General features: G+C 38.4%; 1 protein-coding gene and 1 pseudogene across 1 annotated transcript; one reads left to right on the top strand and one right to left on the bottom strand.

Moving 5' to 3' along the window:
- The first annotated feature begins 52,042 nt into the window (after positions 1–52,042).
- On the top strand, positions 52,043–130,330 carry TMEM123 (transmembrane protein 123). The gene is made up of 5 exons (XM_007191220.3): positions 52,043–52,345; positions 56,547–56,603; positions 123,549–123,899; positions 125,057–125,210; positions 127,748–130,330. Exons 1-5 carry the CDS (start codon positions 52,246–52,248, stop codon positions 127,770–127,772), a joined length of 687 nt encoding a protein of 228 aa, XP_007191282.2. The 5' UTR covers positions 52,043–52,245; the 3' UTR covers positions 127,773–130,330.
- Positions 101,974–102,570, bottom strand: LOC103007730 (synaptobrevin homolog YKT6-like; annotated as a pseudogene).
- Positions 130,331–133,588: the final 3,258 nt, after the last annotated feature.

Raw genomic sequence — 133,588 nt, 5'->3', positions numbered from 1 at the left:
CTCAAAATGGATCCATGGTTTAAATGTTAAGACCTAAAATATAAAACTTTTAGAAGAAAACATAAGGACAGAAGTTTCACAACATTGGATTTGCCAATGAATTTTTGAATATGACATGAAAGACACAGACAACAACAACAAAATAAACAAATTAGGCTTCATGAAAATTTTTAAATGTTGTGCATTAAAAGAGAATACCAACAGAGTAAAAAGGAAATCCACAAAATCGGAGAAAATATTGGCAAATCACATATCTGATAAAGGAATAATATCCAAAATACACAGAGAACTCCTAAAATTCAATAATAAAACAAACAACCTGATTCAAAAATAGGCAAAGGACTTGAATAGACATTTTTCCAAAGAAGATATACAAATGGCCAATAAGCACGTGAAAAGATGCTTAACATCACTAATCATTAGGGAAATACAAATCAAAACTACAATGATATACCACCTCACACCCCTTAGGATGACTACTATCAAAAAACAGAGAACGACAAGTGTTGGTAAGGATGCAGAGAAACTGGAACCCTTGGTGCACTGTTGGTGGGAATGTAAAATGGCACAGCTGTTGTGAAAAGCAATAGGGTGGTTCTTCAAAAAATTAAAATTGGGAAGATTGGTTCAAGATGGTGGACTAGAAGGACGTGCTCTCACTTCCTCCAGCAAGAAAACTGGAATCACAACTAACTGCTGAACAATCATCGACAGGAAGACACTGGAACTCACCAAAAAAGATACCCCAAATCCAAAGACAAAGGAGAAGCCACAGTGAGATGGTATGAGGGGTGCAATCACAATAAAATCAAATCCCATAACTACTGGGTGGGTGACTCACAAACTGGACAACACTTATACCACAGAAGTCCAACCACTGGAGAGAAGGTTCTGAACCTGGGGGTCCAGCAATGAGAGGAGGAATTCCTAGACAATCAGACTTTGAAGGCTAGTGGGATTTGATCGCAGGACGTCGACAGGACTAGGGGAAACAGAGACTCCACTCTTGGAGGGCACACACAAAGGAGTGTGCGATTTGGGACCCAGGGGAAGTAGCAGTGACCCCATAGGAGAGTGAACCAGACCTACCTGCTAGTGTTGGAGGGTCTCCGGCAGAGGCGGGGGTGGCTCTGTCTCACCATGAGGACAAGGACTTCTGCTTCTGGAAGCAGAAGTTCTGGGAAGTACTCCTTGGCATGAGCCATCCCAGTGTCCGCCATTACCTGAACAAAGAGTCTGGGTAGTCTCCAGTGTTGGGTCGCCTGAGGCCAAACAAGCAACACGGAGGGAACCCAGTCCCACCCAACAGCAGTCAAACAGATTAAAGTTTTACTGAGCTCTGCCCACTAGAGAAACAGCCAGCTCTACCCACCACCAGTCCCTCCAATCAGGAGACTAGCAGAAGTCTCTTAGATAGCCTCATCCACCACAGGGCAGACAGCAGAAGCAAGAAGAACTACAATCCTGCAGCTTGTGGAACAAAAACCACATTCACAGAAAGAAAGACAAGATGAAAAGGCAGAAGGCTATGCACCAGATGAAGGAACAAGATAAAACCACAGAAAAACAACTAAATGAAGTGGAGATAGGCAACCTTCCAGAAAAAGAATTGAGAAAAATGATAATGAAGATGATCCAGGACCTCAGAAAAAGAATGGAGACAAAGATTGAGAAGGTGCAAGAAAAGTTTAACAAACACCTAGAAGAACTAAAGAACAAACACCTAGAAGAATTAAAGAACAAACAAACAGAGATGAACAATACAATAACTGAAATGAAAACTACACTAGAAGGAATCAATAGCAGAATAACTAAGGTAGAAGAACAGATAAGTGACCTGGAAGACAGAATGGTGGAATTCACTGCTGTGGAACAGAATAAAAAAAAAAGAATGAAAAGAAATGAAGACAGCCTAAGAGACCTCTGGGACAACATTAAACACAACAACATTCTCATTATAGGGGTCCCAGAAGGAGAAGAGAGAAAGGACGAGAGAAAATATTTGAAGAGACTATAGTAGAAAACTTCCCTAACATGGGAAAGGAAATAGCCACCCAAGTCCAGGAAGCGCAGTGAGTCCCATACAGGATAAACCCAAGGAGAAACACGCAGAGACACATAGTAATCAAATTGGTAAAAATTAAAGACAAAGAGAAATTATTGAAAGCAGCAAGGGAAAAATGACAAATAACATACAAGGGAACTCCCATAAGGTTAACAGCTGATTACTCAGCAGAAACTCTACAAGCCAGAAGAGAGTGGCATGATATACTTAAAGTGATGAAAGGGAAGAACCTACAACTAAGATTACTCTACTCGGCAATGATCTCATTCAGATTCGATGGAGAAATCAAAAGCTTTACAGACAAGCAAAAGCTAAGAGAATTCAGCACCACCAAACCAGCTCTATAACAAATGCTAAAGGAACTTCTCTAAGTGAGAAACACAGGAGAAGAAAAGGACCTACAAAAACAAACCCAAAACAATTAAGAAAATGGTCATAGGAATATACATATCGGTAATTACTTTAAATGTGAATGGATTAAATGCTCCAACCAAAAGACACAGGCTTGCTGAATGGATACAAAAACAAGACAAACAAATATGCTGTCTACAAGAGACCCACTTCAGACCTAGGGACACATAGAGACTGAAAGTGAGGGGATGGAAATAGATATTCCATGCAAATGGAAATCAAAAGAAAGTTGGAGTAACAATACTCATATCAAAAAATAGAATTTAAAATAAAGAATGTTACAAGAGACAAGGAAGGACAATATATAATGATGAAGGGATCAATCCAAGAAGAAGATATAACAACTATAAATATATATGCACCCAACAAAAGAGCACCTCAACACATAAGGCAACTGCTAACAGCTATGAAAGAGGAAATCAACAGTACCACAAAAATAGTGGGGGACTTTAACACCACACTTACACCAATCGACAGATCATCCAAACAGAAAATTAATAAGGAAACACAAGCTTTAAATGACACAATAGACCAGATAGATTTAATTGATATTTATAGGACATTCCATCCAAAAACAGCAGATTACACTTTCTTCCCATGTGCGCATGGAACATTCTCCAGGATAGATCACATCTTGGGCCACAAATCAAGCCTCAGTAAATTTAAGAAAATTGAAATCATATCAAGCATCTTTTCTGACCACAATGCTAAGAGATTAGAAATGAATTACAGGGGAAAAAATGTAAAAAACACAAAAACATGGAGGCTAAACAATATGTTACTAAATAACCAAGAGATCACTGAAGAAATCAAAGAGGAAATCAAAAAACACCTAGAGACAAATGAAAATGAGAACACAACGAACCAAAACCTATGGGATGCAGCAAAAGCAGTTCTAAGAGGGAAGTTTACAGCTATACAAGCCTATCTCAAGAAACAAGAAAAATCTCAAATAAACAATCTAACCTTACACCAAAAGGAACTAGAGAAAGAAGAACAAACAAAACCCAAAGTTAGCAGAAGGAAAGAAATCATAAAGATCAGAGCAGAAATAAATGAAATAGAAACAAAGAAAACAATAGCAAATATCAATAAAACGAAGAGCTGGTTCTTTGAAAAGATGAACAAAATTGATAGACCATTAGCCAGACTCATCAAGAAAAAGAGGGAGAGGACTCAAATCAATAAAATTAGAAATGAAAAAGGAGAAGTTACAACAGACACCACAGAAATACAAAGCATCCTAGGAGACTAATAAGCAACTCTATGCCCATAAAATAGACAACCTGGAAGAAATGGACAAATTCTTAGAAAGGTATAACCTTCCAACACTGAACCAGGAAGAAACAGAAAATATATACAGACCAATCACAAGTATTGAAATTGAAACTGATTAAAAATCTTCCAACAAACAAAAGCCCAGTACCAGATGGCTTCACAGGAGAATTCTTTCAAACACTTAGAGAAGGGTTAACACCCATCCTTCTCAAACTCTTTCAAAAAATTGCAGGCAAAGGAACACACCCAAAACTTATTCTATGAGGCCACCATACCAAAACCAGACAAAGATACCACAAAAAAAGAAAATTACAGACCAATATCACTGATAAACATAGATGCAAAAATCCTCAACAAAATACTAGCAAACAGAATTCAACAACACATTAAAAGGATCATACACCACGATCAGGTGGGACTTATCCCAGTGATGCAAGGATTCTTCAATATACGCAAATCAATCAATGTGATACAGCATATTAACAAATTGAAAAATAAAACCCATATGATCATTTCAATAGATGCAGAAAAAGCTTATGACAAAATTCAACACCAATTTATGACAAAAACTCTCCAGAAAATGGGCATAGAGGGAACCTATCTGAACATAATAAAGGCCATATACGACTAACGCACAGCAAACATCATTCTCAATGGTGAAAAACTGAAAGCATTTCCTCTGAGATCAGGAACAACACAAGGATGTCCACTCTCACCACTATTATTCAACATAGATTTGGAAGTCCTAGCCATGGCAATCAGAGAAGAAAAAGAAATAAAAGGAATACAAAATGGAAAAGAAGAAGTAAAGCTGTCACTGTTTGCAGATGACATGATACCATACATAGAGAATCCTAAAGATGCCACCAGAAAACTACTACAGCTAATCAATGAATTTGGTAAAGTTGCAGAATACAAAATTAATGCACAGAAATCTCTTGCATTCCTGTATACTAATGATGAAAAATCTGAAAGAGAAATTAGGGAAACACTCCCATTTACCACTGCAATGAAAAGAATAAAATACCAAGGATAAACCTACCTAGGGAGACCAAAGACCTGTATGCAGAAAAGTATAAGACACTGATGAAAGAAATTAAAGATGATACCAACAGATGGAGAGACATACCATGTTCTTGGATTGGAAGAATATTGTGAAAATGACTATACTACCCAAAGCAATCTACAGATTCAATGCAATCCCTATCAAATTACCAATGGCATTTTTCAAAGAACTAGAACAAAAATATTAAAATTTGTATGGAGACACAAAAGACCCCAAATAGCCAAAGCAGTCTTGAGGGAAAAAAGCAGAGCTGGAGGAATCAGACTACCTGACTTCAGACTATACTACAAAGCTACAGTAATCACGACAGTATGGTACTGGCACAAAAACAGAAATATAGATCAGTGGAACAAGATAACAAGCCCAGAGATAAACCCACGCACCTATGGTCAACTAATCTATGACAATGGAGGCAAGGATATAGAATGGAGAAAACACAGTGTCTTCAATAAGTGGTGCTGGGAAAACTGGACAGCTACATGTAAAAGAATGAAATTAGAACACTCCCTAACACCATACACAAAAATAAACTCAAAATGGATTAGAGACCTAAATGTAAGACCGGACACTATAAAACTCATAGAGGAAAACATAGGAAGAACACTCTTTGACATAAATGACAGCAAGACCTTTTTTGATCCACCTCCTAGAAAAATGGAAATAAAAAAAAAAATAAACAAATAGGACCTAATGAAACCTCAAAGCTTTTGCACAGCAAAGGAAACCATAAGCAAGATGAAAAGGCAACCCTCAGAATGGGAGAAAATATTTGCAAACGAACCAATGGACAAAGGATTAATCTCCAAAATATATAAACAGCTCATGCAGCTAATATTAAAGAAACAAACAACACAATCCAAAAATGGGCAGAAGACCTAAATAGACATGTCTCCAAAGAAGACATACAGATGGCCAAGAAGCACATGAAAAGCTGCTCAACATCACTAATTATTAGAGAAATGCAAATCAAAACTACAATGAGGTATCACCTCACACCAGTTAGAATTGGTGTCATCAGAAAATCTACAAACAACAAATGCTGGTGAGGGTGTGAAGAAAAGGGAACCCTCTTGCACTGTTGGTGGGAATGTAAATTGATACAGCCACTATGGAGAACAGTATGGATGTTCCTTAAAAAACTAAAACTAGAACTACCATATGATGCACCAATCTGACTATTGGACATATACCCAGAGAAAACCATAATTCAAAAAGACACATGCACCCCAAAGTTCATTGCAGCACTATTTACAAGAGCCAGGTCATGGAAGCAACCTAAATGCCCATCAATAGGTGAATGGATAAAGAAGATGTGGTACATATATACAATGGAATGTTACTCAGCCATAAAAAGAACGATATTTGGGTCACTTGTAGAGACGTGGATGGATCTAGAGACTGTCATACAGAGTGAAGTAAGTCAGAAAGAGAAAAACAAATATCGTATATTAACACATATATGTGAAACCTAGAAAAAATGGTACAGATGAACCAGTTTGCAGGACAGAAATTGAGACACAGATGTAGAGAACAAACGTATGGACACCAAGGGGGGAAAGCAGCGGGGGGTGGGAGGGGGTGGTGTGATGAATTGGGCGATTAGGATTGACATGTATACCCTGATGTGTATAAAATGGATGACTAATAAGAACCTGTTGTATAAAACAATAAAAAATAAATTAAAAAAAAACAAAAATATTGCCCACTACCAATGGTTGTTTCAATTAAACAACTGTTATATAATTTAGCTTAAAAGAAGGAGGAGGAGGAGAAAAAAAATTAAAATTGGAATTACCATATGATCCAGCAACTCCACTTCTAGATATATGTTCAAAAGAAAGTAGAGTCTTGAAGAGATATTTGTATACATATATTCATAGCAGCATTATTCACAATAACTAAAACATGGAAACAACCCAAGTGCCCATTGATGGATGAATAGACAAGGAAAATATGGTCTATACACACAATGGAATATTATTCAGCCTACAAATGAAGGAAATTCTGACAAATGCTACAATGTGGAGACCATTATGCCAAATGAAAAAAGGCAATCACAAAAAGACAAATACTGTATGAGTCCACTTATATGAGGTTTTTAGAGTAGTCAAAATCACAGAGACAGAATAGAACAGTGGTTGCCAAGGGCTGGCAGGAGAAGGAAATGAGGAGTTATTATTTAATGGGTATAGAGCTTCAGTTCTGCAAGATGAAAGAGTTCTAGAGATGTACTGTGGCGATGGTTGTACAACAAATATGAATGTACAGTTATATGCAGATTTTTTCAATAAATATGTACCACAGAGATGCACATCGGCCACGGTGTGAGACCCCTGAGACCCGCACCCACGGGGATCTGTACCCACCCCTCCCTCCCACCCCGGGTGTCACCTAGGCCTGAGCAAGTTTCCCTGAAGGGCTGTCCTCGGGGCAGCGGAACATCCTGAAAACCGCGGGTGGTGAGCACATTTCTGTCTCCTGTGGAAACAGGAACAGGTCCTCCCTTAGGCAATGAACCTCGCTCTGGTGTCCATGCTTCCGCAAACCTGTGCCAGGCATCCACGTAACCCTTCAGTATCCACTGAAGCCAAGAGGAGAACCTAAACTTCCATCCCCACCTAGCAATGACAGAATAATATATGTCCCCCTTTCCTTTACCAAAGCTGTGTCAGAAAAGACCTGCTAAAACACAAGATTTAAATAAGATCCAGAATTTCATAACATAATACTCAAAATATCCTAGTTTCAATAAAAAATTTATACCAAGAACCAGGAAGATCTCCACTTGATTGAGAAAAGGTAATCAATAGATACCAACACCAAGATGACACAGGTGTCTAACATGGATTTTAAAGCAGCTATGATAAAAACCCAGATAGCATTGGAGCTGAATTAGAATCTACCTCTGCTGCCTTTGCCTGAATAGGGAATCAAAACCAAGGAAGACCTTTCACACTGGGGAAAGAGCTGACTTACCAAAAGGCTATGGCTCTAATCCTTTATTCTGTTTTATGATAATAGAAGGAGGTTGAGAAGGAAGTAGTGATTTTTGTCCACAAGCTAATTTTACAAATATCCGTGCAAGCTAAACTGGCACCCAGAACAATAAATTGCCTTAATCAAAGGCATTGACTTGGAGTTAAAAAATAAAATAGGAATATTTCACTGAAATGTTTCCCTTCTGGAAAATAAATGTAAAGTATCTTTGGCCTAATTCAATCTAAACTTTCTCCTGAAACATTAGCTTGTGAAACAGCTATGATTAAAATAGTAACTTTCTGGGAGACCTTCAAGATGGTGGAGGAGTAAGATGTGGAGATCATCTTCCTATCCACAAATATATAAGAAATACATCTACATGTGGAACAACTCCTATAGAACACCTACTGAACGCTGGCAGAAGACCTCAGACTTCCCAAAAGCCATGTGGCTGACAGGGTCTAGGTGCTCAAGCCAGGTGTCAGGCCTGTGCCTCTGAGGTGGGAGAGCCAAGCTTAGGACATTGGCCCATCAGAGACCTCCCAGCTCCAGGTACTATCAAATGGCAAAAGCTCTCCCAGAGATCTCCATCTCAACCTTAAGACCCAGCTCCACTCAACAGACAGCAAGCTACAGTGCTGGACACCCTATGCCAAACAACTAGCAAGACAGGAACACAACCCCACCCATTAGCAGAGAGGCTGCCTAAAATCATAGTAAGGTCACAGACACCCCAAAACACACCACCGGACGCAGTCCTGCCCACCAGAAAGACAATATACAGCCTCATCAACCACAACACAGGCACTAGTCCCCTCTACCAGGAAGCCTATACAACCTACTGAACCAACCTTAGCCACTGGGGCCAGATACCAAAAACAATGGGAAGAACAAACCTGCTGCCTGCGATAAGGAGGCCCCAAACACAGTAAGTTAAGTAAAATGAGAAGACAGAGAAACACACAGCAGATGAAGGAGCAAGGTAAAAACCCATCAGACCAAACAAATGAAGAGGAAATAGGCAGTCTACCTGAAAAAGAATTCAGAGTAATGATAGTAAAGATGATCCAAAACCTTGGAAATAGAATGGAGAAAATACAAGAAACGTTTAACAAGGACCTAGAAGAACTAAAGAGCAAACAAACAATGATGAACAACACAATAAATAAAATTTAAAATTCTCTAGAAGGAATCAATAGCAGAATAATTGAGGCAGAAGAACAGATAAGTGACCTGGAAGATAAAATAGTGGAAATACTACCACAGACCAGAATAAGGAAAACAGAATGAAAAGAATTGAGGACAGTCTTAGAGACCTCTGGGACAACATTAAACACACCAACATTCGAATTATAGGGGTACCAGAAGAAGAAGACTAAAAGAAAGGGACTGAGAAAATATTTGAAGGGATTATAGTTGAAAACTTCCCTAATATGGGAAAGGAAATAGTCAGTCAAGTCCAGGAAGTGCAAAGAGTCCCATACAGGATAAATCCAAGGAGAAACATGCCAAGACACATATTAATCAAACTATCAAAAATTAAATAAAAAGAAAAAATATTAAAAGCAGCAAGGGAAAAACAAAAAATAACATACAAAGGAATCCCCATAAGGTTAACAGCTGATCTTTCAGCAGAAACTCTGCAAGTCATAAGGGAGTGGCAGAACATATTTAAAGTGATGAAAGGGAAAAGCCTACAATCAACATTACTCTACCCAGCAAGGATCTCATTCAGATTCAATGGAGAAATTAAAACCTTTATAGACAAACAAAAGCTAAGAGAATTCAGCACCACTAAACCAGAAATACAACAAATGCTAAAGGAAGTTCTCTAGGCAGGAAATACAAGAGAAGGAAAAGACCTACAATAACAAACCCCCCAAAATTAAGAAAATGGTAATAGGAACATACATATCGATAATTACCTTAAATGTAAATGGATTAAATGCTCCAACCAAAAGACACAGACTGGCTGAATGGATATAAAAACAATACCCATATATATGCTGTCTACAAGAGACCCACTTCAGACCTAGGGACATATACAGACGGAAAGTGAGGGGATGTAAAAAGATATTCCATGCAAATGGAAATCAAAAGAAAGCTGCAGTAGCAATCCTCATATCAGACAAAATAGACTTTAAAATAAAGACTATTACAAGAGACAAAGAAGGATACTACATAATGATCAAGGGATAAATCCAAGAAGAAGATATAACAATTGTAAATATTTATGCACCCAACTTAGGAGCACCACAATACATAAGGCAAATGCTAACAGCTATAAAAGGGGAAATCGACAGTAACACAATCATAGTAGGGGACTTTAACACCCCACTTTCACCAATGAACAAATCATCCAAAATGAAAATAAATAAGGAAACACAAGCTTTCAATGATACATTAAACAGATGTACTTAATTGATATTTATAGGACATTCCATCCAAAAAAAACAGAATACACTTTCTTCTCAAGTGCTCATGGAACATTCTCCAGGAGAGACCAGATCTTGGGTCACAAATCAAGCCTCAGTAAATTTAAGAAAATTGAAATCATATCAAGTATCTTTTCCGACCACAATGCTATGAGACTAGATATTGATTACAGGGTAAAAACTGTAAAAAATACAAACACATGGAGGCTAAACAATACATTACTAAATAACCAAGAGATCACTGAAGAAATCAAAAAATATCTAGAAGCAAATGACAATGAAAACACAATGACCCAAAACCTATGGGATGCAGCAAAAGCAGTTCTAAGAGGGAAGTTTACAGCAATAGAATCCTACCTCAAGAAACAAGAAACATCTCAAATCAACGACCTAACCTTACACCTAAAGCAATTAGAGAGAGAAGAACCAGAAAAACCTCTAAGTTAGCAGAAGGAAGAAATCATAAAGATCAGATCAGAAATAAATGAAAAAGAAATAAAGGAAATGATAGCAAAGATCAATAAAATAAAAGCTGGTTCTTTGAGAAGATAAACAAAATTGATAAACCGTGAGCCAGACTCATCAAGAAAAAAAGAGAGAAGACTCAAATCAACAGAATTAGAAATGAAAAGGAGAAGTAACAACTGACACTGCAGAAATACAAAGGACCATGAGAGATTACTACAAGCAACTCTATGCCAATACAATGGACAACCTGGAAGAAATGGACAAATTCTTAGAAAAGCACAACCTTTGGAGACTGAACCAGGAAGAAATAGAAAATATAAACAGACCAATCACAAGCACTGAAATTGAAACTGTGATTAAAAATCTTCCAACAAACAAAAGCCCAGGACCAGACGGCTTCACAGGCGAATTCTATCAAACATGTATAGAACAGCTAACACCTATCCTTCTCAAACTATTCCAAAATATAGCAGAGGGGGGAACACTCCCCAAACTTATTCTATGAGGCCACCATCACCCTGATACCAAAACCAGACAAAGATGTCACAAAGAAAGAAAACTACAGGCCAATATCACTGATGAACATAGATGCAAAAATCCTCAACAAAATACTAGCAAACAGAATCCAGAAGCACATTAAAAGGAGCATACACCATGATCAAGTGGCGTTTATCCCAGGAATGCAAGGATTCTTCAATATATGCAAATCAAACAATGTGATACACCATATTAACAAATTAAAGGAGAAAAACCATATGATCATCTCAATAGAGGCAGAAAAAGCTTTTGACAAAATTCAATACCCATTTATGATAAAAACTCTCCAGAAAGTAGGTATAGAGGGAACCTACCTCCACATAATAAAGGTCATATATGACAAACCCACAGCCAACATCGTTCTCAGGAACAAGACAAGGTTCCCCACTCTCACCACTATTATTCAACATAGTTTTGGACCTTTTAGCCACAGCAATCAGAGAAGGAAAAGAAATAAAAGGAATCCAAATCGGAAAAGAAGAAGTAAAACTGTAACTGTTTGCAGATGACATGATACTATTCATAGAGAAGCCTAAACATGCTACCAGAAAACTACTAGAGCTAATCAAAGAACTTGGTAGAGTAGCAGGAGACAAAATTAATGCACAGAAATCTCTTGCATTCCTATACACTAAGGATGAAAAATCTGAAAGAGAAATTAAAGAAACACTCCCATTTGCCATTGCAACAAAAAGCATAAAATACCTAGGAATAAACCTACCTAAGGAGACAAAAGACCTGTATGCAGAAAACTATAAGACACTAATGAAAGAAATTAAAGATGATACAAACAGATGGAGAGATATACTATGTTCTTGTATTGGAAGAATCAACATTGTGAAAATGACTGTATTACCCAAAGCAATCTACAGATTCAGTGCAATCCCTATCAAATTACCAACGGCATTTTTCACAGAACTAGAACAAAAATTTTCACAATTTGTATGGAAACACAAAAGACCCCAAATAGCTAAAGCAGTCTTGAGAAAGAAAAACGGAGCTGGAGGAATCAGGCTCCCTGACTTCAGACTATACTACAAAGCTATAGTAATCAAGACAGTATGGTACTGGCAGAAAAACAGAAATATAGATCAATGGAACAGGATAGAAAGCCCAGAGATAAACCCAGGCACTTATGGTCACCTTATCTTTGATAAAGGAGGCAAGAATATACAATGGAGAAAAGGCAGTCTCTTCAATAAGTGATGCTGGGAAAACTGGACAGCTACATGTAAAAGAATGAAATTAGAACACTCCCTAACACCATACACAAAAATAAACTCAAAATGGATTAAAGACCTAAATGTAAGGCCAGACACTATAAAACTCTTAGAGGAAAACATAGGCAGAACACTCTTTGATATAAATCACAGCAAGATCTTTTTTGATCCACCTCCTAGAGTAATGTAAATAAAAACAAAAATAAACAAATGGGACCTAATGAAACTTAAAAGCTTTTGCACACCAAAGGAAACCATAAACAAGACAAAAAGACAACCCTCAGAATGGGAGAAAATATTTGCCAACAAAGCAACTGACAAAGGATTAATCTCCAAATATACAAGCAGCACATGCAGCTCAATAACAAAAAAACAAACAACCCAATACAAAAATAGGCAGAAGACCTAAATAGACATTTCTCCAAAGAAGATATACAGATTGCTAACAAACACATGAAAATATGCTCAACATCACTAATCATTAGAGAAATGCAAATCAAAACCACAATGAGGTATCACCTCACACTGGTCAGATTGGCCATCATCAAAAATCTACAAACAATAAATGCTGGAGAGGGTGTGGAGAAAAGGGAACCCTCCTGCACTGTTGGTGGGAATGTAAATTGATACAGCCACTATGGAGAACAGTATGGATGTTCTACCATATGACCCAGCAATCCCACTACTGGGCATATACCCTGAGAAAACCATAATTCAAAAAGAGACATGGACCACAGTGTTCATTGCAGCACTATTTACAATAGCCAGGACATGGAAGCAACTTAAGTGTCGATCAACAGATGAATGGATAAAGAAGATGTGGCACATATATACAATGGAATATTACTCAGCGATAAAAAGAAACGAAATTGAGTTATTTGGAGTGAGGTGGATGGACACAGAGTCTGTCATACAGTGTGAAGTAAGTCAGAAAGAGAAAAACAAATACCGTATGCTAACACATATGGAATCTAAAAAAAGAAGAAGAAAAAAAAAGGTTTTGATGAACCTAGGGGCAGGACAGGAATAAAGACACAGAGAATGGATTTGAGGACACAGGGAGAGGGAAGGGTAAGCTGGGATGAAGTGAGAGAGTAGCACTGACATATATACACTACCAAATGTAAAACAGATAGCTAGTGGGAAGTAGCTGCATGGCACAGGGAGATCAGCTCGGTGCTTTGCGACCACCTAGAGGGGTAGGATAAGGAGGGTGGGAGGGAGACGCAAGATGGAGGGGATATGGGGACATACGTATGCATATAGCTGATTCACTTTGTTATACAGCAGAACTAACACAACACTGTACAGCAAGTATACTCCAATAAAGATGTTAAAAAATAAATAAATAAATACATGTCAGTGCCCCTAATTTTTTAAATGATACTAGTCCATAAAATCCAAAAATCTGGAAATCACTGTAGCAGGCTACAAAGACAGGGGAGGTTTTCAGTAAGGAACTCACAAGATGAGCTTTGTTTTCTAGATGTCAACTAAAATGTCAGCCTTATGAATTATGAACTCTCCTATCTATAACCCCGTCAAAAAAGGGCAGGAGACCAGTACTAGTTGGCAAGACTGTTAAAAATATTTACCATGGTAGGAATAGCAAAGTACAATTTAAAAAAGTATTCCTAGGTCAAATGTGATTTTCTTCATCAAGATTATTTAGAAGTCTATTTATTTTTAACACATTTTAAAAGAGGTAATTAACATTCGGCTACTTCATCAACAATGAATCCCTGTATTTACCAGATAGTTATAACTTATTCTAAGAACTACACAGAAACCATGATTTGACCATTATTCTCAGTTAACCATTCAAAAAACACTCATTGAGTCAGGAACTTGGGGGTCAAAGAAGTATACAAAGGTGAAAAATACATAAAACCTGTCTTCAAAAATCTCAAAGTCAGTCTAATTAATAAAGCACATACTCAAGAAATATTTATAATACAACATTTTAAGTGTTACAATAGAGCATTTTACAATGTGTGAGGGAGAAAGTCCTAATATTGAGATTCCAGGAGTTATTTTAATGAATTTCTGAGCTACATTCAACAAATTCTAGCATACCACAGATAACATGCAAGACCAAAACTCCAGTTTGATCATAAAGTATTCCAGATAAGTAGGACTTCTCAAATAGGCCTAGGACTTCCCACCAGCCTGATCAAAACTTTTTTAGAACTGTGATGTATCCTAAGACTTCACAGATACCAGACCTGCATCATGGTCTGAAGGCTCTCCCTACCTACTCCACTCCCTCCCCCTTTATCCTTCCTAACTCTAGGAAGGATACCTAAGAACAAATCTCTTGCATGTCTAATCTAAAAAAAAAACCAAACTCACAGAAAAAGAGATCAGATTTGTGGTTGCCAGAGGCAGTGAGTAGGGAGTGTGGGAATTGGGTGAAGGTGGTCAAAAGGTACAAACTTCCAATTATAAGATAAATAAGTGCTGGGGATGTAATGTACAATATGATGACTATAGTTAACAATGCTGTATGGTATATTTGAAAGTTGTGAACAGAGTAGATCCTAAAGTTCTCATCACAAAGAAAAAAATTTTTCATAACTAAATGAGGTGATGGACGTCAACTTATTGTGGTAATCATTTCACAATATATACGTATGTCAAGTGATTATGCTGTACACCTTAAATTTATACAATGTTGTATGTCAATCATATGTCAATAATACTGAAAGAAAAAAAATCTCTTGCATGTCTAATCCTCTCTTAGCATCTGCTCTTTGGAGGACCCAAAGTAACACAAGCGCTGTTCTGTTTATCTTTCATTGCATTTAAGACTGCCCTAAATCGTCACTTAAAACAACAATTATTTTATTAAATCTCATGATTTTGCGGGTCAGGAATGCGGGCAAGGCTCCACGGGGTAATTCTTTTGTTCCATCAGGCAGATGGGCTGGTTTGGAGGGTCCAAGATGGGTGCACTCATATGTCTGCCACTTTGGTATAGATGGCTAGAAATCTGGGCTCAGCTGGCACTGTCAACCATATGGCCCACATGTGCCCTCTCCAGTATGGAGATCTTAAGGTGGTCAGACTTCACACATGTGGCTCAGGGCTCCAAGAGCAAGTGTTCCCACAAACAAAGAGAAGCTGTAGAGCCTTCTAGACACATAGCATCACTTCTGCTATACCCTACTAGTCAAAGTAATCACAGGCCACCCAGAGTAAAGATGAGGGGGAACACCTCCCACTTGGATACAAGAAGTGCCAAAGAATTTGCAGTCATGTTTTAAAACTGCCACATGGGGTCACCCTTCCTCTTACAAAACCATCTATCATTTAAACCAGGGGAGATTAATTCTAGCTGAAAGTATACTTGCTACAATAAAAATGCTATATGTATCAGCAGAATTAAGTTTTAGTTTGCACTCTCGTTTGCCATCACAGCCCAGATGTCAATACCCCGATGAACAAAAAGGGAATTCAGAGTGCTTTACTGTTCAGGTGTAGACCTGTAGACCATGACCCTGGTGACCACAACTGTTTCTTTGGGGGTAAATTTTTTACTTTCTGCATGTATTGAAGGCTGTCATGCAACATGACCCTTGCCCACTTATTCAGTGATCATGCTAAGTGTGTGAAAGAGTTACTCCCATTACTAGCAAGCATAAAGAGGATGGTGAATTGCCCTTTGGCTTGACTCCAGCTAAGGGACAGCTGTGAGCTACTATTGCAACTTTAATTGGTGAGAAAGAAGCATGGTGTTGTGATTACCAAAGGATAATGGGTTAAATTTTAAGGAAAAACACAGTCTTTCATCCCTGATTTCTTTTGCTGAAGCATTTTCCTGAGGATTATAGACTTTAGGGCCAAGAACCAATGATTCTCCTTGGATATAAAGTACCCAAGTAAGGGTGGACTTGCTCTCTTAGACTTTAATAGTAATGATTGTCATTTGTTTTATGTGCATGTGTATGGGCTAAACATTCACATGGAAGAAGCCTTGAGAACTACCTCAGCATCAGAGCAAATACATTCGACAGGCTTCTTTTTCTTGCCTCTCAAGTTAGCAAATACACCTAGCCCTGAATAAAAACAAGCAACTATGTAGAAAAGTTTGGGAACCTTAAATAACAAATTGAACTTCTATTCAAACTTAATACCTAATATACGTTTTTGGTTATCTATAACTAGATCATATTCAGGGATGAATCTACCTCAAAGTAAGTAGATTACAACCTCTATCTAAGGAATCATTCTGGTATAAAATCATGATTAATCTAATATATTTTAAAACTTCTTCTCCCCCATGACATTGATAAGAAAAGTGTAGTTCTTGACAGAAAAGGCAGTCTATGAGTTAATTGTTCTGAATTAGAAGCCTAAGGATTAGCACCATCACTGGCACATAAAGGTTGTCTGATAAATTTATTTGTTGAATGGTTGAATGATTAAATGAATACAGTATTTGAATTAACTTGCTCAATTAAAATTTTCATTTTAGACATCTTCCAAAAGATGATGGTATAAATCAAGAATGATATGTAAGGTGGAGGCTAATTTAAATTTGAAATACTTTAATGGTTTCTATTCAGCTTATTAAGGATTAATACTTAGAAGATGTTAATTATAACTTACCTAGGACAGATTTCCTTTGAACCTCATTTCTTATATGTTCATATCAGATAATTAGTCCTTTTTAGCTAAACCCTAATATTCTGGTTATATCGATATCACAAAGAAAGACTAAAGGATATCATCTTAATTACTTTCAGGCAGGGAATTTAGCTGCTTTGTTAGTACCCAGAAGAGTATGTGACAAAGAGTAGGGCACCCATTCAATATTTTCTGAATGAAGGAATTAATGAATGTATATATTAGTGGCCTGGAAAAGCATTGGCTAGAAATTGACTTTTTCCTGAATGATTTCTCCATGTGCTGGGCTTACTGGAATAATAATTGCTAACATGTAAATGCTTAGAAGAATTACTTGGAATACTGTTCCAAGCATTCTGGTGGTTGTTGAATATATTCTTTGGGTTGTCTATTGCTACATAGCAAACAAACCCCAAACTTAGTGTCTTGAAACTACTACAACCATTTTCTAACACATAATTCTGTGGTTTAACTAGGTAGTTCTGCTAGTTTTGTTTAGGGTCTCTCATAAGTCTTCAGGCAGATGGTGGCGGGGCTAGAATGCCCAAGATGGCTTCATTCACATGTCTGGTGCCTTAGCAGGATGGCTGGAGAGCTGGGACCTCTGTCCCCACAAATGGTCTCTGCTATACGCAGTGACTGAATCCCCGGACCTACTGCTTCCAAGGAGGAAGAAGTAGAAGTATCACTTCTTCCAAGTGCTACTGGTTAAAGCAGCCACAGTGCCAGTCAGCCCAGATTCAAAGTGAAGGAAAATAAACTCCATTTCTCAATGGGAGAACACAAACAAAAAATGTGTAACCATCTTCAATCCACCCTACATACTTACATTCTAATCATTAGAGCAACCCTGAAAAGTAGGTATTATTTTCTCCATTTCTTAAAAGAGGAAATTCTCACAGCCAATAATGGCACTTGGATTTGAAGCTATGTTTGTATATTTCCAGCCTTTTTTACTGCCTCTCCAAGAAGATAACACTAAAGATACATACAAAATAAAAACAAACAAAATTACTGTATATCTAATTCTGTGTCTGGACTTGGTCACTTGTTTTATTCTTGTCCCTGCAATTGAATCATCAGTCAGAGCCTCATATTGCTTTTTGCCTCCAAAGTCTGCCCCTTCAGGTTTTCCCATCATTGTTGTCGACCAAAAAAAACAATCATTCTTTATTCAGCCTGGCATTCCTTTCTTTTCACAACCCAGAAATGGTTCAGCCACCAGCACATCACCAGTCTTCGGTTCTTTGATTGAGCCTATGCTCACCTGAGTTTACCATGAAGATTTCAGCTCCAGGGTAACTTGCCCTAATAACACAATCAATTTCTCTGGTGACGTGTCCTCCAAGAATGCAAAGTAGTTTAATACTGGCCTAACAATCATAATTCTTCCCTACCCCAAAGTCCTAAAGATAGTTGATATGTTCTTCTAGCAATTTTAATCTTTCATATTTAGCACCTTACTTACTTTTATATTCTGGAGTTTATTTTTATATTTTGCCTGAGGAAGGAATCTTTTAAGTTTTTTCATATAGCGAACCAAATTTTCCTACAAAATATTTAAATAACCCAAACTCCCATGTGCATTTTTCTGAGTTCTATTCTGTTCCACAGTGCATTTGTATGTTTCTATATCAGTACCACATTGTTTACCTAGGATGGCTGGGTAATATGTCTAAATATCTAGTAGAATGAGTCTGTCTCTTCTCTGCTGTTCTTTTTCATGATTGTCTTAATCAGGGATCAGGGAACTGCAGCCCATGAGCCAAACCCTGCCCGCTGACTATTTTTGTAAATAAAGCATTATTAGAACACAACCACATGCATTTGCTTACATACCATCTACGCCTGCTTTTGAGCACTACAACAGCAGAGTTGAGTAGCTGCATCCTGCCACCAAAGCCTAAGATATTTATAGTATCTAGCTTTTTTTACAGAAAAAGTTTGCTAACCCCTGGTCTAGGTTACTCATTAACTTGAATTCTTCTACATAAATTACAGAATCATTTTGGCAAGATTCCCAGTTCCAAGTTCTTGATTGCAAGCAACAGAAACTGGTTCTGTCTAGTTTAATGCAAAATAAATTTATTGGAGAAGATATCAGTGAGTTCACAGAAGTTCTCAGGAAGGAGGTTATAGAAGAAGCCTCAAAAATGGGCAAGAACCAAGGGAGGCCTGGCAGTAGCATGACAGACAAGGCTACAATGCAGGGGACACCTGGTTAAGATGCCACCATGCCACCACAATGAAAAGCCTTCTGAACTCTCCCTGCACCACTGTAACACTCACTCAAGATTCAGAGTCCTGGGAAGGAAAATTTTATGTCCGAGCTGGGATCACATACTCATGTGCTAGCTTCCAAAGAGTGAGAAGGAGTGTCTGACCCTTCTTCTACTTCCACAGAGGGAGAAGGAGTGTCTGACCCTTCTACTTCCATAGAGGGAGGTAGAGTCCTGCCTTCCATCACGAGTTTTGATGGTTCATTCAAAATATGAAAGGAGCAGCATCTCCCCAAAGGTAGCTATGACTTTGCTTGGAAATGCATTACATTTGGGGAAACTTGTTATGCCTAAATACTGCATTCTCATTCATGAAGATGATTCACCTCACTGTTAATTCAACTCTTTCTTTAGGCCCTTTTGCAGAGTTTTTAAATGTTCTTCTGTAATGGTCTTGTGAGTTTTTATCCAGTAAGTCCTTGAAATTTTCCAGTTTTGTTGTTGTTGTTTTGGATGATATCTTACTATCTACTATCTTCTTGATATTAATATTGCTGGTATTGAGGAAAGCTACTGATTTTGGTATACTGATCTTATAATCAGCAAACTTACTGAACTCTCTTATTACTTCTAAGAGTCTGTTGATTTTCTTTAGTCTTCTGTGTAAATGATCATGACACTTGAAAATGACAATTTTATCTCTTCCCATCCAATCTTGTATTTCTTAGTGTTATTTCCTATCTTAAAACATTGGCCTGAACATCCAGCATTATGCAGAACATTGTGATAGCATATATTTTTGCATTGTTCCTAATCTTAAGGCGAATGCTTTTCAAGTTTTTCCAGGTAAAAAGATAAATACCTTTCTATCACATTAAGGAAGTTCCCTTCTATTTCTAGTTTAAATCATAAATAAGTATAAAACTTTAAAGAATGCTTTTTCTGCATCTGCTGAAATGTATTTCCTTCTTTAATTTGTTAGTATGGGAAATTATACTAATAGATTCTTTTCACATAGAATTTTCTCCTTGCATTCCTAAGAGTTAACCATAATTGGTCACAATATATTACATACTTTTTTTTTAATTTTTGAATTTTATTTTATTTTTTATACAGCAGGTTCTTATTAGTCATCAATTTTATATACATCAGTGTATACATGTCAATCCCAATCGCCTAATTCAGCACATAACCATCCCCACCCCCCTGCAGTTTTCCCCCCTTGGTATCCATACGTTTGTTCTCTACATCTGTGTCTCAACTTCTGCCCTGCAAACCGGTTCATCTATGCCATTTTTCTAGGTTCCACATACATGCGTTAATATACGATATTTGTTTTTCTCTTTCTGATTTACTTCACTCTGTATGACAGTCTCTAGATCCATCCACTTCTCAACAAATGACTCAATTTCGTTCCTTTTTATGGCTGAGTAATATTCCATTGTATATATGTACCACAACTTCTTTATCCATTCGTCTGTTGATGGGCATTTAGGTTGCTTCCATGACCTGGCTATTGTAAATAGTGCAGCAATGAACATTGGGGTTGCATGTGTCTTTTTGAATTACGGTTTTCTCTGGGTATATGCCCAGTAGTGGGATTGCTGGATCATATGCTAATTCTATTTTTAGATTTTTAAGGAACCTCCATACTGTCCTTCATAGTGGCTTTATCAATTTACATTCCCACCAACAGTGCAAGAGGGTTCCCTTTTCTCCACACCCTCTGCAGCATTTGTTGTTTATAGATTTTCTGATGATGTCCATTCTAAATGGTGTGAGGTGATACCTCATTGTAGTTTTGATTTGCATTTCTCTAATAATTAGTGATGTTGAGCAGCTTTGCATGTGCTTCTTGGCCATCTGTATGTCTTCTTTGGAGAAATGTCTATTTAGGTCTTTTGCCCATTTTTGGATTGGGTTGTTTGTTTCTTTAATATTGAGCTGCATGAGCTGTTCATATATTTTGGAAAATAATCCTCTGTTCATTGGTTCATTTACAAATCTTTTCTCCCATTCTGAGGGTTGTCTTTTCGTCTTGTTTATGGTTTCATTTGCTGTGCAAAAGCTCTGAAGTTTCATTAGGTCCCGTTTGTTTATTTTTGTCTTTATTTCCATTACTCTAGGAGGTGGATCAAAAAAGATCTCGCTGTGATTTATGTCAAAGAGTATTCTTCCTATGTTTTCCTCTAAGAGTTTTATAGTGTCCGGTCGTACATTTAGGTCTCTAATCCATTTTGAGTTTATTTTTGTGTATGGTGTTAGGGAGTGTTCTAATTTCATTCTTTTACATGTAGCTGTCCAGTTTTCCCAGCACCACTTACTGAAGAGACTGTCTTAGCTCCATTGTATATCTTTGCCTCCTTTGTCATAGATTAGTTGACAATAGGTGCGTGCGTTTTTCTCTGGGCTTTCTATCTTGTTCCATTGATCTATGTTTCTGTTTTTGTGCCAGTACCATATTGTCTTGATTATTGTAGTTTTGTAGTATAGTCTGAAGTCAGGCAGTCTGATTCCTCCAGCTCCGCTTTTTTCCCACAAGACTGCTTTGGCTATTAGAGGTCTTTTGTGTCTCCATACAAATTTTAAGATTTTTTGTTCTAGTTCCGTAGAAAATGCCATTGGTAATTTGATAGAGATTGCACTGAATCTGTAGATTGCTTTGAGTAGTATAGTCATTTTCAAAATGTTGATTCTTCCAATCCAAGAACATGGTATATCTCTCCATCTCTTGGTATCATCCTTAATTTCTTTCATCAGTGTCTTATACTTTTCTGCATACAGGTCTTTTGTCTCTCTAGGTAGGTTTATTCCTAGGTATTTTATGCTTTTTGTTGCAATGGTAAATGGGAGTGTTTCCTTAATTTCTCTTTCAGATCTTTCATCATTGGTGTATAGGAATGCAAGAGATTTCTGTGCATTAATTTTGTATCCTGCTACTTTACCAAATTCATTGATTAGCTCTAGTAGTTTTCTGGTGGCATTTTTAGGCTTCTCTATGTATAGTATCATGTCATCTGCAAACAGTGACAGTTTAACTTCTTCTTTCCAATTTGTATTCTTTTATTTCTTTTTCTTCTCTGATTGCCGTGGCTAGAACTTCCAAAACTATGTTGAATAATAGTGGTCAGAGAGGACATCCTTGTCTTGTTCCTAATCTTAGAGGAAATGCTTTCAGTTTTTCACCATTGAGAATGATGTTTGCTGTGGGTTTGTCATATATGGCCTTTATTATGTTGAGGTAGCTTCCCTCTATGCCCACTTTCTGGAGAGTTTTTAACATAAATAGGTGTTGAATTTTGTCAAAACCTTTTTCTGCATCTATTGAGATCATCATATGGTTTTTATTTTTCAATTTATTAATATGGTGTATTACATTGATTAATTTGCATATATTGAAGAATCCTTGCATCCCTGGGATAAGTCCCACTTGACCGTGGTGTATGATCCTTTTAATGTATTGTTGGATTCTGTTTGCTAGTATTTGGTTGAGGATTTTTGCATCTATGTTCACCAGTGATATTGGTCTGTAATTTTCTTTTTTTTGTAGTATCTTTGTGTGGTTTTGGTATCAGGGTGATGGTGCCCTCATAGAATGAGTTTGGGAGTGTTCGTTCCTCTGCAATTTTTTGGAACAGTTTGAGAAGGATGGGCGTTAGCTCTTCTCTAAATGTTTGATAGAATTCACCTGTGAAGCCATCTGGTCCTGGACTTCTGTTTGTTGGAAGATTTTTAATCACAGTTTCAATTTCATTACTTGTGATTGGTCTGTACATATTTTCTATTTCTTCATGGTTCAGTCTTGGAATATTATACCTTTCTAAGAATTTGTCCATTTCCTCCAGGTTGTCCATTTTATTGGCATAGAGTTGCTTGTAGTAGTCTCTTAGGATGCTTTGCATTTCTGCGGTGTCTGTTGTAACTTCTCCTTTTTCATTTCTAATTTTATTGATTTGAGTCCTCTCCCTCTTTTTCTTGATGAGTCTGGCTAATGGTTTATCAATTTTGTTTATCATCTTCTCAAAGAACCAGCTTTTAGTTTTATTGATCTTTGCTATTGTTTTCTATTTCACTTATTTCTGCTCTGATCTTTATGATTTCTTTCCTTCTGCTAACTTAGGGTTTTGTTTGTTCTTCTTTCTCTAGTTCCTTAGGTTTAAGGTTATATTTTTTATTTGAAATGTTTTCTTGTTTCTCGAGGTACGCTTGTATAGCTATAAACTTCCCTCTTAGAACTGCTTTTGCTGCATCCCATAGGTTTTGGATTGTCGTATTTTCATTGTCATTTGTCTCTAGGTATTTTTTGATTTCTTCTTTGATTTCTTCAGTGATCTCTTGGTTATTTAGTTACGTATTGTTTAGCCTCCATGTGTTTGTGTTTTTTATGGTTTTTTCCCTGTAATTCATTTCTAATCTCATAGCGTTGTGGTCAAAAAAGATGCTTGATATGATTTCAATTTTCTTAAATTTTCTGAGGCTTAATTTGTGACCCAAGATGCGATCTAACCTGGAGAATGTTCCATGTGCACTTGAGAAGAAAGTGTAATCTGCTGTTTTTGGATGGAATGTCCTATAAATATCAATTAAATCTATCTGTTCTATTGTGTCATTTAAAGCTTCTGTTTCCTTATTTATTTTCATTTTGGATGATCTGTCCATTGGTGTAAGTGAGGTGTTAAAGTCCCCCACTATTATTGTGTTACCATCGATTTCCTCTTTTATAGCTGTCAGCAGTTGCCGTATGTATTGAGGTGCTCCTATGTTGGATGCATATATATTTATAATTGTTATATCTTCTTCTTGGATTGATCCCTTGATCATTATGCAGTGTCCTTCCTTGTCTCTTGTTACATTCTTTATTTTAAAGTCTATTTTATCTGACATGAGTATAGCTACTCCAGCTCTCTTTTGATTTCCATTTGCATAGAATATCTTTTTCCATCCCCTCACTTTCAGTCTGTATGTGTCTCTAGGTCTGAAGTGGGTCTCTTGTAGACAGCATATATATGGGTCTTGTTTTTGTATCCATTCAGCAAGCCTGTGTCTTTTGGTTGGAGCATTTAATCCATTCACATTTAAGGTAAATATCAATACGTATGTTCCTATGACCATTTTCTTAAATGTTTTGGGTTTGTTTTTGTAGGTCCTTTTCTTCTCTTGTGTTTCCCACTTAGAGAAGTTCCTTTAGCATTTGTTGTAGAGCTGGTTTGGTGGTGCTGAATTCTCTTAGTTTTTGCTTGTCTGTAAAGCTTTTGATTTCTCCTTTGAATCTGAATGAGATCCTTGCGGGGTAGAGTAATCTTGGTTGTAGCTTCTTCCCTTTCATCAGTTTAAGTTTATCGTGCCACTGACTTCTGGCTTGTAGAGTTTCTGCTGAGAAATCAGCTGTTAACCTTATGGGAGTTCCCTTGTATGTTATTTGTCATTTTTCCCTTGCTGCTTTCAATAATTTTTCTTTGTCTTTAATTTTTGCCACTTTGATTACTATGTGTCTCGGCATGTTTCTTCTTGGATTTATCCTGTATGGGACTCGCTGTGCTTCCTGGACTTGGGTGGCTATTTCCTTTCCCACGTTAGGGAAGTTTTCTACTATAATCTCTTCAAATATTTTCTCTGGTCCTTTCTCTCTCTCTTCTCCTTCTGGGACCCCTATAATGTGAATGTTGTTGCATTTAATGTTGTCCCAGAGGTCTCTTAGGGTGTCTTCATTTCTTTTCATTTTTTTTTTCTTTAGTCTGTTCCACAGCAGTGAATTCCACCATTCTGTCTTCCAGGTCACTTATCCGTTCTTCTGCCTCAGTTATTCTCCTACTGATTCCTTCTAGAGTAGTTTTCATTTCAGTTATTGTATTGTTCATCTCTGTTTGTTTGTTCTTTAATTCTTCTAGGTCTTTGTTAATCATTTCTTGCATCTTCTCGATCTTTGCCTCCATTCTTTTCCCGAGGTCCTGGATCATCTTTACTATCATTATTCTGAATTCTTTTTCTGGAAGGTTGCCTATCTCCACTTCATTTAGTTGTTTTTCTGGGGTTTTATATTGTTCCTTCATCTGGTACATAGTCCTCTGCCTTTTCATCTTGTCTATCTTTCTGTGAATGTGGTTTTTTTCCCACAGGCTGCAGGATTGTAGTTCTTCTTGCTTCTGCTGTCTGCCCTCTGGTGGATGAGGCTTGTGTAAGTTTCTATATTTCTTTGTTTAATCATTACTGAATTTAGTTAGCCACTACATATTACGATTCTTGCACCTTTGCTCACAAGTGAGACTGGACTGTAATCTATGTTTATTGTACAGCTTTTATTAAGTTTTGAGGTTAGGGTTAAATTGGCTTTATAAAAGGAGGTGGCAATCCTATCTTTCTTAAAGGAAGGAAATAATAAAACTATTACAAATCAGTAAGGTAGGGAATTTTTTAAAGTAGAAGTGCTTACCAAAATTACAATTCGTTCTTTAAAAAAGTTAATAAAAATAGAAAAATAACCAGTTTCCCACACATCCCAATCTGCTGAAGAGAACTCCATTGTACACCTAGTGTCCTGGCATAATTATTAAGAGCAGCCCCTTTCATTCTCAAAATGTTACTGTTGGGCAATAAATCATCCATAGGTTGAACCTACAACTGACAAGTGTTTAGGCCACACATTAGCTGTGTTACTGTGGTAAATTCACCTGGCCTCTCTGAGCTTCAGGTTTCCCATCAGCAGAATGGAAATTGTAAAATTTACCACCCTGGGAGGTTTAAAGAGAAAATTGAATAAAGCAAGTAAATGCTTATCTTCTAAACAAAAGTTAGCTGATTCCAGCACCAGCCATTCCCAGCAATCCACAGATTAGAGCAATGATCCCAGTACCCAGATACAACCCAACAGAATTCCAAAGCCATCTTGACTAGAGGTAGGAAAGTATGTATGAGGCTATACCACTGTGAAATAATAGACAAAATATATATTGGTCTCTGCCCCCACTTCATGCCACAGAGCTCCTAAAACCCTTGTGATTTCCAAAGTGATAACAGCACCAAGAACATATTTTTTTCTCATATTTGGTCTTTGACCCCAGTTCCTTACACAGGATTCCTGAACCCTTTGTAATTTCCTGAGTGATATAAACTTTTGTCCTCATAAGGCAATTCTGGGTGGGCTCCTGGATGAGGGCTGGTCACCAGAAAAACCAAACCATGATTAGAAGCTTGGAATTTTCAGCCCCTTTCCCAACCACACCCCATTATCTTGAGGAGGGAGAAGGAATGAGTTAATCATCAATCATGCCTACGTGATGAAGTCTCCATAAAAACCCCCAAAGTAAGGGGTTTGGAGAGCTTTCCAGTTGGTGAACACATCCATGTTAGTGTACCCCAACTCCATGGGGACAGAAGCTCAGGACCCTCCAGACTTCTTGCCCCATGTATCTCTTTTTCAGGCTGTTCATCTGTATCCTTTATTATCCTTTATCACATCCTTTAATAAACTGGTAAACAAACATACATATTTCCTTGAGCTCTGTGAGCCATTCTAGCAAATAACTGACTCTAAGAAGGGGGTTCTCGGGAACCTCCGATTTGCAGCCAAGTTGGAAGGAAGTTGTGGGTAACCTAGGACCTATTACTTATAATTGGCATCTGAAGTGTGTGTGTGGGTTGGGGGAGCAGGGGTCTCCTGGGATCTGAGGCTATCTCCAGGTAGACAGTGTCAGAATTGAGTTAAATTATAGGACATCCACTTGGTGATGCTCGTTGTTGGGGAAAATCTCCACACATCTGGTGTCAGAAGTGTTGCTAGTGTGGCAATGTAAAAGTCAAGGAGAAACACAGGAGGAAGACTGGGTATTTTTCCTACACAACCAACAGTGCCCAGTGCTCCCCCCTCCCCACCCCACCACCACCTGCAACCCTGTCTACTAGGTAACTGGGGATATTCAAAGTTTGATCTATGACCCCTGAGTGCAGGCTCCCTGCAATGCTCCATTCTAAAAATCAGGGAAGCCCAAGTCCAAAGATGTCACCTTCAGCTACTCCTCATCCCCATCTCCTGTCCCGCCTTATTCATCCAGCCCTTTAGAGGCCTGGGTTCTTCCTTGGACTTGCCAATCTCCTCTCTACCAATATGTGCCAGGATACAAATGCTCACACTGTTCCAATGCATAATCTTATCTGGTTTTGTTTTTCTTCTTTTTCTTTGATGCACTAGAAAGTGAAATGCAAATATTTTTCCTCCTCTTTGGTGAAGAAAGCCCTCCTTTCCCTGGAGCAAAGAAGAACATGTTTTTCAAGTTACAGATTTAATGAACTTAAAGTGTATGGTGAAGGAGCAAGAGGGAGGAACTTCCACCCATACTAGAGATTATTTGGCAATGGTGGGGAGAAGAGGTCCATAGGTCTAGAAGCAGTAGGAAGCCAGGCTCTGCTCCAAGTCATTACCCCAGGAAGCAGCAAGACTCCAGAAGGAGGTATGTGGTTTACCTAGGGAAGCAGAGGCCTAGGCACTGGGTTTCAGAGCTTTGACAAATATTCTAGTATGCTAAATGTGTCAGGGAAACTGCCAAAAGCTGCCCGACCTGACAGGATTGTGCGGACAGAGACAACGGGCAGACCAGCAGTAACTTGGGTGGGAGAGATGACTCATGAGTAAGAAAGGCCTCCAGAACCTTGGTGAAACGAGGGAGCACAGTTGAGGCGGCAATGCAAGGCTGCTAGAATAAGTTGTGTACACCTTCCTACCAGCCCAGTGGAGTGGTGCCTTGGAGTCAAAACTAGGTTGATTCAGGGATCACAAAGAAATGTGATATTTCTTGCACACCAGAAGGTCTTAGATTCAGACCTGTTACAATATAGTAGATTCCTACTTGGGGTGTAAATGCAGTAGCTGAGGGACTAACCCCAGGAGGAGAGATCTCTGTTGACCATTTCTTGGTCACCCTTCCAGACTCATTTTTGCCACACCAACCACGCCTCAGCCTCTGGCACGACACTGCTCACCAGCCTCAGCATCCATCCTCAGTCCTGCCAGGTGTCCAGGGCAAGCCTTCTGTATCTTCTCTTCCACCTTGTCTTGATGTGGTTTATCTAAAGAAAGAGATACTTGTAGGATGGAGAAGTTTCTCTTCCTCAATTTTACTTTCCAAATGTTCACCATCTATCCCCTGGTGACTCTCAAGTCTGTATCTCCAGCCCTGTCCTGACTATAGAATAACAGATCATATATGTGACATCCTCTTGGTACCCTACCTAGAATTCAAGTTCCAGATGCTAAAACTAGAACTCATTAGCTTGTGCCACCCTGCCCTTAGATGTCCCTATCTCAGTAATTAGAACCACCAACCAGTTGCCTTAATCAGAAACCCAAAGTCACCAACTCTTTTTAAATGTTCTTTATTCTCCATCTTCTCAGGTCCTATTACTTCTGATTTCATTCAGGACTTCATCATCTTCTGCCTGGATTATTACAACAGCCTCCTAACCCATCAAACTCCAATATACTTTCCACAAAGCCAGACCGATATTTCCAAAACACAAAGTGACTGTCACTCCCCTTTTTAGCATCCTTCAGTGGTACCTCACTATTTTGCTGTCCCATGTCATACAAACTGCGGCCCCTGGCCAAATCCAGCCTATACCCTCTTTTTGTATAGCCCTCAAGATAAGAATGGATTTCACATTTTTAAGTGTTTTAACCAAAAACAAAAAAGAGAAGAAGAATACCCAACAATGGTCATATATGGCCTACAAAGCCTAACATATTATGATCTAGCCTTTACAGAAAAAGTTTACTGCCCCTCTTAAGTTTAAAGGACTCCATTCTGGCCCTCCTCCAACCACTCCCCTCCCCACTCAGGGCCAGGAGTCCCCATCTATCCAAAGGGTCGTCTCACTGAGAATCTGTGTCCTTCTCCCTTCCAGACAACAGTCCTGGAATTCCCAACCCAAACAGCCTGATCCCACTGTTAGGGCTCACTCTTAGGCCTTAGAGGTGGCCAAAGGCAGATACCTTCAGGGAGATGGGACAGAGCCTGGACATGCAAGCTAGGTTGTTCACACATGTGTGTGAGGAGAATTACAGGAGAGAAGGTAAGATGAGAAGGGGACCAGCCAGGAAACTGTGCTTGTGTTTTTGGCCTGGGCTCCACAAGTATAAGGATATTTTAGAATTCCCTAGGTCTGCTCAGGATACTTTTAGAATTCCCTAGCGTGATAAGGAAAACTTTTCATGATGTGGTACCCTTGCATTCCACACTCAAGACAAGCACTAACAAGACAGACTCTTAGTGCACCCTGCTGTTTTACCAAGCTCCCATGGACTTGCCTCCCTTTTGCTGTCCATACTCCTGGTGGAATCCTCTCAATTTCAAGACTCAACTCCAAGGTCAGCTCCTCAATGAAGCTTTTCCTAGTCTCTCTCTCTCATCTCTCATCATTTCTCATTTAGTTTTTAGGGTCTCAATGCCCTATACAAATGTCTACCGCAGTACTTCTGACACTTTATTGTACCTCATTTCTATGTCTGTTTCCTTCCTGTAGACTGGACCTTCCTTGAGGACAAAGACTTGGTCTAATTTTTTTCTGTAACCCAATCAGTGTAATGGAGTATCTAATGCATAATACGTACTCAATGATTTTTGAAAGAATGCATGAATAAATCAATATATATGATCAGTTTACCTTACCAAATCTTGGGATTCACCCTCAAAGGGCATAGATACTTATATAATCCTAAGTGACTATGGTCTCCATCCCTTTTTTATCCATGGGGAATTAAAATAAAAACTAGGATCCTATAACTATCTGCAGTTTTCTACATGCACCATATGTTTATGGCCTCTATGACCTTGTTTGGAGGTCTGGTGAAGTCCTCAACACTTAACACTTACCTCAGGTGTCACCTCTTTCAGAACACCTTCAAGCTAAGTTTGTCTTCCCCATTAGCGTACTCTTGTTCATTGCTTATTTCGCATACCAAACTTTCACATTGTTTATGTCTTTCTCCCCAACAAGATTGAGAGCTCCTTGAAGGCAAGATCTGTCTATGCATTTTTGCATTTCCAGTGCCCAGGGCTACAACTGACACTTAGAAGTTGTTTAATAAATGTGTGTTGACTGATTAATGTTCACACACACAGAGACTTTAGAGACTGTGGAAGTTATCCAGTCCAAAGAAGGAATCCCAGCCACTGTATTCTCTCTGATCAGCCCATCTTTGTTTGAAAACCTCCAGTGACTGCCACATAAGACTACCCTAACAGAATGTACATGTCACTGGGACAAGAGTTTTTGTGTTTTTTTCACTGGCAAATCCCCAGAACCTAGATCAGTGCCTGGCACATAGTAGATGCTCAACAAATATTTAGTAATGTTTGAATGAATAGTTGAAAAGTTTTTCCTGACACTGAACCCAAATTTGTCTCCTTGTAATTTCCACCCTTTGAACTTGGACTATATGTTTTCCTTCTTCACATGACAAGTTCCACATATTTTTCAGGGAGATCTCATATCTCCCCCACCATGAACCTCCTCTTCTCCAAGCTCAACAACCTCAGTTCCTTCAACTCTTCCTAATCTGTTCCCAGTCCCTTTGCCATCTCCATGCATGCCCTTATCATCAACATCCTTCTGATACTGAAAAAATAATTAAGAGGAGCTGTGAAAGAGAGGAGTATAATGTAATTAAAACCCACAGCCCTAGGCCTAGTATAACAACTTGAACATTAAAGAGTTCAGAGACTCCCTAGGGGTTAACTAGTTTAAGCTCCTCATTTCACAAATGAAGAAACTGAAGTTAAATTACTCATCAGAGCAAGACCTGCTCCTGGTCCAGTAGCTAATCAGGCATAGATCCATCTCAACCCCAAGATTAATCATCTTATTCTACTTGAATTCTTAGTTGGATGCTAAACTGAAAAAGCTTAGATTTGCAGAATCTAGCTCTCTGCCAAAGACTATTCTCTCTAGAGATGTGATGAAATTATTTTAAAAAGAAGGCCAAGTTTCCTAATTCTATAAGCAATAATTTATACTTGTTTGAGATGTTTTTCATGAATCACCAGATTCTTGGTAGCCTTTTAAAGAGAGAGTTAATAAAATGGTTTATAACTTGTTATAAGAGCTATAAAAATCATTTTATTAAGTTCTTACACAGATTCTTTGCATGATACTTAAATTTTTTTAGTTCAAGAACTAACTGAATCTCAATGTACATTATATGACAGAGGCAACCCAGCTGAACCACAAGAGGTCCATGCCACACTTTTTTCTTTTACCCCATATCAGGCAAATGTAGAGGAAATTAAATTAAAACCAATTTTTTGGAACAAGAAGGGATCACCCATTCCCACCCCGATTTACCACTTCCTCTTTTCTATTTACCACTTTGTCTTATCCCAGAAAAGAATGAACAAAATTAAGTAAACAAAGTCAAATTTTTAGTAAAGACATTTAAATATTTCAAAGGCATGGGCAGTTACATACCTTTTAAGGAATTCTGTCTCAAAATTGGAGTAGAATAATTAACAGAGGGATGGTAAGGGTTACTTTGCATTTAGTAGGTACAACGTCTATTTGCAAATAAGCCAATTTGCAGATAATCCAGTTGAAGGGCTGGTTTTTCTAACTCATTTTTCTAAAATGGATCTGCCTATTTGTAATTGGGAACTTCCTGGAAAATGGATAATAAACACATAAATTTTACTTTCACGTTAAGTACGAACTTTAGTAGTCAACAATTTGCACAAATTATTTTGGAGAGAATTTTCCTCTGTGAACTTCCCCCTCAAAGATTTGTAATTTAAAACAGGAAAATGCACAGTGTAGTCCAGTGTCAAAATTGCATCAGAGTATTACCAGGAGAAAGTGGTAGATTTTTATCTTGGGAATTGCAGCTAACTACAATAGGTCTTTTCTTTCCCTGTAATCATCCTCATCTTTGATACTTCCATCTACATCAGTAGTTTTCAAAGTGTGGTCTGGCTGCATCAGCAACACCTGGGAACTGGTTAGAAATGCAAATTCTCAAGTCCCACCCCAGACCTACTGAATCAGAAATTCTGGGGGGTGAGGCCCAACATTCGGTGTCTTAACTAGTCTGCCAGGGGATTCTGATGCACGTTAGTTTGAGGATTGACATTGTATCGTAATAGCAGTTCACCACATCCTGTTCCTTTACCTTTCAAATGCAATGTTCTTACCCTTAGACAGGCCCTTGTCACCTTATAGAGGTGAGAAAGAGAAAAGTAGTCACTGACATCTGGGAGCTGATCTGGCACTCACGGCTTAGGCCTTGAAGTAGAACATATTCAATTTCACAGAACATCATCAGATCAGGCCACTCTGTGATCAAGACAAAAACAAACCCAGTCTGTAATCATATCTGAACACAGACAAAAACAGGAACATGTCCAAACCACAAAAATAACCAAAATATTTTCCATCCTAGCTAATATAAGCGGCCACTGCCTCTTTGCCAATTAAAGTTTAGGCTCTTTTCATTCCTGTCCCTTTCCAATAAGATTTATAAGATACCCAATCACAGAATTGCCCCCACTTCCTGACAGCATCCAATCCCAGACAAAGCCCCATCTCTCAATATTACCTAACACAAGCCCAAATCCTAAAATAAGTCCTTTCTAATTACATAAGCCCCCACTTATCTGCAGTTTCACTTTAGTGGTTTCAGTTACCTGTGGTCAACCTCAGTCTAAAAATATTAAATGGAAAATTTCAAAAATAAACAATTCATAAGTTTTAAATTGTGTGTGGTTCTGAGTAGCATGATGAAATCTCACACTGTCTGCTCCATCCCACCCACGACGTGAATCCTTCCTTTGTCCAGCTATCCTGCCCCTTAGTCACTTAGTACCCAACTTAGTTATCAGATTGACTGGTCATGGTATCACAGTGTTTGTATTCAAGTTACCCTTACTTAACAGTGGTCCCCAAGTTCAAGAGTAGTGATGCTGGCCATTCAGATCTGCCCAAGAGTAGAGGCAAAGTGCTTCCTTTAAGTGAAAAGGTGAAAGTTTTCGATATAAGAAAGAAATAGTATGCTGAGGTTGCTAAGATCTACAGTAAGAACAAGTCTTCTATCCATGAAATTCTGAAAAAGGAAACAGAAATTCATGCCAGTTTTGCTGCTGCACCTCAAACTGAAGAAGTTATAACCACAGTGCATGATAAGTGCTTAGTTAAGATGGAAAAGGCATCTTAAATTTGTACAATAAGATATATTGAGACAGAGACCACATTCACATAACTTTTATTATAGTATATTGTTATAAGTATTCTATTTTATTATTAGTTACTGTTGTTAATCTCTTACTGGGCCTAATTTATAAATTAAACTTTATCATAGGTATGTTTTTTTTTTTAAATGTAGTATGTATAGGGTTTAGTACTATCCACAGTTTCAGGCATCCACTGGGAGTCTTGGATCGTATCCCCCGAGGATGGGGGAGATGACTGTTCTTACTAAGATGTTGCAGGGTGTGTAACTCATCTTGCTACAACGAGTAATAACCACCTTTCTCAGGAACAGATGTGTTCCTGTGGTCTTTGACTGGACGGCATTGACATAAGAATTACTGCACAACCTCCTAGTCAGTGGGGACAAGTACCCTTCCATGAACAGTTTGTTCCCAGTCCAACGCAAGGTAAAAATTAGGATTTGTTGTTTAGAAACATTGACAACCATTTGAGAGAGTAATTTTATGTCTGTTGAATCTAAAAATAGAACATTGCTTGTATTTTGTATACCAGTTGTTTAGATTTTATTTTTCTAGTAATTTGTAATTATATCTTACAAATGATCTGCAATAGATTTAAAAAAGAAAAAAGAAGCTGATACTCCATTACAAATTGTTTGAGAGGCATCGTCCTATAGGACTTCTCTAATACTTTTCTTTTTCAATGCTGCTATCACATTAATCTTCTGAAAATTCTGCTTTCAGTATATTGTGCTCTTTCTCAAGCATCTCCAACATTACGATCTCCTCTGTTTTCCAGTTGAAGAGAGAGGAAACTAACATATTTTGAGTGTCTACCATATGTTATTAATTGTGCACATTTAAATACACCCAATTCCCAGGAAACAATTCTAAATAAATATTAGCATTCTATTTCAAAACCTATTCCACAAAAAGTACAAGGACTTTTAGGTGATTTTTTTAAAATTCAAGGAACATATATATCAAATGTTATTTAGACAAGAATAAAACAGGACAGGCTTTCTAATTAATTTTTTAGAAGCCATCATAGTAGAACAAACCTGATCAATATAGCATTTGAAAACTCTAGTGCAATGTGATTAGTAAATATTGATGCAAAGGTGCTGTACTAGGCACTTGTGAGAATTTGTTCTTCACTTAACATTTATCAGGTACTTACTAAATGTTGGCACCATTCATGGTCCCTTTGGCAGCCACATTTGTGCCACTTCCCCTTCTTTTGATAATAGGCTTTGTCATCCTTGGCTACAGAAGTAGGTAAGCAACATAAGAGCCAATCAAAATACCTCACCCTACTGGCCTCAATGATGGATCCAGTGGTGTGTTCATTACCCATGTAGAATAAATCAGTTTTCCCCAGAATTGTTCTAACTATAGGTAGCAGGGAAGTTGCCCTTTTTCCTTTGTTGTGAGTCATTAGGACATGGTACAGATTACCAGTAGCATATTCCCCAGTACATGGAGAAAAATCTATCCGGCATGGGGAAAAAAATAAATTCAAAATGCAGAGAGACATAGAGATAGAACAAGAATGAGAACAAGAGTGCAAAGGAGAGACTCCCAAAACTGTGGGATTCCCTGGGGCCAGGTCATCCCTGAAGCCAGAACATTCTCTTCCCTGTCTCAGGCTTGGTTTCATAAAACAAAAAAATTCCTTTTTGGTTTAAGGTAGTTTGAGTTCCTTTTCTGTCACTTGCAACCCAAAAGCCTTCATTAACACAAATCTTCAATAAGTAGCCTGTGTGGTAGAAAGAGAAAGGGCTAAAGATTGAGACAAATATAGTTTTTCCACTTAATAATTATGTGACTATTAGCCTCTCTGAGCTTCATTTGCCTTGTTTGCTATCTGGGAATAAAAAGAGCCCACTCCTAGTGTCATGGACATATATACACTACCAAATGTAAAATAGATAGCTAGTGGGAAGCAGCCGCATAGCACAGGGAGATCAGCTTGGTGCTTTGTGACCACCTAGAGGGGTGGGATGGGGAGGGTGGGAGGGAGGGAGATGCAAGAGGGAAGAGATATGGGAACATATGTATATGTATAACTGATTCACTTTGTTATAAAGCAGAAACTAACACACCATTGTAAAGCAATTATACTTCAATAAAGATGTTTAAAAAAAAAAAAAAAAAGAGGTAGAATATTTTAGCTTAGTGCTCTTCACCTGGGAAGCAGGGTTCCCAGAGATGGGCCATTATGTATAATTTAAGCTTACAGGCAACATCCCTTTGTAATAGAATACAAAGGTTCTTCCCTATTACGACACTGAAGCTTACTCTTTGGTCTCTTAAGTTGCTGCCTTTCTAGGAGAAGCCATCCACCATGCCATGAAGATACTCAAGCAGCCCCAGGGAAAGGTCCATGTGGAGGGGAACTGGATTAATTCACTTCCCCCCTTATTGTGGTATGTGAGTGCCATTTTCCCCCACATCCTGGCCATTACATGATCTTATTAAACTTAAAAAAATTTCTCATTGATAAAAAAAAAAAAAAGAGCCCACTCCTAGAGTTAGACTGTAAGCTTTGGAAGGACAGGAAATATGTCTACCTTTCTTGTTATGCCCCTCTCACATGAGGGTCTCATGACCTGCTTAATGCGGGAAGGGCCAGGGGAAGGTCAGAGAGACCTTCCTGCTTCTGCCATTTTCTCGGACTCCTTCAACTTAAAATATTCAATATACCAAGATGTCATATTTTAGGATAGCATGTCCTAAACCCTATCAATCACTTGAAAACCAGAGCTTGGTTTGGCAAATGTTCCCACAGTTAAAGCCAATTCATTGACCTTTTTGTGTTTCTGCTTTAACTCACTTTTTAGCCTCTAAAATTCCTAACTTCCTCATCCATTTATTGTTTTCCAAATGTCCTTTTATCCTTTATCCAGCATTTTTATTGTGAGAGTCAACCAAGATATCTAGACTGCCATTTTGCCAGAAACACAAGTCTCTGACTGGTAGTTTTATTTACTAGTCTTACGGACTTCCACTGTTTTCATTCAAAAATCTTTCCTTAATTTAGCATCTTCTATCTTTATTATTGTAGAATATTTTAATGTTTTAGTCTATATGATTTTCCTTCTCATATTTCATGATTAATTTGTCTAAGTTTTCCCAGATGTCTTACAATTTTCTAACCTTTGACTAAAGCTAGTAAGTGGTCAGGAGTATGAACAATTTTCATAAAATAATCAGTAAAGCAGAGTAGTTAAGAGCACGAGTTCTGGACCCAAACTTCCTGTGCTCAAACACTCATTGCCACTTAGCTGTGAGACCTGTACCTTGAACTTCCTCATGTGTAAAATGCAGGTGATAATAATAGTACCCTCCTGTTAGTATTAAAGAGAAAACCACAGGCCCAAAATGGCATCACTTCTGCTAAAGACCATGATGCCAAACGTAGATTTAATACCTAACCCAATTGCAGTTTCAACCTTCCCCAGAAATGTAATCTTAATCATCCAGTCTGGAATGTTCTGGTCAGTATCAAGGAGGTAATCTGCCACAGTGGGCCCTCTCCATTCTCCCCCATCCCCAGAGGAATAAGAGGCAATCTACATGATAAAACCTTGCCCTTCTCTCCCCTCCCCCCAAAAAGATATCCTTTCTTTTCTTTTGCTAATAGCTTCCTCATCCCACACTTCTTCCTATAAAAACCTACCATTTAGTACAACCCCTCAGAGTGCCTTTCTGTTTTCTAGATGGGATGCTGCCTGATTCATGAATCATTCATTAAGGCCAATTAGATCTTCAAACTTACTGGGCTGAATTTTTTAATATTAGGGACTGAATTAGTTAATATATGTAATGCTCTTAGAACATAGCTTGCCACATAGTGTTATATTTTTTATACCATTAAAACTGTAATATGATTAAATTATTAAAATTAGTGTAATTACCTGGCACCTGTCAGTGACAACATTTATAAATTAGTAACTTTTTTTCACATAATCCTAGAGGCCTGTGCTTCATTGGCTGCAGAAACCATATAAAAGCCATACCCATACGAACGTTAGAGAAACCAGACCTAAGTGTTTTATATAAAAGAATTAACACTGAACACTTACTGTGCCAGGCATAACAGTAAGGACTTTCTATGAATTATCTCATTTTTTTCTAACGTCACTGTGACATAGGTAGTATTATTATTCTCATATTACAGTTGAAGGAATGGAAGTTCTGAGAAGTTAAAGTATATGATTGGGCCACCCAAGATGGCTGTATCTTGCTTTCTGTACACCCCCTGGTCAACCAGTTCCTGCTTCACCTACACCCTACCCACCTAACTGACTTTCCCTCTTAATTACAGATCCTAATCAGAAATGCCTACATACTTGCACCTGGTCCCAGCTAGTGATAGTTCAAAACTTTAGATAAAAACATCTCCACTATGATAGCTTATCAAAGGAGCAATGAGGAGAGGGCTCCTCTGCTGGTTTCCCTGGTAACCAGTGAGCCCACCTGATGTCAATTCCCCCTTTGACCAGTAACCTCCTTCTCCCCCCTGAAGCGAAGACTGCTGCCATGTCCTGCCCACCATCGGCTGCACACAGTGGGGTGTCACTCCAGGACCTTATTTCAGACATGTAAGATCCCTCATCCATTAAACCATTGATGTCTCTGTTGCTGACTCTGGTCTCTTCCTTCGGTCTTGAGGCTGGGCAAGTACAGTGCTTGCAGGCCTGCGGGGTGCAGCCCAGCATAAATAAGCATACTTAGGCTTGTGATGGAGGGAGGCCCAGATTCAAAGTCAGGCTGTCAGACCTCACAGTCAGTATGTTTAACCAAGAAGGTGGGCAGCACATCTCTGGGGTCAGCTCACGCTTTCATCCCTTGAATTCATGGGTTTGGTTCCATGTTGCTGTTGTTCTGGCAGCTGGATAGGACATTAAAGACTCCTTTGTCAAATGAATCCTCTCCATTTTACCTAGCAGGAAATTGGGGCTATAAGTTTGTGACTTGGGCTTCACAATTAGAAGTGGCAGAAATGAGGCCTTCTAACACAACACTCTAACACTTATTCATTTACTTCCTTAATCCTGAAGCCAAAGTATTATTTATTCACACCATCTGAATTCACACCATCTGAGTTATTTGATATGTAAATTATAAATATAACAATAAGAAACTTATTTAGGTGAACACGTTTTGAACTTGCTGGATTTCTATATTAATAAAACAAACAATAAAACAAATAATACAAAACCAAGCAATTTGAACAAAAGTATCTTCAAAGGAGAAATAGGTTTAACTAGATTGGATTATAATGCCGCCATCATTAGAGCCACACCATCTTTCTAATATGCTAGAGGGTCATGTGAACCACCTGGTTAGCAAGAAAAAAATGTTTCAAGCCTCAGTAAAACTTCCTCCTTCCACTGAAGCATACTCATCTTCTGTGAACAGATATAGCAAAATACAATAGAAATAAAACTAAGGCTGTCCTGAATGAGAATGGGAATGACCACCTCCCAGACTCAGCTCATCTTACTAGTCCCTTGAGTCTCAGGTACCACCAGGCCAGCTGGCAGCCCCTCCCAGCGAAGTCAGTCCTCATTTACAAGAGTGAAGATCAGGAGATCCTCAAATTGATTCAGGTCTGGACATGCTATCTCTGAGATTGGGATGCTCATGGTGTTCTAGCTAGCTAAGTGTTTAAGGGCTTCACTTATTCCAGCCTGAAACTTCCACAGGGAAGGGAATTTGCCATGTTCATCTTTGTCTTCCCAGCACCTAGCATGGTCCTAATGCTTAGCAGGTGGGCCATACCTGTCTTTGGAATGTTGTAAAAGTTAGACAAATGAAGGAGTCAATGAGTTAACGGATGTGAGTGAGACTGAAGGTCAGGGACGGGATGGTTCAGTTATGGCATCTTCCTTCTGTGGTCACAGACAAGGTCTGCGTGAAAACAGCAGACGATTTAAGTTCCTCTCACACTCAACATAAACCAGCAGTGAGATGTGGCTGATAAAAAAAAATTATGATATAACCTTGATATTGAGTTAACAAGAGTATGATACCCAAAGAAAAAAGTTAGTAGGGGATTCTTCACTCCTACGGTCACTTCCCAAGCATCCCAGATGCCATGCTCAAATCCAAAGGAAACTGATCTTTCTTTCCAAGATAGACTCTCACCCTTTTGTCCTGTTTCTTCACATGGTTTTCTTCCACCCATAAAAATCCTTTCCATCTCATATTTCATTTGTCCGTTGTCCTTCTTGGAATACTCTGCTGTTCCACAATCCCAAGCCCCATGCTCCCAACCTACCTCTATATCCCCCAAACCGCTATTACAATGTTATGGTACTTATCTTTTTTAATCTAATATTTTCACTATTTATGTTCTTGTCTTCCTTCTCAAAAGAATCTAAACTGTAAAGCACTGATCAAAGGCAAGGAATTTTCATTTTTATTGTTGTACTTGCCTCCATGTACATTTCACATCCATTAGATTATGATCTTCTAAAGGCCAGTAAGAGACCCATTTACTTTATTTTATTTCTCTTTAAGTTACACACTGTACCTAGCTAGTTGTTCTGGGCAAAAAAAACAAATGTTGCTTGTCTGATGGTTGACTCAGGTACAACTACAAGCCACAACAAGAGGAAGCTAACACACTAGCAAGGAACAAGAGCATACATACACTGCAAGCCAGGAGCCAGGTTTTGAAACCTCTCTTAGTATGCAGACATACAGATCTATTTCCCGATTACATACTTTCATGTACATAGATCAAACAAGAGTTAGGCAACTAAGGACGAAAACAGTTCACAGAAAAGGAAATACAAATGGCTAATGAAATAGACAATGAAGTGCCATCTTAGTTAATAAAGAGAGAAATGCAAATGGAACAAAATGAGACACCATCATTTGCCTACCATACTGGCAAAAGGCAAAGAGATAGATAATATTCAGTGTCAGCAATGGTGGGAATGTAAATTTTAAAGGGTACTTTACAATACTGATCAAAATTTTTAAAACACACATTCCTTACTAAATAAGCCCACTTCTAAGAATCTACTCTTCAGAATAACTTTTTCCATATTGCCAGGATATTGGCTGAAGAAAGTTCACAGTGCCATTACATTTATATTAGTAGAAATCAGAGATAACGTAAATATGTCAAAAGTGAGATGTTTAAGTAAATTATATTCGTACTCTGATGCTACATAGCCATCACAAAGAGTGAACCATATCTATATGTGTAGATATGGGAAAATGATCACAATACATTGTCAAAAAAAAGCAAGTTGCAAAGCAGTAAATGTAGTATAATTTCTTTTTTGTCGGGAAAAAAGACATGTTCCATGTTTCTGTGTTCATATAAATACACAAATTTCTACATAACTCTACGTGCAAAAACAAAAATAAAAACAAACATACAAACAAAAACAAAGGTCTGGAAAGAAAAACACCCAACTGCTAACTGCGGTTACCCCTGGGGAGGTAAAGCAGGAAGGGCTTTTCCTTTTGTGTATTTCTATGCATTGTTTAAATTTTCTTGCAACATCAATGTAATACTTTTGACTTTTCTGAAATAAAAAATAAACCCAATTAAAGTAGCTATAAAATATTTGAAGATTCACAAAAGCAGTGATCAAACTTTCAGGAACTGCACGCATGAATTATCTCTTTAAGTATTCTTTAGAACTCTATGCTCACAATATTATTCACATGTATTTGTGTCAGTTACCAAAACCTGAAACCTTATGTGGTAGCATAAAACAGTCATTCCATGTTTTAGAAGAAGTAAGAAAGGAAAAAAGAAATTTCTTTAACACTGTGTACGAAGAATGTCACCTGTTATCAGTAAACAAAGGATGCTGCAGCCATCAAGCCAACAACTGCAGACACCTCCAAGTGTACACCCTGAGGGAACTCAAGATGGGAAAGAACAGGATACTGGCTCTAAACAGTTAAGGTGCATATCAAAGGAATGATTTTAATGAGTCCAGGCTCTTGCACCTTCCAATACGTAAAGAAGGGCTAAATTCATTAACTTGAGATGTCTGGTTTTCTTTAATCAACAGTAATCTTTTGATGTTCCAACTACCTGGATTTTGCAAAAACTCATATATCCTGGCTACTCCTGTACCTCTTTGGAACAGCTCCTCAGAGCTACCTGAGAGTGTGTTTCCCAGGCTTAAGTCCTCAGTAAGTCCACCGAATAAAACATAATTTTCAACTTTTAGGTTGTGTATTTTTTTTTTTTTTTTTAGTTGACAACACTTTTTTTTAAAGAAATTGACAAACCAAGCAGAGGGCTCTCAGAACTAATTCACCTGATCATTGATTTATGCTAGGGGCCACAAATTCAAATGCCACAGGAGACTGGCAAGTAACAGATTAATGAGGCCAGCTGGGAATAAGGCAGCAAGGACCAGAGGGACTATTTGGAGAGTGTGTACTGCTTAAAGGGAGCAGCTACTTCAAAACTCCAGCTAAGTGAGAAGATGGATCTGGTGTTATCAGATCTTTTAATATTTCAAAGGAAATCAGAAACCAGAATTTTTAATAGCAATACACCCAGGTTTTACATTTTAACAACCGATTTCTTAAAATCTTAAATGCCATGTTGGAGGACTTCCCTGGTGGCACAGTGGATAAGACCCTGCACTCCCAAGGCAGGGGGCCTGGGTTCGATCCCTGGTCAGGAAACTAGATCCCATGTGCATGCTGCAACTAAGAGTTCACACGCTGCAACTAAGGAGCTGGTGAGCCGCAACTAAGGAGACCATCTGCCGCAACTAGGGAGCCCACATGCCGAAACTAAGGAGCCCACATGCCGCAACTAAGACCTGGTGCAACCAAATAAATAAATATTTTTAAAAGTAAATAAATAAATGCTATGTTGGTAAACATTGCACAAGCCCAACAAAACACATCTCCTAGCTGGATGTGGCCTGCAGCCTCCCATTTGCCATTTTTGGGTTTCACTGTCTCCATAGAGATCTAGTGGACTAATTCTGACAGACACATCCTTCATCACCCAGATCAGTTCCCTCTTCTTCCATTAGCACTTTGGCCATGGTATTATAGAACATTAGAGTTCAAACATATTTTTTAAAATCTCATTAAAATCTCAATTTTTTATGGTAGCAAAATACATATAACATAAAATTTGCCATTTTAGCCATTTTTATGTGTACAGTTTGGTGACCTTAATTACATTCACAATGCTGTGCAAATGAAGCAGGAGGGAAGGGGGCAGGGCACAAGCTTTAAAAGAATGACATAGCCATAGGACATGACAAGAACTGGTTAGGACCAACTAGGTCCAAGATGGCAGAAGATTCGACTTCCAGTAGACCTTGAGCCTCATTATATGCTCATTGTAATACATTAACAAGATAAATGACACACCAACCAGCACCATGACAATTCTGAGGCCAACCATAAAAGGTTAAAAAGTGAGCAGTGGGAGATTGGGATTGACATATATACACTAATATGTATAAAATAGATAGCTAAAAAGAAGCTGCTGTATAAAAAAATAAAATAGAATCCAAAATTTCAAAAAAAAATAAGAAAAGTGAGTGGTGGCCCAATTCCTGGAAATTCCTGCCCCTTCCCTGAAATAATTGGAATAATCCTCCCATTCATTAGCCTATGAAATTACCCAGTCCATAAAAACTAACCACGCCATATTTTGGGGCCTGCTGCCTTCTGAGATGTCCCACACTCTGTCTGTGGAGTATTTTTCTCTCTAAATAAATCCACTTCTTACCTATCACTTTGTCTCTCACTGAATTCTTTTTGCAATGAGACATCAAGAACCTGAGCTTCATTAAGTCCTGAGACCAGGTGTGTGATCTCAATGAAAAGACGTGGGTTCAAGTCTCAATCTGGGTTTTGGCTGGGTTCGAGTCCTGGGACATGGGTTCAAGTCCCAGTCTGAGTTGCACAGTTTCATTACCATCACCACCAGCTCTTTCCAAAATTCTTTCATCACCCCAAACAGTAACTCTGTACCCATTAAACAATACTCCCCACTCCACCCTCCCCGAGTCCCTGGTAACCTCTAATCTATTTTCTATCTCTATGAATTTACCTATTCAGGGTACCTCACATAAATGGAATCATATAATATTTGTCCTTTTGTGTCTGCCTTATTTCACTTAGCTAAATACTTTTAAGGTTCATCCATGGCACAGCATGTATCAGAACTTCATTCCTTTTTACAACTGAGTAATATTTCATTGTATATTGTGATTCATATTAGGAAATATGTATTTGGTCTTTGTTCCCATTACTAGCACAAGAGTTTCTAAAACACTTGGAATTTTCTAAGTGGTGTGAGAAATAAAGTCTTCTTTTGTTATGTCAATGAGGTGATTTTTGGAATGCCCCTAGGTCACCTAAGAATGGATGCTGGTTGCCAGGGGAACCAACCTTGTGATTGGAGGTTTGGAACTTTCAGCTCCATCCCCCTGACCTCCAGAGAGGGGAGAGGGGCTAGACACTGAATCATCACCAATGTCTACTGATTTAATCAACTGTGAGTATTTAAGGAAGCCTCTGTAAAAACCCAAAAGGACACGGTTTGAAGAGTTTCCAGCTGGGTGAACATGTGATTTGAGAGAGAGTGGTGCACCTGGAGAGGGCATGAAAGCTCAGCACCTTTTCCCCATACCTTGCCCTATGCAGCTCTTCTGTCTAGTTGTTCCTGGGTTATATCCTTTTATAATAAACCCATAATCTAGTACATAAATGGGTTTCCTGAGTTCTGTGAGCCACTCTAGCAAATTGAACCCAAAGAGGGGGTCATGGGGACCTCTGATTTACAGCCAGTTGGTCAGAAGCACAGGTAACAACCTGGACTTCTGATTGGCATCTGAAGCACAGGGTAGCCTTGTAGAACTGAGCCCCTGACCTGTGGAATCTGATGCTGTCTCCTGGTAGGAAGTATCAAAATTGAGTTAAATTGCAGGATACCTAACTGGTGCGAAAGCATTGTTTGTTGGGAAACGCCCCTCTGCTGCCACTATGGAACTGTCTTCAGAACGATTTGTATGCATATAGCACATTTTGTTTACCCATTCCTCTGTTAATGGACACGTCGGTTGCTTCTACTTTTTGGATATTGTGAATAATGCTGCTATGAACATTTGTATAAAAATATCTGTTTGAGTCCATTTTTTATTCTTTTGGGTATATACCTAAGAGTAGAACTTCTGGGTAATATGGTAATTCTGTATTTAACTTTTTGAGGAACTGACAACTTGTTTTCTACATCAGCCACACCATTTTACATTCCTACCAACAATGCATGTAAATCCCTCATTTTTAAGATGAAGAAAGCAAGGGTGAAACTTGTTAGATAGCTTGACCATATACACAGAAAGTCAACTGCAGAGCTGACATCAGAAACCAAGTATCGTGACTCCCAATACAGTCCCCTTTCAAAGGTTAACTCCACTAGGATTTAACTCAGATGACTAGGCAACTGGCAGTATTGTCTACACAAAGAGTGGGTCTTTGGAAATAGATCAATTGATATATTGGAGGAAAGAATTTGAATTAAGTTCTGGATTTTGCTCTCCATAATGGATAGAATTTTGTTTTTCTTCTTCAGGTCTAAGCTCTAAGAGAAGATTAAGTCATACTTGTCTTTAGCCTAGTACCTAATTGTAGAATAATCATAGAAACATTATTGTATCATTATTAGTCTTAACATTCTGAACTAAGGGCTTTTTAAAAAAATTCCTTGAAATGCAATAAAAACTTATTTTAGAGGAGTTGGAAAATTCAGAAAAGTGGAAAGGAAAAAGAAAGGGTCACCTAGAGAACTCTCAACCTGAAAAATATTCACTTCTTAGTACTTTCTTCCAGGCTTGTTGTCCTAAACATGGTGTTTTTGTTTGCTATACATGGTCGAAATTATAGAATCTTAAAGCTTAAGAAAATTATTACAATTTGGGGAGCAAGCTTAAAAAACAGAATAAGGAAAAGTAGATATTAAAGTCTAGGAAAGCACCCAACATAGAGTTAGCACTCCTTCCTACCAAGTCTCAGCCCTCACAGTCTTATGACATCCCTTTTGGTGGTATGTTCTTACTTACCTCTCCACATGGAAATGTGTTATTTATCTAAATGTAAAAGCTCCAAGGACATGGCCACACGATGCACTATTTTGTTTCTCCCTCTGTGCCTCATAGAGTGCTACAAATACAGTTGGTACTCAGTAAAGAACTTCTGAATGATTATTATTGATTTCGTACCATCTTCAAGGTTAACACCCCTTAGAGTCTCCATAAGGGGTAACCCAATTCAGGCCCTGCAGGACCCAGTCTTGGCAGGGCTTCACACTCCACAGAATTTGGTTCCATAATCAAAGATAATTTAAAAGTCATTTGAATCTTTACTTCCATTACTTGAATACTATAGGTAATTCAACTTGTAACCCACAGTAGCACTTCTTAAAACCTCCTTGGCCCCATTCTTTTCACTTCAGTACATTTCAAGTCCACAGCTGATTTTAAGGCCCAGTCTCAAAATCTTCACCAATAATTCTCTCTCAACTTCATCCTTTGTGGTTCTTGGTTTTGCTTTTCATCCCCTTTATCTTCTAATTCTTCTTCCTTTCAGCCAAAAAATTACAGCCATTTGTATCACCTTGGCATTCATTCTTACTTCTTCAGCTCAGCCCCTCTCTCCTCAGTCTCTGATTCTTTTTCAGGAAAGTTCAGGAATAGAGCGGGCACACTCAGCCCCTCTCTTGGAAGGAGACCCAGGAGTTAGGACTGGGGGAGAAGAAGGGGGAGGAGGTGGGAGAAATCACAAATGCTTATAATGTACTGTCCTTTCTTTTATTCTCATCACGCAATGAAATTCTCATATATTTTTTATTTGGAGTGGGCTACCTGAAAGTTCTTTGGAAAAAAATGTGACAAGTCGTAAAGGTAAAATGATGAAATTTTCTTTGAGGACGGAGGTCACGGCCTACCCACCCTCTCCTCTTTGGGGTGTCACCTTGAGGGCATATAATAGGCCTGATAAAAATGGTCTGATCTTTTGATCTTACAAAGCAGAGTCACAGGCCTTCTGACTCTTGAAACTGTAAACATTTACTCTGGAATTAGCTCAGAGGTCTCTCATGGGTATAATGAGACAATTACAAGGTACATCATCTTGTCTCTCACAGAGATAAGTTTTCATTTTTCTCTCTTCTACTTTCTGCATAAATCTGTGTGGAAATTTCTCCAAATTTTGTATTCACTTTTGTGATATCTTATATGCATGTTATCACTGATAATGCTTACCTAATAGTAAAATTACATTCTCTCTCTCTTCTATATTGGTACAGAGGGGTCTTTTGTTGGAGTCTTTGTTTTCTTTCCCCAACACTATGATATGGTCCTCCAAACAACAGTTACATCTGTTTAACTATATTTCTTATTTCATCTCTTCCCTCAGTCCAGTAATACCCAAAGTGCACTACTCCTAGGTGACAGCAGACTTAAGTAATACTTAATACTACTTGACATGCGTCAAGTAGGTACCAACAGATAATCACTGAAACTTTTTATTCTCCCTGGCTATCCCTGTATGCAGAGACTCAGAAGGACAGAAGGACAGTAGGACGGAGTTCAGAAAGTGTGACTGAATATTCCAGGATAAGGGATGTAGTGCTACCACTCATCCAGTTCTCAAGCCACAAACTTAGGATTTTGCCTTAATTTCTCTTTCCCTCAAACACCATATCCAATTGACTCCACACTCAATCCACATCCCAAATCCATTCAGTTCTTCCATTTTCACTACTTCTACCCTAGTTCAAGCCCATCATGCATCAGCCTCTAACTGCACTTCCTGTTTCTACTCTTGTTCCTCTCTATAGCAGCTGGTGTAATCTTTTATAAAAATATAAATCATAAAATGCCACTGCCTAGTCTTTAATGGCTTTTCATCATACTTAAATTAATACCCAACTCACCTGAAAAGCCCCAAACCTCATTTTATACTTCTCTGCTTCAGCCACACTTGCTTTCTTTCTGTTTCCCCAACACACCAAGCTTGGTTAAAATGTAATTTCCCCTGGTTTTCACATGGCTCCTTTTAAGGACTCAGTTTAACTTCTACCTACTTAGAGAGGACTTACCTATATATTGTAAGGTAACCGCCCAGTTGTTCTCCATCACATTGCTGTGTTTTATCTGCATGACACATTTCTAGTTGTTTCTTGTGTGTATGTATGTTTTCAATTGCTCAAACTTTTGTTGAATGGATGGTAAGCCTTACTCTTCCATTTCCTGGATGGGAGATAGGAAATACTGAGCAGGGATCAAAAGTCTAAGAACTTTATTTCAGATTTTTCTTTAACTTCCTCACAATAGCTATTTTATCTACTGTCAGTTTTCTCCATCGTGATTAGCTCTTACTATAGAATGGCATGGGGACTGGCAACTAACTCCATATGAAGTCTTGAAGAAATAAGAACACCAAAGAATGGGGTAGGTGGCAGTGACTTCAAACAGGAAAGGAAAGTATGCTGAATCCCTATAGCCTCCTATAGAGAAGAAACAAAGAGTCGAAGTAGGAGCTGATAAATAACCTGGGACTAAGAACAGAAAGGCCCATGGGACTTCCTAGTGCCCGCCACTGAAATCTCTGAACTCAGATCTCACCTTCCTACTGTCCTCATAGCACAACATAATCCTGCCAGATCCATACTGAAAACTCACCATCACCACCTCTCTCCCAACCAAACCCTTCAGATTCAGACACAACTCTCCAATTCCTTTTTGAGAAGTCATTCCTTAAAACTTTAGTCCACCAGAACTCTCTTCTCTGATCTCCTTGTTTCAAAAGTAAAATCCAATTGTGGAGCTCATTGGTCTTTCTTTGTTTGTTTATCTTTACCATTACTTGGTGTTTTTTTTTTTTTTGGCTTGTTTTATTTTTATTTTTGCTCTTGTCTTTTTTTTTTTTTTTTTAAGAAATTCACGTTCTTTTATTTATTTATTTATTTATTTATGACTGTGTCGAGTCTTCGTTTCTGTGCAAGGGCTTTCTCTAGTTGCGGCAAGTGGGGACCACTCTTCATCGCGGTGCGCGGGCCTCTCACCATCGCGGCCTCTCTTGCTGCGGAGCACAGGCTCCAGACGCGCAGGCTCAGTAATTGTGGCTCACGGGCCCAGTTGCTCCGTGGCATGTGGGATCTTCCCAGACCAGGGCTCGAACCCGTGTCCCCTGCATTGGCAGGCAGATTCTCAACCACTGCGCCACCAGGGAAGCCCTTTGCTCTTGTCTTAATCTTAGAATCCTATGTAGCATTGAACACAAGATACCCAGTAAGGTTTTTTTGGGGTTTTTTTTTTTTGGATTAATTGAACAGATTCACACTCTGGCTGCAGTTTGTACCCTCAGGGACAAAAAAAAGAAGGAAAAACTAAAAGGAGAGGGAAGAAGAAGGTGTGAGAAAAACAGGGACTCTAATATATAGGGAAAGGAAGCAGGGGTGCAGAAGAGGGAAAGGACCCAAAAAATCAGCTTTCATTGTGAGGACTTAATCACAGTTTATAACATGTTGTCAATCTGCTAAAATGGAAGTTGACAGGAAATTGGCAGAAACAGGGAAATGGCCACAGGCCAACTTATACTCTTGTGTTAAATCTTTCCACTGCCTTGCCTTATTTGCAGCTACCTCAAGGTCTCAAAGCCAGGTAGATTCTGATTTGTTCCTCATGCAAATATGGATTTATCAACAGACTGATTTATACATAGCTAGAAAGTAATAATCATCTGTGGACATCAAACCGGATGAGCCTTCCTCTATCACCTCTTTCTTTTTACAAATAAAAACTTACTGTGGGATATACGTAAGTTTCAGTGGAATAACATGAAATCTCAATATCTCTTGAACAGTCATAACAGAAGCGGTTTCTGCTATTCCTATCCAGAAACTAACTCACTTTGAAACCACTCACTTGGTCTATCAGGTAGATCAGTGTTATTCACTGCTATTTCCTAGCACCTAGCATAGTGCCTGGTACATGTCATGTGTGCAATAAATTTTTGGATATTGACTGATTGGATTAATGAATAAATGATGGTTCCAATCTCTGGTGCACTCTTAGGTGACCTTAAGCCAAAGATACAGACATACGGGAAATACAGGATGGATTTTTTTTTTTTTTAATTTATTTATTTTATTTATGGCTGTGTTGGGTCTTCGTTTCTGTGCGAGGGCTTTCCCTAGTTGTGGCAAGCGGGGGCCACTCTTCATCGCGGTGCGCGGGCCTCTCACTACCGCGTCCTCTCTTGTTGCGGACCACAGGCTCCAGGCGCGCAGGCTCAGCAATTGTGGCTCACGGGCCCAGTTGCTCCGCGGCATGTGGGATCTTCCCAGACCAGGGCTCGAACCCGTGTCCCCTGCATTGGCAGGCAGACTCTCAACCACTGCGCCACCAGGGAAGCCCCAGGATGGATTTTTAAAAAGGACATAATTGAGGGAGAAGATTACCAGAGTTTTGCTGCTTTGTTTATCTCCACCTAAAATTCATTCCACAAATAGAAACTGAATGCCTTCTATGCCTTCTATGTGACAGGAAGTGTGTTATACCCTCAAGTACAAATATAAAGATACAGACCCTGGATCCAATGTGTGCTTTTCCATGACTACATCATAGCCTCTAATCACACTGTTTCAGTTACTAGACTGTAACTGTCAATGTATCTGTCTTGCCACTATATTGTAAGCTCTATTAGGACATTGCCCATCACACAGTAAGCACTCAGTAAATAGCTGGTAAAGTATCTGCTTAAAGATGCCTTACCAGCTATTACCAATTTACCAATGGAAATTGTAGCCTACTAGGGGGAAAAGACATAATGAACCGTATAAAGTCAGGATTCTTAGTTTTGAGAAAGAATAGCTAACTCTTGCTGATATAGCAGAAAAGGAGCATGTTGAAGATACTGGGTGGCTCTCAGAATTACTGGAGGGTAAAGAGAATCATGGCAGACGCTAGGCCTCCAGGAATAATGCACAAAGTCACTACAGAACTAGTCCGGTGAGGAAACTGTCTCCATTGCAGTTCCCCACCCATGCCACTTCTGCATCGGAAACTCAGTCTTGCAACCACTGAGAAACTGCTGTTGCTGTCAGTGCTGCCAACAAAGTCAGCCACCTCTGCTGCTACTCCTATCAAATGTCAAAGAACCAGAGAGCACCCTTGTTCATTGGCAGCTGAACCAAGGTTGGAAAGACAGGTTGAGCCTGGATTGTGAAATGCTTGAACAAAGGCATAGGCAGTCACCAGAACAATTTATTCCTAAACCAGATTCCCCAATCAAATGGAGTAACCAAAAGCTAAATGTGCAGTGCTTGCTTTTTGCCCATGGTGGATGTCAATGAGTATTTGCAAGTTTGGTTGAAACAACAGATGGGGAGTCTGCAAATTTAGGACAGACTGCCCCACTTAATCCCTATGATTAGTCATGTCTATATTGATAGCCTTACCTGAGATCAGAAAGTACTATCTCTCATAACATATTTTTGGGAATACAACTATGATATCGTGGCCCTTATGTCATGAAATCTGGGTCAGGTACCAAGAGAATCAACAACATTTAGATCTGCCACATTTAGAGTGTTGGGAAGGGTGGTGGATTCACCAGGATTTTAAGTGCCCTGGATCCTTTTCAACTGAAGGTTTCCCACCCAAATCAGGACTCAATCTTTGTCGTTCTCTTGCGTCAGCCACGGGTTGCTACAGGTCACTTCGGAGTTTCTGAGCAAAAACAAAATGCAATCTGCAGGAGCACTGCAAGTCAAGACAGGTGAGTAGAATTGGCTCCAAGGGCTGAAGAGGAACTTAGCCAAAAACTATTCAAAACAGGTTAATCCATCTGAACTGGGATAGCAGACCCCAAGGAGAGAAGGGACTAGGTTAGACGTGTGCAACCTCGGCCTTGTTGGCTATTCTTGCCTATGAATAGCTACCAATTCTTCCAAGTCCCCCCGCCACCATCCCCCCGCGTCCACTCGGATAATCTCTTTAGGCACTTTAGCTAGCCAGAGAAGCAGGGAACCTGTGGAAGAGGATGAGGTTATTTGGGGTATAAAGATCATGGATGTTTTACGTATGCACTTAATCAATTTGTCGAGCCCCTCACCCCCGCCCCATCTTAGGCTGGGTCACTCGGAGGAAAAAAACCCTCTTTCCTGTTACCTCCCTTTATGCTGTCCTCGCCTGCGACTTCTCCCTCTCACTCCGAGCCGCACGCAGCCTCCGTGCCTCACCTGAAAACTACTCTTCAAAGACTTCCTTCCGGGCCCAGCAAAGCCCGGCGTACTCGGTATCGGGAGAGGCAGAGGTGCTCACGTCTATCCAAAAAAACAAAACTGCCCTTTCCGAAAAAAAAGAAAACTGCTCGAGCGTTCCGGGACTCGCATGCGCGCGTCAGAGGGGGAAGCAGCTAGGAGGGTCCAGCAGCTAGGAGGGTCCGGGTGCTTCGAATCCCAAACCCCGCCCCCGCGTGTCGGCCCCGCCCCGCCCCGCCGCCTCAGCCCCGCCCCGTCCCGCCGCCGGGGCAGGCACGCGACGCCCTCTCCAGGCCAGGCTCTCGCGCCCTACTTGGTCTTTGGGGGGCAGGCGGTGGGAGGCGAGGCGTGCGCGGCGGAAGGGGACGCAGGGAGGGCTCGGGTGCGCCAAGGCACAGCTCTAACCAGCGCAGCCGCCACCTCCTCGGGAACCCACGAGGCCTCCGCGTCCTGCCTCGGAACAATGGGACTCGGCTCGCGAGGTATCTTGGCTGTGCTGGCCCTGGGGGTCGTGGTGGGGGTAGCGCTGCTGAAGATCATCGCCGACAGCACAGACACGGAGGGTAAGTGGCTGCGGGGATCGCCAGCCCCGGCCCCGGGAGGAGTTGCGCTGCCCATCGGGAGTTTCCAAGTTGGATCTGGTTGTGCAGAAAGTTCTGCAACTCTTAGGCCAAACGCACGGGGCAGACCTGGAGGTGAGCTGATGGCCCCATCAGGGGGAAAACTGAGACTTGGGCCAGTCCCCCAGCTGCCCCAAGGCCGCCTGCTTAAGAAATGGTCCGGTCCTTCCCCTCAGGTTTTCTGCAAGCAGCGGACGCAGGCCTGGAGGAGTGCGTATAACCTGTTGAGTTACCGAAGGATGGGCCTTCAGCAGGGGTTCAACTTAGTTGTTACAGTCTTTCCCCGAAGTTAATGTTTTCCTGGGAGGTTAGAGATTATCTAAGCCTTGCTTTTGTAAACGATTAGATGGATTGAAAAATATGTCTACCGATTCTTGAGCAAACATGTCTACCAGTTAGTTGCGGAACCTTTTAGGCGTTTTCCGGTGTTTCGTCGCCTAATTGTGTATTATCAAACCAATTATTTATAGTCTTAAGGACCCCAGACGCTTTGGGACTAGTGTAGCTGGTTGGGAGCTTTTGGGGAGTGCGGACAGCTCTCCCGGGCGCAGGTGATGCTCGTGCTTCTGTGGATGGGCGCTACCAGCCCCTTGTGTACCGTAAACACCGGCCGAGGCGGGCCGAGGCGCATATCAGCTGTGCAGCCTTAAGATCACAGCTGCACTATTGTTAGGAGTCCACGACGTCGTCAGTAAAATCATAACAAAATGATTTTGACATTTCTCTTCTGGGGGAAGTGGAGGTGGCCCTTTAGGCCCTTGGCCCTTTGGGAACTTTTTGGGTAAAGTCGTGAAAACTGATTTGCTGTGTAAATTCTGTTTTCTCTTTGTCAACTCTTATAGAAGTCAGGTCACTGATTAATGGTCAGTAAACTAGAATAAGTTAGTTTAAATGACCCAAGTTTTTCCTGGTTTTAAATTCTATCCACTGTATATTACATTAGTTTTATCCAGCAGTTTGCAAAACCAGACGGTTCAGGCACAACACCTGCTTTTGCTAGAATAATCTGGGTGACTTAGACAATAACAGTTTTCGTTTGTTTTGCTGAATTTTTTTGTTTGCCGAATTGCACATGTGACAGACTGACTTTGTAGAGCTAATTTTGAGATCGTTTCAGGAAAGAATGATCAGTAAAATCATGTCTGTCATGTTTTCAATATTATGAGGTATTTTATTGTAAAAGTGAACTATCTGGAATTAAACAGTATATTTTGCTGCTAATTTTATGCCAACATTTATGTGAGTTGGTCTCCATTTTTTTATTTGTTACTTTGTGAAAGTATACCTGCTTATTGTTTGTCTAAAGAATTACCGAGTAGAGAAACTGAGTGTGCTTGCTTTTCTTGCCCTCATAACAGATTTTTTTTGCCCTGTTTTAATACTCACTGTTTGACTGTTCTGTTTGTTACTTGATGTCTCACTAGACATTAATGCTATTTGGAAAACTTGGAATGTTCTACTATATGAAAGCCTTGATTTCATGAACTAGTATAACCAATGTGAGCTGGAATCCATTTCTGCAGACTATAAGGTCACCTTGAAACTAGAGTAAAGGAAGGTTCTATAGAGGATGTCTCAAAAGAGCAAGTAAACGTTGTCCTAGTCTTTATATGCAGTGTGTAATCTGTATAAAGTGTCATTATGAAGTACAGTGATTTTTGTCATACTAGAGCTTATATAGCTAATCTTTACTAGACACTTTTCCTGTGCTCCTCACACTATGCTGATTGAGGTCCATACTTCATCCCATTGGATCCTCACAGTATTATCCCCATTTTATAAATGAGGAAACTGAGGCTTAGAAGTTACCTAATTTATTCAAAGTAAAACAACTGATACATGTTTGATTTCAGAGGCCAGAATCCAAACTCTCAATTAACCATTTTGCCACTAAGCTACAGTAGGTGATGTTGGCTCTTCAAGTAGATAATACTTTTATCCACAATGCTGTCATTGCCCAGAATATTGTGGGAGAAGATAAAAACATTATTGAAATTCTTCTTTTAAAATATCCTTCACAGTCTGCTGCATAGTTTCATAAATATCTTCAGTTGAAGGAGGAGGGATACTATGAACAAGTTAGCAAGCCAGCAAACAGGATAGATTGTGGTAGTGCAATGAAAGACATAAGGGTGGGGGAGGCTATTAATCAGGACTCTTGGTGGCAAGTGACAGAAACCCACCTTAAACAGCCTTAGGGGAAAGGAAGGACTTTATTGACCCTTAAATGGAAAAGTCCAAGGATTAAGGTGGCTTCAGAAATGCTGCATTCAAGAGTTCAAATAGGTTGCTAAGAGATGGCCATTTCCGACTCTCTAGATTACATCTATCAAACCATAGGCAAGCCCTAGTTAAAGTGTTCTTAGCCTGAAGGGGGAATCCAAATAACAGGGACTTTCTAAAGTGATTCCCAGGCTTCAAAAGCCATCATAATGGGTAGCCAGTTAGGATATGAAATTAATCTTTAATGAGCCTATGCCACTTCATGAACTTAACTTTCTTTTTTTCTATTTAGTGCAATATTCTATTTTACTACTTGGTCATTTTGTCAGGTAAATCGTCAGCCTCCTTGTACTTAGATTGTCCATGACATTCTTTATCTCTTAGGACACAGAAACAGTGCCTGCCCATAGTAGGTACTTCATAAGTATTTTTTGAAAAGAGGAGAAAAGGTCCTAAAGCTAGAAAGAGCTTAGAAAGAACACTGCTTCTGCCTTCTTCCTCAAGCAAAAAAAAAAAAAAAAAAAAAATGGGTTGTCAGGAAATCATCCCTCATAAGAGTGACAACAGCAGGGAGACAAAAACAGGAGGATCTCGTAGCAGTCTAGGCAAAATACGAAGGCACGTGGTAATGGAGATCAGTAGATAGAGTCTAGATCTTTTTGGGGGGTAGAACTGAAATCATTTGCTAATAGATTGCATGGTGGAGTGAGGAAGAAGGAAGAATCAAAAGATGACCTCTTGGTTTTAGGGTTGAACAACTGGTAATGCAACAACTGGGGACACTGGGGCAGAAGCAGGTTTATAGCAGAAAATCAGTGGTTCCATTTTGGCACTCACAAGTACAGGCTTTGGAATCAAACAGCCTGGTCCAAATCCAGACTCTGCCACTTACTAGCTGGGTGGCCTCCTTTGGGTCTCAGTTCTGTCACTGCATGACAGTGTTCCTGTCACAGAATTGTTGTGAGGGTTAGATGAGCTAATGCAAGTTACATGCTCCCCATGAGGCCTGGCATGTAGTAAGCCCTTAATAATGTTGGCAATTATTTGCTACCTGCTGCTAAATACATGTGTATAGTCTACTGACCTTGATCTTTTTCAAGTTTAATCTTCACACTATATCCTTTTGTGATAAATGGATTATGGTTCCAGCAAGAGGAAGAAACGCACAGTAAAGATAGCTCCTTCAAAGTTGTTATTGCTTACTTTCTTTGTACTTTGAAGGTTTTTTGGGTAGGGGAAACCTATCTTTGTGAAAAGTACACAATAATAAACTTACTTGCCTCCCATGTAGTATATGTGTTAATCTTCCATTATACAAAGACCAAAGATGAATAACCCACTCTGAAAAGTTGCTTAACTGGGGCATAGAATTCTTCCAAACTTTTTCCAAAATTTAAGGTACTAGCTAAAAATTCAAAGAATTATACTGAGAAGACTTGCAATTTTAAATGAAAATCCTAACCCACTTCATCTTCTCTCCATTGTATGAAGTTAGGCATGTTGGTGGTACAAGACCTAGGGGCACCCATTAATAGTAAGGGCCCCTCCCAGGATGGTACACTCTACTCAGAAGAGCAGAGTCGTCAGTAGCAAAAATTCCTCACCAACCACTGTGTCCTCATGTGGGTGAATGAACTTTGGCAAACTATTGTATCATTGGCTGGCACATAGTAAGTACTATATAAGTGTTACATTAGCCATATGTTTTCTGTCTTGAAAAATCCAATAATACAGTCCCAGATTTACTGACAGTTTCAAGGTATATTTCATAGCAACAGTGGCAAAAGTAGAACTTCCTGTGGAATAATCTACCCTTCCCCCACACCACCACCACCCCAGAGACAGAAAGAAACATATTGCCAGTGTTCTTAGTTAAATATTAAATGTCCTTTCATCACAGGATATTTCTTTGTTTTTATAGGATCTGCAGGTAAGAAGAATCCTATGTCTGTGGAAGACTCCAATGATAACCCAATAGGTGAGTTTAAAAAGCTTAGAAAACGGATTATCTGTCTAGGATACATAAAGTAATATCAGCTAGTCAAGTACATGTAAGCTGGTACACTGACCTGTCTTAACCATGATTTGTTCATTCATGAATCCCTAAAGCCTACCATCAAGGGCTGCTCTTAGTGGGCATCAGTAAATAATAGTTCACTGGATTAATAGTCTTTCTCAGTTTAGCAAAGATGTGAATAAATTCTAAAACTAAAAGCATACTGGAATTTATTACTGAGTTCTGAAGCACATTTTTAGGTATGACATTTTGCATTCTGTCTATAGATATGTACAATGAATATGTAAGTCTGCTGATCTTGCCGGTAGAACAAGTCACGCTGAGCTGGTCAGCCACAGCAGCCTTAATTTGCCTTGGTGGACTCCAGGGAGACCCTACTTATATTTCACCCATCAGTTAGATTTCAACCCACCCTCTTGCTTCCCTATTGAAACAATAGATGAGGCCCTTTTTTAATTTTTTGGCTGCACTGGGTCTTCTTTGCACCTTGCAGGCTCCTCTCTAGTTGCAACACGTGGGTTGCCCCACAGCATGTGGGATCTTAGTTCCCCAGCCAGGCATCGAACCCGCATTCCCTGCATTGGAAGGTGGATTCTTAACCACTGGACCACCGGGAAAGTCCCAAAAAGATGCTCAAGCACTTCTCTTGTGCTTTTAGTTTGGGACAAATGGATTTCTTTCTTGATTTTCTGAGTTCATTAGCATGGAAAGGTAGGAACCAGGCTGATGTTATAAATAGTAAACCATCAAGGCATGTTTCTTGTAAGCAGTATTTAGTTTTTCTTCTTACTGTCCTTGTTATTAAGAGTTGACAGAGGTAGAAACTAGAAAAAGGCATGCAAATCCTATCACTGGACCCATTTTCTCTACTTTTATTCAACAAATATTGAGTGCCCTAATGTAAGGACACATTACAAAATGGACCAAGCCCTTACTTCTTGGAGTTTTTGTTTGTTTTTTGTTTTATGTCATTGTAGAAAAATACACATAACATAAAATTCACAATGTTAACCATTTTTAAGTGTACAGCCCAGTGGCATTAAGTACATTCATATTGTTGTGCAATGTCATAGAGTTTTTTTTTAATTAATTTTTTTGGTGAAATATAGTTGATTTACAATGTTCTGTGAATTCCTGCTATACAGCAAAGTGATTCAGTTATACATATATACACATTCTTTTTTATATTCTTTTCCATTATGGTTTATTCCAGAATATTGAATATAGTTCCCTGTGCTATGTAGTAGGGCCTTGTTGCTTATCCATTCTGTATGTAAGAGTTTACATCTACTAACCCCAAATTCCCAGTCCATCCCTTCCCCACAGCCCCCACCCCCTTGGCAACCACAAGTCTGTTCTGTATGTCCGTGAGTCTGCTTCTGTTTCATAGATAGGTTTATTTGTGCCATACTTTAGATTCCACATATAAGTGACATCAAATGACTTTCTTTCTGACTTACTAAACTTAGTGTGATAGTCTCTAGTTGCATCCATGTTGCTGCAAACGGCATTATTTCAATCTTTTTTATGGCTGAGTAGTGTTTTATTGTATATATATACCACATCTTCTTTATCCATTCATCTGTCAATGACACTTAGGTTGTTTCCATGTCTTGGCTATTGTGAATAGTGCTGCTATGAACATAGGGATGCATGTGTCTTTTTGAATTATACTTTTGTCCAGATATATGCCCAGGAGTGGGATTGCTGGATCACATGGTAATTCTATTTTTAGTTTTCTGAGGAACCTCCATACTGTTTTCCATAGTGGCTGCACCAACTTACATGCCTACCAACAGTGTAGGAGGGTTCCCTTTTCTCCACACCCTCTCCAGCATTTGTTATTTGTAGACTGTTTAATGATGGCCATTCTGACTGGTGTGAGGTGGTACCTCATTGTAGTTTTGATTTGCATTTTTCTAATAATTAGAGATGTTGAGCATTTTTCATGTGCTATTGGCCATCTGTATGTCTTCTTTGGAGAAACGCCTCTTTAGGTCTTCGATTGGGTTGTCTGCTTTTTGGTTGTTGGGTTTATGAGCTGTTTGTATATTTTGGAAATTAAGCCCTTGTCAGTCGCATCTTTTGCAAATATTTTCTCCCGTTCTGTATATTGTTTTTTCATTTTTTTATGGTTTCCTTTGCAGTGAAAAAGCTTGTAAATTTGATTTGGTCCCATTTGTTTGTTTTTGTTTTTATTTCTGTTGCCTTGGGAGACTGACCTAAGAAAACATTGGTATGATTTATGTCAGAAATGTTTTGCCTATGATCTCTTCTAGGAGTTTTATGGTGTCATGTCTTATATCTAAGTCTTTAAGCCATTTTGAGTTTACTTTTGTGCATGGCGTGAGGGTGTGTTTTAACTTCATTGATTTACATGTAGCTGTCCAACTTTCCCAGCAACACTTGCTGAAAAGACTTCTTCCCATTTTATATTCTTGCCTCCTTTGTTGAAGATTAATTGACTGTAGGGGTTTGGATTTATTTCTGGGGTCTCTATTTTGTTCCATTGATCCCTATGTCTGTTTTTGTGCCAATACCATGCTGTTTTGATTACTGTAGCCTTGTAGTATTGTCTGGGAGGGTTGTGCCTCCTGCTTTGTTCTTTTTCCTCAGGATTGCTTTGGCAATTCTGGGTCTTTTATGTTCTGTATAAATTTTAGGATTATTTATTCTAGTTCTGTGAAAAATGTCATGGGTAATTTGATAGGGATTGCATTAAATCTGTAGATTGCTTTGGGTAGTAGAGCATGGGATATCTTTCCATTTCTTTGAATCATCTTTAATTTCCTTTATTAATGTTTTATAGTTCTCAGCATATAAGTCTTTCAGCTCCTTGGTCAGGTTTATTCCTACGTTGTTTTTTTTTTTTGGTGTGATTTTAAAAAGTAATTTTTTTTACATTCCCTTTCTGCTATTTCATTGTTAGTGTAAAGAAATGCAAGTGATTTCTGTATGTTAATCTTGTATCCTGCTACCTTGCTGAATTTATTTATCAGTTCCAATAGTTTTTGTGTGGCGTCATCAGGGTTTTCTATATATAGTATCATGTCAACTGTATATAGTGACAATTTTACCTCTTCCCTTCCAATTTGGATATCTTTTATTTCTTTTTCTTGTCTGATTGCTGTGGCTAGAACTTTTAGTACTATTTTGAATAGAAGTGGTGAGAGTGGGCATCCTTGTCTTGTTCCAGAATTTAGCAGGGCTTTCAGCTTTTCACCATTAAGTATTATATTGGCTGTGGGTTTGTCATAAATGGCTTTTATTATATTGAGATATGTTCCCTCTATACCCATTTTGGTAGAGTTTTTATCATGAATGAATGTTGAATTTTGTCAAATGCTTTTTCTGTGTCTATTGAGATTATCATGTGGTTTTTGTCTTTTCTTTTGTTGATATGGTGTATCACATTGATAAATTTGCATGTGTTGAACCTTCCTTGTGAACCTAGGATGAATCCCACTTGGTCATAGTATATGATCTTTTTTAATGTGTTGTTGGATTCAGTTTGCTAGTATTTTGTTGAGAACTTTTGCATCTACGTTTGTCAAAGATATTGGCCTGTACTTTTCTTTTTTGGTGGTATCTTTGTCTGGTTTTAGTATCAGCGTGATGCTGGCTTCATAGAATGTCTTTGGGGGTGTTGCCTCAATAGTCTTTTGGAAGAGTTCGAGAAGTATCAGTAAAATTTCTTCTATGTATGTTTGGTAGAATTCACCTGTGAAGCCATCTGGTCCTGGACTTTTGTTTGTAGGGAGTTCTTTTTTTATTACAGGTTCTATTTCACTTCTAGTGGTCGCTCTGTTCAAATTATCTATTTCTTTTTGATTCATTTGTGGTGGGCTGTATGCTTCTAGAGTTATCTGTTTCTTCTGGTTTGTCAAATTTGTTGTCATATAATTGTTCATAGTATTCTCTTATGGTTTTTTGCATGTCTGTGGTATCAGTTGACATTTATCCTTTTTCATTTCTTATTTTATTTGGGTTCTGTCTTTTTTTATAGGTCTTGGTTTTATTGATTTTTTCTATTGTTTTTTATCTCAATTTTATTTAGTTCCTCTCTGAGCTTTATTATTTCCTTCCTTCTGCTGACTTTAGGTTTTGTTTGTTCTTCCTTTTTTTGATTCTTTTAGGTGATAGGTTAGGTTATTTTTTGAGATTTTTTTCTTGTTTCTTGAAGGCCTGTATCGCTATGAACTTCCCTCTTAAGAACTGCTTTTGCTGCATCCCATAGATTCTGTATGGTTGTGTTTTCATTGTCACTTTTCTTAAGGTATTTTTTAATTTCCTTTTTGATTTCCATGTTGACCCATTGGTTTCTTAGTAGCATTTTGTTTAGTTTCCATATAATCAGGTTTTTTTCATATATCTTTTCTTGTGGTTGATTTCTAGCTTCATGTCATGGTCAGAGAAGATGCTTGAAATAATTTCTATACTCTTAAATTTGTTGGGGTTTGTTTTGTGTCCTAGTATGTGGTCAGTCCTAGAGAATGTTCCATGTGCACTTGAAAACAATGTGTATTGTGGTTTTTTTGGATGTAATGTCCTGAAAATATCAATTAAGGCTAACCATTCTATTGTATCCTTTGGATCTTTGTTGCCTTATTGATTTTCTGTCTAGAAGATCTGTCCATTTATGTGAGTAGGGTGTTAAAATCTCCTACTATTATTGTATTTCCATCTCTTTCTCCCTTTATGTCTGTTAGTATTTGTTTCATGTATTTGGGTGCTCCTATTTTAGGTACATATATGTTGACAAGTGTAAAAATCCTCTTCTTGTATTTGTCATGGATTTTTATTGTTGTGGGTTTCCTAATGCTCCATGTAGTTCTTACTCTCAGTTTCCTCTGGGCTTGCTTTTTATTATTTCTGCTGTACATAGTCAGAATATACTTTTATTCTAGTTACAGTAATTCTACAGAAAAATTTTCAATTGGAAAAAAATGACTAGATAGATTACCCTAAATGTACTTGTGATTATTATTGGGCAGTTGTGGGAGTGGTTTTTTGTTTTTAAATACTTTATTCAGTTGTTCATTGTCTTTTCCTATTGGCCTTTTTTTTTCATTTTTAAAAATTCAATTTATTTAAACAGACTAAAAATAAAGCACAGTTCACCCTTTACTCTCATGCCCCCATCCTCAACCTCTGGCAGCCACTAATTTGTTCTCTGTATCTATGAGCTTGTTTTGTTTATTTTTTGAATTCCACATATAAGCGATATTATACAGTATTTGTCTTTCTCTGTCTGACTTATTTCACTTAGCATTATGCCCTCACAGTCCATCCATATTTGTCACAAATGGCAAGATTTCCTTCTTTTATATGGCTGAATAATAGACCATTGTGTATATATACCACAATTTCTTTATCCATTCACCTATCAATAGACACTTAGATTGTTTCATATCTTGGCTATTGTAAGTAATGTGAAATGAACATGGGGGTTTGCATATCTTTTTGAGTTAGTGTTTCTGTTTACGTCAGATAAATACTGAGAAGTGGTAACTGAACATACGATAGTTCTATTTTTAATTTTTTGAGGAATCTCCATACTGTTTTCCATAGTGGTTGCATCAATTTATGTTGCCACCAACAGTGCATAAAGGTTCCCTTTTGTCCATATCCTTCACAACAGTAGTTATTTCTCGTCTTTTTGATAATAGGCGTTCTAACAGGTATGATGTGATATCTCATTATGGTTTTGATTTGCATTTCCCTGATGATTAATGAAGTAGAGTATCTTTCCATGTACCTGTAGGCCATCTTTATGTCTTCCTTGAGAAAATGTTTATTTAGATCTTCTGCCCATTTTTAATTTGATTGTTTTTTGATGTTGAGTTGTATGGGCTCTTTATATATTTTGGACATTAACCCCTTATTGGATATATCATTTGCAAATATTTCCTCCCATTCAATAGGTTGCCTTTTCATTTTGCTGATGGTTTCCTTTGCTATGCAGAAGCTTTTTAGTTTGATGAAGTCCCACTCAATAGGTTGCCTTTTCATTTTGCTGATGGTTTCCTTTGCTATGCAGAAGCTTTTTAGTTTGATGCAGTCCCACTTCTTTATTTTTGCTTTTGTTGCTTTTGCTTTTGGTGTCAGATTCAAAAAAGTCATTACCATGCCAACATCACTGTCAAGGAGCTTACCACCTATGTTTTGTTCTAGGAGTTTTATGGTTTCAGGTCTTTTGCTCAAGTCTTTACCATTTTGAATTTATTTTTGTGTATGGTGTGTCAACCTTAAAAACTAAATAGCCAGTTATTTTACCAGCAAAATGAGTTCATTTGGGAACAGCAGACTAATTGTAATTCAGGACAAGCAAAATGTGGTGAATCATAGGCAAGTCTGGAGAACAAAGGAGAGAAGCATGCTTTTATAGAGGAAGGGAGGAAGTTGGGAGGGCCTGCTTCAAACAGAAGTTCGTTGGAGGAGAGCAGGAGTGCAAGGTGATAGCAGCTTCTCATTGGCTGGATGTGGTGGTTTCTCATGGGCTGGGCTGTTGCTGGGCAAGGAGAAAATCTTTCTTCCTTCTTCTGCGGCATGTAAAGTAAGCTTCTTCCTGCTGGGTCTGCAACTGGCAGTGAGAGGTAGTGTATGAGAGCTCTCCCTTCAGGGCTTCTCAACTTCATTTTTAAATGAGAGTTTCTTTATTTTCACATTTCCCCCTGTTGATCAAGATCTTTCCTCAGAAGCATCACTGATCAAGAGTCAGGTTTTGGTGATTCTGTTCCTTGGTTTGAAGAAGGTCCTTTCCTGGTTGTCATATCCCACGTTGGAGGGAAAATGCACAAGTTGGAAACTGTTGAAGCTACATTTGAGTAACAGGGAAAGGTAGGAGGGAGAACTCTCAGACACTTCTCATGTAAAGTTTATATCTTATCAAGGTCATAGCATTTGGAGATCATCTCAGAGTATTGAGTTAGAATTTTCTCTATTTAATGCAAAACCTCTGCAGAGATTTGACAGGCAACCAGTACAAAGTTGAAAAATAATTATGCAAAACAATAAAAAGTAACAGGACAAATCCAAGTTGTTTGATGATTCTAAACCATAATCCTAGACCTGAAGGTAGCCAGCTGAACAAATCAAAGGACCATGGAGAGAGTCAGGTGAAATTCCTTGTAACCAGTACACTTGCCCCCTGATCTTGTGCAGTTGAATTTCTGTCTTCCCAGAGGCATTAATCCATATGTGACAGTGGGTATTTGCTATTACACAAATGCCTCCTTGTTCAGCAAGTAGACAAACAAAGGCTATATGATTGTCCAAAACTACCTTAGCCAATGAGTCATGTGATTATTGTTAGGCAGCTACTGCCTTGGCTGTGGAGTTGGCTAGCTCTCCTAATGTTAGGGAGAGATTTTTGATTATGCATTCCCTGGTTCTTACCCCAACCCATGGGAGAAGGGCTCTCCCTATGGAGGCAAACCCAGAGTCATGTGTGCTTCCTGGAAGTTCCTGTTTAAGGCAGCCATGGAAGTTTAATGGGGAGAACCAATGGGAGGCTTCTGATTTGTTACAAATGTTGACAGTTAAATGTCCCAATAAGCATTGGTCTCCAGTTCACCATCTATCTAAACATTCATATACCCGTGAGAAATGTCATCCACTAGAGAAAAAGATAAAACCAGGTGGAGCAGAGAACTCCATCTAAGGTCTGGTTCTTCATTAGCTAGAATTTCCTGATTGACCTTTTCAAGCCAAGGGTCAGAGGAATTGGGATGACATTCTGTAAGGTACTATCCGAGCCTAAAGGGGTCTTTTCTAAAAGCCTTGCAAAGAGAAGTTTGCCCACTTGTATTTCCCTTGGGTGTAGGAAAACAGATGGTATTTTAATAAGGAAAAGGGTGTGGGAGAGTTAAAGTCGTACAATTGGTCGTACAATTGTTATGGTTGGAGAAAGATTGAAACAAGGCATGGGAACACCTGCATGTAACAGCCTAACCAAATAGGTAACACCTGTAGGCTTGTAGGTATAATTGACAGTGGCATTTGGGACTAATGAGAAGTTAGTTACAGGTAAAAACGATGGATCTCCAACATCATGAACAGTTTGGAGTATCTAGTGACAGATCCAGCAGTCAGAGAGGTTTCCCCTTTTGCAATAGATTGGGAAATGCAGATAAGAGAATTGTCTTTTCAAGAAAGAAGGGGAGAAAAAGGTGTATACCTGTACAGGCCTGGTTCAGTCATCTTGGAAGAGCTGTCTCCTTCAGGTGTCATCTGCTTCAATTCCTGTAAATCTTTATTTTCAGGTCACCAGTTGGTGTACCGGTCCAGTCAGTGTTTGATGCTTTCTTGAGATGTGATGTGTTAAATCCAAGAGTCTATTTTTTTGAAGTTTGGCAACACAAGGGTTGGTTAACAGTGCCTGATAGAGGCCTTTCTAGTGGGGTTGAAAGGAGTCTTTCTAGAGATGTCTTTTCCAATAGATGAAATCTCCAGGCTGCAGTGTGTGGTGTTTGAGGCCTTCATCTCCCAGGAGTGCACTATGAAAAGATTGCTCTACTAAAGTATGGTTATTTTTGTGACACACATTTTAGGATACTAACTAGAATTATGACTGATAACATCATACCAGGACATATCAGAATTTTATACAATTTCTAGAACATTTATGTTAATAACATTCACCCATGCAATATAACTTAAAAAGGTTTATTATAGTTTATTTGACAATGCTTCCCATGTAATTTAACATACCAAATAAGCCTAATTAGTTTAATATCTCTTTGTAAAGAGAGAGAACAAATCTTTTGAGATGTTGTAGGAGCTCTGGAAATGCCCAGGGTTACTTTCAGGTCAAAAAGACATTATTTAGAATTTGATTTTTGGGAAGTTTGTCAAAATTATCAAAAGGTTTTGGACACTTGACTAAATGAAATCACAGATTATTATAAAGCAATACTTTATTATCTAAAAAGTTTACATAGTTCTGAGCAAAACTTAGTTCTTTTAAAATTGAGAAGACTCTGTTTTCCCAAGTAATCAAAGACCTGATTAAGATAACATGAAGCACAGGAAATAATTTTGATAAAACACAAAATCTTTGCTTTCTAAGCAGGTTACTTAAAAGATAAGAATAAACCTTTCACAGAATCTTATCAGGAGCAGATCAATAGTCCAAGCAAACTTTGTTCTTTTAGTAGATGAAAGAAAATTAAGTTCCAGTTTTACATAAGTACACTATTGATATTAAAGGTTATTTTTTTAAACCCTTAGAACAAATTTGTTCAATCTTATCCAGCTTGATCACACATAAAACTTCTTTTCCAAGATTCTCTTTCCACAAACCTCCTACAACTTTCTTAATATACCTTCAGATTTTGTTCTGTTTTTTCCTCTTTCCCTTTCTGAAATAACAAGCCTCACTTTAGGACAAATTACTTTCTTTTCTCTCAACAAAAACACATCTCTCATACCTTCTTTTACCAAAAACACACATCCTAGTTTTCTTGCATATGGAGATGTTTCCCTTATTATTTCTAGTAGCTTTAATCATGTTGAAGCATTAAAATTCTTAACACTAAGTAACCTTAATTTCTAGTGAAAGTAAGAAAAAGAACTGTGAACTGTTAGACCAGCATTCTTTAGATTGGTCAGTTTATGAATACATTTCATAATTTCTAGAAACATATGCTTTCTCATAGTACAGTTTTTTAGCATGGTACAAAGAGTATTTACTAAATACTTTACTAAATATTTAGTATTTACTAAATACTTTACTAAATATTTAGTATTTACTAAATATCTTTAGTAACTCTATAAAAGAAAGCCCAAAGTGGATAAACCTGGGTTCAGTATTTAGTGTTTCAGTGTTTTATCTTATTTGGAAATGATTCAGGTATTCAATGAATTTAACTTAACTCATTTTTTAACTGAACTTAGCAAAACTTTAAGGTTCCAGATTACCAAAAGATTTGGGGAAACTATTTTAAAAGTTTACCCAAAAACTTTTTATTCTGTGTACATCTATTTAATTTACTTGTTTTTAACAATCATATTTAGGTTAATTATGACAATCTGATCATACTAAGTTATTTTTCTTGAATAATATTTTTCTTGAATAATTTTCTGAATGATCATTAAAGATCAATTCAGTACTTTGAGAACAGCTTCAGAGTCAGTGAGATGATTTCAAATACCCCTTCTAGCACAGGGAAATTTATTCTGAGGGGAGAAAAAGCATTGCCTCAAAATATTTTTCTGAAGAGACCAGATAATACAGCTATTATAAAAATATTTTGTTCATTGTGTAACATTTTCCATAACTGTTTTATTCCTTTTATATCCTCTATTTTCTCTTTTGTAGTAACACAGTTCTAATCGTTGAAAGGTTGTCTTTTGGACATACCGTTTGCCAATTTATTGGATGCAATTTAGCACAGTTTATTTGGCACCAATCCCGAAAGGAAAACAGCGTCTTTGGGGAATCCTGTATGATGTGTATTCCAGGAATGTGCTGTTGGGAAAAGTGGAGACAGCCAGCAATACTACAGCATCGGTGCCTATTGCTTTTGTAGGACTCACCACATTGGATTCAACAAATCCAATTTTTCTCTATTTTGTTTGTTTTTCTGGTCTCTGTCTAAGTTCTATGAGTGGTATCTATGATTTATTCATCCTGGCACCTAACACTATGCCTGGTACGTATAGCAGGTATGCACACATGTTGGTTGAACTGAATTGTGGAACCAAGTACATATTTTGTAGTTGCTGATTTACCTTATCAAAGAACCATTATATATGCTTTTCAGACAAGACTGGTCCATGCTCCAATCTTATCCATTATCATAGCTGGATTTTTTTGTTTGTTTGTTTATAGAGTAAGATAGATACTTGAGGTCAAAGAAACAGGAATTAAGGTTACTTTCTAACTGTACCACCGAATTATATGTAACAGTTCTATTTTTTTAATATGCTCTAATCATTATTTGAAGACAGACATACTTTTGACATTCTTTTGTGCAGGGACTTGTTTGATGATTTATAAGCTTATAGAGAAAATAATTTCCCCCATTTCATGTACAGTCAGGGGCTTATAATTTAGGGTCTGTGGATGGATGGGTTTATTCTTCATGGTGCAAGGAAGGCACATGCCCAGATTATTTTTCACAAAAGGGGTTTGGGCAAGGATACAAGGAGATGTAACGTGGTCTAGAATGGACAGTAGGTCTCAGAACAACAGCTCAGTATCATTCAGGATACAGCCTTCTCAATCAGTTAGCATCAATGCTTTCCCCAAAAGGGGAGTCTCAGAGGTTAAGGGTACCACCGTCCAGTCTGAAGCTCTGTTCTTGGGCATAATTTTACAAAACCAGATTCAAAGCAGTTGATCTTCCCTAACGTTCTATCCATACACAATTGCCTTTGGCTTGGTAACCCATCCTTGGTACAGTCACTTGAGCTACTCTAGTAGGGTTGGCTTTATCCACAGACCTGGCAGGACCATAGCAATTTTGAACAGATGGACCTGATTTGGAGGTTAGATTTCTGCAGAAGAGGGCAGCGGAAATTTGGGAACAGCTTACTCAAGTAATTACTCCAATTTTTACCCCCAGTGGAAACACTAAAAGTCTTACTGAAGTAGGAAGAATTTTACTTCAGGTATATAATCCCATATTCCTTACTACCTTCTTTTATTCACTTTGGGTAAAATGTTTTATGTGTGAAAGAAACATTAGATGGAAACTTCCTGTTAGGTTGTAAGCTGCTATAAGACAGGAACCAGTTGGCCTGACAGGTTGCTTCAGATGCAAATGGTGTTAGATAGACAGACAGACAGACATGTAGGTATAGATATTGATACTTGTTTCTAACTAGAGAGTTGATGTAGGAAAGAATTTCCCTGACAACTCTGAAGGATTAATTTGTACTTAAGGAACTGCTTCAGCTCCTCAAAGACTGTTTATTGTGTTCAACTCATGTTTTTGAGATTGCATTTGAAAATTGCTGGTAATTTTTAACATCATCAGGTTTTGTCTCAAGGAATGTAGAGTGGGAAATCATGCAATATTATGTTCAGTTATAGAGTGAACAGATGTTTGTTTTGACTGCCCACTTTACTATTCACTGTTTTAGGCACAAGGCATATACAGTGATAAATAAGACAGATTAGTCCCTGCTCTCAAAAAGTTTATAATCAGGTGGGGAGATACAGACTATAAGGAGATAAACAACTAAAGAAGATGATTTCAGATCGTGATTTTTAGAAATAAACAAGGTAATATAAATATGTAGACACATAAACAGGGTAATGTGGTAGAGAATGACTGAGGAAGGGCTGCTTCAGACTGGGTGGTCAGGGAGGACCTCTCTGAGGTGGGGTCATCTGAGCTGAGCCCTGACTCACAGGGAGGAGCCAGCCCTGCGTATACCAGGGAGAGAGCGCTGCAGGCAGAAAGAATAAATAGTGCAGGTGTGAAACAGGAGTGAGCCTCTTGTGTCCAAGGAGCCCAGGCAGGTCATGTGGCTGGCATGCCAGCCATGGGTGTACACTGCAGTTATGTTATCACATATAGGAAATTATGAAGTGGAAATACAGTATTTAAGATGTAAGAGTTGTATTTTGAAATGTCAAAAACAGAGCAGGCTCCAGAAGAGGAGGCCGAGGGATGTGGATTCTGCCAACTTCATTAATTTTTCTGGGTCTTTTTTTTTTTTTTTTTTTGGTGGGAGGGAGGTGTTATTTCTTCAAACATTAAAATGCTACAGTGCTTCTAAACCACTATGCACCTTCATACTCTGCACTCTCAAGACAGCAGGTGTAATAATAAATTGGAATTGTTCTAGTGTTTTCTTTCCTGAAGCGTGCCTCTATCCTGAAGTCATAATTAGGAGCCAAATGAAATGCTTCCAATTCAGATCGAGAACTGCGGCTTGCACTTTATTGTGATGTGAACATCTAAGGGAATATCTAATGTTTAAATCATTTTAAGGGTTAGAGATAATGGGGCTGAGTATCCAGCCTGCTGTACGAGTTCTGGGAAAACCCAGGAAATTGTGAATGTTAGCTTCAGTTCGTGGGGGCAGCGGGAGGGGGGAAGGTCATGATGAACGGAGGTTAGGAGAGATAAACAGTGCGGGATGCACATGCACTGAGAAAAGTTTGAGCAATATTTTTACAGTTTTGTTCCTTTTGAAAAGCCAGAAAAACAAAAGATGGTGTAGAAGATAAACATAGGTCTTCTCTCCCCGCAAAAGTAGGCCTAGGGCAGAAAAGCCAACCATCAGACCCTCATTTCCTGTTGTCTTTCAGTATGCCCATGAAGGGGCTGCCACACATTGAGTGCCCCATGGGTCCTTGTTGAATGTGAATTCTAGTTTGAATAGGAAAATGGACTCAACTGGGATTGAATACACAGCACTTCTTTTTTATCTTTCTTTTTCACGGAAATCTGGTAGGCTTGCTCTGGACTCTCATGACTTCTTTCAGACTAAGATTAATGACTTACCTACCCAATTATGTGCAGTAATACATAGAGATTTCTCAAGAATAACTTCCCCAGATGCATAATGTTCCAAGGAAGAGACTTTGATGTACTGATTATAGAGTTAAGCAGTAGTTGGTATCAGGAATTCATCTTTTTGCTTTCAGTATCTTCTTTTTTTCCTTCATATTTTAATTTTGTTTACAACTTATTATACAATAGGAGTAATGCATGTACATAATTTAAAAGTTCAAACAGTACTTAAAAATATGAAATACATAATACCAGTCTTCTTTTCTCTGTGGAGTCCCACTCAGTCCTTTTCCCAAATGTACTTCAACAGTCAAAAGCCAGATTCATTATCCACCCAAAGATCTGCTCTTGTATTCCGTATCTCACTTGAGGGACCAACCATTCATAGCTAAAGCAAGAAATGGTTACCAGTTTTACATGTATCATTCCAAAAAACAATTTAAGCATAATGCAAATGTAGCATATGTGTTTTTTATGAACATAAATGAATACTGCTAAGCACACTGTTCTCTACTCAGCTGGTCTCACTTATCCTCATCCTTCCTAATGGCTACATGGACTCCACGGTACAGATGCAGCATAAGTCATTCACCCAGGCCCCCACTGATGGATATTTAGGTTGTTTGCAGTCTCTGCTAACATAAGCAGTGCTACAGTGAGCATCCTTCCTATTGCATGCTGGTATACCTCTGCTAGGGCACCTGTGGTGTTCTTTTCTAGTGGTGGGATTGCTGAGTCAAATCATGCATGTATTTTAATTGGTGATATATTGCTAAATTTTCTTCCAAGAAAATTGCACTAGTTTACTCCCACTGGCAGTAAAAGGTGCCTGCTTTCCATGCCTCGACAGCACTGGGTAATAGCAAACATTTTAATATTTGCCAGTCTGATATGTGATTAATAAAAAGTCTTATCGTTTGGAGTTACAATCCTTTAAGTTTAGAATATTTTCATATTGGTTTTGGGGGGTTTTTTGGTTCTTTTTTTTAAAAACAGCTTTACTGAGATATAATTCAGCCATTTCAGGTGTATAATTCAGTGCTTTTTAGTATATTCAGATAAGTGCAGCCATCATCACAGTTAATTTGAGAATATTTTCATCACCTCACAAAAGAAATTCTGTGCCCTCTAACCATCATCCCCTTATCCCCCATCTCACCCCGACCCCCAGCCCCAAGCAATCACTAACCTACTTCCTCTATAGATTTCCTTATTCTGGACTTTCATATGAATGGAATCATTGTAGTATGTGGTCTTTTGTGATTGGCTTCTTTCACTTAACATAATGTGTTCGAGATACATCCAAGTTGTAGCCCTTTTATGGCTGAATAATATTCCACTGTATGGATATACCATATAATGTTTCTACATTCATCCATTGATGGACATTTAGGTTGTTTCCACCTTTGGACTACTATGAATAATGCTGCTGTAAACAGTTGTGTACACATTTTTGTGTGGATATATGTTCTTAGGAGCATAATTGCTGGGTCATGTGGTAACACCATGCACAATGAACTGCCAGGTTGTTTACCAAAATGGCTGTACCATTTTACATTCCCACTAGCAGTGTATCCTGATTCTGATTTCTCCACATCCTTTCCAGCACTTTTAAACTTTTGATTCTAGCCATCCTAGTGGGTATGAAATAGTATCTCATTGATTTGCACTTCTTTGTTGACTAATGATGTTGAGCATCTTTCATGTATTTATTGGTTATTTGCATATCTTGCTTTGAGAAATAGCTATTTAAGTATTTTTTAATTGAAGTATAGTTGATTTACAATGTGTTAACTAGTTTGTTAGTTTACTGTACAACAAAGTGATTCAGTTATACATATATATATTATTTTTTTGTATTCTTTTCCATTATGGTTTATCGTAGGATAATGAATACAGTTCTCTGTGCTATGGAGTAGGACCTTGTTGTTTATCTGTTCTGTATATAAAAAGCTGACATCTGCTAACCCCAACATCCCACTCCAAAATATTTAAGTATTTTGCCCATGTTTAAATTAGGTTATTTGTTTTTTTGTGTCTTTTTTTTTTCTTATTAGTTATCCATTTTATACATATTAGTGTATATATGTCAATCCCAATCTCCCAATTCATCCCACCACCCCCCCGCCACTTTCCCCCCTTGGTGTCCATACGTTTGTTCTCTACATCTGTGTCTCTATTTCTGCCCTGCAAACTGGTTCATCTGTACAATTTTTCTAGGTTCCACATATATGCATTAATATATGATATTTGTTTTTCTCTTTCTGACTTACCGCACTCAGTATGACACTCTCTAGATGCATCCATGTCTCTACAAATGACCCAATTTCGTTCCTTTTTATGGCTGAGTAATATTCCATTGTATATATATACCACATCTTCTTTATCCATTCATCTGCTGACAGATATTTAGGTTGCTTCCATGTCCTGGCTATTGTAAATAGTGCTGCGATGAACATAGGGGTGCATGTGTCTTTTTCAATTATGGTTTTCTCTGGGTATATGCCCAGTAGTGGGATCGCTGGGTCATATGGTAATTCTATTTTTAGTTTTTTAAGGAACCTCCATACTGTTCTCCATAGTGGCTGTATCAATTTACATTCCCACCAACAGTGCAAGAGGGTTCCCTTTTCTCCACACCCTCTCCAGCATTTGTTGTTTGTAGATTTTCTGATGATACCCATTCTAACTGGCGTGAGGTGATATCTCATTGTAGTTTTGATGTGCATTTCTCTAATAATTAGTGATGTTGAGCATCTTTTCATGTGCTTCTTGGCCATCTGTGTGTCTTCTTTGGAAAAATGTCTATTTAGGTCTTCTGCCCTTTTTTTCATTGGTTGTTTTTTTTAATATTGAGCTACATGAGCTGTTTATATATTTTGGAGATTAATCCTTTGTCCGTTGATTCGTTTGCAAATATTTTCTCCCATTCTGAGGGTTGTCTTTTCGTCCTGTTTATGGTTTCCTTTGCTGTGCAAAAGCTTTTAACTTTCATTACGTCCCATTTGTTTATTTTTGTTTTTATCTTCTCTAGGAGATGGATCAAAAAAGATCTTGCTGTGATTTATGTCAAAGAGTGTTCTTCCTATGTTTTCCTCTAAGAGTTTTATAGTGTCTGACCTTACATTTAGGTCTCTAATCCATTTTGAGTTTATTTTTGTATATGCTGTTAGGGAGTGTTCTAATTTCATTCTTTTACATGTAGCTGTCCAGTTTTCCAGCAGCACTTATTGAAGAGACTGTCTTTTCTCCATTGTATATCCTTGCCTCCTTTGTCATAGATTAGTTGACCGTAGGTGCGTGGGTTTATCTCTGGGCTTTCTGTCCTGTTCCATTGAGCTATATTTCTGTTTTTGTGCCAGTACCATATTGTCTTGATTACTGTAGCTTTGTAGTATAGTCTGAAGTCAGGGAGCCTGATTCCTCCAGCTCCGCTTTTTCCCCTCAAGACTGCTTTGGCTATTAGAGGTCTTTTGTGTCTCCATACAAATTTTAAGATTTTTTGTTCTAGTTCCGTAAAAAATGCCATTGGTAATTTGGTAGGGATTGCATTGAATCTGTAGATTGCTTTGAGTAGTACAGTCATTTTCAAAATGTTGATTCTTCCAATCCAAGAACATGGTATATCTCTCCATCTCTTGGTATCATCCTTAATTTCTTTCATCAGTGTTTTATACTTTTCTGCATACAGGTCTTTGGTCTCCCTAGGTAGGTTTATTCCTAGGTATTTTATGCTTTTTGTTGCAATGGTAAATGGGAGTGTTTCCTTAATTTCTCTTTCAGATTTTTCATCATTAGTGTATAGGAATGCAAGAGATTTCTGTGCATTAATTTTGTATCCTGCAACTTTACCAAATTCATTGATCAGCTCTAGTAGTTTTCTGGTGGCATTTTCAGGATTCTCTATGTATAGTATCATGTCATCTGCAAACAGTGACAGTTTTACTTCTTCTTTTCCAATTTGTATTCTTTTATTTCTTTTTATTCTCTGATTGCCATGGCTAGGACTTCCAAAACTATGTTGAATAATAGTGGTGTGAGTAGACATCCTTGTCCTGTTCCTGATCTTAGAGGAAATGCTTTCAGTTTTTCACCATTGAGAATGATGTTTGCTGTGGGTTTGTCGTATATGGCCTTTATTATGTTGAGGTAGGATCCCTCTATGCCAACTTTCTGGAGAGGTTTTATCATATCATAAGTGTGTGTTGAATTTTGTCGAAAGCTTTTCTGTATGTATTGAGATGACTATATGGTTTTTATTCTTCAGTTTGTTAATATGATGTATCACATTGATTGATTTGCGTATATTGAAGAATCCTTCCATCCCTGGGATAAAACCCACTTGATCATGGTGTATGATCCTTTTAATGTGTTGTTGGTTTCTAATTGCTAGTATTTTGTTGAGGATTTTTGCATCTATGTTCATCAGTGATATTGGTCTGTAATTTTCTTTTTTTGTGGTATCTTTGTCTGGTTTTGGTATCAGGGTGATGGTGCCCTCATAGAATGAGTTTGGGAGTGTTCCTTCCTCTGCAATTTTTGGAAGAGTTTGAGAAGAATGGGTGTTAGCTCTTCCCTAAATATTTGATAGAATTCACCTGTGAAGCCATCTGGTCCTGGACTTTTGTTTGTTGGAAGATTTTTAATCACAGTTTCAATTTCATTACTTGTGATTGGTCTGTTCGTATTTTCTGTTTCTTCCTGGTTCAGTCTTGGAAGGTTATACCTTTCTAAAAATTTGTCCATTTCTTCCAGGTTGTCCATTTTATTGGCATAGAGTTGCTTGTAGTAGTCTCTTAGGATGCTTTGTATTTCTGCAGTGTCTGTTATAACTTCTCCGTTTTCATTTCTAATTTTATTGCTTTGAGTCCTCTCCCTCTTTTTCTTGATGAATCTGGCTAATGGTTTATCAATTTTGTTTATCTTCTCAAAGAACCAGCTTTTAGTTTTATTGATCTTTTTTATTGTTTTCTTTGTTTCTATTTCATTTATTTCTGCTCTGATCTTTAGATTTCTTTCCTTCTACTAACTTTGGGTTATGTTTGTTCTTCTTTCTCTAGTTCCTTTAGGTGTAAGGTTAGATTGTTTATTTGAAATTTTTCTTTTTTCTTGAAGTAGGCTTGTATTGCTATAAAGTTCCCTCTTAGAACTGCTTTTGCTGCATCCCATAGATTTTGGATCATCATGTTTTCATTGTCATTTGCCTCTAGGTATTTTTTTATTTCCCCTTTGATTTCTTCAGTGATCTCTTGGTTAGTTAGTAACGTACTGTTTAACCTCCATGTGTTTGTATTTGTTTCAGATTTTTTCCTGTAATTCATATCTAGTCTCATAGTGTTGGGGTCAGAAAAGATGCTTGATATGATTTCAATTTTCTTAAATTTACTGAGGCTTGATTTGTGACCCAAGATATGATCTATCCTGGAGTATGTTCCATGCACAGTTGGGAAGAAAGTGTAATCTGCTGTTTTTGGATGGAATGTTGTATAAATATCAATTAAATCTATCTGATCTATTGTGTCATTTAAATCTTGTGTTTCCTTATTAATTTTCTGTTTGGATGATCTGTCCATTGGTGTAAGTGAGGTGTTAAAGTCCCCCACTATTATTGTGTTACTGTCATTTTCCTCTTTTATAGCTATTAGCAGTTGCCTTATGTATTGAGGTGCTCCTGTGTTGGGTGCATATATATTTATAATTGTTATTTCTTCTTCTTGGATTGATCCCTTGATCATTATGTCGTGTTCTTGTCTGTTGTAACCTTCTTTATTTTAAAGTCTTTTATCTGATATAAGTATTGCTACTCCAGCTTTCTTTTAATTTCCATTTGCATGGAATACCTTTTTCCATCCCCTCACTTACAGTCTTTATTTGTCCCTAGGTCTGAAGTGGGTCTCTTGTAGAGAGCATATGTACGGGTCCTGTTTTTGTATCCATTCAGTGAGCCTCTGTCTTTTGGTTGGAGCATTTAATCCATTCACGTTTAAGGTAATTATATGTATGTTCCTATGACCATTTTCTTAATTGTTTTGGGTTTGTTTTTGTAGGTCCTTTTCTCCTCTTGTGTTTCCCACTTAGAGAAGTTCCTTTAGCATTTGTTGTAGAGCTAGTTTGGTGGTGCTGAATTCTCTTAGCTTTTGCTTGTCTGTAAAGCTTTTGATTTCTCCATCAAATCTGAATGAGATCCTTGCTGGGCAGAGTAATCTTGGTTGTAGCTTCTTCCCTTTCATCACTTTAAGTATATCATGCCACTCCCTTCTGGCTTGTAGAGTTTCTGCTGAGAAATCAGCTATTAATCTTATAGGAGTTCCCTTGTATGTTGTCATTTTTCCCTTGTTCCTTTCAGTTATTTTTCTGTGTCTTAAATTTTTGTCAATTTGATTACTATGTGTCGCGGCGTGTTTCTCCTTGTGTTTATCCTGTATGGGACTCTCTGCACTTCCTGGAATTGGGTGGCCATTTCTTTTACCATTTTAGGGAAGTTTTCGACTATAATCTCTTCAAATATTTTCTTGAGTCCTTTCTCTCTCTCTTTTCCTTCTCGGACCCCAATAATGCGAATGGTGGTATGTTTAATGTTGTCCCAGAGGTCTCTTAGGCTATCTTCATTTCTTTTCATTCTTTTTTATTTATTCTGTTCTGCGGTAGTGAATTCCACCATTCTGTCTGCCAGGTCATTTTTCTGTTCTTCTGCCTCAGTTATTCTGCTATTGATTCCTTCTAGTGTATTTTTCATTTCAGTTATTGTATTGTTCATCTCTGTTTGTTTTTTCTTTAATTCTTCTAGGTGTTTGTTAAACATTTCTTGCATCTTCTCAATCTTTGCTTCCATTCTTTTTCCGAGGTCCTGAATCATCTTCACTATCATTATTCTGAATTCTTTTTCTGGAAGGTTGCCTATCTCCACTTCATTTAGTTGTTTTTCTGGGGTTTTATCTTGTTCCTTCATCTGGTACATAGCTCTCTGCCTTTTCATCTTGTCTATCTTTCTGTGAATGTGGTTTTTGTTTCACAGGCTGCAGGACTACATGTAGTTGTTCTTGCTTCTGCTGTCTGCCTTCTGGTGGATGACACTATCTAAGAGGCTTATGCCAGTTTCCTGTTGGAAGGGACTGGTGGTGGGTAGAGCTGGCTGTTGCTCTGGTGGGCAGAGCTCAGTAAAACTTTAATCAGCTTGTCTGCGGATCGGTGGGGCTGGGTTCCATCCCTGTTGGTTGTTTGGCCTGAAGCGACCCAACACTGGAGCCTACCCAGGCTTTTTGTGGGGCTAATGGCAGACTCCAGGAGGGCTCACACCAAGGAGTACTTCCCAGAACTTCTGCTGCCAGTGTCCTTGTCCTCACAGTGAGCCACAGCCACCCCCGGCCTCTGCAGATCACCCTCCAACACTAGCAGGTAGGTCTGGTTCAGTCTCCTGTGGGGTCACTGCTCCTTCCCCTGGGTTCCGATGCACACACTACTTTGTGTATGCCCTCCAAGAGTGGAGTCTCTGTTTCCCCCAGTCCTGTCAAAGTCCTGCAATCAAATCTCACCAGGCTTCAAAGTTTGATTCTGTAAGAATTCCTCCTCCCATTGCTGGACCCTCAGGTTGGGAAGCCTGACATGTGGCTCAAGACGTTCACTCCAGTGGGTGGACTTCTGTGGTATAAGTGTTCTCCCATTTGTGCGTCACCCACCCAACAGTTATGGGATTTGATTTTATTGCAGTTGCGCCCCTCCTACCATCTCACTGTGGCTTCTCCTTTGTCTTTGGATCTGGGGTATCTTTTTTTTGGTGAGTTCCAGTGTCTTTCTATCAATGACTGTTCAGCAGTTAGTTGTGATTCCGGTGCTCTCACAAGAGGGAGTGGATTGTGTCTTTTTATTAATTTTTTTCTGATTATAAAATAGTATATAGTTCCTGTTGAAATTTTGGAAACTACAGCAAGTATTTTTTAATTATTCAAATTATTTCCACCAAGTGGTTTTAGGTTTTTTTTGAACTGAATATATAGGCACAGTTTCTTAAAATGGAAACTAATTCTCTTCTACAAAACATTTTATTATGGTTACAAATTACGACATGAAAACAACTAGTTGAAAAGTGACAATTTTAGTCTGTTACCTGACTGTTCAGTGAGAACTGGTTTGACAACTTTTTTCACTCTGCAGTGAATTTGATTCACTAGTTTTAGTGTTTTTCACCCAGTGTGTGTGTGTGCCCTGTTGTATTTTGGGGAAGATACAAAGAGAAAAATAATTGCTTTGCTGTTAAGTGAACTTGAGCAAGTTGCTTAACCCCTCTGTGCCTCAGTTCCTTTTGTAAAATCTAGAACTGATAATATAGCTATCTCATGAGATAAATAAGAAGTAAAGCACCTGGCTTTAAAATAGCACCTGGCACAAACTAAAAACTAAATAAATGTGTTCCTCTTTGCTCTCCAGCCACAATGGTCCTTTTTTTTTTCCATTGAAATATAATTAACTTAAAATAGTATATTAGTTTCAGGTGTATAGCACAGTAATGTGGTATTCTTAAACATTAAGAGATGTTCGCCACAATAAGTCTAGTTATCATCTGTCACTATACAAAGTCTCTATAATATTATTGATCATATTCCCTATACTGTACATTATCTTTTCATGATTTAGACTTATAAATAACTAGAAGTCTGTATCTCTTAATCACCCTATTTCACTTGTTCCTCCACCCCTTTCCCTTTGTCAACCACCCGTTTATTCTCTGTACCTGTGAGAATGAGCCCTTTTTTTGATGCCTCCCATCTGTGCTCTCTTTGCCACAGAGCCTTTGCATATGCTGTTCTGTTTCCATAAAGAACTCTTCCCTCCCATCTTTGCCTTTGCCTGGTTAACACGCATTCAGCCTTCAGATCTCTGCTCCAGCTTCAGTCCTCAGGGAATAGACCTGTGGTTACAGGCCTTCAGAGGACCATATATGTTTGTGTGACGCTTTAGCTAAGACTGCCTTCCCGACCAGAAAGTCATCTTCAGGGACAATGCTGATTTCACTCAGCACCATGTCGCCAGTGCTCAGCTCAGACCTGACACATTTTTGTTGAAACAAAGGATAAATTAATACTCTGGGAGGAGGAAACCAGTTTTTGCGCTTGCTGCCCCAGGCTTACCTGCAAGGTTATTTGGGAGCTCCTTGGTCAAAATAAATCACCACCTGCTCTCTGCCTGACGTTTAACCAGACCCAGGCTTTTCACTTTACAGTTAGGAAGAACAGGCTTGCATGTTAATGGGAGAGTTGTCAAAATTCTATTACTGTGTCCCTGGACAACTCTTTTCTTTCTTTTTGTTCCCATAAAGCCCCTCCAACCAGGCCCTGATGCAATGAGAGGTGTGGGGAAAGGGAGGGACAGGGCCATTCAGATCCAAGAGGACAGAGAGGACCTTGCCAGGCTCACCAGGGCTGTGCGGTGGTCAGTCTTCCTGCTGAGTAGGAGATGCCCAGGTTGTTCAGCCCTGGTGACCTTCTGGCAAGACATCTGTGCTCTGCACGACATAAGAGGGTCATAAAGGTGATTCAGGGAAGAGGTGTTGGGAGGCTTTACTGATGTTGAGGGAGGGGAAGGGGTTGTTGAAGTTCCTTAGGGAGTATGGATTTGATAATAATGCAGTGGGAAGCCATTGCAGGATTTTAAACAAATTAGTTCAAATGGATGATGGGCCGGGTTGCTAGTGGTGGAGATGAAGATAGATTCTGCTGATTGATTGGGTGAGGCAGGTAAGAGGAAGGGATGGTTGGTGGCTGGGTATTTGAGTTTGAGCGCAAATGTTTTATTGGCCCAGTCAAACCCAGACACCTGGCCACCCCATATCTGGGCAGTTATTACAGGGGAGAAGTTAAGAATGAGAACAGCTGAGAGATCATGGCAGGCTGGAGGGGAAGAGTGGGCAGTATCCAAAGAGGGAAAGCCTCATGATGAAAGACAGAGGAAAAGAGTAAGGACAAAGAATTGGGGGTTACATAAAGTGAAGAGTGAAGAGAATCCCACTTTATTATGCTTCCTTGCCTTTGAGAAAGATGGGAGGTAGGGGTTACAATGTGAAAATTAGGCAGTTTTAACTTCCTGCATGAGCCAGTTATTAGGGGTTTCTTGCAGGATAAATCTTAGAAACTGTCATTTAGTAGCTATATTGTCCCATTTTATTTTTTTTAAATTATCAAACCTTATAACTGGAAGAAACCTTAGAGCAGTGTTTCTCAAATTTAGTAGCTCATTAGAATCACTTGGAACATTAAAAATTACTGGTCTGAGTCCCACTTAAAACCGGTTAATTCTGAGTGGGGAGGAAGATAGCATAAAAACATGCCAGGTGGTTCTAATGTATAACTAAGGTTGAGGATCACTGACTTAGCGAGTTGGCTGAAGGGGGCCACTCTCCCCAAGTAGCCTTTGGTGGGTCTGTGGAATGCATGGCTGCTTTTGCAATGAGGGTCAGCTTTCTAAAAATAAAATTTTTTTCCATAAAGAATTACAAAATCTTAATTGGTGGGGATATGCAGAAATATTAGGGTATTTCCCACCCCTCATCCCACATCCCACAAAGGCCTCCCAAAACAAGACATTGCAGTAATACAGTGGACTGATTTTTTGTTGTTGGGGGGAGCTGGTGGGACACAGAAAGGAACAGACTAGTAGCAGTTATGTTAGTAGTACCGTAACTTTGTTATTGTGATTAACATTGTTAAATTTAGTAAAAGCCCATTAGCTGTCACGAAAGATTGGGGACTCACTCTCCAAAAATATACAATTTCCTGGAGACAAGTTTCAGACCTGAAAGATTTATTTACATGAAAATCTATAGAGAATAGTTGAGAAGTACATTCATAAGACTTTTTGTTCTGCTTACATCATCTTAATACATGTATTCTAAGTTCTTGGATTATTTGTTAAAGCTTCCTAAGACATTGAAGAAAACTCTCATACCAAGTTCACTCATCCCTGTTAACTCTTTTTACATCACAGTGTGACAAAAAAGAAAGAGGAAAAAAGCAAATAGCAGTAACTTTACAACTAATGAAATGTGAATCATTTATGCCTTTATCCAGAGAAAATTGGGTTAAAAAATTGTCTTGAGTCCTTCAGTAGCTTCTGTCATAAAGCTGTGCATATTGAGATTGTGTATTTCACATATAAAAAACAATCATAATTGTTTTTTACAAGTCATAATACCAATATTACATATAAAATTAATCATTTTTTACAGTTTTAATGAGGTATAATTGACATGCAGCACTGTGTAAATTTAAGGTGTAAGCATAGTGATTTGACGTACGTATATTGTGAAATGATTACCACAGTAAGTTTAATTAACATCCGTCATCTCATATAGATACAAAACAGAAAAGGAAAAAATGTATTTTTCCCCTTGTGATCAGATCTTAAGATTTATTCTCTTAACAATTTTCATATGTACCATATAGCAGTGTTAACTGTAGTTATTGTGTTACGTAGTACATGCCTAGTACTTATTTATCTTATAACTGGAAATTTGTACCTTTTGACCACCTTTGTCCAATTCCCCCTCCTCTTTCCACCCCACCCCCATAACCACAAATCTGACCTCTTTCTCTATGAGTTTGGTGTTTATTTCTTGTTCATTTTATTGATAGATTCCACAATAAGTGAGATCATAAAGTGTTTGTCTTTCTCTGTCTGACTTGTTTCACTTAGCGTAATGCCTTCAAAGTCCACCCATGTTGTAGCAAATGGCAGGATTTCCTCCTTTTTGTGGCTGAATAATATTCCGTGTGTGTGTGTGTATAAAATATATCACTTCTTTATCCATTCATCTGTCCATGGACACTCAGGTTGTTTCCATGTCTTGGCTATTGTAAATAATGCTGCTATGAACATGGGGGTGCACATATCTCTTACACATAGTGTTTTCTTTTTCTTTGGATAAATACCCAGAAGTGGAATTGCTCAATCATGGTGGCAGTGTTTTTAATTTTTTGAGGAACCTCCATGCTGTTTTCCAAAGTGGCTGTACCAATTTACAATTCCACCAACAAGTCCCTTTTCTCCATGTCATCACCAGCGTTTATCTCTTGTCCTTTTGATCCTGTCCATTCTTATAGGTATGAGGTCATGCTCATCAAGGTTTTGATTTGCATTTCCCTGATAATGAATGATATTGAGTATCTTTTCATATACCTGTTTGCCATTTTTATGTCTTCTTTGGAAAAATGTGTATTCAGATCCTTTGCTTATTTTTTAATGGGCTTAATTTGCTTTTTCTATTGTTGTATGTGTTCTTTATATATTTTGGATGTTAACCACCTATCACAGGTATGGTGGGCAAATATTTTTTCCCATTTTATAGGTTGTCTTCATTTTGTTGATCATTTCTTTCGCTGTGCAGAAGCTTTTTTAGTTTGATGTGGTTCCATTTGTTTATTTTTGGTTTTGTTGCTTGTGCTTTAAGTGTCATATCCAAAGAAATCATTTCCAAGACCCATATGTTTTCTTCTAAGAGTTTTATGGTCTCAGGTCTTATATTTAAGTCTTTAATCCATTTGAGTTAATTTTTGTGAATGGTGTAAGATAGGGGTCTAACTTCAGTCTTTTACATGTGAATATCCATTTTTCCCAGCACCTTTTAGTGAAGAGACTGTCTTTTCTCCATTGAGTATTTTTGGCTTCCTTGTCAAATATTACTTGACCACATATGCCTGGGTTTATTTCTGGGCTCTCAATTCTGCTCCATTGGTCTTTGTGTCTGTTTTTATGCTAGAACCATACTGCTTTGATTACTACAGCTTTATAATATAGCTTAAAATTAGGAAGTATCATGCTTTCTGCTTTGTTCTTCTTTCTCAGGATTGCTGTGACTCTTCTTTGTGGTTCTATGTAAATTTTAGTATTGTTTTTCTACTACTGTAAAAAATTGGAATCTTGATAGAGATTGCATTGAATCTATAGATGGCTTTGGGTAGTATGGATATTTTAACAGTAATTCTTCCAATCCATGAACACAGGATACCTTCCAATTATTTGTCATCCGATTTCTTTCATCAATATCTTACAGTTTTCATTGTGAGATCTTTCACTTCTTTGCTTAAATTTAGTCCTAAATATTTTATTGTTTTTGATGCTTTTGTAAATGGGACCATTTTCTTTTTCTTCAGATAATTCATTTTTAGTGTATAGAAATGCTACTGCTTTTTGTATATTAATTTTATATCCTGCAGCTTTACAGAATTCATTGGTTAGATCTAACAGGTTTTTTTGGTGAGTCTTTAGGATTTTGTATATATAAAATCATATCATCTACAAATAGAGATAGTTTTACTAATTCTTTTCTAATTCTGATGCCTTTTATTTCCTTTTCTTGCCTGGTTGCTCTGGCTATGACTTCTAGTACTGTGTTGAATAGGAATAGTGAGAGTGGGTACTCATTTGTTGTTCCTCATTTTAGCAGAAAAGCTTCCAGCCTTTCATCATCGAGTATGATGTTAGTTGTGGGCTTGTCATATAAGGCCTTAATTACATTGAAGTATGTTCACTCTACCCAGTTTGTTGAGCATTTTTATTATAAATGATTGTTGAATTTTGTCAAATGCTTTTTGTGCATCTATTGAGATGATCATATTATTTTTAGCTTTCATTTTGTTCATGGGGTGTATCACATTCATTGATTTGTGGATATTGATCCATCCTTGCTTCCCTGGAATAAATCCTGCTTGTTCATACTGAATGATCGTTTCAATGTTGTGCTGAATTTGGTTTGCTACTATTTTATTAAGAATTTTTGCATCTACATTTATCAGGGATATTGGCCTGTAGTTTTCTTTTCTCATAGTGTCCTTTTCTGGCTTTGGTATTAAGGTAATACTGTCCACATAAAATGAGTTTGGGAGTGTTGCTTCCTCTTTGGTTTTTTTGGAAGAGTTTGAAAAGGATTGGTATTAATTCTTCTTTAAATGTTTTGTAAAATTCACCAGTAAAGCCATCTGGTCCTGGTCTGTTCTGTGTTTGGAGAGTTTTGATTACTAATTCAACCTGCTTACTAGTAATTGATCTGTTCATATTTACTATTTCTTTTAGATTCAGTCTTGGTAGGCTGTATGTTTCTAAGATGTTTCCATTTCTTCTAGGTTGTCCAGTTTGTTGGTGTATAATTATTCATAGCAACCTCTGATGATCCTTTGTATTTCTGTGATATCTGTTGTAATATCTCCTTTTTCTTGTATAATATTGTTGATTTGAGTTCTCTCTTATTTTTTCTTTGGTTAGTCTAGCTAAAGTTTTGTCAAATTTTTTTTATCTTTTGAAAGAACCAACTTTTAGTTTTTTTAGTCTTTTCTATTGTTTTCCTGTTCTCTATGACATTTATTTCTGCTCTAATCTTTATTTTTTCCTTGCTTTTGCTAGCTGTGGGTTTATTTTGTTCTTCTTTTACTAATTCCTTAAGGTGTAGTGTTAGGTGGCTTATTTGAGTTCTTTCTTGTTTCTTAACATAGGCGTTGGTTGCTATGAACTTCCCTGTTTTTGTTGAATCTCGTAAGTTTTGGTATATTGTGTTTCCATTTTCATTTGTCTCAAGATACTTTTTTTATTTCCTCTTTAATTTCTTTGATCCATTGGTTGTTCAGAATATTGTTTCATTTCCATGTGTTCATGAGTTTGCCATTTTTACTCTTGTTATTCATTTCTAGTTTCATAGCATTGTGATCAGAGAAGATACTTGGTATGATTTTAGTCTTCTTGAATTTGCTAAGACTTGTTTTATGGCCTAACATAGGGTCTGTCCTAGAAAATGTTCCATGTGCATTTGAGAATTCATTTTCTGCTGTTGTTGGATTGAATGTTTTATATATGTCTATTAGATCTGTTGGTATATAGTGTTGTTCAAATATGCTGTTTCCTTATTGATTCTGTCTGGATGAATTATCCATTATTTGAGTGACATATTAAAGTCCCCACCTATAATTACGTTGCTGTTCATTTCTTATTTTGGCCCTGTTAGTTTTTGCTTTATATATTTAGGTGCTTTGATGTTTGGTGCATAAATATTTACAATGTTATATCATCTGGATGGACTGGCTCCGTAATAATGGCATTCTTTGTCTCCTTTTACCATTTTTAATTAAAGTCTGTTTTGTCTGGTAAAGTAAAGCTATCCCTGCTTTTTTTGTATACTATTTGCTTAAAATATTTTTTTCTACCCTTTCACTCTCAGTCTATGTGTGTTTTTAAGGCTAAAGTGAGTCTTTCATAGGCAGGATATCATGGATTTTGTTTTTGTAATCCATTCAGCCAGTTTGTGTCTTTTGAATGGACTATTTAATCCATTTATGTTTACAGTAATTATTGATAGGTAAAGACTTACTTTTGCCTTTTTTGTTCACTGTTTCCTGGATGTTTCGTAGATCCGTTGTTCTTTGTTTTATATCCTGATTTCTTTTTTGTGCTGTGATGTTTTTTGGTATCAGTATGTTTTGACTTCTTTATCATGTTTTTTTGTGTGTGTGTCATTACTGCAGGTTTTTTTCTTGTGGTTACCATGAGGCTAACATAAAATATCTTAAAATTATAACAACTTCAGTAGATTTCCTAAACTTTGCACTTTTATTTCTCCTCCCCTTCACATGTTAGGTTATTGCTGTTACAGTTTACATATGTTTCATACTGTATAACTAATAACAGAAGTTTTTAGCTATGATTATTTTTACTACATTTGTTTTTTAATTTTTAGAGTTCTGTGTGAATTATGCAACCCCGTTACCATATTACAGAATCTAACTTTGACTGTATATTTACATTATCGAGTTTTACAGTACCTTCTTATATTTTTATGATGTTATTTAGTGTCCTTTTAATTCCACTCAAGGAACCCCCTTTAACATTTCTTATAAGGCAGGTCCAGTAGTGCTGAACTCCCACAGCTTTTGTTTTTTCAGGAAATTTTTATCTCTTCTTTATTTCTGAAGGACACCTTTGCCAGGTATAGAATTCTTGATTGACAGCTTTTTTCTTTCAAGATTTTGAATATATAATTCCATTCTCTCCTGACCTGAAATGTTTCTATTTAGAAATCCACCAGTAGTCTTATGGGGTTTCACTGTATGTAAGTACTCTTTTCTCTTGTTATTTTCAAAAAATCTTTGTCTTTGACTTTAGACAATTTAATTATAGTGTATCTCAGTGTAATTCTATTTGGGTTCAACCTATTTGGGGTCCTTTGGTCCTTGTGGATCTGGAAATCCATTTCTCTCCCCAAGTTTCAGATGTTTTCAGCCATTATTGCTTTTGTTTTTCTTTTATTAAAGTATAGTTAATTTACAATGTTGTGTTAGTTTCAAGTGTACAGCAAAGTGATTCAGTTATACATATATATTTTTTTCTTTTTCAGATTCTTTTCCCTTATAGGTTATTAAAAGATACGAGTATAGTTCCCTGTGCTATACAGTAGGTCCTTGTTGTTTACGTGTTTAATATATAGTAGTATGTATGTGCTAATCCCAAACTCCTGATTTATCTCTCCCCGCCTCACCATGCTCTCCCCTTTGGTAACCATAAGTTTGTTTTCTATGTCTGTGAATCTATTCTGTTTTGTAAATAAGTTCATTGTATCATTTTTTTAGATTGCACATATAAGTGATATCATATATTTGTCTTTCTCTGTCTGACTTCACTTAGTATAATAACCTCTAGGTCCATCCATGTTGCTGCAAACGGCATAATTTCATTCTTTTTTATGGCCGAGTAATATTCCATTGTGTATACATACACACATCTTTATCTGTTCATCTATCGACAGACATTTAGGTTGTTTCTATGTCTTGTAAATAGTGCTGCTGTGAACATTGCATTATTGCTTTAAATATACTTTCTGTTTTTTTCTGGAATTCCCATAATGCAGATATTGTTTGTTTTGATTATGTCCTATAAGTCCCATAGTCTTTCTTTCTTCACTCTTTTTTCTTCCTTCTGTTTGCTCCTCCGACTGGATAATTTCAAATGTTCTGTCTTATAGGTCACTGATTCTTCTGAATGGTCAAGTCTGCTTTGGAAGTTGTCTGTTGAATTCTTCAGTGCAGTCATTGTATTTTTTAGCTCTAGGATTTGTGGGGGGGGGGGGGTTATTGTTTATATTTCTTTGTTGAACTTTCTGTTTTGATCATACATTGTTTTCCTAATTTCATGTAGTTGCCTGTGTGTTTCTGCAGTTCACTAAAATTCTTTAATTATTCTGAATTCTTTGACAATTCATAGATCTCCATTTCTTTAGGTTCAGTTTTTGGAGCTTTATTAGTTTCCTTTGGTTGTGTCATGCTCAACAAATTTTTCGTGATCCTTCATTCCTTATATCAGTATCTGCACATTTGAGTAAGTGGCCTCAGCTTCCAGTCTTTACAGGTCTGGTTTGTCAGAGACAGTTCTTTACCAGTCAGCTCAGTTTGGGTTTGTGCATATGTCTGCTGGTAACATCCCTGGGCAGGTGGGACTTGCTATCAGGGTCTATTTTGAGTGAGGCCACTGCCTGGGCTTTAAGGTCAGGGGTAAGGGGGTGGTACCACTAACCAAGAACAGGTAGATAGGATTGCTGACTTTGTCCCCTGCTCCACGATTGCCTGGATTCTCTGGCAGTCCTAGTAGACAGTCCAGACTGGGTACTACATTCAGAAGTAGATGGGGCTATGAGTTAGCTTCTCTCCCCTGATGTGGTAGCAAAATGGGTCCCAGGGCCTACACAGCTTGTTGTTTAGGAACCTGAATCAGGCAAGACTGTACACTGAATCCTCTGGCCAGATAGAGCAACTGTCTGTGCTCTTTATTCAGGTGTCACTGTAAGCAAATGACAAGTAACAGTAAGCAAGGCTGTTGGATGGGCCACGCAGCTTCCCATGTGCTCTGGTGAGATGGGCTGAAGGCTGTATTCAGCAATAGTCAGGGCTACAAATTAGTTTTCCTACCCAGGCACAGTGTGGGAGAACCAGCTCCAAGGCTGGTAAGGCTGTTTGTGGTCTTGACTCAAGACACCTGTTTCCCAAGCTCCCTGGCCAAACGGGGCCACTTGCTTTGCTCTGCAGACTACCAGCTCTGACTGCCAGCTCTGACTGCTCAGCTATTTCCAGGCGTTCTTGTCAGAGGCTCCTGGGTAGGGCTGGGAGCTTCACGCTTCAGTGGGCAGGACTATGACTCAGCTCTCTTGCCTGGGTATGGTGGGAGGGCAAGCACCTGCAGGTTTTCCCTGTCAGGCTATCTGGTCTGGAGGGACCAGGAGCTACACTCAGCTGTAGACCTGGTATGATTCAGCCCCACTGCCTGGGAGTGGATGGAGACCAGGCTCCAGGGCCAGCAAATCTCTTCATCTGAGGCGTGCAGACCTGCACGCCACTGAGTTCCCTAGTCAGACTGCCCCTACTTGGTTCTGCAGATGAGCAGAGCCGCTAGTTGGGATTACTAGTTGGGTGTGCAGGCAGGGACTTGGTCTACCAAGATCCTAGTGCCGCTTATTGCAAGCCCCTTCCCCCTTCTTCATCACAATCAGGTGCTCAGTGGTCAAGCCCCACATATTCTCCTGCAGTCCCCAGGGGACAAGACTGGGGTGGGGGCTCCCAAGAAGCTACCCACAAAATGTGGGAGCTGGATGTCCACTCTGGGCTCTCTTTACCCTTAAAGGAACTGTAGACACAGGGGAACGTCCTGGCATGGTGCTGTGCTGTCCAGGGGAGGGGCAGTACCCTTCTAATGCAGTCTGTCTTGGTCTCTGTGGTGCGGGGGGGTGCTTTAGCCTCACCCTCATATTCTTGTATTCTCAGTGGTGTCTTGTCAGTGAATAGTCATCGTTAGTTCGTCTCGTGAAGGGGAGTGAAGTCAGGAATGTTCTATGTTGCCATCTTGGTGATGTCACTCTGAATAGTTTCTTAGTATATGCAAATATGCAGTCACTGCTGTTTGAATTGTTTTTCATCAACATGTACTACTTTCAGAATTTCAGGAAAAGGAAGAATACAAATACTTCTAAATAAAGGGAGGGGTGAATTTTAAAATTTTCAAAATGTGGATCTTATTGATCCGCTTCCTCTCATAGATGAGAAGCTGTCTTTTTACATCTAGTAAACAATCAATGTGTGGCTCCCAAGTCCCAGGAACACTGCTAGACTCAGGATACAACAGTGAAAGAAGGGAATCCTTGCTCTTGTCAAGATCATGCTCTGTGGTCATGAACGAGAGTGACCAGCACCATGTGATGTGTGTTCTCAAGACCCAGTGAGGAAACAAGAACAAGTCACCAGCTTTGCCAGACCCATAGGAGTTCACCAGGAGAAGAACAGGACACTCCAGATTGAGGCAACAGAAAGTCCAAGGGCAGAGGTGAAAAATGAAAGTCTCTGTGGAATCTCCCTCCGAAGGAAAGTCAACTATCCAACTTCTCGGGGGTTTATCATGGAGAAACCATAGGATTTAAAAGATGTCAGCAGGAAACGTCACTTGTCTTTCCCTTAGTTGTATGATTTTTTTTTTCTTTTGCTTATTTAACCTATTTGTTCTGGCAGCTATGCTAATGCTTAATTATATGTGAAAATTATAAACCAAAAAGTACTATATAGTTCTTCAGTGAACGCCTAACCAGAGAGGAGAAAGTGTTCAGTTTCTAATTTTTTCAATTGAGTTTAATTGTCCTAGGTATTAAATTTTCTTGTAAGAGTTGTTGTATAATCCAAGTTTTGCCATGACTTCTTTCTTTTTATTCACAAAGCTTCTGTTTCACAACGTAGCCTTGAGATTCAGCAATCCGTAGTAATTCTGACACACCAAGGATAATACATGCTTAGTTGTATTGCATAGTTGTATTGATGAGACTTGGCATCACATGTACAATGTATGTGTTGCCATCTCTGTAAAGAGGTTAATCTCTCTTCATGTTAGGTTTGATTGAGAATGATTCTGTTTATAACTAGGCTCTAGATCACACTGACCCAGAATAAAATCTTTAGACTAAGTGCTTTATATGATGCTAAGTCCCTGTAAATTCAGTGAGTCTAGCTGCATCTGAAATCCATACTAGCTTACCAGAAAAAGGTGCTATGTATGAGATGTAAAACTTCTGCTTGGTTGAATGCTATGATTATAACAGTTTACAGTCAAGACTTATAGTCCAGTTGGCTTGGCATAAGTATAGTAGCATTACAGCACACAGACACAGGCATTCATGTTTTCATGTTTGTTAGCTTAGAGTCAAAGGTTCATAAAGGGGTGTCAAAGTCCATTTCAAAGAGAAAAGTCTAATTTTAGAAGCTTGCAGTTTACACACCAGAGCTTGCCTTTCAATAAATAGCTTGTGTAATCTTCCTGCTGGCACAAGTTGAAAAGTACATTCTGTTGGAAAGGAAAAAGAAAAAACTGAAGAGAAATGATAAACTTGTTTATGAAGAGAAAGAACAGGAAGAATAAAGTAGACATCGCCACAGATTTAGTTTTCATATTGTTAAAAGTATTTGGTTGCAAGCAACAGAAACCAACTCTAGCTAACTTAGGCAAATAAGAAATTGTTGGACACAAATGGGGTCACTCACAAAATCAAAGAGAAAGAATTGAACAACTAGACCTCGTCCTAGGGATTTCAAGGGCAGGAGTGAACAGAAAATATCTTTAGGGAGTTGCCATTAAAATGACTGTCAACTGTTTTCCATCCTAGTGTACACTGCTCGAGTTTCAGATTCCTGGGAGAGTCTGATTGGCCTAATTTGAATCACTTGCCCACCCATTGACAGTCCCTCCAAACTACATGGAATGTGAGGAATGTGTCTCTAAGGAAGAGTGGAAACTGTTACAAAAAATGAGGATCAGGAGCTGGACAGGGAAAAAACAGTGGATGTTCACTACATCACATAGCCACAATCAGTAGTAATGATTTTGCCCGACCAGAGTAAGTGGCCAATAGTTATTGGTATTTCTCTTCAGAAACATCTCTTGTCAGCTTTGTATTCATATGTGAGCTGTGGGAATAATATTATGCCACTTTGATGGAGCGGGACCATTTCCCATGAATTTCAGAGTATCATTTTCATTTAGCTTTGTAAATTGTCCAGATGACCAGGAATTTCTGATATGGAGTAAAAATATTCTAGAATCACTTTTCTTGTTTGCTTTTCTTTTTTTTTTTTTCAGCAAGTTCTTACACTAGAAGTATGTCTTGCCAGAAAGTTATCATGATAATTCTCAAAAGGTATATGTATATTCTTTTCTACATCTCAATGTAGAGAAAATATTCTTTGTCTTCCTGAATGGACTGACAGATTGTTTACATTTAAATTCTGTTTCCTTAGAACTTATACCCACCCTATTCCTTCTCTACCAATTCTACCCTTCCCCTTGTTCCTCATAGTTCTTGGGCATGTACTACTTCAGCAGGGACCTGGGGTGGCTTTCGTGAAACTAAATACAATCAAAAAGCCCAGGGAACAAGAATTAATTTAAATGTGTTAATTTAATTCAACCTTCTGCTGCAGCAGCCATTGAAGAGCAGTGGTCATTACTCTGTGCTACCCCATGGCCACGGACCTCAACAAGGACCACAAGGTGGCCAAGCACACTCAGTTTGTGCTGGACTAATCCCAGAGGTATATGGTTTCGCTCTGGGTGAGTAGTGTACACATGGGACTGTCAAGGTTTCCAAGGACAAGTGGGCCCTCAAGTTCATGAGGAAAAGGGTGGGGATACACATCCGTGCCTAGAGGAAGAGGGAGGAGTTGAGCAGCCTTAAGGAAAACAGCTGCCAAGAAGGACTGAGCCTCCTTCCCTGAGGTACATAATCCAACCTTTACAGGGAAAAAGCATATACTGTTTGGGACATTAAGCCAACTGTGAATACTAGTGTTTTTCAGCACACTAGCTAGATATAGAGGGTGGATAAGATACATGTAGTGTGTTCCAACCACAGACTAAAGGTTGTGAAAAGAGAACTTGCAAGAAACCAAAACCCTGCAACTTAATTCTGCAACTTAAATTGTCCCACAGTAGACCGTATTACATTCACAATTAGAAAACTTCTGTTTGGCTTGGTGACATCCTGACTACTATAGAATAGCAAATAACTGATGCATATGCCCAGACACAAAACTTTTTATCCACAGCTTGCTGTTCAGTTAATAAAAAGTTTTGTGAATGGGCATATACCTCAGTTATTTGCTATTCTATGGTAGTTGGGCTATCCCTAAACCAATAGAAGTTTTCTAATTGTGAATGTATTAGCCAGCCATGTATTTTGATCAATAAGTGGGAAATGAAACAGCCTTTGTAAACATTAAGCCACATGCTCATTCAGTCTTTATCGTCATATCCTAGGAAGTAAATTTGCTCAGTGTTAAACAACAGCAGCAAAAGGCATACCAATATCCTTGTATACCTCTGGGTGTAAACTTTTCTGGGGTTTTACATTATTATGAAGTCAAGGACAGATTTATAACTTCCTTGAGATAGCTAAAACTTACATAGCAACCTCTTTAAGTAGGGATAAATTATTATAAAGAAATTGATCCTGCATTATTTTCTACTCAGGACAGGGTTTTGGTTAAATACATTTTTGTTCTGTTTTAAAATCTCTTATACGTGCTTTGTCCATCTACTAGTTAGCTGCAAAGCAGTTGACCTCAGGCAAAGTTAAGTCCCTTGGGAAGTCCAGTGCCTAGAGATTGGGAGACAATTTTGCTTGACATTGACACTATTTAATTAGAAGTAACTATAAGTGTTTAGGTAGATCAGTGGAAATTGATTATGGATGTTAGATAGTAGAAACTTATTTTACCTTGAGGAGAACATAAATATTATCAATAATATCCATTAAAATATGAATAGGGGAAGAATGGAAAATAAGGCATAGAACTAATTCCAACCCACAGGGGTTTTATGAAGATTGACTGAGGTAAACTGAGGAGTGTTACAATATATAATAAATTCTCTTTGGCCATTATAGCTTTTTTAAATTGTTGGCTCTTATTTTTACCAATCTGAGTTTTCATTGGCCTTTGTTTTTCTTACACAGTTAGAGGGAAAGGAATTATGATATGACCTTAAAATCTTTGTGCCTCAGTTTTCTTCTAGTACTTCTTTATAGGGTTGTTGTGAGGATTAAGTGAGTTAATACATGTAAGGCTCTTAGAACAGTGCCTGGCACATAATAAACACTATGTATATGTTAACTATTATTATTGTTAAGAACGATCCAAATACAGTGCTCAAGAGTGGAGAAGTCAGAATTCTAATAGGTTGCTATAGTAACTTAGACTCAAAGCTATAAAAATTTAGCTGACCTTCCTATCAAAGTTCAATGTTAATTCTGCTACATAAGCCTCTGGTATTCTTTTGTTATATCCACTCAGCAAATGTTCATTCTGAACCTAATGTGTCGGGCAGTGTGCCAGGTTTTGTGAGAGCTATAGAGCCCAACTGGATATAGACACTGCCCTCATGATACTTAAATAAGAACAAAAATAGCTATAATAAAAAAATATGCTAAGTATAGTCGAAACGTGCACTCAGAAGAGGGAGAGATTTACTTTCAGTTAGGAAAATCTTGAAGGAAATAGCACTTGAACTAGGTCTGAGTGGATGTGACATTCAGAGATGGAGTGAGGAAGAAACAGATTTGTCATTGGAGGACACGATGTGAGGAAAGGAGTGGGGAAAGGAATGGGTCTGTGCTGGAAAGGTGGTCCAGGCTGTCTTTAGTTGTACCTTCCCTGTTGTAAAATGAGGGTGGTGGTGCTAAAAATGGTAGATACTGTTTGAACATAATGCTGCTGCCAAGCATTTTGCAGGTATTTCACGCTTGTTACTGAATTCCACACGATAACCAGATGAGCTAAGTATTATTTTCCCTATTTTAGAGGTGAGGAAAAGTTGTATACTTAGAAAGTAACTGCACAACCATTTAAGCACAGGAGTGGTTGATGGCAAAAGCCTGGGTTTCTTTCTAACATACCTGGCTGCCTCTTCAAAATCTCAAGCGACTGATTGACAGATAATTAAACACATATTCTACCATCTTGAGAATACTAATTGATACAAATTAGAATTTTCTTCATTACCACTTCTACAGTTTCAGCAAACAGATTTTCTGCCTCCAGCGTTTCCCAGAAACCCCTGATAAGAAGGTTTGTCTTTCCCCAAGACTGTTTCTGAAAAGGTTGCTGGTGAGCATGCAGTCCGTGCAGAGTTGGATGGTCAGGAGGGAGCACCCGTTCTGGCTGTAGTGACTTGGGGTCCCACATCTACAAGCTTGACCCTCTCCCTTCTCAGTATCAGATAAATAGCATTATCTGTGTAATCAAGTTCAAACTCAGAATGGAATTCAGGGGCTCTGTGCTTTGGCTGCATTCACTTCCTGGCTTTGTTTCCAGATCTATAAAATGGCAGTAAAAATACTTTTATATGCCTCAAGGTTTATTGTGGGATAAGATAAAATTTGGTACGTGGAATACTTCATAAACTATTCACTGCCTTATAAATATTGTTTTTATAATCATAGTCTTGTGAAACAGTTACATTCTCAGAGGATACATAAGGGTCTTTGTTCCTACACTTGAGTGGCTTCAGATGGCTTATTTTAGCTTCTCCTTTTTTGTAACAGACTCAACTGTCATGTCTTTGTATTGTCATTATGCTTCCCTCCAATAGCCCACTCCTCTCTCAATTTGCTTTTAATCAGCAGTCAACTAGGAAACCACATAATAGAACTTGCTGGCAGTATGTCTAAAATTAAAATAATTTTGTTCTTCTCTTTAACAAGGGGTGAGAGGAAATTTTTTTTTAATCTCAATTGGCTTAAAATTTCATATTTTTTTAAATCTTGTAAGTTTTTAAGCATTTTTAGAAATTACTAATGCATGCACTTAATCTTTCAAACAATGCAAAAGCGTATAAAATAAAAAAGATCTGATCCCACCCTCCCTTTCCTTCTCAACAACTCCCTAGAAATAATCACTATTTACTGGTATGAATATATGAGATAGGCACATAATGGTCTGCAACTTGCTTTTTTGACCAAACCGTTGAGCTTTTTGTGTCAGTACATTATTGGTTATTGCTACATAACAGAACCCCAGAACTTAGTGGTTTGACTATATTTATTACCTCAATGTCTGTGAGTCAGGAGTTCAGTAGTGGCTTAGCTGGGCACTTAGCTGGAGGTAGATTTGAGGTTGCAGTACTGGAGGCTTGAGTGGGGCTGAAGGCTTTACTTCTAAGGTGAACAAACTCACAGACAGGCTGTTGGCAGGAGGCCTCAGTTCCTCTCTCTATAGGGTTGCTTGAGGATCTTCACAACATGGTAACAGGCTTCCCCAAGAATGAGCCATCTTAGAGATTCACTAGATCCTAGAGAGAGCCAAGTAGAAGCAATCCTTTTTCTGACCTAGCCTCCGAAGTTACATCATTTTGCCATATTCTTTGCTGGAAGCAAGTTTCTAAGTTAGGTCCACATACAAGGGAAGTGAAATTAGACTTCACCTTTTGAAGGGAGGCATATCAAAGAATTTGTGGATATGTTTTAAACCACCAGAGTATGTATAGCTCTCTCATTCATTTTCATGTTTGTGTTATGTTCCATAGTATGGAGGTACCATAATTTCCTTAACCATGCCCCCATTAGTAGATACTGTTACTCTTCTAAACAGTGCTTCAGTGAATACACACATATGCCTTTACCAACTTGAGCTAGAATTTAGCCAGATACCTAAAAGTAGTTGTTGGGTTCTGAAGGCGGGCCAAAGGGGATGGATCCCTTAAAACTAAAGAGCTGGAATGTATACAGACATGTTTTGCCTTTCAGCTGTGTTCTGGCTAGATGGTTCAGAAAGATATTGGAGTTAGTCATTTCATGTAATCAGACTCATACAAACAGAAAACATCTCAAAATATTCTCAGTATTAAAAAAAAATTTAATACTATGAGAAATGCGTGAATTAGGGGTATAGATGTCAACATGAGTGAAATTTATTAATGTAATGTTGAGTACAAAAAACAAGAACAGAAAAATATATAGCATGATGCTAGTTATATAAAATTTAAATGTGGAAAACAGTATTTTGTTGCTTAGAAATAGTGTACAGTAAAAATATAAAGAAATCTGTGATAAATTCAGGGTAGTGGTTACTTGGAATGGACTGCAGTTGAGGAGGTGCACACTTTTAGGGGGTTTCTTAATTGGCAGTTTTATTTCTTTATCAGAATAATGAGGACACAGATGTTGGTATTATTCTTTGTACTTTTTTGGTACATCTACAGTTATCACAATGAAAATTATGAGAGGCTCTTGATTTTTAAATTCTGAGCTCTTATTTTAGCTTCAACTTTTGGTATTAAGTATATACATTTGTTTATTGATGGTGATTTTAGTGCAGTGAAGATAGTCAAAAATTAATTAATTTTTAGGTAAAGTTAATACCTAAAGTAAATACCGTAGGCTCTGGAATTCAGGTGGATTTTCATCAGGAGACAATGAGCAAATCAGTGAAAAGATTACCAGGCTTGGAGGAATCCAACGACCTGTGTTATGGTCTGTTCACCACCATGTCTCACAGCAATTTGGAGCATTTAGTTAACCTGAGTCACAGTTTTCTCATCTGTAAATTGCAGGGAGCAAACCCACTTCTCGGTGCTATTATACAGATCACATGAAATTTTTTAAAAATTAAAAATATGAAAAGCACCTAGTCCAGTTACTGGCACAGCAGATGTTCATTATTTTCTTCCTACTCCCACAGATTACTGCCATCATGATTCTGGTACCATATCTAGCATTTAAGCAAGTATGTATTTGTGGTAATTATGTAAAGTTTGCAGTTTTCTTTTGTAATGTAAGAAAAAATGTTCAGTATTAAATATTAAGTTTTCTAATGCCTTTATACAATGAATTAAAATTATTTAATAGTGGATTCTAAACTGTACAGTTGTCATCTCTAGGGATTTCTTTTTGCTGACATTTGAGCAGACAGTTTTTTTGCTGACTGAATATCTCTTTGTTGTGTTGCTTTGAGCTCGTTAACGACCAAATTCTTATGTGGCAGCTGCACATTACACATGCTTATTCTCCATGTTCAGACCATAAATCTTCTGTGACTGAGTGACAACACCACCTGCATAGTCTTTTGATGTTGCAGATATAGCTCTAATAATGTTATTTCAAAATATTTCAGACCTGTTTTCTCATACATTTTAGCGCTACTGGGACAATGAAATGATATTTCAGGATATGAGAAGTTATTGTTATTGTTTTTTGTGTATTTTACAATGGAGACCGACTGGTAGTATTTGCTATATGTAGGATTGTAGAACATGGAACAGCAAGAGTATGCGGTACATACCCAGCTGAGGTTTGTTAAATACTTAGAGTAACTCTGAGTATGTTTATGTTATCGTTTTTTCTCCCTAAAATCTATTTTCTAGCTTATTCTTATCTAACAACATGTTGAAGGTCAACATTGGGGCAATGACACAGTCACTCACCCATCCCAACCAAAGCTTTTTGTTTTGGTGGCACTACTTTTCGTGACTGGCAACCGAACACAGTGCTTGAGAGCAGAGGCTCAGTTCACGTCCTGGCTCCTCCCCTTACTAGTTTGTTCTCAAGTCACTGAACCTCTCTGTACTTCAGTTTCATCTATAAAATGGGGATGACCATAACATCTGCCTCTCGGGGTAATTATGAAAATTGCTAATATTTACAAAATATTAGAGCAGTGTCTGGCTCAGAATGAGGACTGTTTAAAGATTCATTAAATAAACACATTAAATAAATATAGCAGACAGAGCTGTAGAGCATAGAGCACACAGGACTGGGCTTAGCTCTGTGGGCTCATCCCAGATTGGATCTGTCCCCAAACAGTAAAAGACGCTGTCCTTTCAGTCAGATTAGTTATACAAGCTAATAAGGATAAGGAGGAGTATAAAGCATCAACAAATGATGCCTTCCCTTTGGCTTAACCAAACCAGAAGCCTAAGGGTTAAGGGAGCCTATGTCATTTTTTAGGGCAGAGGGCTGGTGGGACAAGGGTAGGGAGGGATCTAGAGGGACAAACAGAAAATATCCATCACAGTTTCTAAGACAAAGTGCATATTTATATATAGTGCACATATGATATGTAGATATGTGCATATCTCTATATAAATTTTCCATTATCTTCCAATATATTTTCTAAGTTTCTACAGAAAGAAATGTGATCTCGGCATGTAACTGGAATGAAAAAGTCTCACAGTCACTTAAAGTGTATTTCCAGCATTACTACTTCCTGGCTTAAACAAAGGAGGAACATAGTTCATTTTCCACTTAATTCAGAAAAGCCATTCCAAGCATGGTAGGAAATGTTAAAGAGCTGATAGATAGAATTGATACTACTACCTCCGAGGTAGAAATGCTGGCAAAACTATCCCCCAGTCTTTATGCCATATGCTTCTAATCTGCACCAATAATTTCTGTTCATAAATAGATATATTGAATTCTCTTTTTAGAGTAATAAATCTATGCCTAAATCAGTTATTTCATTTTTCTTCTACTAGAGCACCATTGAGCTCACTCTGGTGTTCATGTCTTCAATGGGAGGTAAAGCTGATATGGAATATTCTGAATAAGAAAAGTGGTTAAAAGAACACTTCAGGGCTTCCCTGGTGGCGCAGTGGTTGAGAATCCACCTGCCAATGCAGGGGACACGGGTTCGAGCCCTGGTCTGGGAAGATCCCACATGCCGCGGAGCAACTAAGCCCGTGAGCCACAATTACTGAGCCTGCGCATCTGGAGCCTGTGCTCCGCAACAAGAGAGGCTGCGATAGTGAGAGGCCCGCGCACCGCGATGAAGAGTGGCCCCCGCTCGCCGCAACTAGAGAAAGCCCTAGCACAGAAACGAAGACCCAACACAGCCAAAAATAAATAAATAAATAAATAAATAAATAAATAAATATTTAAAAAAAAAAAAAAAGAACACTTCAAAAGAAACCATTGTCTAACAGACTGGACACACATTGTCCTGGGGAGTTGAGGTAGCTGAGAGATGATGAATGAGCAGGCTTTAATTCTCTTGGTGATTTGTTGCTAGAGGACCATTTTAAATTTCTTCCCTGGAGCCTTGAGAAGGAAGCTCACTTGCCTCACAGCATTGGGTTAATTCTGTGTTCAGGTACACAAGGGACCTGATTAACCCTGGTTTGACAATTAGTTGTTGGTAGCTAATAAGTAATTATTCAGGACATGAGGAAACACATTTTTGTAACCTTACCCCCTCCAAAAAAAATATATTCAATTCACATAGGAGAACTTCAGCCTGCCTATGGTTGGGAGCCAATTTTGTTTGCCTGACTTTTGAACCTTTGAATTTAATGAGAGGTTGCTGACACTTTCTCCCATTCAACAGGTAGGAATTTAGTTTTCCCAGCTTTGCAAATCAGGATCAACTTTACCCAAAACACTGTGTGGAAGGTGGAATTCTAAGATGACCCCCCCAGTGACCCTCACCCTTTGTCTAATTCCCTCACCTGTGAATATGAGACATCATTCCTGTGATTTTGTTATCTTACCTGGCAAAGGGGTTTTTGCAGATGTACTTAAGGTTAGTAATCAGTTGACCTTAAGATAAACTATTGAGTGGGCCTAGCATAATCATATGAGCCCTTTAAAAGCAAAGAGTTTTCTCTGGCTGGTGGCAGAAGTGGAAGTCGGAGAGATTTGAAGCGTGAGAAGGACATGCTGCTGTTGGCTTTGAAGACAGAGGGGCCACATGAATACAGGTGGCCTTTAAGAGCATGGAGTGGCCCCAGCTGATAGACAGTAAGAAAATGGGAACCTCATGCAAGGACCTGGATACTATCAGCAGCCTAAATGAGCTTGGAAGCAGGTTTTTCTCCCAGAGCCTCCAGATAAGAGCCAAGCGTAGCCACACCTTGATTTCAGCCTTCATGAGACCCTGAGCAGAGACCCAGCTGAGCTGTCCATTCGTGCTTATGACTTCCACAACTGGAAGCTTATAAATGGTGTTTTAAGTGACTACATGTGTGGCCTAGAAGTATATTTTGCGACTAGTTTATCTTGAAAGGAATACCGGGGAGTTATACTGCTCTAAGCTGTAAGTGCTGTAGGTACTTTTCCTGAGAAAAAAGTTGATGGCCAAGGTGAGTGTTTGCTTAGGATACAGTTATTTCAGTAATGGTGTGAAAAACCACACATTCTTCTGTTAGGGAAGAGTCTGCTGCTGGTATGTAATTTTTATGTGTTTGATTCTTACAGGAGCCTTTACAAACCATTAACATTTATTAAACAAACCCACAACCTGTGACAGAAATCAGTGAACTTTTTCTGTGAGGGGCCACATGGTAAATGTTTGTGGCTTTGGAGGCCATATGGTCTCCATCGCAACTATAATCAATTCTGTCCTGGCACCACAGCAGACACAGACAATATTTGAGTGAATGAGTGTAGCTCTGTGCCAGGAAAACTTTATTTATGGTCATAATTTGGCTTGTGTTATCAGTGTCTTATCTCTGGGTTTTTTTTTCTTTTTACTCATGGCAGGTAGGTACTAGTTATTCCTTTAATTTATCACAACTGATTTCTGCCCTCATTTGTAGCTTTTCCTGACTTGAATTTACAAGAAACCTCCCCCATCAAAAAAAATCTCTTTACTGAATTATCTTATAATCTTGAGCATGTTTTAAAGTGACAAAATTGGTAGAAGGACTATGGAATCTGTTTTATTACATAAGCATAGTGTATGAAACTTAATTTTAGGGCTTCCCTGGTGGCGCAGTGGTTGAGAATCTGCCTGCCAATGCAGGGGACACGGGTTTGAGCCCTGGTCTGGGAAGATCCCACACGCCGCGGAGCAACTGGGCCCATGAGCCATAACTACTGAGCCTGCACGTCTGGAGCCTGTGCTCCACAACAAGAGAGGCCGTGATAGTGAGAGGCCCGCGCACCGCGATGAAGAGTGGCCCCTGCTCGCCGCAACTAGAGAAAGCCCTCGCACAGAAACGAAGACCCAACACAGCCAAAAATAAATATAAAAATAAATAAATAAATAAAGATTACTATTAAGAAAAAAAAGCAAATAGCTTTAAAAAAAGGGGGGGGGGGGGTGCTTCCCTGGCGGCGCAGTGGTTGAGAATCTGCCTGCTAATGCAGGGGACACGGGTTCAAGCCCTGGTCTGGGAAGATCCCACATGCCGCGGAGCAACTAGGCCCGTGAGCCACAACTACTGAGCCTGCACGTGTGGAGCCTGTGCTCCGCAACAAAAGAGGCCACGATAGTGAGAGGCCCGCGCACCGCGATGAAGAGTGGCCCCCGCTTGCCGCAACTAGAGAAAGCCCTGGCACAGAAACGAAGACCCAACACAGCCAAAAATAAATAAATAAATAAATAAACAAAAAAACTTAATTTTAAAAGAGGCAAAGGTCATTCCTTTTATTTATTGGCGTATAATTGACGTGAAACTTTATATTAGTTTCAGGTATACAGCATAATGATTTGATAATTGTGTATACTGGCAAAATGATAAGCCTAGTTAACATCCAACACTACACATACTTACAAAATTTTTCTTTCTTGTGATGAGAACTTTTAAGATTTATTCTGTTGATAACTTTTTTTTTTTAAACGGGAGTCACTGAGCTTTATGGTTTCATTTGGCCCCAAAATACACTTTTAGAGGGCCTCAAATTACTAGGCATGTGAATTTGAACGTTCCCCACCGCCAGGTGCCTTCCACCCTTCAGTTCCTCCCAGGAGTTCCAAAGCCAAGGTTGAGTCTGTCCCACTCGGGTCTTTCCACAGCGGCTCTGCTTCCTGGGGGCTGCAGTTGCGATGTGAATGACGGTGACGTTCCAGCTCAGGGGCCTCTGCCAGCTGCTGTCACATGATTGCACGGCACGAGTTTTGTTTCCAGGCCGTTTTATAGAAGGCTTTAGACTGTATTCCCAGCACTTCGGATTTGGACACCAGGTCATCTAGCTTCTCGCCTCGCTCTAACAAAGGCTCCACGGTATTGTGCAGGATGATTTTGGTCTCATCTAGTTCAACCTGCACTTTAGTCATCGGGTCAGCTTCTCAGGGGTTCTGGTATCTACTGAGGTGACCGTCCAGGCCTGCATACTGGATGGTATCGGGGGATCCAACTGGCCAGTCTGTCCTTTCGACCTGCTTGGAGAATTCGTCTAGTACCTTTTCCAGCAAGGTAAACGCCACCCGGGATGGGTATTCACTGTCAGCAATGACCACTCCCACCAGACTGTCGTTTCTCACTTAGACATGGCACAGATATTCTTGTTCTTTGACAGAAGCTCTGCTGCCTTTTGAGGAGCGCTCCACAATCAGTTGACTTGTGAAGGTCATGAATTCCTGAACGCTGGACCTCTGGAAGAAGCTGAAGGAGGACACATCATACGCGGCTTTGAGCAGCACCACCTTGGCATCGCCTTTGTACAGGACCCTTAGGCTGTACAGCTTCATGGCGCCGCGCCCTCAGGCCAGCTACCCGCCTGGCCGCGGGACCAGCTCGCAGGGAGCAGCACGGCGCCACCCCTCGAGACTGCCGCCAGCTGCTGATGGGTTGGTGGTCTCTTAGTAACTTTTAAGTATGCAGTACAGTATTAACTATAGTCACCAGTCTGTACATTACATCCCCTGACTTATTTATTGTATAAAGTAACTTTTAAATATGTAGTACAGTATTAACTGTAGTCGCCAATCTGTACATTACATCCCCTGACTTATTTATTGTATAACTGAAAGTTTGTACCTTTTGTCCTCTTCATCCTTTTCACCCACCTCCCCCACCCCGCCCTGCCCCACCCTGCCCCGCTCCAGCTTCTCCACATTTGGCAATCGCCAATCTGTTCTCTGTATCTGTGAGCTCAGTTTTTTCTTTTGATTCCACATAAAAGTGACATCGTACAGTATTTTTCTTCCTCTGACTTATTTCACTTAGCATAATGCACTCAAGGTCCATTCCTGTTGTCACAAATGGCAAGATTTTTTTTTAATGACTGAGCGATATTCCACTGTGTGTGTGTGTGTGTGTGTGTCTCAGTGTCACATCTCCTTTATCCATTCACTCATCAAAGGCCACTTAGGTTCCATATCTTGGCTATTGTACATAATGCTGGACTGAACATGGCAGTGCATATATATATGTGTGTATATATATATATATCTTTTCAACTTAGTGTTTTCATTTGGGGGTGTGTGGAATAAATACCCAGGGGTGGAATTGCTGTATCATACAGTAGGTCTATCTTGAGGAACCTCCATACTGTTTTCCATAGTGGCTGCACCAATTTACATTCTCACCCAGAGAGCACAAGGGTTCCCTTCTGTTCATATCTTTCCCAAGACTTGTTATTTTTTGTCTTTTTGATAATAGCCATTCTAACAGGAAGTGTTATCTCATTGTGTCTCTGATTTGCATTTTCCTGATGATCAGTGATGTTGAACACTTTTCATATATCTGTTGTATGTCTTCTTTGGGAAAATGTCTATTCAGATTCAGTGCCTATTTTTTAAATGAAATTACTGGTTTTCTTGCTATTGAGTTATATGACTTCTTTATATAATTTGGATACTAACTGCTTAACAGATATATGATTTGCAGATATTTTCTCCCATTCAATAGGTTGCCTTTTCATTTTGTTGATGGTTTTGTTTGCTGTGCAGAAGCATCTTAGTTTGATGTAGTCCCACTTGTTTATTTTTGCTTTTGTTGTCTCTGCTTTTGGTGTCAATCCCAAAAATCATAGCCAAGACTTATGTCAAGGACTTTACCACCTATTTTTTTTAGATGTTTTATGGTTTCAGGTCTTACATTAGGTACTATTAAGTCTTTACCCCATTTTGAATTAATGCTTTGTGTGTGGTGTAAGATAGCAGTTCAGTTTTATTCTGTTGCATATGGCTGTCCGGTTTTCCCATCTCCATTTATTGAAGAGATTGGTCTTTCCCCCATTGTATATTCTTGGCTTCTTTGTCATAAATTAATTGACCATATATGTGTGGTTTCTGGGCTCTGTGTTCTGTTCTGTTGATATATATGTCTGTTTTTATGCCAATACCATACTGTTTTGATTACTATAGCTTTGTAATTATAGTTTAAATTTAGAAAGTGTGATGCCTCCAGCTTTGTTTTTATTTCTCAAGATTGCTTTGGCTACTTAGGGACTTTTGTGATTCCATACAAATTTTAGGATCATTTGTTCAATTTCTGTGAAAAATACCATTGGAATTTTTATAGAGATTGCATGGACTCTGTAGATTGCTTTGGATGGTGTGGATATTTTAACAATGTTCTTCTAATTCGTGATCAAAGAATATTTTTCCATTTATTTGTGTCTTTAATTCCGTACATCAATGTCTTATAGTTTTCAGTGTACAGGTCCATTACCTACTCGGTTAAATTTTTTCCTAGGTATTTTATTCTCTTTCATGCAATTGTAAATGGGATTGGTTTCTTAATTTCTCTTTGTGATAGTTTGTTATTAGTGTATAGAAATGCAGTAGATTTTTGTATGTTGATTTTGTATCCTGAAACTTTATTGAATTTGTTTATTAGTTCTAACAGTTTCTTTGTGGAGTCTTTAGGGTTTTCTATTTATAACACCATGTTATTTGCAAATACTGACAATTTTACTTCTTTTTCTCTAATTTGGATGCCTTTTATTTCTTTTTCTTGCCTAATTGCTCTGGCTAGGACTTCCAATACTGTGTTGAATAAAAGTGGTGAGAATGGGCATCCTTGTCTTGTTCCTGATTTTACAGGAAAAGTTTTCAGCTTTTCACTGTTGAGTATGATGTTACCTGTGGGCTTGTCATGTATGGCCTCTATTATGTTGAGGTACATTCCTTCTATACCCACTTTGCAGAGAATTTTTATCATAAATGTTGAATTTTCTTAAATGCTTCTTCTGCATCTAATGAGATAATCATGGTTTTTATCCTTCATTTTGTTAACGTGGTATATAACATTGATTTGCAGATGTTGAACCATGCTTGCATCACTGGAATAAATCCCACTGAATTATGGTGTATGATTCTTTTCATGTATTGATGAATCTAGTTTGCTAATATTTTGTTAAGGATTTTTGCATCCATATTCATCAGGGTTATTGGCCTGTAATTTTCTTTTGTTGTGGCATCCTTGTCTGATTTTGGTATCAAGGTAATGCTGACCACTTAAAATTAGTTTTGAAGTCTTATCTCTTCTGCTTTTTTGGAAGAGTTTTAGAAGGATTGGTATTAATTCTTGAATATTTGGCAGAATTCACCAGTGAAGCTGTCCTGTCCTGGACTTTTGTTTGCTAGGAGGTTTTTGTTTTGTTTTGTTTTTTGTTTTTTTAGTTAGTTTTTTTTTTTAATTTTGTATTTTGTTTTATTTTTTTATACAGCAGATTCTTATTACTCATCAGTTTTATACGCATCAGTGTATACATGTCAATCCCAATCACCCAATTCAGCACACCACCATCCCCAGCCCCCCGTGGCTTTCCCCCCTTGGTGTCCATACATTTATTCTCTACATCTGTGTCTCAACTTCTGCCCTGCAAACCGGTTCATCTGTACCATTTTTCTAGGTTTCACATACATGCGTTAATATACGATATTTGTTTTTCTCTTTCTGACTTACTTCACTCTGTATGACAGTCTCTAGATCCATCCACGTCTCAACAAAGGACTCAATTTCGTTCCTTTCTATGGCTGAGTAATATTCCATTGTATATATGTACCACATCTTCTTTATCCATTCGTCTGTAGATGGGCATTTAGGTTGCTTTCATGTCCTGGCTATTGTAAATAGTGCTGCAATGAACATTGGGGTTGCATGTGTCTTTTTCAGTTATGGTTTTCTCTGGGTATATGCCCACTAGTGGGATTGCTGGATCATATGGTAATTCTATTTTTAGTTTTTTTAAGGAACCTCCATATTGCTCTCCATAGTGGCTGTATCAATTTACATTCCCACCAACAGTGCAAGAGGGTTCCCTTTTCTCCACACCCTCTCCAGCATTTGTTGTTTATAGATTTTCTGATGATGCCCATTCTAAATGGTGTGAGGTGATACCTAATTGTAGTTTTGATTTGCATTTCTCTAATAATTAGTGATGTTGAGCAGCTTTTCATGTGCTTCTTGGCCATCTGTATGTCTTCTTTGGAGAAATGTCTATTTACGTCTTCTGCCCATTTTGGGATTGGGTTGTTTGTTTCTTTAATATTGAGCTGCATGAGCTGTTTATATATTTTGGAGATTAATCCTTTGTCCGTTGATTCGTTTGCAAATATTTTCTCCCATTCTGAGGGTTGTCTTTTCGTCTTGTTTATGGTTTCCTTTGCTGTGCAAAAGCTTTGAAGTTTCATTAGGTCCCATTTGTTTATTTTTGTCTTTATTTCCATTACTCTAGGCGGTGGATCAAAAAAGATCTTGCTGTGATTTATGTCAAAGAGTGTTCTTCCTATGTTTTCCTCTAAGAGTTTTATAGTGTCCGGTCATACATTTAGGTCTCGAATCCATTTTGAGTTTATTTTTGTGTATGGTGTTACGGAGTATTCTAATTTCATTCTTTTAACATGTAGCTGTCCAGTTTTCCCAGCACCACTTATTGAAGAGACTATCTTTTCTCCATTGTATAGCCTTGCCTCCTTTGTCATAGATTATTTGACCATAGGTGTGTGGGTTTATCTCTGGGCTTTCTATCTTGTTCCACTGATCTATGTTTCTGTTTTTGTGCCAGTACCCTATTGTCTTGATTACTGTAGCTTTGTAGTATAGTGTGAAGTCAGGGAGTCTGATTCCTCCAGCTCCCTTTTTTTCCCTCAAGACTGCTTTGGCTATTCGGGGTCTTGTGTGTCTCCATACAAATTTTAAGATTTTTTGTTCTAGTTCCGTAAAAAATGCCATTGGTAATTTGATAGGGATTGCATTGAATCTGTAGATTGCTTTGGGTAGTATAGTCATTTTCACAATATTGATTCTTCCATTCCAAGAACATGGTATATCTCTCCATCTGTTGGTATCATCTTTAATTTCTTTCATCAGTGTTTTATGGTTTTCTGCATAAAGGTCTTTTCTCTCCCTAGGTAGGTTTATTCCTAGGTATTTTATTCTTTTTGTTGCAATGGTAAATGGGAGTGTTTCCTTAATTTCTCTTTCAGATTTTTCATCATTAGTGTATGGGAATGCAAGAGATTTCTTGGCATTAATTTTATATCCTGCAGCTTTACCAAATTCATAGATTAGCTCTAGTAGTTTTCTGGTGGCATTTTCAGGATTCTCTATGTATAGTATCATGTCATCTGCAAACAGTGACAGTTTTACTTCTTCTTTTCCAATTTGTGTTCCTTTTATTTCTTTTTCTTCTCTGATTGCTGTGGCTAGGACTTCCAAAACTATGTTTAATAATAGTGGTGAGAGTGGACATCCTTGTCTCGTTCCTGATCTTAGAGGAAATGCTTTCAGTTTTTCACGATTGAGAATGATGTTTGCTGTGGGTTTGTCATATATGGCCTTTATTATGTTGAGGTAGGTTCCCTCTATGCCCACTTTCTGGAGAGTTTTTATCATAAATGGGTGTTGAATTTTGTCAAAACCTTTTTCTACATCTATTGAGATGATCATATGGTTTTTATTCTTCAATTTGTTAATATGTTGTATCACATTGATTGATTTGCGTATATTGAAGAATCCTTGCATCCCTGGGATAAATCCCGCTTAACCATGGTGTATGATCCTTTTAATGTGTTGTTGGATTCTGTTTGCTAGTATTTTGTTGAGGATTTTTGCATTTATATTCATCGGTGATATTGGTTGCTAATTTTCTTTTTTTGTAGGATCTTTGTATGGTTTTCATATCAGGGTGATGATGACCTTGTAGAATGAGTTTAGGAGTGTTTCTTCCTCTGCAGTTTTTTGGAAGAATTTGAGAAAGATGGGTGTTAACTCCTTTCTAAATGTTTGATAGAATTCACCTGTAAAGCCATCTGGTCCTAGACTTTTGTTTGTTGGAAAATTTTTAATCACAGTTTCAATTTCATTACTTGTGATTAGTCAGTTCATATTTTCTATTTCCTCGTGGTTCAGTCTTGGAAGTTTATACCTTTCTAAGAATTTGTCCATTTCTTCCAGGTTGTACATTTTATTGGCCTAGAGTTACTTTTAGTAGTCTCTTAGGATGCTTTGTATTTCTGCAGTGTGTGTTGTAACTTCTCCTTTTTCATATCTAATTTTATTGCTTTGAGTCCTCTCCCTCTTTTTCTTGATGAGTCTGGCTAATGGTTTATCAATTTTGTTTATCTTCTCAAAGAACCAGCTTTTAGTTTTATTGCTCTTTGCTATTGTTTTCTTTGTTTCTATTTCATTTATTTCTGCTCTGATCTTTATGATTTCTTTCCTTCTGCTAACTTTGGATTTTGTTTGTTCTTCTTTCTCTGGTTCCTTTAAGGTTAGATTGTTTATTTGAGATTTTTCTTGTTTCTTGAGGTAGGCTTGTACAGCTATGAACTTCTCTCTTAGAACTGCTTTTCCTGCATCCCATAGGTTTTGGATCATCGTGTTTTCATTGTCGTTTGTCTCTAGGTATTTTTTGATTTCTTCTTTGATTTCTTCAGTGATCTCTTGGTTATTTAGTAACATATTGTTTAGCCTCCATATGTTTGTGTTTTCTATGTTTTTTTCCCTGTAATTCATTTCTAATCTCGCAGCATTGTGGTCAGAAATGATGCTTGATATGATTTCAATTTTCTTAAATTTACTGAGGCTTGATTTGTGACCCAAGATGTGATCTCTCCTGGAGAACGTTCCGTGTGCACTTGAGAAGAAAGTGTAATCTGCTGTTTTTGGATGGAATGTCCTATAAATATCAATTAAATCTATCTGGTCTGTTGTGTCATTTAAAGCTTCTGTTTCCTTATTTATTTTCATTTTGGATGATCTGTCCATTGGTGTAAGTGAGGTGTTAAAGTACCCCACTATTATTGTGTTACTGTCGATTTCCTCTTTTATAGCTGTTAGCATTTGCCTTATGTATTGAGGTGCTCCTATGTTGGGTGCATATATATTTATAATTGTTATATCTTCTTCTTGGATTGATCCCTTGATCATTATGTAGTGTCCTTCCGTGTCTCTTGTAACCTTCTTTATTTTAAAGTCTATTTTATCTGATATGAGTATTGCTACTCCAGCTCTCTTTTGATTTCCATTTACATGGAATATCTATTTCCATCCCCTCACTTTCAGTCTGTATGTGTCCCTAGGTCTGAAGTGGGTCTCTTGTAGACAGCATATATATGGGTCTTATTTTTGCATCCATTCAGCAAGCCTGTGTCTTTTGGTTGGAGCATTTAATCCATTCACGTTTAAGGTAATTATCGATATGTATGTTCCTATGACCATTTTCTTAATTGTTTTGGGTTTGTTTTTGTAGGTTCTTTTCTTCTCTTGTGTTTCCCACTTAGAGAAGTTCCTTTAACATTTGTTGTAGAGCTGGTTTGGTGGTGCTGAATTCTTTTTGCTTTTGCTTGTCTGTAAAGCTTTTGATTTCTCCATCGAATCTGAATGAGATCCTTGCCAGGTAGAGTAATCTTGGTTGTAGGTTCTTCCCTTTCATCACTTTAAGTATATCATGCCACTCCCTTCTGGCTTGTAGAGGTTCTGCTGAGAAATCAGCTGTTAACCTTATGGGAGTTCCCTTGTATGTTATTTGTCATTTTTCCCTTGCTGCTTTCAATAATTTTTCTTTGTCTTTAATTTTTGCCAGTTTGATTACTATGTGTCTTGGTGTGTTTCTCCTTGGATTTATCCTGTATGGGACTTGCTGCACTTCCTTGACTTGGGTGGCTATTTCCTTTCCCATGTTAGGGACGTTTTCGACTATAATCTCTTCAAATATTTTCTCGGGTCCTTTCTCTCTCTCTTCTCCTTCTGAGACCCCTATAATACGAATGTTCTTGCATTTACTGTTGTCCCAGATGTCTCTTAGGCTGTCTTCATTTCTTTTCATTCTTTTTTTCTTTATTCTGTTCCGCAGCAGTGAATTCCACCATTCTTTCTTCCAGGTCACTTATCCATTCTTCTGCCTCAGTTATTCTGCTATTGATTCCTTCTAGTGTAGTTTTCATTTCAGTTATTGTACTGTTTATCTCTGTTTGTTTGTTCTTTATTCTTCTCGGTATTGGTTAAACATTTCTTGCATCTTCTTGATCTTTGCCTCCATTCTTTTTCTGAGGTCCTGGATCATCTTCACTATCATTATTCTGAATTCTTTTTCTGGAAGGTTGCCTATCTCTACTTCATTTAGTTGTTTTTCTGGGGTTTTATCTTGTTTCTTTATCTGGTACATAACACTCTGCTTTTTCATTTTGTCTGTCTTTCTGTGAATGTGGTTTTTGTTCCACAGGCTGCAGGATTGTAGTTCTTCTTGCTTCTGCTGTCTGCCCTCTGGTGGATGAGGCTATCTGTAGGAGGTTTTGATTACTGATTCAACCTCCTTATTGGTCTATTCAGATTTTCTATTTCTTCATGATTCAGTCTTGGAAGGTTTTATGTTTCTAAGAATTTATCTGTTTCCCCTAGGTTGTCCAATTTGTTTGCATATAATTGTTCATAGTAGTCTCGGAAAATTCTTTGTATTTCTGTGGTATCTATTGTGATGTCACCTCTTTCAATTCTGACTTTAGCTGAAAGTTTGTCCATTTTTTGTTTATCTTCTCAACGAGGTGGCTCTTGATTTCATTGATCTTTTCTATTGTCGTTTTAGTCTCTATTTCATTTTTCTACTCTGATCTTTGTTATTTTAATTCTTCTACTAACTTTGAGTTTCGTTTGTTTTTTTTTCTAGTTTCTTTAGTGTAAGGTTAGATTGTTTATGTGAGATTTTTCTTGTTTCCTGACGTCGGCATTTATAGCTGTGCACTTCCCTGTTAGAATTACTTTTGCTGCATCTCATAAGTTTTGGTATGCTGTATTTACATTTTCATTAGTCTTAAGGTATTTTTTGTTTCCTCTTTGATTTCTTCTTTGACCCATTGGTTGTTCAGTAACATGTTGTTTAATTTCCACATATTTGTGCATTTTCCAGTTTTCTTCTTGTAAGTGAATTCTAGTTTCCTACCATTGTGGCTGGAAAAGATGCTTGATATTATTTTAGTCTTCTTAACTTTGTTAAGACTTGTTTTCTGGCCTAATATATGATCTATCCTGGAGAATATTCCATGTGCACTTGAGAAGATTGTGCATTCTGTTGCTTCTTGGTTGAAATGTTCTGTATATATCTGTTAAGTCTCTATGTTCTAACATGTCATTTAAGGCCAATGTTTCCTTATTGATTTTCTGTCTGGATGATCTATCCATTGATGTAAGTGGGGTATTAAAGTCCCTCATTGTTATTGTATTGCTGTCTTTTTCTCCCTGTAGGTCTGTTAATATTTGCTTCATATATTTAGGTGTTCCAATGTTGGATGCATAAATATTTACAAATATTTTCTTATTTGTTCGACACCTTTATGTGATGCCCTTCTTTGTCTCTTATTAATATCTTTGTTTTAAAGTTTATTTTGTTTGATGTAAGTATAGCTACCCCAGCTTTCTTTGTTTCTGTTTGCAGGGAATATATTTCTCTATCCCCTCTCTTTCGGTCTCTGTGTCCTTGTATCTGAAGTGAGTCTCCCGTAGGCAACATATAGATGGTTGGGTTTTTTTAATCCACTCTGTATCTTTCACTGGGAAAATTTAGCCCATTGACATTTAAAGTAATTGTTGATAGCTATGGACTTACTTCCATTTTGTTAATTGTTTTCTGGCTGTTTTGCAGGTCCTGTATTCCTTTCTTCTTCTCTTGTTCTCTTCTTTGTGGTTTGATGGCATACTTTAGTGGTATGCTTAGATTCCTTTATGTTTTGTGTATCTACTATAGGTGTTTTTCTTTGTGGTTACCATGAAGCTTACATATAAGAACTTATTTATAAGTCTGTGTTAAGCTGGTAACAGCTTAAATTTAAATAGGTTCTAAAGCTCTACAGTTTTGCTCTCCCCACCCCCACGTTTTATGTTTTTGATGTCACATTTACATCTTTTTATCTTGTGTATTCTTCAACTAATTATTATAATTATAGTTATTTTTATTAGTTTTGTGTTTTAATCTCCATACTAGCTCTATAAGTGATTAATCTACCACCTTTACATTAGATTATTCTGAATTTTACCTTTACTAGTGATACTTATTCTTTAATATGTTCTCTGTTACTGATTAGCACCTTCTTGTTTCAGCTTAAAGAAGTCCCTTTAACATTTCTTATAAGGCCAGTTTAGTGGTGAACTCCTTTAGCTTTTGCTTTTCTGGAAAAACTCTTTATCTCTCCTTCAATTCTGAATGCTAACTTCGCCAGATTGAGTATTCTTGGTTGACAGGTTTTCCTCTAAGCACTTTGAATATATTGTGCCACTCCCTTCTGGCCTGCAAAGTTTCTGCTGGAAAATCTGTTAGTTTTATGAGGATTCCCTTATATGGAATAGGTTGGGTTTTTTTCTTGCTGCTTTTAAGATTTTCTCCTTGTCTTTATCTTTTGACACATTAATTATAATGTGTCTTGATGTGGGTCTCTCTGGGTTCATCTTATTTGGAACTCTCTGGTTTTCCTGGATCTGGATATCAGTCCCTCCCCAGGTTGGGGAAGTTTTCAGCCATTATTTTCTTTCAATAAATTTTCTACCCCTTTCTCTCTTATTTTCCTGGGACCCTTATAATGCGAATGTTGGTCTGCTTGATGTTGTCCTATAAGTCCCTCAAAGTATCTTCGATTTTTTTTTCCACTCTGTTTCCTTTTTGCTGCTTTGATTGGGAGAGTTCCACTGTCCTGTCCTTGAGTTCACTGATCCTTTCTCCTGCTTTATCTAGTCTACTGTTGAGCCCCTTTAGTGTATTTTTCAGTTATTGTATTCTTCAGCTCTGTGACTTCTTTTGATACTTTCTTATATTTTCCCTTTATTGAAGTTCTGACTGTATTCATTCATTCTTCTCCCAAATACGGTGAGAATCTTTATGACAGTTATTTTGAACTCTTTATCAGGTAAATTACTTATTTTTGTTTCATTAAAGTCTTTTTCTGACGTTTTATCTTGTTCTTTCCTGTGGAACATATTTCTCTGTTTCTTCATTTTCCTTGATTCTCTGCGTTGGTTTTTATGCATTAGATAAAACAGCCACCTTGCCCAGACTTGAAGGAGTGAGTCCATGTAGGAGATGAATCTTATTGTTCAATCCTGCTCTAGCTCTTGGTTGTGTCTCAAACTTTTTTGATTGTTAAGTAATCTATTTTGTTTTTAATGGATGCTAGTAGCTGAGGGTATGCCAAGACCTGTCAGTGTAGGAGAGGATCTCAGTCAGCACCTAGACTAAGCCTGCTTGGAAGCTAAACCCTCAGGTAACAGCTTTCAAAGTATGCAAATATATACAGTTCTCTGGGACCACAAACATAAGTCCCACTGGCAGCTAGAGCCAGGTGATCTGGAGGTGTCCCCTGGGCAGCATCACAAAATTGGTGCCTCAGAAAAATGTACAGCCTCCTTTCCTGAAGATCCCAGAGACCTGGAATGAGGCAAAGGGAGAGTGCAAAGAAGGTGTCCCCTGGCCTCCATTCCCTGAGAGCGCCTTTGTAGGCCTCTAAAAGTGTGCCAAACCCAAAGCCTGCCCCTCAGGCCAAAGCTCCTGGACAAGCAAATAGGCCTCTCTCTCAAAAAGATCTGCTATCTGCACAGTTCTCTGGGGATGGCAGCCAGCCAAGAACTACCTTTGCATTTGTTACAGCCCCGTGGGACCTAGGAACACAAGCCCCCCTGGCCTCCAGAGCCAGGCAATCAAGTGCATCCCCTGGCAGTGGGGGGGTGTGGGGGGGCAGCCACAGAAAACAGGGCACCAGACACATGTACAAGTCCACTCCAGGATACACTGGTGCTCTGGAGTGTGGCAGAGGGAGAACATGAAGATAGCACCCACCCCCTAGGTCTCTGGAAAGGATTGTGGTCAGCCCTTAGATGTGTGTTTAATTAGAAGCCTGTCCCTCAGACCTAGACGATAATAGGCCTCTTTCACAGAAAGGCTGAGCTCCTGGGTCTGTTGCCTCTTGCTGTGTCCTGGGGGGTGGTAGCTGGTTGAGAGTTCTTTCTCTGTTGGTTACAGGCCTATGGAACTTGTGAGCATATACCCTGCTGGCCACCAGAACCACTCATTCTAAAGGTATCCCCTGGCAGCAGCCACAAAAATTGGGGCACCAGAGATGGGCATAGACTCCTTTCTGGGAGATACTGGTGAGCTGGAGTGAGGGAGAGCACAAAGATGGTGCCCGCCAGCCTCTGTCCCTACAGGGTGCCCCAGTAGGCCCTTAGACGTGTGTTAGATTAGATTCCTTCTGCTCATACCAAACTTCAAGATTAGCAAATGAGCCTCTTTCACATAAAGTCTGGGTGCCTCTCAATTGACTGCCTCTGAGCTGGTCCTTGGGGTGGGTGAGTCTGAAGATGAGTGCCCTTTAAGAGCCATTTCTCAGTTGGCTATGGCCTTGGGGGGTCTCATGGACATGGCCCCATTGGTTTTCAAAGCTAGGTGTTTAGAGGGCTCACCTCTCAGGTGCAAGTCTTAAAAGTCGGGTGCCTGATGTGGGGTTCAAACCTGTCACTCCTCAGGGAGAAGCCACGGGTTTTGAGTTCCCTTCTGATTGTGTGTCCTTGCACCAGGTTGGGGGCAGGAGTGGGTTGCAGAGTTTATGGCGAGATTGTGTCAGTCTCTCCTACCTGCCTCAATGTTGGTTTTTTCTCATTTGCCCGATGTGTAGGAGTCACTCAGCCAGTTTTGGGGTGTCTTTTTTTCCCAGAGGAAATTGTTGTGTAATTGGCTGTAGATTCAGTGTGTCTATGGGAAGAGGTGAGTTTAGGATCTTCTGGTGTCACCGTCGTGAACCAGAACCACTCGTCCCCTTTTTGCTGGTTAGTAGTTGTATACTATGTTTCTTTCCTATACCTTCACTTTCAATACTTTTCAGCTTTTTGGAATCTTAATTTTAAGATATATCGCTTATGAACAGTTCATAGTTTTTCTATCCAGTTGATAATCTTTGTCTTTTACATGGCCTGTTTTGTACATTTAATATAACTTCAGTGTAATTTCTGGGCTGGACCAGGAACAGTAATAGGATTTCACCAGGTAAAGAATGGGTGGGAAGCATCCCAGGCAGAGGAAGTAATATAACAAAGCAACAGAAATAAAGAAGTAAACTGCATAGGGAAAGCTGAGTAAATCTGCTGGGGCAGAAAAGAGTAGCAGAAGATTAGGCAGCAGAGGAGACCGTGGCCTTGTCATCATGGTGAAGAGATAGCTTTTGGCCTTCCCTCCTTGCATAGTGTGGAGCACATGCTAGAAGTGATCGAGTTCTTCCAAAACTGTGCCTGGCACTTCTGTAGAGTAAAATGAAAATACAAGATGTAGTTCTTGCAATTAATAACCAACTAATTCCATTAAAAAGGTAAGATAACACAATTAAGAGTCCAGAAAAAGGCAAAATAAGGAGATAAATAATAAAATAAAGTTAAAAATAAAAGGAGATATCTGGGAAGGATTGCATCTTTCTTGTGTCTGCAGAGCCTCCTAGCGTTGTTCTTGGCACTGAGAAGGTATTGGGTTGGCCAAAAAGTTCGTTCCAGTTTTTCTGTGACATCTTAGGGGAAAACCTGAATGAACTTTTTGGCCAGCCCAATACTAAGTGCTGGGAGGAGTGAGAAGCCAGGCTGACTGGAATGTGTTGGGGAAGAATAGCAGATAGAGTGAATTCTATTCTGTGGAGAGTGAAGATTGCCAGGATGAGAGGCTGGGAAGGTTTGGAGCAGGAACAGAGGAAAAATAATGTCAGCTTGCCTGATGCCCTTGTGAATGTGATTCTTGCCTTATTTATTTATTTATTTTAATTAGCCAGGGTTACGAATTGTGGGCTGGGTCTGTGGTAATGGAATAGAATGGGCAAGACCTATGGCAATACCATAACAAAGCCTGGATATTGTCTACACAGCCCCGGCCAGCTCAGCCTTGGCTGAGTTGGGTTCTGACTGCCTTGAAAAGCCATGCTTCTTTTCTGACCCCCTCTTGCTCAGCTGCTTTCCGTACAGCTCTGGGAATGCACGGGATCGCCCTTCAGAATGAATTTCCTTAAACAAGCCTGGACTGTGTCTCAATTTTTAGTTCTCACTGTCCTTAAGACAGATAATTGCCTTGACTGAAAATGCCTCTTTTAGCTCCCGCCAGAGTTTATATTAAAAGATTTAGGTAGAGTGATGATAGTGTAACAAAATGTGGAAACAGAATTTATTACAGATATACTATAACTTATTTAAAACACCCCAGTTGTTATTTTTCTGTGTTCATATATACAGAGAGAGAGAGAGAGAGTTTTTTTTCCTTTTTTGGAATTTTAATTTTTGAATTTAGAAGTTTAGGAAAGTGTATTTGATTTTCAGAAAATGGACAGCTCTATGATGATACATTTTTTTAAAGCCCAATTTTCTCTTAGATTGTTTTAAATCTAGATTTTTCTTGATTTTTTTAAAAGATAACTTTTTAAGATTTTTTTTCTAATCTATATTTTTCAATTCTGTGGATTTTTGGTCCTCAGGTAATTTGAATTCAAGGAGAATTTTCATAATGAATCTACTGACTTTGTACAATGAGGAAAGGCCCCTTTGCTTTCTAAATAATGAGTACTTCTGGGATTACACTGATACTTAGATTCTCTATAGCAGGGGTCCCCAACCCCCAGGCCACAGACCAGTACCAGTCCGTGGCCTGTTAGGAACTGGGCCGCACAGCAGGAGGTGAGCAGCACGCGAGTGACCAAAGCTTCATCTGTATTTACAACCGCTCCCCATTGCTAGCATTACCACCTGAGCTCCGCCTCCTGTCAGATCAGCGGCGGCATTAGATTCTCATAGGAGCTCGAACCCTGCTGTGAACTGTGCACGTGAGGGATCTAGGTTGCGCACTCCTCATGAGAATCTAATGCCTGATGATCTGAGATGGAGCTGAGGCGGTGATGCTAGCACTGGAGAGTGGCTGCAGATACAGATTATCATTAGCAGAGAGGTCTGACTTCAAAGAGATCATAATAAATCATTTGCTTGCAGACTCATATCAAAACCCTATCAGCAGACTTCCCTGGTGGCGCAGTGGTTAAGAATCTGCCTGCCAATGCAGGAGACATGAATTTGATCCCTGGTCCGGGAAGTTCCCACATGCCGTGGAGCAACTAAGCCCATGCACCACAACTGCTGAAGCCCGCGCACCTAGAGCCCGTGCTCCGCAACAAAGAGAAGCTACCACAATGAGAAGCCCACGTACCACAACGAAAAGTAGCCCCCGCTTGCCGCAGCTAGAGAAAGCCCACGCACAGCAATGAAGACCCAATGCAGCCAATAAATAAATAAATAAATAAATAAATAAATAAATTTTTTAAAAGCCCTATCAGTGAGTGGCAAGTGAAAACAAGCTCAGGGCTCCCACAGATTCTGCGTTATGGTGAGTTGTATAATTATTTCATTATATATTATAACGTAATAATAGAAATAAAGTGCACAATAAATGAAATGTGCTTGAATCATCCCGAAACCATCCCCACCCCCATCCGTGGAAAAGTTGTCTTCCATGAAACCGGTCCCTGGTGTCAAAAAGGTTGGGGACCGCTGCTCTATGGGAAAGAGGTTCTCAAGGTTCTCAGTGTTTAAAAATATTCCAGGAGACACACACAAGACTAGAACTCCTGCAGACTGTACTTAGAATCATAGAACCCTCAAAATGACTCTGTGGCACCAGAAATTTATGATCCATGATCTTAAATAGCTCTGTATTTTTGACAACTATAATAGGAAATGAAAAGCTACTACTATCCCATTTTTAAATAACTGAGATTTTTTTAAAAAATGAATGTGAATTTCCACCTCTGGTTTAAGTGTGTATCTGATACCCCAAAGAAAACAAATCGTCACCCTTAACTTTGAAATATTTAGGTTAAAGGACAAAAATGGCACTTGGTTTGGGGCTCAAGGTTATAAGAGTAAAGAAAGTTATTTCAACACAACATAGTTATACAAAGATACTTGGAATAAATCCAGACTTTGAAGAGGATGAGTACTTTTACTTGGTACTAGGAAAAAACAGGCTGCTTCATAGTGTCCTTGGTCTTGCTGTAATAAGAAGGTGGCCGGCTGGTGTTAATAGAAAAAGGCCTGGAACATCACTTTTTTCTTCTTGGATATTTATATCAATGAACTGAAAATACCTTTAAGAGCATCCTCTTCGATGTGCTGTTATTCAGATGGCAGTGGTGATAATCATGGAAGTAGATCTGACTGACTACTCCTCAGCCTCCTATAAGGGAACTGTGTAGTGCAGCTCCGTAGGAGAGGTATATTCTGTAAAACAAATGCTGAGATACAGAGCAACCATTCATTGAGCAGGTCCTCCATAGGAGGCACTGTGCTAAGTGCTCAATACAAATTATGTCAGTTATTTCTCCCAAACCCTTGTGATATCCCTTTTTATAGATGAAGAAGGAGACTGAATCTCAGAGAGGTTAAGTAACTTGTCTAAGGTAACCCAGCAAGTAAATGGCTGAGCTGATCCAGAGCTTGAGCTCGTTCCCACCATGCCTGAAAAATATCACCAGCACTTGGTAAAGAGAAGAGCTCAGTACATGGAAGTGCGAATTCTGTCATAGAAAAATTGTGCTCCAGGGATAGTTCTCTTATTACAGAACAGGAACGGAGTGCTGATTGGACTGTCTTGAGTATTTTTTCAGCAGTGACAAAACATCAATTCATCCCCATTTGTACTTTCTCTGTCTTGTCCCTTTTGCACCTGAATATGGCAGTTGCTGGGACGGAGGGTGCACGGGTACTCTTACTATAGCCCTTCACTTTGTTTTCCTGTGATTATGTTAGTTGAAACCAAGAGTTAAGGTCAAGAAATTTTTATAGCTCTGAAATCTATAGGTGATCTTAGGTTTCATTTAAGAAGTGTTGAGAGTGGTTTGACAAGTACCGAATGACTTAACTCATCTCACAGTGATTGGTTTCAAGGATCTGTGAAAGGAACAAGCTCAGCACAGCCACTGGCGAGTGCCGTGGCACAGCTGCCTGAAGACGCGTTTTGTTAGCAGTGAAAGAACTGTGGTCCTGAGTGCATTAGTTTGCTAGGGCTGCCACACAAAGGACCACTAACTAGGTAGTGTAAACAGCAGAGATGTATCGTCAGATTGTCGACAGGGTTACTGCCCCCCGAGAGAGGATCTGTCCTGTGCCTCTCGCCTCGTTTCTGGTGTTTTGCTGGCAATCTTTGGCTTTCCTTGGCCTGTTGGAAGCATCACCGTGATCTCTGCCTTCATCTTCACGTGGTGTTCCTCCCGTATGTCTGTCTGCCTCCAAATTTCCCATTTTATAAGGACACCAGGTATTTAAGGCTCATCTTCATAACCTCATTTTAACTTCATTATAATCCTCTGTAAAGATCCTGTCTCCAAATAAGGTCACACCCTAAACTACTGGGGGTTAGGGCTTCAACATATGAATTTTAGGGGGACACATAACACTAAATAAGTGTTAACAACTGTGTGCCACATACACCCCTTCCCGCAGCTCCACTTGCATTAGCTGAGCTGTTATCGATAGTACGTAGGTCCAGTTTATTGAATGAGTTGTATTTAGTAAGGTGTCTCTCCTTTTCAGAATAATACCAAAATAAATTAAACTCTACAATGATTGGAATTTCTCCCTCTGCCAGCCTGGGACTGCTTTGGGTTTGGAACCGACAGTGGGGAATTTGACACTGTCGGCTTCCTTCCTTGCACTGCCTTTCTCCCCCCCCCCCCCCACCCCGCTTCTCCTGGTTTTTACCCTTCCAGGATCAGGCCTAAAGGGGCTTAAGGGGAAAAGCCAGCTGGGATGTTTGCATCTGGCGAAGGCGCCCCCTGGGTGGCGGATGTGGTTCTCTTTGGTAGATTCCAGGGAGACCCTACAGCTGGGGCTTCCCCCTTCAGCTCCCCTGATGCAGTAGGGCCTCCCCTCCAGCTGACCCTCTCACTACACACCCTTGGCCCCTAGCTTTTGGTGTTCCACTTCTCTGCTGGTTATCTTCATCCCTCTGCGCAGAACTCTCTGGGGAGGCTATCTTTTAAGGCAGCCAGCCCCATGCTGGCTATGTTCCGTGGGGCCTGGTTTGGTTCTTGGGAAACATTCACCTTTGCTGTCAGTGGAAATAAGAGTCTACTCCCAGCACAGCCTTTTTTATTTATTTATTTTTTTTATTTATTTTTGGCTGTGTTGGGTCTTCGTTTCTGTGCGAGGGCTTTCTCCAGTTGCGGCGAGCGGGGGCCACTCTTCGTCGCGGTGCGCGGGCCTCTCACTGTCGCGGCCTCTCTTGTTGCAGAGCACAGGCTCCAGACGCGCAGGCTCAGTAGTTGTGGCTCACGGGCCCAGCCACTCCGTGGCATGTGGGATCTTCCCAGACCAGGGCTCGAACCCGTGTCCCCTGCATTGGCAGGCAGATTCTCAACCACTGCGCCACCAGGGAAGCCCCCAGCACAGCCTTTTAAACTCTGCTGACAGGTAGAGACAGCTCAGCCATAGCCTGTCGCCTTTAGAGTTACTTTTCAGGCTTGAGTCAAATCTTGGTCTTTGTCGCTTCAAGTCCAGGAGATTCTGGGCCTGCTTCTTCAGGTGATTCCCTCCGCTTAGTTTGAGGTGAGGGGTTGCGTTCTCCTCTTTTCCTCTGTGGGCAGAGGTGGCGGGGGACACAGAGCACACTTGACACTCTCCAGCAACATACCCTCTTTGGGCCTTTATAACTTGTTTTGTTTTGATTTGATGTTTTTGTACTGTTTTTGATTGAGATATAATTGACATATAACATTATATTAGTTTTAGGTGTACAACATAATGATTTATATATTGCAAAATGATCACCACAATAAGTAACATCTATCATAATATATAATAATGTATATAACATAGAACATCTATTTCGTCATATTTAGTTACAAAATTTTATTTCTTATGATGAGAACTTTCAAGATCTATTCTCTTAAAAACTTTCAAATATACAATACAGTATTATTAACTGTAGTCACCATGTGCTGTACATTACCTCCCCATGACTTATTTATTTTATAACTAGAAGTTTGTACCTTTTGACCACCTTCACTCATGTCACCTACCCTCCACGCCTTTACAACTTCTGCTTCTCAGAGGCAGGGGGAGACTGACTGGCTAAAACAGCAAAGTCAGATAGGGCTAAACCCTTTCCAAACCCTGCATGGAGGCTCTGTTCTTCTGACATCTCTGCAGGCATTCACTGAGCCACGCCCTGGAGGGCACTGGTCAGTAGCTGAACAGTTAAGGGAGAAGGAAGACACCCAGACGTCCATGGTGGGATGGTCTCATTTGCAGAGGAGCACAAATGACCGTTTACTTATATATATACTTATATACAGACAAGGGGTTTGAGTCACAGAATGTGAGTTCTGACCTTGAAGAGAGCATCCTTGCATTGCAGTTATCACAATTAAACATCATGAAACACACCTTAACATAAAACTTATTGGCCTGTTTTGTCAATTTATAGAAAACTTTAGCTGCTTAGGGGTTTCTGTAACGCATTTGGATTTTCTTAGTGAAGAACCAACCTGTCACAGCTCCCTGTTTTTGCCCATGTGACTTCATACAGTATCTCTGAAGAATATCTTATTATGGCAGGGAGAAGAGAGTAGGCTGTGTGTGTGTGTGGAATCCAAAAGCAGCATTGTGTTCATTGTTTTACTCTGCAAAGATCATTCTGTTCTAAAGATATGATATAAATGATGGTTCTTTGCTGTATTTAATTTCATTATAATAGAATTCATTCTCTACATTAAAATAATAGGTGATTATTTCAATGCTAAAGTATATTATATGTCTATAGAGCATTCAGAATTGAATAATAAAAGATTAGTTCAAGTTCATAGCATTCTACTTGAATAATTATGATTTATTCACCTATATAATACAAAAGTACTGATTCCTTTGGTCTTTTTAAAAAATTAGGTAATACTCAGTGGAAGAGATCACACCATAAAGACCCAAAGTTCACAAAATGTGATAGGAATTTAAAGAGTAATAGCAGACGGGCAGATAAGCACTATTAAAACCAGCCTGTAAAATTGAAAATAAATATTTGAATTCTTTGAATAAAAAGTCCAGAATAATTGTGAAAGGGTGATAATGCATGAAGTAATCACTTTTGGTGTGTGACAGCAGCAGTGGGACAGAGAACCTGAAGGCCTTGTGCTGCTGTCACTGGGGGAAAGGAGAAGGCAAGCCCGGTGGGTAATTCTTTCCACTTTAGTTCTTGGCCATAAAGAGTAAAATGGGAGTATATAGGCAACATAACAAACCACTAAACCTGCAAGTAAACTTTGAGACTAGGAAACAAACACAGAAATAAATTACATCCTATTAATAGGGCAAAGAGAGATTTTTCATTCCTTAGATAGTATATACTAAATTATAATAACTAAAGTATCTTTAGTTGTAAACATCAGTTGGGTTGTGGTGTTACAATGAAGATAGAGTATGAAAGAATATTGTTAAGACAGAAAGGTTTGCTTTTGGTCATAGGGCATTTTGTACATATATAGATATTTAGTATTTATCTTGGGTCATAGCACTTATTTATTTATTTATTTCCAATTGTTTGTTTTAAATTAATACCAGTGATTCTCCTTTACAAAATTGGCTTTTGCATTTTTAAAACTTTCAGAAATAATTTTAGAAATACCTTCCCAATGACAGGAAATTATCACCAGTATGAGATTTCCAACTAGCCACGTTCTGTGATGTTGTTTCACTTCCTAATGCACCACAGGAAGCTGGTTTTACTCTTATGAAGAGTATCTCACTCATGCTCACATCCTACTCGGGGGTTAGAAGCATGCAGCTACTGTTTGTCCTCAAAGCTTTTTGGAAGAATGTGGCAGAGAAACCTTAAACTTTAAAAACCCTTTTTATATCCATTGGTTTAATAATCCATTCAGCTAATATTTGTGACATGAAGCATGGAATATTCAGACACAGAGATGGTTAAGACACTGTCCCTGTATCAAAAGAACTCAGTCTTCTGGGTTGAGTTTCATTTTTCCCATACGTTCACAAAAATTTCTTACTTTACGTAAATCCAGGCTTGGTTCCTGTTGAATATTTTACTATTTTGAGACATTTTATGGCTTCTTGCTCTGTAGTGCAAAGCATTAATAAACTAAGTATCTTTCATGATGCTGTGTTTGTTAGACCTTTTTCTTTATGTATGACCACGAAAGTCAGTGAAGTGGCAGCTTAATTATCTAAGTCATAGCTCTGGCTTTAATGTTTCTTCATATTCTTGCAGCCTCACAGGTGCTTTTCAACCAGACAAGTGAATCTTCCAACTTCAGTGTGAAATCATCAAAAACTCCAGTTTCCCCAGTCTCAAAGATGACAGCTACCACCTCGAAACCCATAGCAAAACCATCAACAACTGCAGTTGCCTCAGTCTCAAATAGTGGGACAGCCGCCACCTCAAAACCCATAGCAACGTCTAAAATGATAACACCAGAGGTCTCAACAAATATGACTTCCACCACCTTAAGGTCTACACCCAAAATAACAAGTGTTTCACAAAATACATCCCAGATATCAACATCCACAATGACCACAACCCACAATAGTTCAGTGACGTCTGTTTCTTCATCAGTAACAAGTATGTATAAAAATGGACCTATTTTTCCTATGCTGAAAAAATAGTTGTTAAAATGCCACATTTATATCATTCCATTCTGCAAAAATGTAGAAATTTAGACAATTATTTCTCATTTCCTAAATAAATTAGTTGTAGAGATCAGGAAAAGAGTCAGTTGACTTAGTAACTATCTTGTCCCTTTAAAAAAATTAGCTTCCAACTTAACCATGCCAAATAATGACTGTATGAGATCCATCTGTAAATAAATAATTTATTCTAACATGGGATTTTATTTTGCATGGTTTGAAAACTTGTCATACCTTTAACTCTTTGAACCTCATTCTAGAAAGGAATTAGGCAGGCTCAGTCTCCATGATTTCTAAACCTAAATCATGTAGAACTTTGGTTTTAATTTACTTGTGCCATAAAGATATTTTTTAATGGTATTAGATATAGTCACATATGTAGTATTAGTCTCAGCACTCATTATTTTTTTGCATTTGTTTAAAATATAATGCCTGTGAAACCATGAATTCAAAAACCTTAAGATTCTCTTTTAAGTTATCCAAAGTTGAAGTTCTGTTTAAAAGCTAGTGATTACATTTATCAGAACAAATAGCAGACTTCATGGTTTCTTTTGTGTGTTTTTATATACTTCTATTCCAAATAGTTTATTTTCTTTATTACTACAATGTATGTATTGAAATCAACTTTAATGTCTCAGGGGCTCTTGACTCCATAAAATTAAAGTAGTTAAAATTCCCAATTTATTCAAAAGGAGAAATTTCAATTAGAAACATTTACTCAAATTGGATCCAGTTTCAAGGTTTCAGCTGTTACCCAGACCTGTTTTGTTTAAGGCATGAACTCTTAAGAAAATTCATAAAAGAATTAACCAAATCTTGCTGCCTCTGAGGTTTTGGTAGACTATCCAAGCCCAGTCTCACCTTAAGATCTTGGGGTTATAGGCACTGGGGGTTTAAGGGATGTGTTGGATCAAGTGAAGAAAACTAGAACCAGGCGGACACTAGACACAAAATCAGCTGGAGAGCACCTTGATGTGCTTAAGATTCCCCCTTGTCCCTAGATCAGCATTCTTACATAGAAATTCAGAATGTTTTAGCTTATTACAATATGTTTAAAAAGCACTAAAGCCTTATTTTTTTGTTTTCTTCTAGTCACAGCAACTATTATTTCTAAGGAAAATAAAGGATCAAAATTTGATACTGGCAGCTTTGTTGGTGGTATTGTATTAACACTGGGAGTTTTATCTTTTCTTTACATTGGATGCAAAATGTATTATTCAAGAAGAGGCATTCGGTATAGAACCATGTAAGTTTTGATTGGCCAGGACTTTTTTATTATTATTAATTCTGTATTTCTGTATTTAAATATCATGACAAAATATCAGAGTAGAGCCAGTGTTCATCTCAGGGATTAATAATTTATAGATTTATGAGTTATATTTCCATTAATCCTCTATGGCCAAAGCAAATTGTTTATGTACAAGCTTGTGATTATAATTATTTGCAAATGCAAATGGATATACCTATAAACATGATTGTATTTTATTAGTGTCATACTTTTTTTTTTTTTTTTACCAGAGACCCAAGTTTAGTCAGTCCTTTTCATTTGCTTATACCTCTAATTGCAAGAAATACCATTATCAGTTCTCCTGAGGCTGTTGACCTAGTGTTACTGACAAACACAAGACACACTAAAATAACATTCTCGATAAAAACGTGATTTTTGCTTTCTGTGACAAAGAAAGTAAAGAAATTCTTCTGACAGCCTCATTTTCCCTGATACTGAGTTGTTAGTATAATATACATTATCAGTTAATCTGTAGTAAAACTGTCTTTTCAGGTGAGCTTTATCAACAAGTCCCCAACAACAAACTATGTCATTCTATAGGTCTGATGGTTTTTGGAGGTATCATCTCCCAATTTTTGTTATTCCAACAAAGTCCTTTTGGTTTTTTCTTTTGAGCCTTATATGTACAAGAGTGAATCCATTCTTTTGATTGTTAATGTATATATAAAATAAATACCATAGAATAGATGACCATTTTCCAAAATTTGTTTAAGTTGTCGTATGCATATGTGTCCCACACAGAGTTTTCATGTCAGAAACACTTGGGAAATACTAATTGAGCAAAATAAAATAGAATAGGTTACTTTACTATAAGAATACTGTAAGCCTTTGATATGTTGATGTACATTATGAATTTTTAGGAGGAGAATATAGTATGAAAATATGTCTCAAATTTTTCATTGAACTAAGAAAACCAGACTTTAAAAAAGTATATTTGAATTGGAAGTTACCTTCCACATACAGTATCCATCATATCGAACTTACTTTAAAAGCGCATCCAGGTGGTGTTTTGTCAGATTACAAGCACATTCAGAAACATTCATTCTTTTCTCTTTTAGATCAACCCGTAAAAGAAAAAAATACATGAAGGAAACTGACTAAACAGAGTTGACTCTAAAAATGCTTTAAAATTTGAAATATTTTTTAAAACCACTGTGTTTCTAGAAATACTTTCATCTGTTTTCTTGGTAAATTTCACCAGTTAAACAGAAGGCACATTTTGATTATAGTAAATTTAATGTAACTCCTTTTTTATAATACCAATATTTATTGATATACTTGAGGCTATAAAATATTGAAGGAATTAAATTTAAATGTGCTGTTTTCATTTTAAAGTGCCTTAACTACGAAGTATATAATTTTAGCTTTATGGACTTTTTCCTCATGTGTACATGACCACATAATGCTGCATGCCCTGTGGAGGACATCAGAGTCCAGAATCCCCATAAGTGTAAGGACAGATCTGTGTGGCATGTAAGGAAGGCAGTGTGACTCTAACAGGAGTCTTATTCATATCAGAACCAGTAGATGGTGAAAACACCATATTTAGTTGAGTCTAAGTACACATTTTTGTTTTTGTGTATTTCCACATTTTAACACCTCTGAAATGGATGTATCTTACAGTCTATGGGATGAGAAAGCATTGTGTTGTAGTTTAATAGGCCATGTTTTTCTTAGTGCTACATTTTTTAAAGAGTGCCTTTTAAAGCCAGTAGTTCCTTTGAAGTTATAAATAATGACATTCCATAAGTAAGGACTTAATATTTGTCCCATTAAGGAACCTGAGACCTTCTATATCTAGTAATTATTAGCATTTCTAGTTTTCATTTATTGGATAATAACACTGATTATAGTGTTAGCTCCTGTGTTTCTTAGAGTTGCATGGAGAGACAGTGGAGTGAAGTGGTAAGAGATGGGGTTTGGGCAGACAGACTTAATTTTGATTCTGGTTTACTGTTGACTAGCAGGGTGCCTACCCATGTTTATATAAATGATGTAGCACAGTGTACAGTGGTCAAGACGAGAGGTCACATGCTTGCTTAGCTTCTGATCTTCTGTGAAATGGAATTGATTGATTAAATAAATAACATTTTATATATATTTTTTAAGTGCCCTCTCTCTGCTTAGGGCTACCGTGATGATTAAATGAGATATGGATGTAAAGTCTGTAGCATAACACCTGGCACATAGAAGATGCTCAAGAAATGATCGTTGTTTTGGTTGTTTTCTTTTTTAAAGAGGGTTATAATAGCTAATTGATGAAAAGTCACACAGCCACTGCAGAGATTTGAGCGTAAGTCCATTTCGCAACCTGAATACACTGCTTGAATCCTTAACCAATACAGTATACCAGGTATTTTTTCTTAAGAAACTTTACACAAAGCAATGACAGTTTTGATTCTGAAGCTTGAAATTTATTACTTAAAAATATGAACTATAAGTAGTTTGATACAAATACAAAACATAAAGTAATTTTAACTTTTGATATATTACAGCGATGAACATGATGCCATCATTTAAGGGACTCCAAGGATCAATGGAAAGAAGATTGATACAACCCTATCAATTAATTTTGATTTATTATTACTTTAGAACAGTATTCTCTTCTTGAAAATATCATAAACAGGCCATGAATATAATATACAATGTATTATATAAATATGTAAAGATTCCTCATGATTGCTAAAGGTAAAAAGGGTTTGATTTGGGTTTTTTAATGAACATACGTAGCATACAGTTAATGCAATGGTTATAATATTCACTTTTAGAAAATATATAGTAACACAAGTCTTGTCCCATTTTTTTGTGGCATTGGTCGCATAGGGCCAGTAATTGGAAAGTATCATCAGTGAAGGGTATGATGCCATGTGGTCATACAAATAAGGAGCTTGTCTTGGCACTCAGGATTTTGATGTCTTTGTTGGTCACACAAAGAACCTCAGTGCTATTAAGAGCTGGATATATCCTAATTACCACTGCCACATAGCAGAAATTATATGAATAAGCCAAGTCTTAAGCATAATTTTAGTTAAAGTGTCTCTTCAGATACTTATTTGGTTTAGAAACAAAACGCGTGCCCTCCCCCACCAAAAAAAAAAAAAGTCAAATAAAACTAGAAACAATACGTGGGCTTATCCCTGTTAGAGAGCCATTGGAGAGCCTGTATTTTTAATAACTTCTTTTGCGCTTTCAAAGGCAGTTGATGTAATTGCCTTTTTTTCCCTCTGTAATTTCAGTAAATTGCAATGTTTAACATAATAATGTTTTAAAGACAGTTATTAGTGTTAAATGATAAGTTAGATTATTTGCTACTGTGAGAATACTGTCACCACTGGAAGTTGCTTTACTTCATGTTCAGCTGTTAATCTTATATTTAGTGAATATTTTTAACAGATGTAGAACTGCTTTCAATGTCTAGAAATGGTTAACATAATGTAAACACACCTAGCCTTAAAAAAAAAAGACTCATATGATTTCCAAAGCAACATTTAGAACTCTCTTTAGTCCAAACGATAGATGAATGCTGTTTATCAGGCCAGGGATTGTGGGGCTCCCCTCAGGCTACTAAACCTATAGGATGAGATTGCCACATTTTCTTGCACTGTCAATGTTACTCAAAGATTTGGGGAAACAGCATTTTTATACTAAGACACCAATGTACTTTGGAATAAATTCGTGTGGAGTTTTTAAGACAGAAAAGTTCCTGCTTCCTTATTTGGGTCCTCTTCCTCCCGTGCTGATGAGGGGAGGCACGTCAGATGTACCATGTTAATGGAGAGGAAGCACGCAATATTGAGGGACACCATTATCAGCCAGCATATTTTGGAGTGTTTTCAGCTTTACAGTTTATATTCCAGCACTCAAAACTCAGGGTCAAGTTTTGACAAAAGAGGTATTTAGTCATACTGTGTACTAAGATATTGCTTCTTCTATCTTAGATGGTCACAGTAAATCACACCAATGTCTGACAGTCCAAAAATGAGCTAAGAAGTCCTAAAAAATATGTCCCTACATTTAATAGGAATTAAATGTAACTTTTGTGATCAGCTTTTGGTTTGCAGAGAATCAAGAATTCTGATATAAAAGGATCATTTCTACTCACTGTGCATTATGGCCAATTGATGTGATGAAAATGAATAATAAAAATTATCCAGAATATGGATATGACAGGATGGATGGATGTGACACGTGGAATGTGGAAGAAATATTAGGAAACACATGTGTTTGCATTAGTTTGAAAAAAGATGTGGGCTGATAAGTTGTATGTTACTAACTTAGCCATAACTGGTCTTTTAAACACTGCTTCATTTCTTTGCAAAATATACTAAAGATACGTTTTATAGAAATGGGGGCTTTCTAAACTTAATTTGTCTCCTGCATTCTTGATATTTCAGTACTTTAAGTCAGTCAGAACTTTGTAGACAGGACTGAACTTTTCTTGAATACTTGTTTCTTAGCACTTTGAAAAATATAAAACCACTTTTTAAGTACTAAATGTCATTATTTGCCTTTAAAGTTTCCTGTGCTTTAGGTTCGAAATATTTTAGTTATGTCTTTTTTCTGTATATAAGTTGTATAATTTGTTACTTTCAAATATCAGTACTTCAATGCAATCAGGTGTTGGGGGTTTTTGGTTTTTTGTTTTGATTTTGTTTTTTGGTTATCTGCAGAAATTGAGGGAAACAGCTATATAAACCAGTATTTCCCTTTGGAGCACATTTCCTAAGCGTAAGTTTATCTTCCTCATTATGTTTACTTCAGCAAATGTTCAGTTTTATTTGCATTCTTTGAGAATGTATTTACTTGAAGATAAAAGCAATTCAGATGTATGTATAAATATTAGGTAGAATTCAACCTGTGATTTTAAAATTTCCTTGGATAATCCATAGAATGAATAATTCAAATACAGATAATGAGAGCTGGCAGTATATTACAGTGATAATTTTGTATTTTTCAGGAAAAAAAAATGTAAAGCAAATTTCTGTTACTTTTTTTTCTTTTTATTACAATGACCAACTTTTGGCATTTTGTTGTTACTGAGATCTATTTTTAGAATAAAATTTTGTTCTTTAAGAGTAGTATGTGGTTTTGCTTCATTTTATCAAACTCAAGAGAAATTAACAAATAGAAAATGCCCAGAGTAAAAAGGCAGACTGTGGGGGCTAAACTGACACTGTAAGTGTGGTTGCCTGGTTCAGCAGCAGCGGGAACATCACCTGGAAACTTGTTAAAAGTGCAAATTCTTGAGTCCCATCCCAAACCTACTGAATCACAAACTCTGGGGTGGAGCCCAGCAGTGTTTTAACAATCCTATCAGGTTATTCTGATGAACACCAGAGTGTGAGAGGCACTACTCAAAGGATTTTCATTTGAAGCCATTTATTTGTTCTTCTGGGTAGAACTTTTAACACAGGTGTATTCAGGACTTCCCTGGTGGCACAGTGGTTAAGAATCCGCTTGCCAATGCAGGGGACACAGGTTCATGCCCTGGTCCGGGAAGATCCCACATGCTGGTGGAACAACTAAGCCTGTGCGTCACAACTACTGAGCCTGCACTCTAGAACCTGCAAGCCACAACTACTGAGCCCGCATGCCACAACTACTGAAGCCTGTGTGCCTAGAGCCCGTGCTCTGCAACAAGAGAAGCCACAGCAATGAGAAGCCCACGCACCACAATGGAGAGTAGCCCTCGTTTGCCACAACTAGAGAAAGCCTGCGCACAGCAACGAAGACCCAATGCAGCCAAAAATAAAATAAAATAATAAATTTATTTTTTAAAAAACCAGGTATATTCGTGGTAGAAATTTAAAAATTACCATTCCTTATGTAAATCAGCTGCAAATGCATTAACGTATAGTATGGAATTTTCAACACTTCCTTTACAACTGGAAATAATTTAACTACATCTAAGGATGACTTATATGTTATTATAAGATAACCAAGGGGAAAAGGTGCAGTCTTCAGAAAATTTATATAATAAAAAGTACTCCTACAGCAATATTTGTACACAATTCTTCCTCCCTCCCCATCATTACTTTGGCTTTACTCTGGGCAAAGTTACTCCCCCAGCAACTTCAGGCTTGGATGTGTGTCTTGTTTGGGTCAACAATGGTATGAGTGTAGCTATAATAAACATCACTTCTGTCCAGAAAAAAATACCTTTTTAAGTTTCAGCTAATTATTGAAGTATGTTATACATACAAAAAAAAAATGCAGATTGTCTTCACCAAGATGGCAACAGAAGCACAGCTAATAACTATTCATGCACTGAGAGAATACTGGAACGCAGAAGTGAGGGTGAGGCACACCCCCTTGCACCACAGAAACCAAGAGAGACCACATTAAAAAGGTAAGAGGAGTGGCTACATGGTGACTGCACTGCCACTCCCCCCAGGCTGGCACAACACCATGCCAAGAGGTCTCCCTTGAGCCTCTGCTTACCCCATTTGGAAAAGAGCCCAGAGTGGACATCTAGCTCCCCCAGCATTGTGGGTCACTTCTTGGGAGCCCCCACTCCAGTCTCACCCCATGGGAATTGCAGGGAAGTCTGTGGGGCTTGACCACCAGGAATCTGTGACAGAGAAGAGGGGAAGGGCTTGCAATAACTAACACTCAGAATGTGGCAGACCGAGTTCCAACCTGCAGCATTCAGGTGTAGTCCCAGCCAGCAGCTTGGCTCACCTGCAGAATCAAGTTGGTGGCACAGTCTAACCAGGGAACTCAGTGGGGTGCAGGTCTGCCTGATTTGGGTCCTCAAACAAAGAGACTTAGCAGCCCTGGAACCTGGTCTACCCCCATCCCAGAAAGCTGAGTCATACCCTGGTCCACTGCTGAAATGCAAAAAATAGAAACATACAAACTGCCTAACTGAATTCAGAAGAAATAGAAATCTGCACAGACCAATTATTAATAAGGAGACTGAATCAGTAATCAAAAATTTTCGAACACAAAAAGACCAGAACCAGATAGCATCACTGGAGAATTATACAAAACATTGAAAGAAGAATTAATGGCAGTCCTTCTCAAACGCTTCCAAAAAATCAAAGAGGAAGGAACACTCCCAAACTCATTTTATGAGGCCAGCATTACCCTAATACCAAAGCCAGAAAAGGACACTACCAGAAAAGAAAACCAGAGGCCAATACCCCGATGAATATAGAGGCAAAAATTCTCAATAGAACATTAGCAAACTGAATTTAGCAACACACAAAAAGGATCATTCGCCATGATCAACTGGGATTTTTATCTCGGTGATGCAAGGATGATTTAACATATGCAAATAAGTCAGTGTGATACATCACATTAATAGCATGAATGAAAGAAATATCATCTCAATGACACAAAAAGCATTTGAAAAATTCAACATCCATTCATGATAAAAAACAACATTTTAGGTATTAAGGAATGTACCTCAACATAATAAAAGTCATATATGACAAGCCCACAGCTAACATAGTCATTAGTGAAAGGGTTGAAAGTTTATCCTGCAAGATCAAGAACAAGACAAGAGTTCACTCTCACCACTCCTAGTCAACACTCCTATTCAACATAGTCCTGGAAGTCCTAGCCAGAGCAATCAGGCAAGAAAAAGAAAAGGCATCAGAATTGGAAAGGAAGAAGTAAAATCATCCCTATTTTCAGATGACATGATTTTATATATAAAAAAATCCTAAAGACGCCACCAAAAAACTTTAGATCTATTCAACAAATTCAGTAAGGTTGCAGTATACAAAATTAACATTCAAAAACAGTAGCATTTCTATACACTAACAATGAATTATCTGAAAAAGAAATAAAGAAAATGGTCCCATTTACAATAGCATCAAAAACAATAAAATACTTAGGAATAAACTTACTTAACCAAGGAGATGAAAGATCTCTACTCTGAAATTATAAAACACTGATGAAAGAAATTGAAGAAGACACAAATAAATGGAAATGTATCCTGTGTTCCTGGATTGGAAGAGTTAATATTGTTAAAATATCAACACTACCGAAAGCCATCTAGAGATTCAATGTAATCCCTACCAAGATTCAAATGGCATTTTTTTACAGAAGTAGAAAAAAAATCCAAAAATTTATATGGAACCACAAAGACCCCAAAGAGCCAAAGCAATCCTGAGAGAGAAGAACAAAGCAGGAAGCATCATACTTCCTGATTTCAAGCTATATTATAAAGCTATAGTAATCAGGGCAGTATGCTACTGGCACATAAAAACAGACACATAGAACAATGGAGCAGAATCCAGGTCCCAAAAATAAACCCCTGCATATATGGTCAAGTAATATTTGACAAGGGAGCCAAAAATTCTCAATGGAGAAAAAGTCTTTTTGAT

This window comes from Balaenoptera acutorostrata, chromosome 9 (assembly GCF_949987535.1).
Source record: "Balaenoptera acutorostrata chromosome 9, mBalAcu1.1, whole genome shotgun sequence".
NCBI classification, from domain to species: domain Eukaryota; kingdom Metazoa; phylum Chordata; class Mammalia; order Artiodactyla; family Balaenopteridae; genus Balaenoptera; species Balaenoptera acutorostrata.
Note: the sequence above shows the minus strand (reverse complement) of the source record. Positions and strands in the feature narration are given on the sequence as shown.

Coding starts and splice junctions, on each gene's coding strand:
- TMEM123 (XM_007191220.3), top strand. CDS start 52,246: ATGGGACTCGGCTCGCGAGGTATCTTGGCTGTGCTGGCCCTGGGGGTC. Junction 56,604..123,548: donor CTCCAATGATAACCCAATAG/GTGAGTTTAAAA, acceptor ATATTCTTGCAG/CCTCACAGGTGCTTTTCAAC. Junction 125,211..127,747: donor GGCATTCGGTATAGAACCAT/GTAAGTTTTGAT, acceptor GATATATTACAG/CGATGAACATGATGCCATCA.